This window comes from Pseudochaenichthys georgianus, chromosome 9 (assembly GCF_902827115.2).
Source record: "Pseudochaenichthys georgianus chromosome 9, fPseGeo1.2, whole genome shotgun sequence".
Taxonomy (NCBI): Eukaryota; Metazoa; Chordata; class Actinopteri; order Perciformes; family Channichthyidae; genus Pseudochaenichthys; species Pseudochaenichthys georgianus.
The window spans coordinates 5295936-5440114 of record NC_047511.1 but is presented as its reverse complement, the minus strand read 5'-3'; the positions used below and the strand labels follow the sequence as shown (position 1 = coordinate 5440114).

At 42.2% G+C, this 144179-nt stretch overlaps 4 protein-coding genes across 6 annotated transcripts; 2 read left to right on the top strand and 2 right to left on the bottom strand.

Moving 5' to 3' along the window:
• Positions 1 to 30201: 30201 nt before the first annotated feature.
• On the bottom strand, positions 30202 to 67149 carry ccdc125 (coiled-coil domain containing 125). 2 transcript variants are annotated; one of them, XM_034091557.2, is made up of 12 exons: positions 66978 to 67149; positions 65889 to 66129; positions 60182 to 60240; positions 60003 to 60089; positions 58731 to 58808; positions 57813 to 57898; positions 57634 to 57716; positions 53975 to 54087; positions 52621 to 52722; positions 42869 to 43010; positions 37981 to 38087; positions 30202 to 32702 (listed from the first exon to the last, which is right to left on the bottom strand). In XM_034091557.2, the coding sequence occupies exons 2-12, from the start codon at positions 66127 to 66129 to the stop codon at positions 32250 to 32252; spliced, it is 1551 nt and encodes a 516-aa protein (XP_033947448.1). In that variant the 5' UTR covers positions 66978 to 67149; the 3' UTR covers positions 30202 to 32249. The 2 variants fall into 2 exon arrangements, with proteins under 2 accessions (XP_033947448.1, XP_033947449.1); XM_034091558.2 differs by lacking the exon at positions 30202 to 32702 and adding an exon at positions 37423 to 37865.
• A 445-nt stretch (positions 67150 to 67594) lies between these two features.
• rad17 (RAD17 checkpoint clamp loader component) lies at positions 67595 to 98609 on the bottom strand. Its single transcript, XM_034090905.1, has 17 exons — positions 98448 to 98609; positions 98018 to 98113; positions 93130 to 93351; positions 92691 to 92765; positions 80800 to 80944; positions 79590 to 79726; positions 77833 to 77885; positions 76958 to 77083; positions 75753 to 75822; positions 75553 to 75664; positions 75244 to 75435; positions 73022 to 73152; positions 72792 to 72938; positions 72005 to 72133; positions 70632 to 70752; positions 69156 to 69213; positions 67595 to 68488 (listed from the first exon to the last, which is right to left on the bottom strand). Exons 2-17 carry the CDS (start codon positions 98057 to 98059, stop codon positions 68290 to 68292), a joined length of 1959 nt encoding a protein of 652 aa, XP_033946796.1. The 5' UTR covers positions 98060 to 98113; positions 98448 to 98609; the 3' UTR covers positions 67595 to 68289.
• A 35-nt stretch (positions 98610 to 98644) lies between these two features.
• ak6 (adenylate kinase 6) lies at positions 98645 to 111643 on the top strand. Its single transcript, XM_034090907.2, has 6 exons — positions 98645 to 98746; positions 98831 to 98905; positions 100789 to 100881; positions 102583 to 102641; positions 103335 to 103480; positions 111171 to 111643. The coding sequence occupies exons 2-6, from the start codon at positions 98869 to 98871 to the stop codon at positions 111358 to 111360; spliced, it is 525 nt and encodes a 174-aa protein (XP_033946798.1). The 5' UTR covers positions 98645 to 98746; positions 98831 to 98868; the 3' UTR covers positions 111361 to 111643.
• A 2350-nt stretch (positions 111644 to 113993) lies between these two features.
• On the top strand, positions 113994 to 141582 carry ydjc (YdjC chitooligosaccharide deacetylase homolog). 2 transcript variants are annotated; one of them, XM_034092099.2, is made up of 7 exons: positions 113994 to 114078; positions 118399 to 118574; positions 126940 to 127099; positions 128519 to 128618; positions 135799 to 135976; positions 139516 to 139560; positions 140247 to 140332. In XM_034092099.2, the coding sequence occupies exons 2-6, from the start codon at positions 118411 to 118413 to the stop codon at positions 139547 to 139549; spliced, it is 636 nt and encodes a 211-aa protein (XP_033947990.1). In that variant the 5' UTR covers positions 113994 to 114078; positions 118399 to 118410; the 3' UTR covers positions 139550 to 139560; positions 140247 to 140332. The 2 variants fall into 2 exon arrangements, with proteins under 2 accessions (XP_033947990.1, XP_033947992.1); XM_034092101.2 differs by lacking the exon at positions 139516 to 139560 and having other exon boundaries at positions 140247 to 141582.
• The last annotated feature ends 2597 nt before the right edge of the window (positions 141583 to 144179 follow it).

The following is a 144179-nucleotide window of genomic DNA, read 5'->3' as shown; positions in this document are numbered from 1 at the left end:
CATCATTTGTTGTCCATTGTTCGATACTATCATTCACAATCATTTCTCCCGGGATAATAGCTCAGAGCTCTGTTAGAGCCGCTCTTCCCTCCACTTGGCAACATTGTAATTCACTCGTGTAAACAGGAAAAGCTGAAATGTTGACTTTAATTAAATGTATTATGTCAACTAACCTAATACAGTTGTGTGAAATCTGTTGATGACATGATACATTTCATTAAAGTCAACGGTTCAGTTTTTTCAGTGTAGTTTTATTCCCGCCCTACCAAGTTTCCCGAGTTTGTCATAGTTTGAAATAGAGTGAACGAGTCAGAGAATATCTAACTAGCATTTGAGCACTTCCGGTTCCCTCGTCTCGAAGCCAACGGTTTATTGAACGTTGTATTTTTGGTTAGACGCTCATCGTCACGTCACCACACCAACACGAGAGCCTTTAGCTTAGCGGTAGCAATGCACAGCCATCCAACAGATGTAGTTTTTATTTACTCTATGCTACTTCACACGTGGTGATTATCCTGCTGAACAAAACGTGTAAGCATCATGTTTGCCACATAGCTTACTTTCTGCAATATACCCAAATCCAATGGGGAAACCACATTGCTTTTAGTCGACGGAGCCCTTCGCTATGCTAACCTCCGGGTCGGCCTACAGGAGCTGCACCACTCTATTTTCATTCCTCCATTTTCCTCTAAAGAATGAATACCAATGTCTCACAAAGGTGTTTTAGGTTGAAATTACAAACATTTTTAGAGGAGACATCTTAGAATAATATAAAGAAAAGCCTATCAATAATTCCTATAGCTCAATGAATGTTCATTTCCCTGGTAGTGCTTTAGTCAAGCTGTTGCAACATCTTTAGATAGTTGATTGATAGATAGATAGATAGATAGATAGATAGATAGATAGATAGATAGATAGATAGATAGATAGATAGATAGATAGATAGATAGATAGATAGATAGATAGATGGATGGATGGACGGATAGATGGATGGATAGATGGATAGATAGATGGATAGATGGATGGATAGATAGATGGATAGATAGATAGATAGATAGATGGACGGACGGATAGATGGATAGATGGATGGATAGATAGATAGATAGATGGATAGATAGATAGATAGATAGATGGATGGACGGATAGATGGATGGATAGATGGATAGATAGATGGATAGATGGATGGATAGATAGATGGATAGATAGATAGATAGATAGATGGACGGACGGACGGATAGATGGATAGATGGATGGATAGATAGATAGATAGATGGATAGATGGATGGATAGATGGATAGATAGATAGATGGATGGATAGATAGATGGATAGATAGATAGATAGATAGATAGATAGATAGATAGATAGATGGACGGACGGACGGATAGATAGATGGATAGATGGATGGATAGATAGATAGATAGATGGATAGATGGATGGATAGATGGATAGATAGATAGATGGATAGATGGATGGATAGATAGATGGATAGATAGATAGATGGATGGATAGATGGATGGATGGATGGATGGATGGATAGATGGATAGATAGATAGATGGATAGATATGGATAGATAGATAGATAGATAGATGGATAGATGGATGGATGGATGGATGGATGGATAGATGGATAGATAGATGGATAGATAGATGGATAGATAGATAGATAGATAGATAGATGGATAGATGGATAGATAGATAGATAGATAGATAGATAGATAGATAGATAGATAGATAGATAGATAGATAGATAGATAGATAGATGGATAGATAGATAGAAATAAAACAATAAACAGCAAATATAAAGATATCTACAATAGAAAAAACATAGATCACAAATAATATAAGATATTATAGATAAAACCAAAAATACTGCAGCAACAGAAAGCTAGATTTATACTACAGGAGCAGAGACATATACCTGTATACATATGGATAGTATATGAATTACAGATGTTTACAGTTGAAAGTATGAATTTAAGTACATAATACCCACTAAACATGACAAACAATGTAAAGTAAATCCTTCTCATGGAGGTAGTGTCCTAAAAAAACAAAATGGAAACAGGCCAGCTGCAGCTTATACTGTTGAGCACAATGGCTGCAGTGAGGGCTCGGAGGTTGCAGTATTGTCCCCTGATTACTGCAGGCATGAACTCAACTGGATGCACAAGAAAAAGAGAAGGGGTGGGGCGGCTGGGGGGGGTGGCTGGACACAAAACAACAATGTGGCTACATCCGAGCCCGAGCGAGCCACGCTGGCCCTCCGCCGGCCAGAGAGAGGGAGCATTGGCTTTCTCAATGGATGTCAGTCACTGCTCCACTAATGGCGGCTGACACGGAACATAATGCACCAACTAGAGCCCGGGCCGGCAGGAGTAATGGCTCATAAATTCAACAGCCCTGGAGCACAGATCTGTCATAACCCAGCAGTGCATTGTGGGTTAATGTTTTTCATACCCCTCCCCTCACCCAGCAGTGTGCCAATCTGTGTGTGTGTGTGTGTGTGTGTGTGTGTGTGTGTGTGTGTGTGTGTGTGTGTGTGTGTGTGTGTGTGTGTGTGTGTGTGTGTGTGTGTGTGTGTGTGTGTGTGTGTGTGTGTGTGTGTGTGTGTGTGTGTGTGTGTGTGTGTGTGTGTGTGTGTGTGTGTGTGTGTGTGTGTGTGTGTGTGTGTGTGTGTGTGTGTGCGCGTGCGTGCAACCCCCCGCCTTCCTCCCTCTCTCACTGTTGCTGCCACTCTCCATGCAGCCAGCCATACTAAAAACCATTTTCTTTTTAAATAATCACGCCAATACTACAGAGCAGCTCTGGTCAGAGTCCAGTCGTGCAGCTTAAGCTCCAATCAATGGCGCCGGGTCAAGAGCTCAGGGAGGGTCAATATTTTCCAGTGTAAAGAAGGAAAGTCCTGGAGGCACAGGCTGCCCCACATAAAGCCCCCTGAGGACGCAGGCGGCCCACAAAGCCCCTGAACGCAGCCTGCGTCTGAGCCATGCCACTCTGCCTTTTGTTCCTGAGGAGGGGAGGCTGTGACCCCCAGAGCCGGGGCGGGGGTCTGTGGCACCCCAGCCAGCATGGCACACTTCATGGGACACATAGAACATGACAGAAGTCACGCTACTTTTTGCAATATACAGGCATGTGCAATATTCCCTCCTGCAATTTGTAATTGGCAAACAGTACCAGCTACCTCTCTAATTATATATGGACCCTTTTTTACCATGGTGTACTTATCTGCTTTTTGTTTTACTTATTGTATTTTTATTATTTATAACATGTGCATACATAGATTTGTTTTAATGTTTTAATATGTCTATTCTCTTCACGTTAACTGCTGTTGTAATAATGTACATTTCCCCGTTGTGGGACATATTAAGTCAGTCTGATTCTGATTCTAATAATCCTTAGTAAAGTTTGATAACACAACAGCAAACAGTAGTTTGCCTGGACAACAAAAGATTGTTTTAAATAGCAACGTTTCAGTGAAAAGTCAATGTTCTGTGAAGCAGTGAGTACACCAGATGTCATTCACACCGGGGACGCTGGGGACACTTCCCCACGACTTTCTCAAATACACCATCTTTTTCCAGATCACTGAAAAAAAAGTTACACAAGAACATGTTCTCCTGGGACCCAGCCCATAGAAAATGTCCTCTGTAGTGGACATTTTGTTAACATGCATCTTCTTTGACTCTTTTGAGCTACTCTATCAATCCCTGATGTGCTGTACAGAGGACATCCTGGTCTTTCCAGTGATATGTCATTGGTTAAAATTGCATGCTGGGAAGTTCCTCTTTCTTTTCATCCAAAATGGCTGGCAAACCAAAAACAAAATGTTATAGAAGCAGGAGAAGTCAAATATTGTTGAATAATTGTCATTTTTACCATGAAAATCATATATGTTCTTGTTTATTAACATGTGAGGAACTATATCATTAGTTCTGAAAGCAATTCAATAATTCAAGTTTTCAAATAACAGCTCTTTTATAAAGGACTTAATGACTCAACATTGTTGCAGGAGACGGAACTGAAGCAGACATTGTCTGTACCAGATAGTTCAGGGAGATTCAGATGTTGAGCTCTCAGGTGATGAGAGAGGTGAGGCTTTCACACCTGGGATAGAAGAGGGTCAAGAAGAAGGGGGGGGGGGGGGGGGAGATGCAGGAGGCTCCATGAGCGCACAGATACAGACAGAGAGACAGATAGGGACGAGCTGGAAAGACATGGCCCCCTGTGGGCCAAGAGTAGCACGTATGTCTTATTGTTGTTTTATTTTAAGTGGAGCCATGACACATGAGAGTTGCCTCAGGAATGCAAGCTTTGTTTCTATGAGCAGGTCAAATGGAGACCACATCCATGAAACTAGTCAAGATGACCCTACAGCCCGTGCTGACTGGAGTCAATGAGGTACTTTCCCACTACATCGACTACAAAGTCTTTGAAGATCTGGAAAGATTCACCAAAAACCAAACTAGTTTTTTATTGACCAAATAAACAGCAATGTTCAGATCAATTACTTATTCCTGTTTTAAATAAAGGTGAATGTATGTTTGTATTAATATCACTCTATAACCATAATACGTTACATAGTCTATCTGTTCATTTTGGCTGTCTTTTCAAACTAAAATGGTCCCGACGTCCTCTACAGTGGACATACTGTACCATTTCAAATTTAAATTTAAAAAGTCTAAATTGCATGATGTTTTTTTAACCCTAAATAGGTAGGAAATCACACAAAAAAGGAAATTGGAAGACACTTTTTTTCCTCGGGTCCCAGGAGGATATAACAATGGATGGGATTTATTTGCATAATAAGAAAACATAGAAGAAACGAACTTGAGTTGTCCAAAAATAAGTAACAAATAACATATTATTTGTTGAAGACTGTTTCAAAAATATTTTTGGAATATGAGCCACACCACTTCTCTTCACAGAGTGAAGCTCTATGAGACTCAGATTATCCGGCATGAGTTCTGTGAGAGTTTGTTAAAATATGTATTATTGTATAGTTTTTGCTGTTGTTAAATGCAGCCCTCATTTACCTCAACTCATCAAGTTCTTTTTAAGACTTCATAGTAACACAGCTAAGCAATTATTGTACAAACAATGATTTTGTTGGTGATGCTTAGGCATTCATTTGTGGCTCCAAACAGAAAGCTCATTTTCCCCATTGGACTTGATTCTGAGCATATATTTCCATGTCGGTGATTGGCATAAATTGCTATTGCTATTCAATTCTTATTTTGTCTATTTGCTTGTGCTCAGTCCAATTCCCAAAATGGCTGCAATCATTGATGTTTAGCGCTTCAAGGACCTACACATGCAAATGTCTCAAATGGCTCGTGTGCCATCCCAAGTGTGAAAAGCTGCCCCATTATCTGAAGCTAATGGAGCAGACGTGGCCAGTGAAATGATACAGTGGCTCTGCTAGTGCAGTTCAATTCCAGGGTATCAATTAGAGAACTCTGTGGCCACAAGCTGATGAAGGAATCCTCACTGTAGCAACAGCTGTGAAGTTTATATCAAGTTCAAAGGAGGGAAAAGTACTCAGATCTTGTAGTTAGTAGAAGTATTTTTGAGGTTAAGATATCCAGCAGCAGTATGCAACATATTTAAATAAATCATCTCCCAATTACCAGCTGTAATTACTTACACATTATTTCATCACTAATCATAATCCAGTCATTTAATGTACATGATTCTGGCCTGGGCTATTACACATTTTGATGCATTGTTTTGTATTTTAACTTAAATAAGTTACATATATGTCGGTGTTTATCTGTTAAGCTTTTATTTTATTTAAATTAAAGGTTTAGATCTAAAGCAGCTGTATATGAAGTAATTAAAAATAGCTCCATCTTTAACAGATAAACACAGTAATGCATGAATTATAATCCAGTAATTTAATAGCCTGTATCATTCTGGCATGGACCATAACGATGGGTTACGTATTGTAACCCTAGGTATATAAGCACAGGCGGGGCCCTCTACTGGACTCTATGGGTACTACCCCTTGACCTTACTATGCGAGCGTTCACCTACTGAGATATCTTTAAACGTAGCCGGCCCCTCGGGGCGGGCCTACCTGAGTGCGCGTGCAAGCCCACCCTATATAAGGCGGCCTCGTCTTACTTACTTACTAGGCGGAAGCGCAGGGTGACCGACGTGATTGCTCCAAAGAGCCCCTTCGTGGATACGGGGGCCCCAAGGAGATCCTCGCGGTCCTTCCTGGACAGCGCGGTGAGTCCCAGCCACACGTGACGTGACGCCACTGTGGCCAGGGACATCACACGGCCAGCTGCGGCAGCTACACCGTGGACCAGATTGTTCATCTGGCCAATACAGCGGTCCGAATAATCACTCCCGTCCTGAGGCGGAGGGTCAGGGGCGGCCTGCTGAGGGGAAATCAGAGAAACGCCCAACACACCGAGATTATTGGCCGCTGCTGCCCTCTGTGTACCGAGCCGGAATATTCTGTCCAAATAATCCAGCATTTCTCGGTCACGCGGCAGCAGGGGCAGAGGCTTTTTCCCCTCCGTCCATCCAGCTGCCTGCGGAAGCAGATGGGCCGCCAGGCTCTCATCAAGGGGAGTAGTAGTAGTAGTAGGCCTGAAAATGCTCCAGGCGATGCCGGCGGCTAAGTCGTGGTAGCATCCGGCAGGCATTACAGGAGGGAGACTGGGTTAAGCCGTCCCCGGCGTGTTCAGGCCGCAGACACTCGAAACAAAGGCGGTGGGGATCGGCACCTGCGATTAGGCCAGTGCACGTAGGACAGGGTCGGTGCTCGAGGACTGGTGAGTTTTCTATTCTTTGTTTTTTTCAATCTTCTTCTTTCTCTTTCGTTCTCAGTTGTTTATCCTGCTCGCAGAAGAGAAAAGGATGACAGTCAGGAGGCGAGGCTGCCTTATATAGGGTGGGCTTGCACTCAGGTATGCCCGCCCAGAGGGGCCGGCTACGTTTAAAGATATCTCAGTAGGTGAATGCTCGCATAGTAAGGTCAAGGGGTAGTACCCATAGAGTCCAGTAGAGGGCGGAGCCTGTGAGATATAACATGTAAAAAATACTTCTGATGTTAAGACTTTTGAACTTTTGTGCTACTTTTACTTAAAGAGCAACTTGCAGGGTTTTTTGTTTACTAGATTTATGCTTAACCTTGCATGAAAATTACAATTAAAAAAGTTAATGCAGGATTATATATGTTTTACAAGACATAAGGGCAGGAATTCAGAGGGAAACGAGCCGTTTTGAGCTCTGGTACTAAAAACTGCTTTTTTTAACGTCATACATCAAATGCGTCATATTACGTCACATGGGGGAGCAACTTTCTCGGACTCCTTCTCTGCCCAATCCGCGGTAGCAGTTTGTAGTTGGTTTGAGCGGTTGTGATTTAGTGAGCTGGTATTTTTTCGGTAATTTTACATTGCATTTCACCATTTGTAATCATGGTGAGCTGGAGTTTGTGCAGGTTGCACAAACTCCAGCCTGTCAGGACATCGAGTCCACAGTTTCCCTAACAGGAAAAGGACCGGAGCTAGCTTTTGTTCCTGGGTGCGTTGTGCGAGGTGCATCCACCTCCCTGCAGCACATACTCTCCACAGCTGAGGCCTATCAAACAAAACGCTTATCAGGAAACCGTATTACATATCTCTCCCCCCTTTCGTTCCTCTCTCTCCCGGAGGGGGCAGCTGTCTTGGTGAGTGACCGGCGTTAGCTACAGTTAATGTTAGCTAACGTCAGTCACATCTAGGGTTGCCAACCGTCCCGTATTAGCCGGGACGCCCCGTATTTGAGCCAAAAGGGGCGTGTCCCGTAAGGGACTTTGTTTGTCCCGGACAAGGGAAAAATAAAAAATATTTGTCTGTTTGCGCGCAATACAGTGTGTCTGGCTGCGTGCCTGTGTGTTTGTGTGCTGTATGGGAAGGGCGCTGGGAACGCTAAGTTGACAGGGCAGGCAAAATGATAGAAAGTGTGTGTGTGTGTGTGTGTGTGTGTGTGTGTGTGTGTGTGTGTGTGTGTGTGTGTGTGTGTGTGTGTGTGTGTGTGTGTGTGTGTGTGTGTGTGTGTGTGTGTGTGTGTGTGTGTGTGTGTGTGTGTGGTGTGTGTGTGTGTGTGTGTGTGTGTGTGTGTGTGTGTGTGTGTGTGTGTGTGTGTGTGTGTGTGTGTGTGTGTGTGTGTGTGTGTGTGTGAGAGAGAGTCAGTCAGCTGATTGATGGGAAAATGCTGGGAAAATGGTTGGTTGAAGGATAACATTAAGTCTAATAATGATGTACCGTGCATGTATACTTTGCATTACTTAATACCATTTTTCAAAAGTAACTAAAACCGCCAGAAACCCGAAAATCTTCGCGCGCGGGGGACACGTGTCCCGTTTCTCCATTACTGGAAGTTGGCAATCCTAGTCACATCACATCACTGTTGATACTGATCCATAACAGAAACTAATGCGCAAGTATCAGTCGTATCTCGCGTTACCTAATGCAACTCCACTACGTCTTACGGTGTGAGGGGAGAGAGAGAGGAGTGAAGGGGGGTTCGCTGTTATGCATCAGTATCAACAGTCCTGCCAGTAACGTTACTATATTATCAATACTAGGCTACTTTAGTTATAGCCTGATATATGATAGCTAACTTTACAATGTTGTGATGTGACTGACGTTAGCTAACATTAACTGTAGCTAACGCTGGTCACTCACCAAGACAGCTGCTCTGTTCTCCACTGGTTCTCCACACACCACAGCTCCATTTCTCTCCGATGACCGATATTTATTCGAATCCTTGGCTGATCCTGGTCTCTTGGACGCATAGCAGGCTCATAATTATATGGTTGTGGTCAGTCATATGCATTCGAATATACATGTTCAACCTCTTCTGTGTCAAAACTAGCATTGTGATCCATGTTTATTAATACGTTAGACCGGCCGCTCTCCCCCATGTGACGTCACAGGCGGGAGGTCACATGGGGAGGCTTTTTTAATGCGGAAGTAAAAATGTCTTACAAAAACGACACTGATGTCACTGTAGTGTATATATTTATCATATTTATGCTTATCTTTCTTACAGTGCAGACGCTTTTCTGCTTGCTCTTGCCTCTGCTTACTTTTTATGCTGATTTTCCTATTCTTATTCTCTGAAAACTTCGAGCAGCGGCTCCTGGACATTAACTTATCACTGGGACAGTTCATCTTCGTAAATAGACGGAGGGTTTCAGCCATATTTCAACATTTTTACGACGACCTCAGTCTTACAGCAGCGTGGCCGAGCAACAGCTAAAGCCTGGTAGGCTACTGCATGCTATTTAGCTTAAGCTAGTTGGTAGCAAAATGCCTCCGTTCTCTACAGATGACTTCCACAAACTTCTACAGATGATGGCTGTGTTGGAAATGAAAATGCAACGGTTGGAAGTTAACGTGGAAGTGAATGGACTATGTCGTGGGAATGACACCACTTTACCAGTGTTGCAAAATAATGAAAAAGGGTATGCTAACTCACAGCTAGTTAGCAGCTACAAGGATTCCAAGGAACAGGAGGGCTGTATACCGGGTAATAAATCTACAAGTGGTAGTCCTCCCTGGAACTCTCTGGGTGCAAAGCCTAAGAGTAAATCATTTTCATGGGATTTGGGAGGACGGATAACAGGCAGAGCCCAGCGCTCAGAAATCTGTGATGCGACCGGCTGGCCTGCATTGTTATCACCCAGGAAGAGCGCCTCTTCAACCCCTATTCATACTAGGAAACAGCTGTGGACAGCTGCTAAAGGGAGAACTACAAACAATCCTCCTAAACTACCAAGTGTGCCAATCCAGAACAGATACGCTCCGCTGACCGAGAGCCAGAGATCTCTTTCTGATGACCTGGATAACCCGTCCTCTTCACATAGCAAGGTAAGGACCAATAGCTACTCCAAAAGTAAAAGGCTAGAGGGAAAGCTAACGACTGGGCCTGAAACTCTGATTGTGGGTGACTCTGCTGTAAGAGATGTAAAAGGTCTGTGTAGTAAGAACAGCACCAAAGTACTCTGTTTTCCCAAGGATGTGGTCTCTGACTTGGCTGAGAAGATCCTGCATATTGAGGCTGAACATCTGACTGTGAAGAATGTGGTTCTGCACATTGGAACAAATGATGTTGTGAAACAACAGTCAGAAGTGCTGAAAGAAGACTTTAAATGTTTGTTGGAAACTGCCAGTTCTCTAAATGCAGATGTGTTCATCAGTGGCCCTCTACCGCCAGTCAGAAGAGGAGTGGAGAGATTCAGCAGATTGTTTGCACTGAACACCTGGCTTTCAACTGTCTGTACTGACCATTCTGTCCATTTTATTGACAATTTTAACTTTTTCTGGGATCGCAGACATCTTTTCAAGGCAAATGGAGTTTGCCTCTTTCCAGGATATGTCGGGGGCCTGCCTGCCAGTAGCTTTGCCGATATCTGTGTTGATAGGTAATAGATTAAGAGCGGTGAATCATCTTGGAAACAGGAAGCGCCCAAACGTTTGTGTGAGTTTATCTAATTTAGCAGTGATTCCATGTCAGCCACAGCTTGTTACAAAAAACATGACTGATAGTGTGTTTAACAAACTTAAACTATCTTTATTAAAGGAATGGTATGCTCATGACACTCATTTTTAAATAATTATCATCCGATAAAACAGACCAGTCTCTGCCAGTCTTTCTTTTTTTTTTTTTAATCCGATGACATTATCAGTGATTTTAAACTGATTATATACCGAAATAACATCAACACTGTGGGCGCCGCCATTTCCCGGACGTGACGTAATCCATGCATTTGGTTTTCGAAGACACGTTGATCTCCATGTTATTTACTGTAGTTTCTCTCTTCAAATATGCCTCACTGTATCGCGAAATATTGCCACAATTCTGATAGGAACAATCCACGGAATGCTCGGTTCCATCTATTTCCAAAAGGTAAGCGTAAGAAGTACATTCGGAGGCAGTGGCTAGCGAAATGTGGCCGGCCCGAACCGAAAGATTCACAGGCTCATGTATGCAGCGAACATTTCAAATTTCCGGACGACTACTCTGAGAGTATGATCAAACATAACATGGGATTTATGGAACAACCATTACTTAATGGAGATGCAGTACCATCGGTCTTTCTGGTGTCATCACCGACCAGGACACCAGTTCGGCCAGTTGAGAAATCGCCCTCTCCAAGTGTGAAGCGACGGAGGAGCAGAAGTAGTAGTGCTCGGAGTAAGAATAAGGTATGTTATCGCGCATTTCCATTGCAGCGGCTGGTCCCGTTTTAACGTCCTTTAGCGTCCAGGCCAGGACAGTTTTTGGTGGCCTTTCCATATAGCGTAGTACCGACTAGTGTGTATTTTCCCCCAGTTTTTTTCCGGCCCCATAAAATCGTGATTCTATGGCCAGGGACAACGAAGCTGAGTATGCTAAACTATAGAGGGAATCGCTAGCAAGGGTGGTACTACATGCATACATATAGTATCTTATATCATCTTCCTATTATACACACATGCATTTCCAAACATCTGGACTACCTATGTTGCAAATGTATTATCTTTTCAATTTACACACGGCATCTATTGCACGTCTGTCCGTCCTGGGAGAGGGATCCCTCCTCTGCTGCTCTCCCTGAGGTTTCTCCCATGTTCCCTTTAAACTGTGGGTTTTCTTCGGAAGTTTTTCCTTGTACGATGTGAGGGTCTACGGACAGAGGGTGTCGTATTGTCATACTGATAAAACATCAAAACTTGTTCCTCTGCTGACGAGTCCGAACTCAAATATTCAGCCATGTTTCCGTGTGTTGACAAAGTGAACGCATGGATGACGTCACGACCATCACGTGACTACTGAAAATGGCAAAAATGGCGGCGGCCAGACGGAATATAAAGGTTTTGATAAAAAAGAGCTATAAAATCATTATTTACCGGGGAATATCGCTGATTTCTCCAGGGTATGGTTTAAACATAATGTTTCACTAAATACTGAAGTTTTGATTAATTATCTAATGAGTGGACCATTCCTTTAAATGTCAGGTCTTTGGCAGGAAAAACATTTTTAATCAATGATTTTATCACTGAGCACAATCTCGATGTTATGTTTTTAACAGAAACATGGATTGAACAAACAGTGCAGCTGTTCTTATCGAATCAACCCCTCCCAACTTTAGTTTTATGAGTCAGGAAAGAATGCATAAGAAAGGGGGTGGAGTTGCTATTCTGTTCAATGATTCCCTTCAATGCAGGAAGACATCGTATGGAAACTTTGCTTCTTTTGAATATGTGGCCCTTCAGCTGAAATGCTCCTCTCGAGCTCTGTTCCTAAATATCTATAGACCACCCAAATACTGTGCAAGCTTTTTTGATGACTTTACTGAACTGCTGTCTATAGTGTGTATTGACTTTGACCGTCTAGTCATTGTTGGTGATTTTAACATCCATGTTGACAACCCCCAGGACAGAGGGGCTAAAGAACTGTTTTGTGTTCTTGATAGCTATGGACTGACTCAGCATGTGACGGAGCCCACGCACAATAAGGGGCACACTCTGGACTTAATTATCTCAAAGGGTCTGAATATCTCTAAGGTTGTGGTGTCTGATGTTGCACTCTCTGACCATTCCTGTGTTTTCTTTGAGAGCTCTATTTCTGTTCACACAAATGTTCAAAAAGAGATAACCACAAAGCGATATTTAACTGAAAATACTAGGGAAATGTTTACTCAGAATTGTTCTACCACACTTGCTCCTGCTAACACCTCAGTAAATGAGCTAGTAGATCATTTTAATTCAAAAATTAAAAATGTTATAGATGCAATTGCTCCAATTAAGGTAAAGGAAGTGACTGGGAAGAAAATATCTCCATGGAGAAAGGCCATGACCGTGAAAACAGAAAAAAGAGAATGTCGAAAAGCTGAACGCAGGTGGCGAAAAACAAATCTCCAGGTTCACTTTGACATTTATAAAGAGAGACTTGGCCTTTATAATTTGGAATTGAAAAACGCACGACAATCGTTCTTCTCTGACATCATTACCAAAAACAAAAACAACGCACGTGCCTTGTTTGCTACCGTCGACAGACTAACTAACCCCCCAGTGTCAGTAGCCTCTGAATTTCTATCCACCAGGGCGTGCAATGATTTTGCCTTTTTCACTGACAACATTCAGAAAATCAGACAAGCAGTCAGTGCCTCTGCATCAGGAACAGCAAATGTGTTGTCTCTGTGTCCACTTAAAATCAATTCAGACATCATGACACAATTCCATCAGATTAATGATAAAAACCTAGAGGACATTATACAACTTCTGAAATCCTCCTCCTGCTGCCTTGATATTATTCCAAAAGGATTTTTCAAAGATGTTTTGCCTTGCATGGCCTCAGATCTACTTCATATAGTAAACAAATCTCTTCACTCAGGTGTTTTACCACAGGCCCTGAAAACTGCAGTCATTAAACCGCTCTTAAAAAAGAATAATCTAGATGCTTCAGTAATGAACAATTACAGGCCCATATCAAACCTCCCATTTCTAGGTAAAATCATTGAAAAAGTTGTTTTTCAACAGTTGAGTAATTTCTTGCATTTAAATAACTGTTTGGATGTGTTCCAATCAGGCTTTCGTCCAAACCACAGCACTGAGACTGCTCTTGTAAAGGTCTTCAATGACATCCACTTAAACACAGACAGTGGCAGAACTTCAGTGTTAGTATTATTAGATCTCAGTGCTGCGTTTGACACTGTTGACCACAGCATATTACTGGACCGACTGGAAAACTGGGTGGGACTTTCGGAAACAGTTCTAAATTGGTTTGAATCCTACTTAAAGGACAGAAACAACTTTGTTTCTATAGGTAAATACACATCTGAGTTGACAAATATGACATGTGGGGTTCCTCAAGGTTCCATCTTGGGGCCTCTTCTCTTTAACATCGACATGCTACCACTGGCTCAGATAATGAAGAACAACAACATAAGTTACCATAGCTATGCAGATGACACACAAATGTACGTAACAATTTCACCAGGAGACTATGCTCCAATTCAAACACTGAGTAAGTGCATTGAACAAATCAATGACTGGATGTGTCAGAACTTTCTCCAATTAAACAAAGATAAAACTGAGGTAATGGTTTTTGGAGCCAAGTCAGAACGTATAAAAGTTAGCGCTGAGCTTCAGCCTGCGATGTTCAAAACAACAGATAAAGCCAGAAATCTAGGTGTAGTCATGGACTCTGATCTGAGTTTCAACAGTCACATTAAAACAGTTACTAAATCAGCCTACTATCACCTAAAGAATATATCTAGGATTAAAAGACTAATGTCACAGCAGGATCTGGAAAAACGTGTCCATGCTTTTATCTTCAGTAGACTGGACTACTGCAATGGTGTCTTCACAGGTCTCACTAATAAATCTATTAGAAAGCTGCAGCTGATTCAGAACGCCGCTGCTCAAGTCCTCACTAACACTAAGAAAGTGGATCACATCACTCCTGTTCTGAAGTCTTTACACTGGCTTCCTGTGTGTCAAAGAATAGATTTCAAAATACTGCTGCTGGTTTATAAAGCTTTGAATGGTTTAGGCCCAAAATACATTACTGACCTCCTGCTAAATTATGAACCATCCAGATCTCTCAGGTCTTCAGGGACTGGTCAGCTTTCTGTCCCCAGAGTCAGAACTAAACATGGAGAAGCAGCGTTCAGTTATTATGCTCCAAATATCTGGAACAAACTCCCATAAACCTGCAGGTCCGCTGCAACTCTGACTACTTTTAAATCCAGGCTGAAGACTTTTCTTTTTGTCGCTGCTTTTAATTGAACTATTCATATCTTAAACTGCACTGTAACTTTTATCCATGTGTTTTTTCTTTTAATGTTTATTTTATTAGCTTTTCTTTTTTAATGCTTAATGTCTTTCATTTTTTGTAAAGCACTTTGAATTGCCTTGTGTTGAAAAGTGCTATATAAATAAACTTGCCTTGCCTTGCCTATATGTTTTTGAAAATCTAGTGTATACATCATTTTCCTACACATTTATTCACTGGTGTCTCCAACCTGCAAGTTACTCTTTAAGTAAAAGATGAGTACTCCGGGGTTAGTTTATTTATACAGCACAGTTCAGGCACAAAGGCAATTCAAAGTGCTTTACAGGCAATAACACATAACAATTAAAAACAAAAAAGAATTGACAATTCATAAAAAGGATAGAAATTTGTTAAAAAGAGACATTGTAAATACACATAATGCTAATAGAATTGCTTTAGTTATTAACTTAGTTAAATAACCTCTAGAAAAGCAGCATTTCAAACCAAGGATTTAAGCCTTGATTTAAAAGAACTCGGGGTGGGAGTGGACCTCAGATTCTCTGGAAGTTCGTGCCAGATCGTCAAATTGGTTCGGACTCTGGGGTAGATGAGTATACCCCCTCCCGATGATCTGAGGTCTGGGGGGCTCGTAACAGAGCAGCATGTCAGACATATAGGCCTATGTGGTCCCAGTCCATTTAGAGCTGTATAATAAAAAAAATGTAAAGTCTGTCCTCTGAGTGGTTGACAGCCGGTGCAGAGCTCTGAGAGCTGGTGTCCATTCTTCTGGTTTGGTGAGGGCTCTGGCAACAGCGTTTTGGAAGAGTTGCAGTTTTCTGATGGATTTTTTACCAATAGGCTACCTAAATAAAGCCTTTCCAAAACGAGTCTTTCACACATATTTCCACTTTCAGGCTTCAGGTCAGCTGTACTCCGCTCAATAAATTGGCAGCAGCCAGACAAAGACACCTGTACTTTCTGTTTCTCAGTGTGCTCCTTCCTGTGGAGCTATTGAGCAGCTACAGTGTGAGCAGCTGACCAGCATTGATTTCAGTTCGGGTTTCTTCTGGAGCAGGAGCACCGCTGTCCTCTGTGGGACTGAGGGCCACGGGTCGATGCTCCTCCAGGAGGTCAAGAGAAACAAGAGGGCAGCCAGACAGAGGCCTGAGCAGCAGCGCAGTATCATCACGCCGACTGGGAGCATGGGCAACACTTTGTTTTCAAAAGTGGTGGGGACATTTTTCTTTTTTTGTACACATAGTATCCCTATTTGTTAGCAACACCTGTAGACACAGGAGTTCCAGTGTCAGGCTACACAGTACAGTCGCAGGAACCATTATCTGTCCGGCATGGGGAAAATAATTGATGAAGACAATAATCTCCGTCTTCTTTTAGGAGACTTGCACACGCCTGCAAACTCACATGTTGTGAAAAGGTGAGGAGGGGTAGTTTAACATGTAAACTACACTACAGAAATCAAAGCACAAAGAAAATATTTACTTCAGGCAAACAAGCCAAACTATATTGTCACAAGCATATGTTTAGGTCATTTTAGAGTCCGTAGAGTAATAAGGAATTGTCTTTATTTTACATTACTTTTTTTTTTTTTATGTGCCTGCTGCTGCAGTTTACTGACATCTCCAAATTACACATCTTGGGTCCCCAGAAATACACACAGTGTGAACAGACAAACTGAACCAGAGAGCTGCAGTCAGATACCATACTGACATGTTTGCACAGTTCATTTATTGTCATGTCATTGTTGCTATTTTAGTACATTTTGGTGTTTAGTATAGGAAATAACTCTATGGTGTATATTAGTGACGATGTATTGTATAATTAAAAAAGGGTTTACTTTGAGACACACTATCAACTCTTACTGTCTCATGATAATTCTGTCATCTTTCTGTTATTATCACCATGTAACTACATCAGCAGCAGACAATAACACAATATTCAGAGAAGCAGCGACCTATTGAAGTCTTACATCCTAGGGGAGTTGATATATTATTGATTGTGCAAGCCTAACACAACAAGAAGCTGAATGGATCAGTTATGAATGCACTGTGATGAATATCATACAGTGTGCAGTGAGAAGAGTATGTGTAGACAAACACTGCCCCCAGCTGGTCACCTGCTGCTGCAGCATGCACACACATTTCCCCTTATTACTTAATCACTGCTTGTGCGCTAAAACTCACAAAAGGTACTCGGATCTTATGCTTAAGTAAAAGTAGAACTACTCAAATCTGGTACTTAAGTAAACATAGAAGTATCAGAGATTAGGAATACTCTGTTAAAAGTAGTCATTGTGCAGATTACTGTAAAAAAAAAACTCGGAAAAAAACGGTCAAAGTACTGGCAGCAGCGGCTGCCAAACAAAAACCCTTAAATTAAGTAAAATACTTTAACTCAAATAAAGTGAATAAGCCATTAATTTACGGGAATTGTCCTTAAAGATTTTACAGGAAAACACTGTAATTTTACAGATTTATCTCCTCTTTTTACAGTCAATAACCTTTAATAAAAGTACAGCACTAATACTTCTACGGGCAAATACTCTAATTTTAAAGATTGATCTGCTCTTTTTACAGTCAATAACCTTAAATAAAAGTACAGCATTAAAACTTCTACGGGCAAAAAACCCATAAAAAAACGGTCAAATGACTGGCATAAAATTAAAGTAAAAATACTTTAACTGAAATAAAGTGCAAAAGCAATTAGTATACAGAAATTGTCCTTAAAGATTTTAGAGGAAACTTTCCTCTCTTTTCAAAATCCATTGTCTTAAAATGTTACATTAAAATACCTTAAATAAAGTTCTGATGAGAAAAACAGTTTACATTTTTTTTTATTAGATTTGTATGATCAAACTCTAAAATAAATACAGAACCTAAAGTTCTACAGCTAGAATACTGTTATTTTACAGCTTTTTTCTAACATTTTCCAATCAAACAGGTTCAATAAAATGACATCACAAAATGTTCTGTAGGAAACAATTACTCTCTACAGTACAACTAATGAATACAGCATTTCATATTTAAACATCATACTTATAAACAGTAGAAACAAAAAGTAAGTTGCATTTTTTAAGATTACTTTGAAACATTCTCAACTGAAAATAACAGAAATTGCAAAATGGCGACATATGTTCACATTGTCAATTTGAAGGAGCAGTGTGCAGGATTTAGTACGTCTAACTATCCCAAGTTTCTAGGATAATTTATATTGGCTGCAAAAAACTTGAGGCCCAATCATGTTTCCTCTGTCCATTCTGCGCTACTGTAGACGTGGCAGTGCAACCTAGAGGACAAAAAGATCAGAATCAGAAACGGCTTTATTGCCAGGTAGGTTCACACGTACGAGGAATTTGACTAGGTGTCGTACATACAAATAAAAAATTTATTATTTTATTTTATTCCCGGGCTGATTTTTAGTCCCAGTCCGTCACTGAACGTAGCTATTATTATTAAAGTGCTGGTATATATATATATATTAACTGCGCTCCCCCCCCAAAAAGTTGTAAATCAAACAAGTGAAGTACATGTTATGTTATAAAGCCGTGGAGGGCGGTAGTTTATAAACCAAAGAGTAACCGCCCTTACGGGACGCTGTAATAAGTAAAGCGATTGCACCCGCAAGGACACCTGGCCTCCTATTGGTTGAGGGATTTTGACAGGATTGTTGCACAAAAGTTTCGAGCGCACACAGAATAAATCTGAGAGCAGACATTTCATGAGCGCACAGAAACAGCCTGAGTGCGAGGAGAAGGTTTTAAACTGGAACACAGGAAATCTGTAAGGAGCAATATATCTGAGTGCAAGCGTACAGTTTGAGCAGAAGCAGAACAAATCTAAGTGCAAGCAGGCACTATTTGAGTGCGAGGACAGGGCTGAGTGTTTCTTTACTATACATTTTCCAAAATAATTATTTTAGCAGTGATTTGGACCAAGCAGTGGCGTAACAAGGTTGTGATTGGCCCCGGTGCAAATTTTATTTTTTGGGCCTCTCTCTCTCTCTCTCTCTCTCTCTCTCTCTCTCTCTCTCTCTTCCTCTCTCTCTATCGCTCTCTCTCTCTCTCTCTCTCTCTCTCTCTCTCTCTCTCTCTCTCTCTCTCTCTCTCTCTCTCTCTCTCTCTCAAAGACCCGGCTCTCGCCCGGAGGGATCTAGATAGGCATGAAGGCAATGTGCACATTATCCCGCTTATTACACATGGCCACATTCTCAACAAAGTAACGACATGACTCCCGAGAGAGAACATAACATGCCTATATTGGACCTATGTATATTTCATTATAACTTTGAGAGACTGTTCATAGGACCCATTTGAGTCTGGTGTCTAAGTTGACTGTTCTACTCGTTTATTGTATTCCTTGTACTTATATTTGTGTTTTATGTTTAAGATTTCAGGACATGGAGAGTGGTTTCTTAGCCTGCTTGTTATGTGTTTCTTAACAGCCATTTTAGTTTTATGTATTCATGTGTTTGTTTCTGTTCAAGAACCCAAATAGCGTTGTTGTAGTTATCCCATGTATACATAACACGTGTTATTCAGCTCCTTGCAATTTGGGATTTTATTTTTGGTTGGTAGACCTCGGTGAGCTGGTCATTTCAAAAGTAGCCCACCGGCCCAAAAAGTGTGGGCACCCCTAATGTAGATTATCTCATTTTGAACAGCTGGACTCAAGTATTTCACAGAACCTTGTGGTCGCTCAACAAGTCCTTTCAGAACCGGATCGTAACATGCTAAAAGTTCTATCATACTGAGAAAGTTTCCACTGTTGGGCTGTCCAAGAATCTCCCTACAGTATGTCCTCTAAAAGCCAAGTTACAAGTAGTCAGAGTGATTGTAATGTTGACAATATGCTCAAGTACCTGTCTCCAGTAATTAGCAGCATTCCTTGCATTCCTCTCCATGTTTGCATCGATTCTCCCGTTTTTCTTCCACTGTTCATATATGACACACGCTCCGACATGGACCTGAGATTGTGCATGTGAGTCAATCCTCGCAGATAACCAGAGATGGGGTCGTTACTAAAAAAAAGTAATATATTACATATTACATATTACTTTAAAAAAAAGTAATATATTACACTACTTCGTTACTATCTACATAAAGTAATTAGTTACTTTACTTGTTACTTTACTCGTTACTTTACTCGCAGGGCCGGCCCGCCCCTCCCTACAGGCAGATCACGCAGACTGCTAAAGTTTCAAATGTTCTCTTTAGTTCAGTTTCCATTGTCGCATAAGACTGATCCAGATAGCTCCTGAATGTTTTCCTATCTGACCATGGCTGTCCTCTGTCTCCTGCTATCTGACCGTGGCTGTCCTCTGTCTCCTGCTATCTGACCGTGGCTGTCCTCTGTCTCCTGCTATCTGTATATTTTGTGCAGTCTATCTCTGCTCACGCTGTTGCGTCAGCGTGTTCTCCTGCGTGTTGGCCATGTGTTGCACTGGAGCCAGACTTCAGCCGAGCACGTACGAACTGCGCATGCGTGAGTGGCAATAACTCTCCTTACCAGCAGGCAGCGGTAGTGTGTATTCGTCATTCAAAACAAGCAACAACCGGAAAACAGAGAAGAAGAACTACGTGTGTGTGTGTGGTGTGTGTGTGTGTGTGTGTGTGTGTGTGTGTGTGTGTGTGTGTGTGTGTGTGTGTGTGTGTGTGTGTGTGTGTGTGTGTGTGTGTGTGTGTGTGTGTGTGTGTGTGTGTGTGTGTGTGTGTGTGTGTGTGTGTGTGTGTGTGTGTGTGTGTGTGTGTGTGTGTGTGTGTGTGTGTGTGTGTGTGATATAAATAAACAACAGCTATGTGCGTTAGCTTCACCTAGCATGTGTTCTTTGCAGGTGTTTGTTGAGGTTTGATTATGACTGATTTTAGAAAGTAACGAAGTAACGCGTGTCGGGGCAATGTTAGTAACTGTAGTGTGATTACTGGATTATAAAAGTAGCGCGTTACACTACTCCGTTACCGACAAAGTAATATTATTACAGTAACGCGTTACTTTGTAACGCGTTACACCCAACTCTGCAGATAACGCATGTCCACGCATCACTGTAGAACGGTGCACCTCGGTCTGCGAACAGCCAGCACGGCTCACAATAGGCACAGTCCAGGGTGGGGGAGTAACACAGCCATGTCCGTGGCAGTTTGATACCTGCTCTGGTAGTGGTGGTGTAATACATCTCGGAGAAACACCCGTTTTCTTGATGTGTGTCTCTGGGGAATGGGCCGATAGGCCTACATGGACCGGTTGCTATAATATAGCCTTTGATCTTGGCGTCGGGGGTCTCAATAGCGCCATAGAGTCCCCTATCGGTTGGGGGCGGGGCCCTTGCGGGAACTGTAGGACCACCGCCGGCCACAGCCAAATCCATCCTCTCCTCCTGGCTCATGGCTGGAGAAGAAGGTCGCACAGCCACGGATACGGCTTCACTTGTGGAGCTAGATGATGGTGAGGCAGGTGAGCTATCGCTAGCCTCCGGCTGCCGCTGCACGTCAACATTACCAACGTTAGCGTTCGATTTCGAGAACAATGTATGACAAAAAAAACTGTCTAATTGTGTCTGTTTAGCCTTTACATCTCCTTGTTCTCTCTTGTCCTTTCTCTTTTGAGCGCCGCTCTTGTGTTTTGGTTTGCTGTACATTATAAATGCAAGCTATTCAATTTGTTATAATTCTGCCGATCTTGCTGCTGCTATAGCTGTGTAGTAAATATAACGGTTCGTTCGTCACGCAAGGTATCACATGACATGAAAGGGAGCAAGGTCATTGGACAGACAAATTAAAAATTAATTTAGGTTGCTAGGTTACTTTGAAGACTGCGTGAACCAGTTGGGGCCCCAAAATAAAATATATATAAAAATGAAGAAAAAAAAATGATATACATTTTTTTTTTTTTTTTTCTTGCATGGGTCCCTGGACGGCTGTGGGCCCCGGTGCAATGCACCGGCTGCACCGTCGATAGTTACGCCACTGGGACCAAGCATGTATGATGTAGTAATACAAAAAGTATTTTAATTCACAGTGTGACATTAGCTAGTCATGTTAGCTTGTAATATATAGAGCAGAGCTAACTAGCAAGTTAGCCGAACATTAGCGGTTAGCTGTTTATGCAATGCTAGCTGTTGGCTACTGAAGATTAACAAACTGGATTCCGCTGTAAGAAAGATGTGAAACTTTACGTTCAACTTGGCGACAACACTGTCACACCCCGCTGCATGTTTATGTGTAATTCTCCCGTGTTGGAGACGAGAGGGTGGGGGGGCACTGCAATAAGCTGTAAACTAACGTTAGCAGCCACATGTTAAGCCAGGTTTCCCGGGCGCGACATCTTGCAAGAAACAGCATCTCAGGCAGCGGCGTAGCTGTGGGTGGGCCCGGGTGGGCCTGGGCCCACCCACATGCACGTCTGACCCACCCACAGCCAATCAGCGCTTCATAGCGCAGAACCGGGAAGCCCAGAAGGAAGTGCCACAAATTGCAGTTCATCTCGTGGCCGACAGGGGATGGATGCAAAAAGGAGCAATTCCCATAGACCCCCATGTTAAAATGCCCAACTTACAGCAGAAATAAACATGTTTCTAGCCTGGATCCAATAAAACTTATTCTGGATATAGTTAGATTCCACCTTCATGACAATGGAATAGGGAGTGCATTTTTTTACCGTGAGTTTTTATAGTAAGTAAAGTAACTTTTGCCGTGAGTGAATGAAAGTATTATTTCTTCTTGAGGTCTGCAGTTTAGCGTGTACACATTTGCTGAATATGAAAACACTCAGTGTGTGCCCACTGTGCGACTGTCAAGGATAAACAACCTGTGCCCCCGATATATGTTGTATGCATTATTGCTACACAAACATTACATTGCAGTTTAAGTGTCGCCAACTCCGTTTAAGAGATCTATCCCCCGTCTGTGTGCGAGGGGGCGGGGCAGTTTACACACACGCAGCTGCTACATGTAGCAACACCATAGACTGTATATATAAAGAGCAACACACACACACGGAGGAGATGGCGGAGAGAACGCGCTCTGAGGTGTGGTTAAACTATAGCCGTGTCGATGGGGACAATACTCGTTGCCAAAAGTGCAATAAGAGTTTAGCATGTAAGGGCGGTAACATGAGCAATGTGTCTAAACATTTAGCAAAAGTGCTCCACATCCAGACGGAGGAATGCACCGGGTTGGACTGTCTTTCTCGTAGCTCTGTAGCCCCATCCACGAGTAACGTTTCCACGTCAGGTGTTATGTGTGCTAACAGCAACACACCGAGTTAACTACATTATACAAACATGGGTTTATGATTAGAGGTAACTGAGTTATTTATTTTGTTAAAGTTTCAGCTATTCTGTTTACAGTTCTGTCATCACATTATTTAATACGATTTGTTAAAACATTGTTGTTTCTTTTGATGTGAAATATTATGTATTTAATTTAAATAAAAAGCAATGTTAGTTTTGTTCACAATTTGTTTAGTTAGTTTACCTTCTTTTTTTCTCCAAAATAACCGATAAAAGTAATGTTAAAGGACCGGATCTATAAGACATAGACATAGACATACTTTATTGTCATTTCAACAAGACACAGAGTGTACTATTAAAACGAAATTTCGTTGTACTGGCTTACAGGAACAGGACAATATAAAAACTTGCTCAAATTGTACATATAAATAAATAATAGTGACGTGGTGCTGATACAATTAAAGATAAAGTGTGCATTTAAAATATAAAGACTTACTATACATATAAATAAAATAGACATACTATAACACATATGTGCTCTTTACACAGCGTATGTAATCTTTATGTTACTGGTCTACTTGCTGTTCAGCAGTCTGATGGCTTTGGGAAAAAGCTATTGCAGGATCTGGCTGTTTTGCTCTTAATGCTGCGGAACCTCTTGCCGGAGGGCAGCAGGGAGAACAGAGCATGGTGAGGACGAGTGGGGTCTTTCAAAATGTTCTGGGCTTTTGTCAGGCAGCGTTTCTGAGCGGTGTCTCTGATGGGAGGGAGAGAAACTCCGATGATCTTCTCTGCTGTCCTGACCACTCTCTGCAGAGACTTCCAGTCTTTGGCGTTGCAGTCTCTCGACCAGATGGAGATGCCGCTGGTCAGCACGCTCTCTATGGTTCCTCTGTAGAACGTGGTGAGGATGGGAGGGGGGAGCTGTGCAGGAAGTGTAGGCGCTGCTGTGCCTTCTTAAATAGTGATGTCGTGTGAGTGGACCAGGTCAGACTGCTTGTGATATGCACCCCCAGGAACTTGGTGCTGTCTGTAGTCTTCACTGCTGTGCCGTTGATGTGGAGTGGTGGGTGACGGTGCTTTTTGTTCCTGAAGTCGACAATGATCTCTTTTGTTTTATCGAGATTCAGGATCAGGTTGTTGGTGTTACACCAGTCTGTCAGATGTTTCACCTCCTCCCTGTAGGCCTGTTCCTTGTTGTCCCTGATGAGTCCCACCATTGTCGTATCGTCTGTGTACTTTATGATGTGGTTGGTACTGAACCTGGAGCATAAGCATAAGTGCTATCGATAAAAGTAGAAGTACCGTTAAAGCCTTAACGATACCCATCCCTATGTGGATGTCAGTTTTACACACATTCTGAGGCAGTGCCTATGTTTTTTGTTTTCACTGCTAATTTATGCTTATGTTCTATTAGTGCTTTAAAAAATCATTAATGAAGTTTCAGCTCAGACCCCACGCTTAATATGTCTCCCCCTGGCCCACCTACATTTCTCCAGGCCCACCCACACAATAATTCCTGGCTATACGCCACTGATCTCAGGGCTTCTTAACATTTAACAACCTATTAATGATGCATATCCACTTAACGGGAAGAAAGTCAGCTAACTAGAAGAAGAAACGTAACCTTAAATAAAAAATAAAACATTCACAAACTAAGGATTATATAAATACATGTTTAACTCCATTACAGATGCAGGACTCACCAGATCTCAAGTCTTCTGTTCTTTGTTGACGTCCCGATGCTCATATTTAACGTGTAGATGTAAAACGATCCCGATATTAATCATATTAATCCATAAACTCCTGCAGTAGATTTACAGACAGCTGTAGCTCTGCAGGAGGAGACCCGCTCAAATTCACGTGGAAGTTTCAAATGTGAATGACAAGCGCGGACAGTTCTCATTGGCAGGTTTCTTCGATGACGTTTATATTAACCAATCAGGAGTGTTGTGGACTCATTCCAAACATGCCTGACTTGTCTGCCGTGTTATGGCGGAATTCTATTTCAAGTGCCGTAGCTCTGGCTGTCGGCCAGAATCCGAAAACCATACGTTATACTGTAAAACTAAGGTTTATTACTGTAAATTGACCAATGGAAGAAAAAAAAAACACAGCAACAGAACACATAAATAAAACAACTAACTGTGACTTATTGTTGAGTAAATAACAGTGTGTGTTTTAAACCTTGGTCCTCCCTGCAGAGATTTCTCCACTTTCTATGATTTTTATTTTTTTTAATGATATTGTCAACTGTAGAGGAATTTAATGAAAACATATTTATTTACTTTTGTTTCAACATTGGATATGTTGTGTTTGTGGTGGATTCAATCGAATATTGAGAAAATGATTTATGTAAAAATGTTTTACTTACATTTTCCGTTTTTTTTATTTGACGCTTTTTTTTACAGTTTTATGTTTACCTTACAATTACAAAGAAATATGTTATAGTCTTATAATAGTAATAGACTTTTATATTACGAGTTACATATTAATTACAGATAATACTTTTTATTTTACGTACATCTGCATGTATTTTCTGAAAGTGCAAAAATACTGTAAATATTATATAGTACATTTACTGTAAAAAAAAAATGAAATAAACGTTATTTGTTATTGTCAAAATACTTAAAATAATGTTTTGGGTTGTTAATTTATAGTTAATATCTGTCATTTTACAGGAGCAAGTTATTTAAAAAAAACATGATAATTACTATAAAAGTGTTCAGTTATTTACTGTAAAATTACGATATTTTTTTACAGTGCATTTCAGAATAATATATATGATAAGTGTTCTCAAAGCTGGTAAATGTGCAGCTAGTTTGAATGACTTTGTATACTGCAGGGTAGTTTGTGAATTTACTCCAGGTGGAACTAAAGTCTGATTTAACACTTGATTATATTTCACATCATTCATCCAAATCTGTAAAGTAACTAAAAGGTATTAAATACATGTAGTGGAGTAAAAGTACACCATTTTTTTAGAAGTACAAAGTAGCAAAAATAATAAGTCCCTCAAAATTCTACTTAAGTACAGTAATTGAGTAAATGTACTTAGTTACTTTACACCACTGTGGATATGTGAAGTCTCTTATTTCCTCCCCCTTTAATTATCTCAGGATCGCTGACATACAATATCCAGTATTTGCAACTGTACAGTCTTTCATTTGAAATTCTCACTGTTTTGTGTTGGAAGTGTATCAGCAAACGAGTTGTAGAAAACATGTGTGTGTGTCTTTAAAACGTACTCTTTGGTGTTCGGTTATAAAGATGTGTTTTATGAAGAGACATATTTGAAAAGATAAAGAATGGATTATCAAATGTCACAGAGGTCAAATATTGTTTTTATGTATCCATGTGATCATAAAAACTAAGGAGAACTGATTTGTCAATCCACACCAAACCTGAGGTGCAGTTGAATACAATTAAATATGGATGATATTTCACAAAATCAGGAAACAGAGAATAGTTCCCCTTAACCACTGGTGAAGCTATCAGCTCCGTCCCTATGGTCATTATTTTATATAGGACAATACTCTGAGCATGCGCAGTGTAGTTTTTACAGTCACCGTTCACTTAGACAGTGAGAGGGAGGGGCATGATCGGGGTTTTGTCCGACATGGCTCAAAACAGCTCAATAGGCACACACTGTATACACTAATGAGAAGAACACAGACTAAGGCTGCGGCCCCACGAGGACGAAAACGGCTAAACGCATAGGATTAACGCAAACGCAATCGCAAACGGCTTCCGTCCACATGCAATAATTATCCGGATAGTGTCTGCCCACACGAGACCGCTCCGTTTAGCTCCAACCGCTGGAGAAGCTGCAGTACATATGCAGGAGCCTCTACGTGGCGCTGTAACTTCCTCCACAAAAGCAGCGAAGAAGCATGGTTGTCATGGTTGCCCTTCTGTTTATTCTCCGCGGTGAGGGCCGAGGGAACCGGGCAGAGTTTTTCGCCAGTCAGCGTGTATTAAAGTTGAAATCTTCCGGACAAAATTATAAAAGTGCCGGTCAAAGGTCTTCTTTGTTATTTATTGAGCTTTAAAACAAATGAATAACGACTCTATATAATATAATGATAAAATACACGGAGCCTCTCTTTTTCCTCCTTCTCTTCGGACAGCGTCAGTGTCTGTCTCATGCAGCAGCTGATCCAGTAATGAGTGACCCGGCCGACAGTAAAAAATAAACATATTTATAACTAGTTTAGGGAGTTTGAGAGGTAATTAAAATAGCTAAGGGCGATGATCTGACTTGAAGTGTGTGTTTTGCTGCAGCGGGAGGAGCTGTAGGTGGGCAGAGCTGCGTGTCTCCGTCCTGTCAGATTAGACTTCACTCGCGAGAGAAAGATAAATAATCTGAATTCAGGATGCAGTTTACTTTGACGTGGGGGTGAGCAGCAGAGGTGGGGAGAGGCGGGGCTATTGCCTCATCATTATTGCTGTAGATGTTGCACAAACAACTGTAGCATGGTCAATAGCGTCCGGAGCACGATAGCAACTCTGCGATCCGCCATTGTTGTTGTTGTTGGTGGCGAAACACTTCAGCACTGGCGCGGGGTAAGCGGAGGTGAGCAGAAGAGGTGGGGAGAGGCGGGGCTATTGCGCAATCACTATCAGTGATCTGAAAATGTCCGTATAGGGCGCACACACGGAGCTGTTTGACCCCCCAGAGAGTGGCGTATGCATTTCTATCCACCTTGGGACCCGTTGTCGTTTCCTCAGTCGTTTAGTGCCATATTCGGTCGTCCTCGTGTGGCCGAACGGTCTATATGACACTAAACAGTAACGCAAACGACCAAATTCGTCCTCGTGGGGGGAATTTTTTTGTAATCATTATTTGTAATTCTTTCTGCTGCCACTAGGTGGGGCTACCCCTAATGACCAGTCACCACTGGGTACCCCTGCTGGTCTAAGAGTCAAACTCATTCAGTTATTGTTCAGTTAAAATGCATTCAATTATGTCTGCCACCTTATATATTTATATGTAAGGCTTTACTGATGTGCCACAATAATGTCACCTATGTTATTGAGTTAAAATATCAATATTGTGGCTTTCCAAGTTAACATTATGACTTATGACTGTGATTAAATCAGCATATACTTCTGCCAGGGGATGCCACCCCTGAAATTGTCCTGCCACCCTCTTGCCACCCCATGAATATTTGTCTAGATCCGCCCCTGCTCGGGAGGCCTGCTAGTGTAGCGCTGAAGCTAGTGGCATGACTAGACAACGTCACTATGGACATGCTAAAGACTAATTACCCAACAGTATGCAGCGGTCTTGGAGAGTTGTGGCAGTCATATGCCATTAAGCTGAAACCAGGGGCCCAACCGTTTTCTCTGAAGACGCCGAGAAGGATTCCACTGCCACTGATGGACCAAGTCAAAGAGGAACCGTCCCGCATGGAAGACCTGGGGGTGATCAGCAGAAAAGTCTGTGGACGGCTGATACATTGTCACGTGTGAAAAGAGACGCCACACCAGATGAAAAAGAGTTCCTCGAGAGCACAAATATCTATGTGGACATGATTATCGACAGTTTGCCAGCAAGCACGGCTTACCTGGAAGAGCTAAAAGAGCAGTTGGCAAAGGACAGTGTGTGAGTGATGCAGCTGTGTGAAGAGAAATGGCCAGCACACAGCAACAGCGAACCAACCATAAAGTTATACTGGGCGGAACAAGCGTTCATAACTGTAAAGGACGGTCTACTGTTAAAGGGGGACAGACTCGTCATCCCCGCAACAATGATACATGATGTGCTCGCCAGACTACATGAAGGTCACCAAGGAGTGGTGAAGTGTAGGGAGCGTGCCCAACAGTCTGTATGGTGGTCAGGGCTAAGTCAGCAGCTAAATGAGTTGGTTCTCAACTGCCGGACATGGAGCAAGGAGAGACAGAACCCCAAAGAGCCGCTGATGCCAACACAATACCCAGGCCGACCATGGCAGAAACTGGGTGCCGACTTGTTTATGCTGGGAAGCAAGTCATATCTGCTGGTAGTGGATTATGCATCAAGGTATGTGGAAATGGTTTTGCTGACACCCACAAAATCAACAGATGTAATCCACCATCTTAAATCCATCTTTGCACAACATGGTATCCCAGAGACGCTGGTCACAGACAACATGCTCCAGTCTCTAGCACCCCCGCAGCCCGAGCTACGAGTGAAATAACTAAACTTACATGAAACTTCTGTTGTGTTGCTTTAAAGTCAAGCTTCAGTTTAAGATTCACCCTGTAATAGATGTAAAACATGTGGTGGAGCATTACTAACCTGACTTAGATGGTTTGTTTCACCAAACCATCTGGAAAGTTCCATTGGAAGCCATTTGGAAAGGGCAGGCACTTTCAGAAATACTTGGCAGGTGATTGGATCAATCTGTATATCACCTTCTTTCATGGGCTACTTCTGATTGGTTAACAATGGCTGGTACATGTGGAGCACAGCACTTTTGATTGGTGTGTATGACTGGCACACAAGAACAGGCTTTACGATTTGATAATCGCATCATTTAAAATCGCGACTTCGATTTAAAATCGATGAATCATTCAGCCCTATTACCGCCCTTCAATGCTAAACTCTTATTGCCCTTTTGGCAACGAGCATTGTCCACATCGAGACTGGTAAAGTTTAACCACACCTTGGAGCGCTTAGTTCTCTCCACCATCTCCGCCGTGTGTGTTGCATGCAAGGTTTTTAGGCCTTTCTTAAAGGAATCAGTGGTATGTGGAGTCCTCAGGTGGTCTGGGAGGATTCCACAGGTGAGGAGCAGCTGCACAGAACGTTTTTTTATTAAATAATATTGTGCAAAAGTAACTTTGACACATTCACCAGAATATGCTCTGCCGCTCTGACAGTGAGCTCTGCTCTGAATATACGAGCGGCACGTTCCAACCTCTATACAGTCTATGGTACCCACCGTAACAACAGCACTCAGCGTTCAGCAATGGTCCAGTCCAAAATATCCAACTTGTTCTGCATTTTCAGCCAAATTCAGCAACAAATGTGCGCAGCTTACAGCATTCACCCGCATTTTCAGCAGGAAATGCATAGTTCTTTTTCAAATTGGTTTATTTTGACTAAAAAGATTGAGGGCAGCCGTTTGATGAGACAAAACACAAAAGAAACTAAACACATTTTTCTTAAATTACTTTATTTATGTATACAAAAATCACATCGCCACCGTGTGCCATGGCGAGGGATCACCTAGCATCGAGCGAACGTGAACATGGGCGCCACATCGCACATACACAGTATATCCGCAACAGTTACAATGAAGGCTCGATAATCAGCTCACGGCATATAGGTGTAAGCAGGGGTGTAATGCTATTTTATAAGTGGGTGGTGGACCTAGCATCCTCAAGGGGGTCCGGGGGCATGCTCCGCCGGGAAGATTTATTTTTAAAATATTGAAGTTAAATGCATCAATCTGCTGCACTTTGAGAGCAAAAATGAGGAGATCTATGGATACAACTCCCAACACCCATATGAAACAGAACTGTAAACAGATTTTCTTTTTCTTTATGGATATTTTACAAATAACTCATCCTTTTAAACTGTATTCTTGTTTTACTGTCATATAGTATTTCATACCTTATGTATAACTATAATGATCATATAAAGGTGTGCCTCGGACGTACATAAATCATGACCAAACAGTTTGAGACCCACTGAGATAGTTAGACTAAAGTTAACTATCTAAACCCTCAGAGTCCTTTACTGAGCTGAGGTTATCAGCCTCTCAGTCTGACAGGAGAGAACTCTCCTCCGCCTTGTTGTAGAAACAGCTCCTTATATCCGTTAGTGCAACTAGCTAACCAGATGCTAACAACAATCCCCGGTACCGGTGCGCTCTCTCTCGCGCATTCACACAAAATGAGCTTGTGCCACACACAGAGCCGAGCTTGACTGAAACACAGAGACCCAGAAGTACTGTAGCATATTATTTTCGAATCAATAATTTTTCAAATTATGAATTTCACACGTAAAAAGAAAAAGAGACATACATTTCTTGAGGGTGCTTAGGGGGTGCTATGGCTATCCTAGGGGGAGCTGCAGCACCCGCTAGCGCCCCCCTGGTCCCGCCAATTGGGACACACGCACATACACACACAGCTACACACGCACAGCTACACACAGACAGCTAAATGCATACACAGCCACACACACATAGCTACACACACACTCCCACAGCTACACACACACAGATACGTGCACACACACACATTTGCCCTCTGCACCTGGGCCTGTCATATTCATCTAATATGAGCAGGTGAATATGACGCGAAGAGACCTCTGATTGGTCGCTCAGTTTTGGGAGATTTGATATATATATATATATCAGGGCTGTCAATTTAATGCGTTAATAACATGGGGGGGATACACGCGCACAAATTGTGTGACAAATTCATTATTGATATCGATAGGATTATTAGGGTCTGAGACCAGATGTCGGCGAAGACCCTATTGTCAAACACACACAAAACAGGGAAACAGACGGGCAAAAGCACAGAAAAAGTGGCCAAAATCAGGACAGTAGGTAGCCTACAGTGACGTGGGCTTAGTCACTTCATTATTGATATCGAAAGGATTATTATTATTATAATTTGTATTTTCCCACTTTTAACGGATATTTGACCCCCTGAATCAGTGGTCGCGTTAACCGAATATTTCCCGTTTATGATAGTTCACGAGCGTGCTCTCCAATTTTGCATGGTTGCTGTGGTCGCTGTGCGAGCGATTAAGTTGATCCTATGGATATAAATCATGCAAGTTGTAGTGTCACGAGGCTCGCATGGGCTATCTGCCATCATGAACCTTTTTCTGTGCTTTTGCCGGTCGCTTTCCCTGTTTTGTGTGTTTAGTATACGTATATAAATCTTTAATTTAAAATGTTTTGTAACATTGTAATCCTGTTGGTAATCCCTGTGTTCAAAGAATGTAACAGTAATCTGATTTATTACTTTTTAATGTAATTGTAATCGAATAGTTACCTTTTTTTTGTATCCTGATTATGTAATCTCTTACAATTTACATCACAGACGCTACATCCAAATCTACAGGACCACCCTCGGAGTCTGCTAGGTCCGATGGTTTGGTTTGGTAGCTCTTGTGGTTGGACAGTGGCTGGATGGGGGACTGCAAAGGTTCCAATAGCTCCAGTGATTCAGTGCTGGACTCGGGCAGACCTGGTGCTGGGCCGTCCTGAAGCAGTGGATGTGACAGCTCTGCTTATTGCTGTGCTTTTCTCTCAGACTCTGACGGCTCTGAGGTTTGCTGAGGCTGCTTCTGGTTCTCTGACGGTTCTGAGGTTTGCTGAGGCTGCTTCTGGTTCTCTGACGGTTCTGAGGTTTGCTGAGGCTGCTTCTGGTTCTCTGACGGCTCTGAGGTTTGCTGAGGCTGCTTCTGGTTCTCTGACGGCTCTGAGGTTTGCTGAGGCTGGTTCTGGTTTTCTGATGGTTCTGAGGTTTGCTGAGGCTGGTTCTGGTTCTCTGAGTGTTCCAATGTTTGTGGAGAATGGTTTTGGTTCTTTGATGTTTGCTGAGACTGGCTGTGGTTCTCTGCTGGTTCTGGTTTGTGGCAATGTGAGTCCAGCAGCAGCTGTCTCTGCAGCTCCTCTGCACTGTGGGCCAACATGAGGCTCACCTTCCTCTGGTGGGCCAGAGCCTCCTCCTTGTCATTCAGCTGCAGCAGGAGATAATAAAAAGATGAGGGTGAACACTGAGGCAGGAATGATGTTCCTGTTTAATGTCTAAGAACAGTTACTGACACACTTCAGTTAGCGGTTCAGTTTATTCTACCAGAGCGCCATGAGAAAGACTTCCTGTCTGCAGCCATCAAACATAATACAACACTGTATGTATTGTAATATACATTTTATATACACTGTAGTACGATCTGATCATTTTTACTTTAACTTGTTGTGTTTACAGTATGTAAATATTTGTACTTTATTTGAAACTTTACTTATTATTGTTGTGTATATACAGTATATATATGTGTATATATATATATATATATATATATGTATATATATATATATATATATGTGTTGTAAGGGGCTGAGATGCAGGGTAGTGGGAGGCACCAACATTCCCAACAGGTAGCTCCACCCTCTTCCAATTAGCAGTATTGGGAGCAGGTGTGGAGACCTCACACCTGCTGCTAATCACTCCCTCAAGGGAGACAAAGCACCCAGAGTTGCTCAGTTGTGTGTGGCACATAGAGGGAGCAGGAGGCTCCCAGGGTAAGGAAACATTTTGGAAAGCTGGTAAGTTGGTAAGTTGGTAAGTTGGTTAGCGGCCCGGCTACGTTAGCCTTTGTTTAATGGAAGGTATTTTTGAGTTTGATAGCAATAAAGCCTCTTTTTGGATTTGAACACTGCCTCTGTCGTGATTGCTGCACTACCACTTTCCTCTTTATCTGCCCAGTCCTGTTACACTGGTGGAGAATGCGGGCACGAGAACCGCCACAGGAACCAGAAGAGGTAAAGCGACGACAGTCCTACCTGCCAGAGGGCCAACCGCGTTGCTGCCAGTGTGGGGAGATAGGACACATTTCCCGGGACTGCCCAGGGAAGGATGAGCTAATGCCGACCGCCAACTCATCTGGTGCAAGGCCCTGCCATCTTCTTGACTCTTGCTGGGTACAGGAAAGCTCCCTGGCTCAAATGATACCAGTCAAAGTAAATGGAAAAGATGCAGAGGATGAGTGGACTCAGGAAGTGTGGTGTCCCTCATTCAACCCCACCTCCTCGACCATTTGCCATCTGAAGAGACTGTGCCCGTCTCCTGTGTCCATGGGGACACAACATTATACCCCACATGCTTCATCCACCTTACCACAGTTAAAGGCAGCTGTTATCTGAACGTGGGGGTGGTTCCTTCCCTACCAGTCCCAGTCTTGGTGGGGCGAGACTGCCTGCGGCACCAGAAGGAGGTGAGTCCCAAAAAGCCCAAGCGTGCCAAAGGAAAACGAGAGAAAGGACAAATTGTCACCCAGGGTACTTCTCCTCAGCAGTCCCCCAAAGTTGTGTGTGCTGTGCCGGAGGAGCAGAGAGGCAACCAATCTTCCAGTGCAGACGAGTCAAATGATAACCCTTTTGTTGCTTTCCCTGGAGACCTAAGCACAGGGGATGAGGGGGAGGGTGAAGTCTCATTGCTTCCAAGTTTGAAGGGCCAGTTCGGGACCGCCCAGATGTAAGACCCTAATCTGTTGCATGCACGCAGCAATGTTACGGAAATAGAGGGAAAACCAGTTCCAGGAGTAGGTGAGCTTACATGTCCTCATTTCCTCATCAAAAATAATCTGTTATACTATGCCAAAGAGGTTGAAGGTCAGCGAAGAAACTTGTTGGTTGTCCCAAAACAATATGTGTCCACAGTGTTGCATCTGGCTCACAGCCATGTCCTAGGGGCCCACCTAGGGGTTGAGAAGACAAGGCAGCGGATTGGGAGCCGGTTCCACTGGCCAGGGGTGGTAAGAGCTATAGAGGATTGCTGTCGCACCTGTGTTGAATGTCAAAAGATGAGTCCCAAGCCACACTTTAAAAATCCCCTTATACCTCTACCGATAATCGATGTACCGTTTTCTCGCATTGCCATGGACTTAGTGGGACCGCTGGTGAAGTCTGCCAGGGGACATCAGTATATTCTTGTGATCCTTATATGCAACCAGGTACCCGGAGGCCATTCCCTTGAAGAACATGACAACGAGAGTGATTGCACGGGAGCTGCTTCACCTGTTCAGCCGAGTTGGGATTCCTAAAGAGATACTAACAGACCAAGGCACTCCCTTCATGTCCAAGATAATGAAGGATCTCTGCAGGCTCTTCAAGGTAAAGCAGCTTCGTACATCTGTCTACCATCCTCAGACAGACGGATTGGTAGAACGCTTTAACAAGACATTGAAATCCATGTTAAAGAAGGTTGTTGACAAGGATGGTCGTAACTGGGACCAGCTTCTGCCCTATGTCCTGTTTTCAATCAGGGAAGTTCCACAGGCCTCAACCGGTTTCTCCCCCTTCGAGCTGCTGTACGGCCGACAGCCCAGAGGACTTCTTGACATTGCGAAGGAAGCCGGGGAGGAGCAACCAAGCCCCCATGGGAGCCTGATTGAGCATGTAGAGACAATGCAGACTGAAAGATGTTTGGCCCATGGTCAGAGAGCACATGGCTCAAGCCCAAGAAGCCCAGAGGAAAGTGTATAACAGAGGTGCCCAACCGCGTGAGTTCCTGCCCGGGGATAAAGTGCTTCTCCTAGTCCCCACCACAGAACACAAATTCCTGGCATCGTGGCAAGGTCCCTATGAAGTGGCAGAGGTGGGACCAGTCAATTACAAGGTACGCCAACCTGGCCGTCGGAAACCATCCCAAATATACCATGTTAACCTGTTAAAGAAATGGTACGCCCGAGAGGCACTGCTGTGTTCTTCCCCGGTTGTGTCCCCCTCTTCTCCAGACCCTAAGACTCCTAACCCGAAGTTGAATGCGGTCCAGGGCTGTCCAAAGCTCAGTTACAGCAAACCAAGGAACTGGTTCAGCAGCGTTTGGATGTGTTCTCACTACGACCTGGACGCACAACGATGGTGGAACACCAAACCCACACAGAGCCGGGCCAAAAGGTAAAGATGCGGCCTTTCCCCTTACAGACCTGACCAGAGACTCACAGCTGCTAATGGTCAAGTGGACAGGAGAGGCTGAACACACCTTTGAGGGACTGAAGAGGGCTTTCTGTGCACGGCCGGTGTTGGTGACCCCAGACTTCAGCCGGGGGATGATTGTGCAGACGGATGCGTCAGAGGTGGGCATAGGAGCAGTACTATCCCAGGAGGTTCACGGTGAGGAACACCCCCTCATGTACATCAGCCGGAAGCTGAACACAAGGGAACAAGGGTATGCTACTGTGGAGAAAGAAGGCCTAGCAGGGTAGTGGGAGGGTAGTATTGGGACTACAGTATTGGGACCAGGTGTGGAGACCTCACACCTGGTGCTAATCACTCCCTCAAGGGAGACAAAGCACACAGAGTCAAGCGTCTTTGGGTACTATAAAAGCGCTATATAAATCCAATATATTATTATTATTATTAGAGTTGCTCAGTTGTGGGTGGCGCATGAAGGGAGCAGGAGGCTCCCAGTGTAAGGAAACATTTTGGAAAGCTGGTAAGTCAGTTAGCGGCCCGGCTACGTTAGCCTTTGTTTAATGGAAGGTATTTTAGAGTTTGATAGCAATAAAGCCTTTTTTTGGATTTGAATACTGCCTCTGTCGTGATTGCTGCACTACCACTTTCCTCTATCTGCCCAATCCTTTTACAGTGTGTGTGTGTGTGTGTATATACTGTATATATATATATATATATATATAGTCACAAAACCCAATGTCCCTTGGGATAAATGAAGTACTCTGAATCTGATGATTCTGAAAAGGACATACCATCAGCCAAATTAAGAATGAGCATGGATGCAAATGATTAACTATAACCAATGGCTTTCTTTTCACAATTTGTTTGGAGGAAAACACTTCATACTGATGACACTCACTCCACCACAACAAATAGTTTGCTTGGAGTTTTGTTTAAGGTCTCTGTCGATATATGGACTCTCCCCCAGTGTTCCTAATTTCATATTTGTTCCTTGATTTATATTCAACATTCCCAAAGGAAATTGAAACTCCATATTTCCCCAAAACTGCTGCTACACTTTATCTCAAATGTTCTCTTCTTTAAAACATGTATACAACGCGAAATACATACACAGAATGTATTTCTCCTCTTAAAATAAAGATATTTAATAAAGCACAGATCATCACAAGATGGTACTTTTATTTGTTCTGTATTCTTTTTTTTGTGAATGGAGGAATACCTTTTATTCAGAGGACACCTCCTTTTGGGGGGGATTAGGACAGGGTTTGTAATTCCTGCATTCTATAGACATTTTTGTTTGTTTATAGATTTATTTTTACATTTTAACACAAGATTTAACTATTTTCCTATTTTATTTACTAGTGTGCTTCAAACGAAAGACTTTTTGGCAAAGTGTATCACGATTTTTGTAAAATCCTAAAACAGACCCAGGGATTGGTCATGCTTCAGTTTTCTCTAATTCTAAAACTCCATATTTTCATTCATTCATTCAACTACTTGTCACATTCAGAGTGAAGAACCGAGTGCAACACAATAAACGGCAGAGGAGACACTGTCTGAAAGTGTGTGCTTGTATTGTACAATATATATAGTGTTTTCCAAGACTAAAATGAGGTTGATGAGTTAGCATAGGAACAGCGGCTGTTATAATAATAATAATACATTTTATTTGTAAAGCACCTTTCATCGCCAAAAAGTAATCCCCAGGGGCACAATAGAAAAAAGAAACACAAGTTTAATCAAAGAAAAGTTTGTAGGCCTTCTTAAAGGAGTCAGTGGTCTGGGAGGGAATTCCACAGGTGAGGAGCAGCTGCACAGAAAGCCCGATCCCCCATGGGGCGCAGTTTGGTCCTGGGGGGGGGGGGGCTGAAGCAGATGATTGGTTGTGGAACGGAGGTTGTGTGTGGAGGTTTGTGATTTGAGGTATGAAGGAGCGTTCCCGTGGATGCACTGATGGGTGAGCAGTGAGATCTTGTATTCGATCCTGAATGAGACAGGAAGCCAGTGAAGAACGGGTGTGCTGTGATTGTACTTTCTCACCCACATCAGAATCCTAGCGACACTGTTCTGTATGTATTGGAGCTTCTGAAGGCTCCCGCTAGGAGTCCCGATGAGGAGAGCGTTGCAATAGTCAAACCTTGTAGTCAAGCGTTGCAGTAGTCCAGCCTTGAGGAGACTATGAGCACACTTGTCTCCTCTGCCTCCACCTGTGCTAATTCAGAACAGTCGAGGGTCAACCCCTGCAAACAGAAGGACCTTCCAAATAAAGGTCTCAGTGTCTGTGCTGGGATCTGAAGGCCTGCAGATGTGGAGGATACTCACCAGGTCCAGCAGTCTGTACAGAGTCTCTAGAAGGTCCTCGGACGTCTTGGAGGGCAGCAGTCCTCTCAGCCTCTGGCTCACACTCATTAAGGGACTCCTGTTGGCTCCTGAAGGGAGGAGGGAGAAGGCAGGCACTCTTGACATGGTTCCATAAATATGTATAGTTGCCAACTCATAGTCAATTTGCACAATTAGCTTAAGTTGTGTTAATTGGCATTAATTACCATTGTCAGGGATGCAAACTTGTCACCTTTCGGCGAAATTCGCCGTTTTGAACCCAAAATAGGTAGTTTGTGTGATTCATGTAGATCTGCAATAAAAATATTTTTGGGGTATGGGGGGGGGGAGTCTGGGACTAGGGGTCGATATTCCGCATTTGACCGATTATCGGTATCGGCCTTTTTATATCAAATTGCCGATAAAACTTTGGCTCTGATGCGGCCGTTTCTCTGGCTGCAGTCACCACTCTGTGTACACGAGCAATGTCCCGCCCACAGCGCTAGGGGCTGCGAGTGGAGTGGAGCCTCGCAGTTTTTCAGGTTGATATGTGAAGCTCATTAGCTAGCCAACATGTATCTAGCAAATGTTTAGCAAAATATTAGAAGTGAGGCTACGAGACTAACGTTAGGTCTACTGTCTAACCCACCTGCTTCTTTTAAATCAGCTGTGTGGGAACATTTTGGGTTCCCTGTGGACTACAATAACGATGAGGTGTGCGAGTGGTGGATCAGACGAGGACGGTGTGTCGGCGTTGTTCTATAGCGGTGCGGTATGCTAATGTGAACACACGCCAAACATGCTAAATCATATCAGAAGGCATCACCCAGATTTGCCAATCACCGGAGCCAACAACAGCTGTTCAACAGCTGATCCCCGCTGTTTTTAAGAAGCTAATAGACATGAGAGCCGAGAGACCAAAAATAAATAACGGAAGCTTTTTTGCATATGTTTTTCAACGACTTTGCGCTCTTGAAACACTTTCTTATTATTTATGATTATCAAGACATTCTTTTTAGTTGTACAGCTTGATGAAACATTTTTGTTTGACATCAGCCATTATAGATAATATGGCCATCTGAGTGTACCGTGTATGGTTTATTTTTAACTGTTTAATACAGTTAATTATTCAAAATGTCAGAGTTCTTTATTTTTAAACTGAAACTTGCACTACTGTTCAAACATAAATAACAACAAACCTGGAATTATGCATTTGGGACTTTTTTTTGCTTTTTTGTTGTACCGAACCGTACCGAACCGTGACCTCCAAACCGAGGTACGAACCGAACCGTGACTTCTGTGAACCGTTACACCCCTAGACTACTGTAATAGCCTCACTTTTAATAGTTTGCAAAACATTAGCTAGTACTAGTGTTTTGCAGTTGCTAGCAGCTTATTGGGATTTTATGCTAGATAGACAGATATAATAAATTAAGCATTATTGTTAGTTAAGCATGTCAGCCTTCTTGTCTCTCTAACTCATTGCAGATGACTGCACTAAAGAAAAGGGCACAGAGAGGAAACCAGTTGTAAGATGTTTAAAAGTTAATTAAACATAATATAGGCTATGCTTAAATGCATTTCAAAGAAGTTGTGTTGAGTTGTGTTGAAGTTTGTGTTATTCTACATTTTGACACATTTTTTTTACTGCAAATGTATATCGGTTCCAAATATCGGTTATCGGTCTCCTTGATTACTAATAATCGGTATCGGCCTTGAAAAAGCCATATCGGTCGATCCCTATCTGGGACCCGGAGTAATCTGCAGCCGCGAGCTGTTATATGCCATCATGACACGCATGGTGTTCTTTTTTTATATATTATAATGAAGCGCGAGCTGTGTGCTCGAGTCTTCCTGCCTATCGGCTCTGCTCATGGATGTATAATAAGGCTCTGCTGCTCCGCGATGAGGGTCTAGCTTCAGTAGCTACATTACCTACGGGTGCGTTCGTTAATATTAACTGTGTGGTCCGGAGTCACTGTGGCACAGACTGGACCGCTGGTGAACAGCTCTTAGAACGGGCCGCTCAGGTGTTCAGAGCAGAGCTCCCTGTCGGAGCGGCAGAGCGTGATGTGCACTGAAAAGTTTTTCTGTCGCAATATTATCGTTGAGCTAGCTAGCTAGCATACATTGTCACTATCTGCTAACGTTAGCTTTAGCCTTCGTTTTCTAATAGTTTTTTTCATAGGCTATAAACGGAGGTGGTATAAGTATAGATCTTGTACTTGAGTAAAAGTAGAAGTACTCAGATCTTGTACTAGAGCAGTGGTTCTCAAACTTTTTCTGCCATTCCCCACTTTGAACAGGTGGGCCTTTTCAAGCCCCACCTGTTCCTGGGCCCCACACTTTGAGAAACGCTGTACTAGAGTAAAAGTAGAAGTACTCAGATCTTGTACTAGAGTAAAAGTAGAAGTACTCAGATCTTGTACTTGAGTAAAAGTAGAAGTACTCAAATCTTGTACTTCAGTAAAAGTAGAAGTACTCGGGTCTTGTACTTGAGTAAAAGTAGAAGTACCAGAATGTAGGAACAATCCTGCAATCAAAATGTTCCTCAAATAAAAGTAGCCTACAAAAGTATTATCATCAAAATATAGTGAAAGTAGCGACAGTGAAAGTAGTCGTGGTGCAGATTGGTCCATTTCAGAATAATATATATGATATGTTTTATAATGATTGATCATGAAAGTGTTCTCAAAGCTGGTGAAGGTGCAGCTAGTCTGAATGGCTTTGTAGACTGCAGGGTAGCTGGTGGATTTACTCCAGGTGGAACTAAAGTCTGATTCAACACTTGATTAGATTTCACATCATTCATCCACATCTGTGAAGTAACTAAAGGGATTAAATACCATTTACCTCTGAACTGTAGAGGAGAAGAAGAACAAAGTAGCAAAACATTGAAATACTTAAATAAAGTACAAGTATCTCAACATTGTACCCAAGTATAGTACTTGAGTTTATGAACTTACCACTGGCTATACAGATAGAAAGACTAAGCCTTGCACAGAGGCATGAAAATACATTTTCAAAATGCTCAACAGTGCTGCCAAAATTATAAACTGACTGCTACACAATTAAAATAAATGCTTTTATATATTTCTATTAGATGTGACTCTTTCACATTTCTGTTATTATTAACACTGCTGCTTTAGTTGTTCTGACTGCTAAAATCCTGTTATTCCTCATTTTAAAGCCGATATTCCGTGGGGTAGGGGGGCTCGGATCCTTGTCACCTTTTTCATGCCTGATGAGATTGCATCCCTGATTGTAGTCTATGTGGACAATAGTGTGGACAGAAAATGTACATTTGTATTCTCTGTGGGCTGATTATGATGGTGTGGGGACTCTGGATCATTTGGATTGGACTGACTGCTTATTTATTTGAAAAAGAATTGTCCACAGTGGAGAAAATAATGCGATGTGATCTTGTGCTCTCTATATCCAATTGTCGCAACACTACTCACGGTAATCAAAAACAGCCCACCGAGAGTACAAATATGACCACTTTCTGGTTTTTAATCTTTACTCAGCATCCTCAATAACCCCCAAAACACTCAAATTGTCAAAATCGGCCAAGCCATTAAAAAAAAACAATGGTTTACAGGCCAGTGCTTCTCAAAGTGTGGTCCGGGGACCACTGATGGTCCGTGAGCGCCCCCTTGTGGTCCGTGAGTATATTGGTAAAATTTCACATTTTAAATAAATGTATTTATTTAAGTTTTCCGCACTCTCGCGGGAACATCTCCGCAATGGAGCTTAAGTTCCAGCGCAACACCTTCGTCACACATGTTGGCACTTGTTTGTACTATTTTCAGGCGATCCAAAAAACAATGGATGTATTTTATGAACATTTATCCAGGCTGGAAGTAGATTTAGATGTTTTAGGAGTGAGATAGAGATTATTATCTAATATATGCATCCAATGGCATTGCATGAAGTCTGTTGATGATCAGAGGCTGTTATTGGGGCTGCATAAACGTTTTTTATTTTTGTTTTGTAGGCAGACCATGCAGGCCAGCCCGATGGTCACCAAGGTTCATGTTTTAATAGCATTTTTACAAAAAAAGCCCACGCGAGCCTAACATGTGAAAAAATTGCTTAGAGAGTTAAACTTGGGCCTGCGACCACACAGTAGTTTTACTGTATTTTGTTTTGAAAATCCACAGCAAAGGTTTGTGTCGTACTGCGGTGTATTTTGCATTTCTCTCAGTAGCCAATGATCTGTGAGTCTGTTAGCTCGGATATAAACTCCGTAATAAATGCCTATTGTTTTTGGATATGTGGGGAGTTAGGTGGTCCGCGAGTGTTTTTTTATTGGTTATGAAAAAGTTTGAGAAACACTGATATAGGCTATAATGCTATTCATTTTACTTAAACAAATGTATGTTAATTGTGCAATATATGCAAGTTAGCAGTTTCTATGTGCTGGGGACACGTACTATACATTTCTACCATAAAACGTTGGGGTACTCAGCATTTCTGGGTTCACTATTCTGGCAACTAGACTATATTGTTATAGTTAAGAACACATAAGCACTTTTGCAATTTTGTTATAGGTGTTAAATTGTTAAAAATGCTGAATAAGCACCATAACTTTGATTATCCGTGTGTGTCGCGATCAGTTGTTTCTGTGAACGGCCAAATGATGCTTCATTTGAAATGTTACGGCTGCAAGGAATTGTGGGACGGCATTATCTTTTCCACTTTATTCTATGCTAAGAAAGGTACCAAGCAGCATTGAGGTTCCATTCCTATTATTTAGAGCGTTTTTTTTCAACATTTGCCAGAATTATTTTATAGATTACATTTCATTAAAAGAACTTGAGGTCTGTCATATTTAGTAAGTTTCTGCTTAAGTGAATTTAAAAACGTGAGCCTTTTCCCACACACTTGCCTTCAGCCTTGCTGTGTTGTGCGTTGCCTTCAGCCCGCAGCAGGAAGTGATCGCTGCGTTTCCTCAGCTGCTGTTCAAAGGCGATCCGAAAAGCATCTGCAACCATTAACGCCTCCTCTCTCCTCAGATGCTGAGCGTCCAGCTGGAAACACACCGAACACACACACACAATAATGTACATGCTTTACTGACATACTCAGTTACACTTACTGTAGGTAAACATAGGTACCATTAACTCTGAATCTAAAAAGATATTTTCATATTTTTGGTTTATATGGTTGGTTGGTTTAAAAAACATTGACAAAATTCAGGACATAACCAAAATCTATGGGCTCAGTCGTGTGCTGCTGTCCTGGCGAGATTTTGCCCCGGGGGCGTAACGGAGAGACCGGAGTGGTTTTGCGCTCGGGCTGCGGCCTGCTTTACACCTGCTGTAGCGGAGGCCTGTATCCACCTGCTCCACCTGTCGTGCTCTACGGTGCCGAGGACGTTTTACCACGGGGATATCGCGAAGAGACCGGAGCGCCTCTACGCCTCAAGCTGGGCCTGCTTCGCCTATCCTGCTGTACTGAGGAGGTTCTGCACCGGGGATATCGCGAAGAGACCGGAGCGCCTCCACGTTTCTGGCCTGCTTGCGTGCCTATCCGGATGCTGTGCTGGTCTGGGAAAATGGCCCATATCGTGATTCTGCTATGCCTGTTAGCTATTTTGGACAATGAGAAGTTCTCTCGTCATCCTGAGAAGTCGACTGGATTCAGGTCTGTTTTCCCGCCCGCAGTGGACATCCCCTGTAAAGGTTCGGATGTGTTACACAAACAATTACTGGTTGCCTTGTCTTTCATGTCTTTCATTTTTTGTAAAGCACTTTGAATTGCCTTGTGTTGAAAAGTGCTATATAAATAAACTTGCCTTGCCTTACCTTGTCACAGACATTCAGTTAGACAAATGTTTGTCTTTCTCACTTGCCTGCTATGATGGTTCTTCAGGACTGCTTCTTGAGCTCTAATCTCACTTTCGCGGAGTTTACTGGTGACTTTAAAGCAGATGACAATGTATGTGTGTCGGTTAAGAGGAAAAGGTGCTTGGTTTTTTTGTTGTTATTACTATCAGGGAATGTACAACTAAACCCTGGACCGCCCAGCAGCAGTAGTAGTCAGATAGCTACTCCTGCTGATTTTAATTCTAGATCTGGGTTGGGATTCATTCACTTAAATGTGCGCAGTCTGTTACCTAAGTTAGATTTTGTCCGCATTTGGGCGAGTTCGACTGATGCTGATGTCATTGTCTTATCAGAAACGTGGCTAGATAAATCTATTTTGGCCTCTGACATCTACTTAAATGGTTATAGTGTATATCGTACCGACCGTCCTAAAAAAGGTGGTGGCATTGCCATTTATGTGAAAAATAAGTTTTGTGTAACCAAGATGGTTTCCAAATCCATTAGTAAACAACTACAATTTTTAGCTTTAAATATCGAAGTAGCAAAGGGTCAACAGGTCATGGTGGTGGGCTGCTACAGACCCCCCTCAGCTGTCAAGGACTCTTTATCTTCTTTGGCAAAACTTTTATCTCAACTTGACTACAAGGAAATAGTGCTGCTTGGTGATTTTAATTGGGACTGGTTAACTTCTGTGTCAGAGGATTTAAAAAACCTTTGTATCTCTCTGAATGTTACTCAGATTATAGACAGTCCTACTCGCCCTAACATTAAGTCCCCAAATAAATCCTCCTTAATTGATCTCATTTGAACTAATGTTCCCCATAAATACTCATCTGTGGGAGTATTTGCAAATGATCTGAGTGATCACTGTGTTGTAGCCACAATTAGGGACACAAAAGTTCTAAAGAGTAAACCTCGCTTTATCAGTAAGGGTGCGTTCACACCTGCCTTGTATAGTCCGGTTGAATCGAACCCTGGTGCGTTTAGCCGCTTGGTGCGGTTCGTTTGGGTCGGTGTGAACGCAGTCCGAGACCTCTGAAGTGAACTAAACAACCGGACTCTGGTCCGCTAAAATAGGTGGTCTCGGAGCGCTTGCTTGCGAACTCTGGAGCGGTTCATTGCTGGTGTGAACGCAGTCCGCACCAAAACATAGGAAGCACAGTATTTACGTGTCACAAGAACGCGGATATCTTCAAAAATCTTTAGCGAAAGAGTCTTTCAAGACATCCGCGGTTGTTTAGTTAAAGAGTAAAGCAGAATGAAGTGTTGAACAGTGACGTGTAAAGTAAAAATTCTCCGTCAGCTACATAAAAGTAAGAACACCTGTCGTCGGTGAAACTCCCTCCTCTGCAGACTGCATAACGTCTCTCATGGATAAGCATGAAAAGAACACCGACAGGCTGAGGAGCCCGACGCGAAGCGGAGGGATCTAGATCGGCATGAAGGTGTTATTTTCCTCATAATGACCGCGCTGCTGCACATTATCCCGCTTATTACATGGCCACATTCTCAACAAAGTAACGACATGACTCCCAATATTAATTTAAATGCTTTTGTGGATTTAGAAAATGATTTTATTGATTTAAAAAATAGTTGTATGTATTTACATTTACATGCATCCGCTAAGAAAAATAGTCCGGCAGGAACTGCTTCGATAGCGTTTTTGAGGAGCTTCATGATTACAGATTTGAAAAAATCGTTGCTTGCTTTAAAAGTAGCACAATTCATTATGTCAAACCTTGGGAAGTATCTAGATAGCCCTGCCCTAATGCCAAAGTAACTAGCAACTGAATCTCGCCGTCTGATGTCTATGTCTGGACCGCTGCGTAAAAAGGAGGGTTTCTGCCTGTTACTGCACAGCTGTTTTCTTGTCGCTCTTGTCTTGTCAGTTAGTTTCAGCCAAACTGTATACAGTCAACAAAGCCATGTAATAATGTTTTTTAACGGACGTTGTCTGATTATATAATCATATGTCTGTTGATCTCCAGACTAACAGCAGCATGAGAATAACCTGCCGAAAGTGCCGATGCTCCATGGCGGAGGCTCCGCTAGAAATTGCCGGGATTTGCGTTTGTACCCCCTTAATGTCTGACCAATGGTTGAACAGCATTTCCGAGCACATGACTTGTGTTTAAAGTTTATAGTCCGTTTGAGTTTTGCCCGTGTGAACGCAAACCGAACCTTCTGAAAAATGAAACAATGTAACAAACTGTGGTCTGGTGCGCACCAGAGAGCGGACTATTAGGTGTGAACACACCCTAAGAGAGACAAAAATAATTTTGTGGAGCAGGGTTTTGTTCATGATCTGTTTGGGTTTGATTGGGGTAAAATCGATCTGTGTGCTGATGTAGAAACTGCATGGTCTTATTTTTATCTTGGTTTTATGCAAATTATAGATAGAGACATGCGTACATTTAGAGTGAAGGGACGAGACAATCCTTGGTTTTATGCTGAATTATCTAGTCTCCTACATGAGAGAAACAAGGCCTGGGCAAAGGCTAGGAGATCAGGCTCAGAGGTAGAATGGCTGCGTTTTAGGCAGCTAAGAAATAGCTTCACATCGCAAGTCAAAAGTGCTAAGTCTAAGTACTATCTGTCAGTAACCACAAAGAACCTGAATAATCCTGGAAAATGTTGGAAAGCAATAAAATCGATATCCACCGGTGATATCCGTAATGAGCTACTTCCGTGCCTTACCACAGCATCTGGCACTATATCGGACAGGGCTACTATGTTAAATTGTTTTAATGAGCATTTTGTGTCCTGTGGCTCTCTGTTTGATTCTGTCACTAACTCTGCTTCTGTGAACACCACAGTCTGTGATTCTGAAAAACGTGTTTTTGAAAACCCTTTTAGTTTTACTCCTTTTACTGTTGATGTTGTTCGTGAAGCTTTAACCAAGTTAGATCCTAAGAAACCGGCTGGCCCGGACAACGTAGAACCTTTCTTTTTAAAGATAGCTGCAGATTTTATTGCTCCACCTCTCACTAATGAAGCTTAGCGCAAGTTCAAGCAGGAAGACCAAGCTCTTCATTCATATTACACGTCACTTCTTTACCCTCTCCTCCCTTATCAAGTGATCGGGGGCGTCACTCCCCAGCTAACTAATCACTCCTCTCTTCATTCTCACAAGCCTATCGATGCACCCGCTAATCCCTTTATATCTGCTCTTCCCTCTTGTCAGCTGTCATTTCAGGTGACAATACGCAACAGCAGCAGGGCTTCGTCCCAGCTCCAGGCATACATTCATCAGCTCCACAGTCTCGAGGATTAAGCTACAGGCGGCGTTGCCCAGTCGGCTAGAGGTTCCAGCCGGCAAACCTGGACGCGGGAGGAAAGGACAAGGATATTGGGCTCCACGGAAGTTCCTCCGGCTAATGGAAATGTGCTACTTCACGCAAACAATTGACGCACGCCTTCAGTCTCTCGAGAGGGCATCACTGGCATCAGGGCCGCTCAAATGCGGCGCTTCCGGCCTTCACGCGGAACGGGCCCTCATCGCATGCGAAGCTTTACCCATTTCTGGCTTCAACCACAACCCCCCTTGCAGGCAGGCAGGGAGGGCTTAAACTACACCCCATTGAAGCTACTTCTCCTCCCGGCTCAGTAGCCAGTACTGGACTCATAGGCGGCTAGCAGGTTCATTGCACAGCCCAGGCTCTCGCCTCTTTTCCCTGCGCCTCACCCCTAAAACAGGCGTCAGGGTAGCGCTGGCAAGAGGCAGTTTGCAATAAATTCACGAGATGTTCGTTATGCATTACTGCTTTAGTTCAGGGTTAAGGTGAGTTCCAGGCAGTGTCGGGTGTAACGTGTTGCAGTATGGAGTTTCAGTACAGGTATTACTTTGCCGTACGAAGTAACGTAACGCATTACTAATGCAGTTCGGTACTACCCGTTACAATGCTCAGTAAGTAACGCAGTTTCAAGTTTCAACACAGTCACGGATGCTGCCCCATCCGTCAGTTTTGGGGGGTTTCTTTCAGGGAGAAAGAGAAGTTCATGTAAGATGATAGAAGACAGTCTAATCACCCAATCAAGCACATCAGCATCTATGTCTCACGTGGTGTAAATAAACTGCTAATTAAGCTAGTCCTATATGATGGGTCATGTTTCAGCATTTACCTAAGCGTACATCATCTTATGCTGCGCATATTGCATTTCATTTATATTTTTGGTTTCATGCTCACATGGCTTACGATAAGCCAGGTTATGATATTCATGCATCACTGTACTCATGCTAACAGCTGCATTACATTGTCTACATCTCCCTCTTCGCCCGGACATCGGCTCGCACCGGCAATCCAAGATCTCTCCAGTTTACCTATGGTAAACATGCATATAACTGGTGGTGGTGTCTTAATAGCATTTCAGGGCTTCGTTCGGGATAGGTGCAGCAACCCTGCCGCCAATCAAGGTATTTCTTCCTCATCCCTACAACAACTTGGACGGTGGTCCTCCTCTGCCTTCACATCCTACATTCGCCCGGACATCAGCGCCGTGCGGCCATCCGAAGATCTCTCTAACCTGGTATTTATGCATTTTAGTGGTAGTGTTCATTGTGTTAATGTTTAACCCTGCATCGCAGGTCATCGACCATCGTGTCGGCAATGTTTAGTGGTAGTGTTCACGTAAGCCCGGCACTGATTCCGGCCGTCGACCTCCGGGTCAGCATCTTATGATGTACAGTAAGCCCGGCAGTGATTCCGGCCGTTTGTTTAGTGGTAGTGTTCACGTAAGCCCGGCGCTGATTCCGGCCGTCGACCATCGGGTCAGCATCTTATGATGTACAGTAAGCCCGGCAGCGATTCCGGCCGTTGTTTAGTGGTAGTCCGTAAGTCCAGCACTGATTCCGGCCGTTGTTTAGTGGTAGTCCGTAAGTCCGGCACTGATTCCGGCTGTCGGCTCTCGGGTCAAGCATCTTATATCTTATGATGCACAGTAAGCCCGGCAGCGATTCTGGCCGTTGTTTAGTGGTAGTACGTAAGCCCAGCACTGATTCCGGCCGTCGACTCTCGGGTCAAGCATCTTATGATGTACAGTAAGCCCGGCAGTGATTCCGGCTGTTGTTTAGTGGTAGTACGTAAGCCCGGCACTGATTCCGGCTCTCGGGTCAAGCATCTTATGATGCACAGTAAGCCCGGCAGCGATTCCGGCCGTTGTTTAGTGGTAGTGTTCTCGTAAGTCCGGCACTGATTCCGGCCGTCGGCTCTCGGGTCAAGCATCTTATGATGTACAGTAAGCCCGGCAGTAATTCCGGCCGATTGTTTAATCCACATGATTTCATCCACAGATCACCGCTGTCAGCCCACAAGGTAAGAAACTCATTACAGCTCAGTATTTCATACTTCACTTCTTTGGGGGTTTCTTCGGAGCGGTTCTTCCCCTCCTGAATGATAATCCTGCAAACCGGGGCCTAATCGCCAAACACCATTCCATTCTTCTGTCTCAATTCTGGCAATCATTATTTCATTCATATAACGTGTCCCAGTAATAAATATGTATTTCATACATCAACGTCTCTCCTGATTGAACTCTTTTTAACCTCTCCCTCAGCTCAAACACAATTCCAAAATTGTGGAAGTCAGCGTATGTCCTGCCTCTACTAAAAGGTGGGGAGGCCACTTTATTAAATAATTATAGGCCCATCTCTAAATTATCAGTTCTGGCTAAGGTTCTTGAACGCCTAGTGAGTGAACAGGTAACGGTGTTTTTATGTACAAATGACATCCTGTCTAAACATCAGTCAGGCTTCAGAAAGCAACACAGCACTATCACTGCCACAATGAAAGTGGTAAATGTTGTGGCGAGTATTTTAGATAATAAGCAGAGTTGTGCAGCTCTGTTTATTGACTTTTCCAAAGCGTTTGATACCGTCGATCATCACATTTTAAAGCAGAGGCTACTCAGTATTGGCATATCCAGCCATGCAGTGGGGTGGTTTGTGAACTACCTCTCTGAAAGGTCCCACTGTGTTCATTTTGATGGGCTGTCTTCTGAGTGGTTAAACATTGCTAATGGTGTTCCTCAAGGTTCTGTTTTAGGTCCACTTTTATTCTCCATCTACATCAATAGTTTAGGTGAAAATGTCGATGGAGCAACCTTACATTTTTATGCGGACGATACCGTGATGTACTGTGCAGGTTCCTCCATTAAGGAGGCTGTTGTTGAATTGCAAGCAGTTTTTAACATTATTCAGACTCAGCTCTCTGAACTAAAGCTTCTTTTAAATGTGGATAAAACCAAGGTAATGCTCTTTTCAAAAGCTAAAAAGACACCAGAGCCTGTTGTAGATATTGTAACTACGCAAGAAATAAAGGTCTAGTGTGTGTGTATACAATAACAGAATGGAAAACTGCATTTCCCATTCTCATCTTATCTTATTACCTTTCATGTCATTAGGAATGATATTGGTTTTATTTATTCAGGTTGTTGGAAAATAAGTGTGTCAGGCGCAGAGGTGGGAGGAGTACTCAGATATGGGCGAAGCCTGCGAGCTAGTTCAGGCAGTCGACTGGAGCACCAAGGATACATTAACACGTGACGCGCCTCGTCCCTCTTACAACCAACCAAACACATTCTCCTAGACCTGCCGCTCTATTTAAGCTGCCAGGTCTGCTGCCTCTGCCTCGCTATGCTGCTGCTGCCACTGTGTTCATGTTGCTGCTGCTCTCCTTACTTAAAGTACCAAAAGTAAAAGTAGTCATTGTGCAGATTGGTCCATTTCAGAATAATATATATGAAATGTTTTATAATGATTGATCATGAAAGTGTTCTCAAAGCTGGTGAAGGTGCAGCTAGTTTGAATGACTTTGTATACTGCTGGGTAGCTGGTGGATTCACTCCAGGTGGAACAAAAGTCTGATTTAACACTTGGTTATATTTCACATCATTCATCCACATCTGTTAAGTAACTAAAGGAACCAAATAAATGAAGAGTAGTAAAAGTACTCTTTTTACCTCTGAATTGTAGTGGAGTAGAAGTACATAGAAGGAAAACATTTAAAGACTGAAGTAAAGTACATTGAGAAAGAAGAAACAAGAACTGCAAACAAAAACCTATGTTAAAACAAAGAAAAAATACTTGTAGTTTACATGATTACACAAATGATTTGTTTGCAACTTATAGTTTTATTTTTGAAATGTATTTTATTTTGCTTGACTTAGTTTTTTTTTCTTTTAAACTCATAGTTTTGCTTTATTCTGAGAAAGTGTTGCTTTATCTTTATGATACAAAACTAATACCATAGGTGTAGAGCATGGTGTAGAGCGGAGAGCACCGGAACGCCGCTCCGGCACTTGTAGTACACATAAGGAGCCGCACACATGCCGCAGTTTTTGCATGGCTGTGTCTTTAGTTGAAAGCCCAGTGGTGATCTGTTCATCTGTCATACTGATCATATAATAACGCCATCGAAAAGAATATGCTACATTACAGTGGAACTACTTCTGTGTCTTTGTGTGTCATTCAAGCTCGGCTGTGTGTGTGTGTCACGAGCACATTTTGTTTGAGCGAGAGAGAGAGAGCGGTACCAGGGATTTTTAGCATCTGGTTAGCTAGCTATGCTAACGAATATAGAATATAATATAATGAAACCCTCTTTAATGGTCACACATGCAGAGCACACAGCACACAGTGACATGTGTTCTCTGCTTTTAACCCATCCTAGTACCAGGAGTCTAGTACTAGGAGCAGTGGGCAGCTATTGTACAGCGCCCAGGGAGCAATGGCAGTGAGGGGGGAAGGGGGATGTCTGGTGCCTTGCTCAAGGGCACCACGGCAGGGCAGGATGTGAACAGGGACCTCTCCAAGTAGCAGTCCACACTCCATATGTAGGTCGGAGACTTGAACCGGCGACCATACGGCTCACAGTCCAAGCCCCTACTGACTGAGCCACTGCCGGACATGTGTGTATATATATATATATATATATATATATACACACACATGTATATATAAGGAGAGCTCTCTCCTGACAGACTGAGAGGCTCTGATAACCTCAGCTCAGTGAGGTAAAGGCACACCTTTATATGATCATTATAGTTATAAAAAAATAAGAGAATAAATGAAAAACAGGTATAAAATACTATATGACAGTAAAAAAAGGTGTTATCAATAAACAAGAATACAGTTTGAAAGGGGAGTGATTTGTAAAATATCCATAAGCACTTGTGTTGTTTTTAAATGTTTTTAAATGTGCTTTATAAATAAATGTGATTGATTGATAAAGAAAAAGTAAATCTGCTTACAGTTCTGTTTCATCTGGGTGTTGAGAGATGTATCCATAGATCTCCTAATGTTGCTCTCAAAGTGCACCAGATTGATGCTTTTAACTTCAACATTTAAAACAAATCTTCCCGGGGGAGCATGCCCCTGGACCCCCCTAGAGGAGGTTAGGTCCCCCCGACTTAAATTATGTTCACATGTATAGGAAACTAAATACATTTGCACACATCTTGTGTCCATATCTTTCTGTTTGGGTGGTCATGCCACACCGTGCACGTCGTGAATGCAGGCTCGAATCATGGTAAGATATCTGGATTAAGAGGTTGCTTTTTCTTTGCACAGCATGAAAGAAAGGCCAAATGAATGGCCTGTGATTTTAGTTTTTTTAAGCAGAGGTTGAGTTCAATAATTTGTATGGCCCTCGTAGGATGTTGTAAAAATGGAAATGGCCCTTGAGAGGAAAAAGGTTCCCCACCCCTGATTTACCTGATGTCATTTTTCATTCATTTAAATGTCTACCCCTGATGTGAAATGTTTGTAGACACCATATATGTTGTTGAATAAAGGAAAAGGGTTGGGTGTAGTCACCTCCTGTTGGAGCTGCACCAGCTGCTTCCTGCTGGCTGCAGCGGTGCGACCGCAGGGACACGGAGCAGCCCCCGGGCACCGGCAGGCCCCCAGCACCGCCAGCTGCAGGACACACACAGGAACACTCTGACAACTGCATCTTTAATCCTACTGTCGTGTTCGGGTCAGATCCGACCGATTCACTACTTTCATCAATCATAAATATTGTGTTTTACATTTGATTGCCTCAAGGCCTTATAATATCTTCCACAGTAGGCATTTGAACATATCAAATTGCTGATCACCACTTAATTTAATTTTGAGTTGTTTAGTACACTTTATAACTCTTGTGATCCCAGGCCATAGGAAATGAATGGGTAACCCCACATTATGTTCATCCATCAGAGAGTACACACTTTGGAATACATTTTCAGCGTCTATTCTTTGTATATTTACAGCAGTTGTTAATGTTAACCAGTGGTCTGAATCATTGTTTACAGCTTAAAGGGTGTTAAATTCAATTTGGTGAAGATTTCTGTTTTTTGTGTTAATGTAAGAGCACTTAAAATAGTCCTATTGATATTCCTCCATGCCTACATATTTGTGCCCCCTGCAGTGTTGGGGTAGTTGTTCCAAAAAAGTAATGCATTACATATTACGAGTTACTTTTTTCAAAAGTCAGACTTTGGCCCTCATTACAATATCAGACGGTAACGAGACTTCGTATAGAATAAGAATATAACATTGCCTATAAAATGTCATTCAAACTGTGCATTTAACAGAAACAATCCACTTTAAAAACCACTGTAGCTCACTGTAGTCAAACTGTGGTTTTATGCTCGATTAATCCATCTTGCTGGACATGCTCATCAAAGAAGTGGTTATTCTTCATGAGGAGGAGTCTCTCAAATCGTTTGTCTGACAACCTGTTCCTCCTCATTCAGCAGCTACACAGTGTCGCTGTAATAAATCTCCAACCCTCAAAAGACGTCTAACGCCACTCGGACAATTTTGCTCCGTCTCCTCAATCATGAATTGCAGCTAATGTTACGTCCCGTCAGACTTTTTTTTTTTTCTGTCCTCCCATCATACAGATAGTTGAATACGAGTAACGCAGGCAACAAGATCATTTCCTGTAATGTGATTACTGCTGTTATCAACAGTAACATGTCACATTACTGATTTACAGACAAATGTAATCTGATTACAGTAATGCATTACTTTGTAGCATGGTACCCCAACACTGGCCCGGTGGCAACTTGGCAGGTAACTTTAGCCCCATCAAGTGTTTTGCGTGGGATGTTACTGGACTGGATGTGAAGCTTTGTCCTAATTCTTGACCAGACTATGCGTACGGTGTGTGCAGCTCTCTCACCTCCAGATCAGCTGCGCCTCTCTCTGGGCTGTACTGAGGTTTGGTTCCTTGGTAATCTCTCTGCTCCTTCAAACTCAACAAGGAGAGCAGCTCCAAGCACTGCCGACTACAAGCTGCAATCACACACAAACACATCAATCTGTGTGTGTGTAAAGACAGGGACATGTGGTTGAAAGCTCTGTAAAAAGCTTTTTATTGGACGTCGCTCCAAAACATATATGTATTTATTACACAGAAGGACAGAAGTCGAAAGACAGAGACAATCTGTACAATCAACAGAAGAATACAGACAGGAAGTAAACACTAAAGGGAACAGCAGCAGAAGACAGACGGTAAACACTAAAGCCCCTGTCACACTGTCCCGAAATGTACACCCGATGGACACACAAATATTTAATTGTGAATTTCGCACGAAGATGGCCCCGAACCACACACAAAGGCAACATTTACATTACATTTAAGACATACAACTGCAACGAAAGTACTATGATACTGTACTGATATTTTCAGACTTTGTTCTTTACTTTCTCCGTCTTTATATGTCGAAGATATTATATTTTCTCCGTCATGTTGTTGTTTCCATAGCAACAACTCGCCTTCAAAATAATATATTATATCCTTTTCAGTTTCACAGAACACAAATTGGGTTATTTACATAATATGTTTACATGATTTTGTTGTGCAATAAAACAACCAGATGGACACACGATAAAGGAAATGTTTAAATTCGGCTCTGATCGTAGCAACATCGGGCCATTCGTGAGGGCCGGTGGAGTTTCTCAGGCATCAGGTGTCAATTTCGGGACAGTGTGACAGGGGCTTAAATGGAACAGCAGAAGAAGACATGCGGTAAACACTAAAGGGAACAGCAGCAGAAGACAGACTGTAAACACTAAAGGGAACAGCAGCAGAAGACAGACGGTAAACACTAAATGGAACAGCAGCAGAAGACAGACGGTAAACACTAAAGGGAACAGCAGCAGAAGACAGACGGTAAACACTAAAGGGAACAGCAGAAGAAGACAGACGGTAAACACTAAAGGGAACAGCAGAAGAAGACAGACGGTAAACACTAAAGGGAACAGCAGAAGAAGACAGACGGTAAACACTAAAGGGAACAGCAGCAGAAGACAGACGGTAAACACTAAAGGGAACAGCAGAAGAAGACAGACGGTAAACACTAAAGGGAACAGCAGAAGAAGACATGCGGTAAACACTAAAGGGAACAGCAGAAGAAGACATGCGGTAAACACTAAAGGGAACAGCAGAAGAAGACATGCGGTAAACACTAAAGGGAACAGCAGAAGAAGACAGACGGTAAACACTAAAGGGAACAGCAGAAGAAGACAGACGGTAAACACTAAAGGGAACAGCAGAAGAAGACAGACGGTAAACACTAAAGGGAACAGCAGCAGAAGACAGACGGTAAACACTAAAGGGAACAGCAGAAGAAGACAGACGGTAAACACTAAAGGGAACAGCAGAAGAAGACAGACGGTAAACACTAAAGGGAACAGCAGCAGAAGACAGATGGTAAACACTAAAGGGAACAGCAGAAGAAGACAGACGGTAAACACTAAAGGGAACAGCAGAAGAAGACAGACGGTAAACACTAAAGGGAACAGCAGAAGAAGACAGACTGTAAACACTAAAGGGAACAGCAGAAGAAGACAGACGGTAAACACTAAAGGGAACAGCAGAAGAAGACAGACGGTAAACACTAAAGGGAACAGCAGCAGAAGACAGATGGTAAACACTAAAGGGAACAGCAGCAGAAGACAGACGGTAAACACTAAAGGGAACAGCAGAAGAAGACAGACGGTAAACACTAAAGGGAACAGCAGAAGAAGACAGACGGTAAACACTAAAGGGAACAGCAGAAGAAGACAGACGGTAAACACTAAAGGGAACAGCAGCAGAAGACAGACGGTAAACACTAAAGGGAACAGCAGAAGAAGACAGACGGTAAACACTAAAGGGAACAGCAGAAGAAGACAGACGGTAAACACTAAAGGGAACAGCAGAAGAAGACAGACTGTAAACACTAAAGGGAACAGCAGAAGAAGACAGACGGTAAACACTAAAGGGAACAGCAGCAGAAGACAGATGGTAAACACTAAAGGGAACAGCAGCAGAAGACAGACGGTAAACACTAAAGGGAACAGCAGAAGAAGACAGACGGTAAACACTAAAGGGAACAGCAGAAGAAGACAGACGGTAAACACTAAAGGGAACAGCAGAAGAAGACAGACGGTAAACACTAAAGGGAACAGCAGCAGAAGACATGCGGTAAACACTAAAGGGAACAGCAGCAGAAGACAGACTGTAAACACTAAAGGGAACAGCAGCAGAAGACAGACGGTAAACACTAAAGGGAACAGCAGAAGAAAACAGACGGTAAACACTAAAGGGAACAGCAGAAGAAGACAGACGGTAAACACTAAAGGGAACAGCAGAAGAAGACAGACGGTAAACACTAAAGGGAACAGCAGAAGAAGACAGACTGTAAACACTAAAGGGAACAGCAGAAGAAGACAGACGGTAAACACTAAAGGGAACAGCAGAAGAAGACAGACGGTAAACACTAAAGGGAACAGCAGAAGAAGACATGCGGTAAACACTAAAGGGAACAGCAGAAGAAGACAGACGGTAAACACTAAAGGGAACAGCAGAAGAAGACAGACGGTAAACACTAAAGGGAACAGCAGAAGAAGACAGACGGTAAACACTAAAGGGAACAGCAGAAGAAGACAGACGGTAAACACTAAAGGGAACAGCAGAAGAAGACAGATGGTAAACACTAAAGGGAACAGCAGAAGAAGACATGCGGTAAACACTAAAGGGAACAGCAGAAGAAGACAGACGGTAAACACTAAAGGGAACAGCAGAAGAAGACAGACGGTAAACACTAAAGGGAACAGCAGAAGAAGACAGACGGTAAACACTAAAGGGAACAGCAGAAGAAGACAGACGGTAAACACTAAAGGGAACAGCAGCAGAAGACAGACGGTAAACACTAAAGGGAACAGCAGAAGAAGACAGACGGTAAACACTAAAGGGAACAGCAGAAGAAGACAGACGGTAAACACTAAAGGGAACAGCAGAAGAAGACAGACGGTAAACACTAAAGGGAACAGCAGCAGAAGACAGACGGTAAACACTAAAGGGAACAGCAGAAGAAGACAGACGGTAAACACTAAAGGGAACAGCAGCAGAAGACAGACGGTAAACACTAAAGGGAACAGCAGAAGAAGACAGACGGTAAACACTAAAGGGAACAGCAGCAGAAGACAAACGGTAAACACTAAAGGGAACAGCAGCAGAAGACAGACGGGAAGTAAACACTAAAGGGAACAGCAGCAGAAGACAAACGGGAAGTAAACACTAAAGGGAACAGCAGCAGAAGACAGACGGGAAGTAAACACTAACGGGAACACAGTATTGGCTCTTGCCAAAGAAGGGACTATTTTTCTAAGCAGAAACAATAAGGTCATTTTTCAATAAATATGTTCTAATGAATATTTGTTGGTAAGTTGGATTCACTGCATGTAGTTTCCTCCTCACGCTGACTTCCAGAAGGATCCACTTCACAGATGGAGATAATGCGTGCAGACATGTCTAGGTCACCTCAAAGTGATTCTACATTATTCAGCATTTACCAGAATGGTCTGCTCGCAGATGCTGCATCTCACTCTCTCTTTCCTCCAGGCTGTCAGTCAGAGCCTTGTTCTCACTCAGTATTCTGATTACAACAACAGCAACAACAACAACAACAATACATTACAACACAAACCAGTGAGAATACCACAGACATGTGTGTATGTGGATAACATGGGACCTGTTGTATTTCTGCTCCCAGGACTGCTGAGTCTTTTTCATCTGGACCTGGCTGAAGCTCAGTTCCCACTGCAAGCTGTTCACCTCCTGCAACATCGTTTTGGATATAGATATTAGATAACAGCTGGTCTCACGCATCAACAGATGCGTAATCAGAATACAAAAAAAAGTTACTGTATTCCCTTACAGTTACATTAAAAAATATGTAATCAGATTACTGTTACATAAAAACAATTGGGGATTACGAGCTGTAATGTTCTGTAGGATAATACTTTAAGAGTGAATCTATACGTCTACTGCCTGAATCTGCTTCATGGTTTTCACTTTCTTTGCTTCATCTGTTCTGTTTTTAATTCAGCAGGTGAACCTGTATGTTCATAGAATAGTGTGTGTGAGCTTAACTGTGTGTATTAAACTAAAACGGAGCATTTTCTGTCAGCTCAGATTTGATTTCTGCTTTTTAAACTGTAGTGTGTGCTCACGTGTTTCAGTGTTGGTGTCATGCTTGCCAACCTTGAGACCTCATAAATCGGGAGCATTTCAAAACCACCGCGGGGGGGGGTGCTAGTGGATCGCTGGATTAACATGCTTATTGTAGTTCTGAGTCAACTATGTTTACTCTCCTACCTTTTTCTTTGAGTATATGTTCATTTTTGTGCTTCATTAGACGATTTTTCTCATTCATCGCTCTTGACCCATTTTATATTTCCTGTTATTTCTCATCGCGTGTATTCACTCAAATCTCCAGTTGAGATCAGTCACAGAGTGTCTGTAAACAAATGTGTCTTCAAGCAGTACATTAGCTGTGGTATTACACCTGTATCCTTTTGTCTTTGACAAATAGGAGCAGTAGGAACCTGATTCAGACTGAGAGTAAACAAACCCAGCCTTTGTGTGTGCAGCCTGCACTCACACTCACCTTCTCCAGAGCTTTAGCCGTCGCCTCACTTTTCTGCAGCAGACTCTTAGTGTGACTCGTGGCTTTGTCCAGAATGGTCTGTGTGAGGAAGAACATTCCTGCAGGCTTTTATTCAAATTCATATTCCAAGGAGATTTATTGGCATGACCAAAACATAGTATTGCCAAAGCATGTTGTAGCAGGTGTTACAACAACAAAATACACATAAAACATAACACTAGTCAGTTAGTCAGGCAACTGCTCCGAGACTGAGTTCGTGTTAATATGTGTTTCAAACATAGGGAGAATCAGTCCTACTTGCCACAGTACGATGTTCAGATATATTATAACGCCATACTAGCAGCTGTGTAGAACTTTCCAAAGCGACTATTTCAATGATCAAAAAGCCCAACCAGTTTCTCGGACTGGAATACGTGTCATTTTCTGAAGGTTTTTCTGGAAGGTGTGGTGCTCTCGTCATCAACTAATCCACTGATTCCTAACAAGGCTTCACATACTGGTACTCAATTAGTATAGGGTGGCTCAACAGAAATATAGTTAAAAATAAAAATGAATATCAAAAGACAGAGAAATTAAAACATGTAAACGGATTGAATTAACTATAAAATAGTTACCAATCTTGAATAAATGGTTAGTTAAAAGTAATCTTAATATATTTGATATGTCTTGCTTTTACCCTAATGGCCTGAATAAGTGGCTACCTTTTATGCAATCTTTTTTAATGATAAATAGTTAATATTTTCTTTTTAAAATCATAATATATTTTAACTTTTTGATTTTCTTACGTTGTTTATGTTTGCACCATCGTACGCCAAAGCAATTTCCTTGTATATGTAAATGAACCTGGCGATAAACCTGATTCTGATCTGATTGTGATTCCTTTCATTAATAAGTATTATTATGTGCTTACTTATTCTGACAATGCTGCACTTCTGTACCTTGGATGCTTACTTATGTTGTTATTATTTTAATGTGTGCTTGCTTTTTCCATGTTATTCTACTTGTACTTTGCCTTTAATCTGCACCGTCTCCTTCGCTGTATTAATGCCAATGTCCCCGGCTGTGGACAAATAAAGTGTGTGTGTGTGTGTGTGTGTGTGTGTGTGTGTGTGTGTGTGTGTGTGTGTGTGTGGTGTGTGTGTGTGTGTGTGTGTGTGTGTGTGTGTGTGTGTGTGTGTGTGTGTGTGTGTGTGTGTGTGTGTGTGTGTGTGTGTGTGTGTGTGTGTGTGTGTGTGTGTGTGTGTGTGTGTGTGAGAGTGTGTGTTGCTCTACCTTCCCCTGCAGGATCTTCAGAGCTTCGTATTTGCCTTCCAGGTATCGATGTGCCACCTCCAGCTCAGAGCACAACACCTCTATCACCTGTCAGGGGTCAGAGGTCACAGTTAGCAGGCTGCAGTCAAGAGGACGAAGGTATTCAAATTCAAGTTTAACATCCTTTTTTCTCATGCTACCTCAGTTGCTTCCTGCAGTCTGTCCTTCAGCTCGTCTTTGGAAAGGTCAACCAGGGAGCCTGCGTATTCACAACAACAAGTGTGCTCTTGCATTAGAGGCCATTGGAAAGATGCGTGTGTGTGTGTGTGTGTGTGTGTGTTGTGTGTGTGTGTGTGTGTGTGTGTGTGTGTGTGTGTGTGTGTGTGTGTGTGTGTGTGTGTGTGTGTGTGTGTGTGTGTGTGTGTGTGTGTGTGTGTGGAGCTTTGTAGATTCAGAGCAAGGTCATCTGGATTGTGGTAAAGATAGCAGAGTGAGTTGTTTGCAGATTGAAACAGGAACAGCTTCCTGCTTCAGAGCGAAAACATGCCTCTAACAAGCTGGAACAAAAAGACAACGTGTTGCCCTCCCTTTGACCAGCAGAACACACAATGAGAAGTGGCCCTATACATTACTGCTCTTCATAGGTGTCATTCATACTGGGGACGCTTGGGACGTGTCTCCACCTCTTTTGGAAATGGACAGTTTTGTCCCCACTTTGCATTAGGATCATTTGTTAAAATGCTAAATAAATAGCATGCACAAGTAATTGTACACGTTGAGAAAGGTTTATTTGGAGAGAACATGTATATTCTGGAGGACTGTTCTCGCTTTAGGGTGTACTCCTGGTGAGCCAAGTGGTGCAGTTTGGACCTGAGACACGTTTAACATTAGTACAAATGTAATAGAGAATAGTGAATAAATAGTTGTTCCCGCTTTGCAGCAGCGTGGCATTACTGCACTAGTTGTCATAAAAAGTATTGTAAGCATAATGTAATAATAATATTAAAATTGTATTTGTAAAGCACCTTTAATTGTGTGTGTATGATAATACGTTGGTATGTTTGTATTGTTTGCGCGTAACGCAGTAGTGTTTGTTGTTGTTTTTCTGAAAAAACTGTCCCCACCACTTTCTCTAACAATCCATGCAGGTCTTTCTACATGGACTTAGAGAGAATGCAATATACGATGGACATTAATATGCAAATATGCTATAGATAGATGTTATATGTCTTGTTGTCATGGCTCTGTTGATTTGTTATTATAGGTCATTGCTATGTAATAAGCAATTAGGGGCTGGCTGGTATGTTAGAGGCATTTTACTTTAAAGTGGACCTATCATGCTATATTTGAATAATATATTGTAGGGCCATACCTATATAATACCTATATAAAACATGTCTGTGAAGTCTTTTTTTCAAAATACCAAACAGATCATGCACTTTAGCCATGCCTCATTTCGCTCTATTTGCTCTATTCCAGATTCCATTCTGTGGCAAATGAGCTGCAGCTGACCACGCCCCCCTGCAAAGGAGGGGGGCGAGGCACGAGCGTCATGTTGCCATGCTGTTACCATGCTGTTACCATGGACAACCTCTCATTCCCCTGATAGGTGGAGAGTTGCCCATATAGGCGGAGCTCCTTGTTTCTGACATCAGAGATATTTCAAATCTGGATCAGTCTGTATCAGATCCGTTGCAGCCCCGTTTTTAGAGATTTGGGTACGGAGGAAAAGAGAGAGGGTTGTGCTTTCTGACACTTGGTGAGTTCCCTGACACACCGGGGACACATCTTCATGTATAACAGACGTACAAAAGGGCATTTTGCATGATAGGTCCCCTTTAAAGGCCCCATGTCATGGCCATTTCTACTGATCATAGTTCTATTGTTGAGGTCTACTAGAATAGATTTACATTGTTCAATGTTCCAAACTCACATTGGTTTCTCACAGCATCTGTGTATAGCATGTGTATTATTCACTCTGTCCTAAACGGCTCAGGCTGAGTTCAGGCTGAGAAATCTGCAGAGCTGCAGCTGAGAAAAGATAAGTGTGTGTGTGTGTGTGTGTGTGTGTGTGTGTGTGTGTGTGTGTGTGTGTGTGTGTGTGTGTGTGTGTGTGTGTGTGTGTGTGTGTGTGTGTGTGTGTGTGTGTGTGTGTGTGTGTGTGTGTGTGTGTGTGTGTGTGTTGTGTGTGTGTGTGTGTGTGTGTGTGTGTGTGTGTGTGTGTGTGTGTGTGTGTGTGTGTGTGTGAGAGTGAGGAAGTCCGCGGATTGGTCCCCTTACGTCACAGAACCCAGGAAGCAAACAATGGAAAAAGAGAAATGTCCAACGAGGCGTTCAGGGGCAGCAGACAGGTCTTCTCTGTGTTAGAGTTTTACTCTTTGAGGGTTGTGACTCTGCAGACCGTTCACATGCAGAAAAACCTTCATAACACACAAGGGGACGGGTGATAACCGGAAAACATGACATGGCAGACATTAGGATTATTATGGTTTGAATATTTGGTAAAGGCTTTAGATTAAACTAATTAAAATATTTATTTTTATGAATTGGAATTGGATTTAAAACATATTAATTTAGATAATGAGTTACTTTAAGTCTCTCTTTTCCGTCAGTAAATATGTGCTGTGAGGCAGGATATGTATGACCTGTCTAAATGTCTGCATATGGCAGGACAATGGGACACAGAGGGGGATGATCAGACGGGGAAGAGGTATAGTCTTTTGACCGCAACCTTTTTGTTATATTTGATTAAACGAAGAACTACTTTTGTTGCTTTTGAATCGAGGACGTTTATGTTGACGTTTATATGCTGCCTGGATCGCTTAATAAATATTGGATGCAACGCTATACAAAGATCTCTGCATTTGATTGGCAACAAATTGAAGTCAGAACCCACAACCCTGACAAAGTAAAGTGGTATTTTATTTTAGAAACGGATTAAACACCACAACGCTCTTCTTTAAACTCTACAATATAGACAGAGGGTTAGTCTCAGGTTAGCACTGATGGAACATCAACGGAGCATACAGAACTATGGACTGACCAATCTCAGTTTAAACCTCTTCAGTCTGAGATAAAACGCTAACTGAATATTTCGAGCCACAGCGGTGATCAATTATGATCAGGTAACTAATGCTTTTCCTGACTGAAATAAACGTTCAAAATCCAAGTTCAACAGTATTCCCCTCCGTTAAGCAAAACTGTCGGGACATCCCCAAAGTGGAAGTTTATATATTTCAATTATTATTCTTTCTTTTCCTCTGCTTAGTCAGTGTTTCCCCTATATACAAATGGCGGCGGCGCAGCGCCGCTGCTGAAATATGCGCGCCGCTGCTAGGGGGCGCCAGCTAGGTACCCAAAAATAAATAAATAAAATAATTTAAAAAATAAATTCAAATAATAATAAGTGGCGACCCTTTTTCATTTTTGATTGTGTGTTATGTGGATTTGTAGTATTTGTGTTACTGTATGTTCAATAAAGGTGTATTTTTGCTAAATGTTGAGACATAGACGTAGCTCTGGGAGGGAAAAAATATTTTTGACCATTGGCGCTCATCCTAATTTTCGGCCTTGAAGTAACAACATTCATAATTAAGTAAATGTAACACCCTTTTCACCCCGGTTACACTTTTCATTTACCCTGTACGATGGGCGCTGTAAGTGATGAAAGTGGGGGATGTTGGCTTATCAGGCGCCTGCAGCTCACAGCCAAAGTGCGAGCGAGAGAGCGAGCGAGGGAGAGAGGGCACACCGGTACCGGCGCTGTTGTTATTAGAATCTGGTGCTAGCTGCGCTAACGGATATAAGAAGTAGATGTTTCTACAACCAGGGTGGAGGAGAGCTCTCCTGTCAGACTGAGAGGCTCAGTGAGGTAAAGGACTCTGAGTGTTTAGATAGTTCATTTTAGTCTAAGTTATCTCAGTGGGTCTCAAACGTTTTGACCACAAATTATGTAAACACATATTTCCAAGGCACTCCTTTATAATTATTAGGATAAATAAAAACAGGTTTGAAATCATTCCAATGTATACTATAGAACAGTAAACCAAAAATATCGTTTAAAGTTGGAGAGATACAAAAATATGCATAAATAAATGTTAACTAGGTCTAATAAGATATGAATGAACAACAAAAATAAAATAAGTTACATGTATTTGTTATTGGCTATGGTGGGTTATTGGTTATGTTCACATACTTATTTGATTATTAAAATGTAAACCAATCTTTTTCATATGGGTGTTTTAGAGTTGTACCCCCTAGATCAGGTCTCTAGTAATTGTGTGCTCAAAGTGCACCAGATTGAAGCATTTTACTTTAAAATGTAAAAAAAAAAAAATCTTCCCGGGGGGGCATACCCCCGGACCCCCCTAGAGGATGTGATGTCCACCCCCCAATTAAAACAAGCTCATACAATACTGAATACATTTGAAGCCATTTTGACGGATATGACCTATGTCAACAAGTTTCTGTTTTTTGTAGTGTATTTGCCTTTTGTAGAGATTTTTCATTTATTCTTTACATATAAAATCTAGGGCAGCAAATTAGCTAGAACCGGCCCTGGTACTAGGCCTAAAGAGCCTTTCTTGTGCTGACACATAGAAAAAAATTGGCGTGGCGCACTTCGCACACACTAAAAAATTCCGTATAATGTGAGCGCTCCGCGCTCACATTATACTGGGCCCACGTGCCTTAGCACCGCTGCTATGACTCCATCCTAGGGGAAACACTGTTAGTAATATGCTAAAATCTAGACTTATGCTTTTATTAAAAACTGCAAATGTCCCCTCTGTGGGACGAATAAAGGTATTCTGAATCTGAACGCCACGTTTCAAAATGAGCTGTTCACATACTGAAAACTAAACCTTTATACCATTCCCAACTATTTCCTAAAATGTCAATCTTACTGAATTGTGACAGACTGGAGTTGTTTCCTCATGGAAAACAATATAAAACATATCCTGATTGAAGACCAAAATTCCTTAAAATGTTAGGTATGTAACAAATGTATCTACTTCCAACTTTAGTTGTTGCGTATTCCTTAATTAACAAATGTATGTTTTTTGTATAATAATGACAAATTAAGAAAAGATGCTATTTGAGGGTGAAAGAAGATCATTTGATGGTATCCTTCTTGTCTCTTCATCTAGTTCTTGTCACAGTAAAGGGTCTGTTAACTTAGGGCCAGTCTTTTGGTTTGTAAAAAAGGGCCAAATATGTTCACGTAATCGTGTAGTCGACACTATAAAGGACTACATTTCCCACGGCGCCAGCCTCTAAGGAGACAGATGGGTAACCTGTGTGAAAGACGCCGTGGAGACAGCTTCTAACCGTTAAGTTATTATGCTACACAAAGTAAAGTCTTTGTTGAATGTGTATGAAAAGTGTATTATTTTATTTAGATTAAACGCAAATAAAAACAAATGAACGAAAGATAACGCATTAGAACTGTCAGTTTAAGGCAGGGGTCTCAAACTCAAGGCCCGGGGCCAAATCCAGCCCGCGGCTTGCAAAGAATATAATACGTTTATTATACGGTTACATGCCACTTTACAGAAGCAGGTTGCCCATAAACCACATGTCCCACAATGCATCTCGTTTTGTGACATGTGCACTGAAGAGACTTGCAATTATTTACCCTGGACTTCTGCTTTCAGACGTAGTTAATTACTAAGTTATTATCCTATCCGATAATAATCAAATTCAGAGGCAATAATGTAATATATATATATATACACATTATTTTATATATATATTATATATTTATATAGTTACAACCAGCCCTTTGACTGCAACCTTTATGCGAATGTGGCCCGCGATGACATTGAGTTTGACACCCCTGGTTTAAGGCGTCTAGTGGCCTGATAGAACCGCAGGAGGCTGGTGCGAGAGAGTCACAGATGTAGTTACCGGAGCAGGGGGGGCTCCAGTGGGCCCTCTGCTGGGGCCCTGCTGTCTTCAGGCCAGGGATCCAGGCGCCCCCCCCCAGGCTGCTGCTCCTCTGCTCTGCTCTGGACAGCAGGCTGTCTGCTGTGAGGCTCTGGCTCTTCTTCCTCAGGGGCCCACTGGGTGCTAACCCCCCTGTCCCATCCCCCAGGTCTCCTTCCAGCATGTCATCGTCCAGGCTGCAGGCCCCGCTGACCTCCTGCATCTGGACCAGAGGTGGAAAGTAACAGAGGAAATGTACTCAAGTACAGTACTTAAGTATTTTATTTGAGTATTTACATTGTTTGCTACTTTTTACTTCTACTCCACTACAATTCAGAGGCAAATCGTGTACTTTTATTCCACTACATTTATTGAAGTAGTATAAAATAGGGAGAAGTACTCAGATCTTGTACTTGAGTAAAAGTAGAAGTCCGTAGGAATACTCTGTTACAAGTAAAAGTCCTGCATTCAAAATGTTCCTCAAGTACTTGTACTATGTAATGACAATAAAGTTGAATCTGAATCTGATCTAAAAGTAGAAAAGTATTATCAAAATATACTTAAAGTATCAAAAGTGAAAGTAGTGATTGTGCAGATTGGTCCATCTCAGAATAATATATATGAAATGTTTTATAATGATTGATCATGAAAGTGTTCTCAAAGCTGGTGAAGGTGCAGCTAGTCTGAAGTACTTTGTAGACTGCAGGGTAGCTGGTGGATTTACTCCAGGTGGAACTAAAGTCTGATTCAACACTTGGTTATATTTCACATCATTAATCCACATATGTGAAGTTACTAAAGGTGTTAAATAAATGTAGTGGAGGAAAAGTACAACATTTGTCACTGCTTTGTAGTGGGCTTGAAGAGTAGGCTACAAAGTAGCAAAAATATATTAGTAGCCTACTTAAGTAAAGTACAAATACTTCAAATGTGTACTTAAGTACAGTACTTGGTTACTTTACACCACTAGCGATCTTTGCCCTTTACCAGTGTCGTACCTGAACTGTGCCACCATAATGACAGAAATGTCTCTGAATGATGATGATCGTTAGGATGGTTACTTCCTCTTACCTGCAGCTCTGAAGCAGTGAGCGTTATATTCCTGTTGGCGCTTCCCAGCGGACTCAGATAAAACCCAGTTAGTGAAGTTTGATCCCAGAGTTACCTCCGAAGAGACAGCTCTAACAAGTTTAGAATATTTGTATAGATAACTCGGCGGAGTCGCTTCCTTTCTGCACCTGAACGCAACCTGCCCCAGCGTTAACCAAGCTATCGGCGCCCAACACAAACTACTTCCGGTCCTGACATGAAATAAACTCAATCTATTTTTCAATTAAAAAAGCACGATGCATCCTCACATAACTGAAGTCATTAACAATGTACCGTCAAATAAGTAGAACAATTCACAACCTTATTACAATGACAGGAAAACAGAACCATTTTAAATTCTAAAAATGTAGTTATGTATTAGATGAATAAGATATGAATTATTAGCCCTCGTAGATTTAAAAAAGGTATCACAGAAGGAATTATTTCGTAAGTTTTCCTCAAGTTAAATATAGTTTAGTGCGTCACCAAGAACAGAGGGGCTATTTAAAGGAGCTTCCTGAAACTGCTGTAAAGTAAATATTGGGTAAAGGGGTGTGTGCGAGTAAAAGCAAGATAATGTGCAATTAAAGAGCCCAATGATCAGTTTCACGCATTATTTTTATTCACATTCTTCTTAAGAAATAAACTATTTGTCCATCAAAAAGGCATTTACTGTAATTGTCCATCCGCCCATGGAACACGGTGAATGTAACAGATGTCAGTTTAATGCTTGGCTTGTTCACAGACGGTTCTCCATTACAGGTTCATCTAAGGTTCAACAGTCACTCAGCAAAGCAAAGATATGTGAAGTAAAAAATAACAAGTGCTGAACATGCACTTCACACAATAAATACTGACAATATTTTAACTGGCACAACTGAACTGTTAAGGGCCATTTAGGAGAAATGAATCCCCATGCTTTCATATTATCATGAGCCTGTTTTCCAGCTTTAGAATCACAGCTTCCATTAGACAAAACATTCTTATCTTCTACAGGTGACACCTCGATGAGGCAGAAACACTGGTGATACCAGAGCTAGCATCGCAGTCATCAACACACTATGGAGTACAGGTTCAGGTATGAATACAAATCTAAATTCTCAAAGGTCTGAATTCTGAAGGGAAAGTGAAAGTATACCAGCTTTTAAATAGTAATATTGTTTTTCCTTTGTCAATCTCAGACCTGGTCTTGTTTTTTTCACGTGTCGCTGATCCTCCTGCAGACCAAGCCAAAAGTCATTCATAAGGACATCCAGTGAAATAGTGGATGTGTCACAGTATGACAGCGGATGTGTTAGTCACTGTTGTAGTCCTCTATGAGCAGCTCCTCCTCCTCTAGAAGGTCTTGGCTTGTTGTAGGCTGGGGCTGACTTTCAGGTAATCCCTCCTCAAGCCCAGCCTGACCTTCCTCTTCCTTTTTCTGCTCCTCTTCCTCCTCACTGTCTCCCTCCGGCTGGGCTGGCTCTTTGTCTGTCAGAGCCTCCAGCTTTAATCTGCACACATCAGATCAATACAGTTTACACAACTGCAATGTACAAATATCTATTTCAATTGAAGAACAGATGTTTCTTATAAAGACACCTGCACATCATTCTAAATCACGCTTAAGGAATTTATGTTAAATCACGCGTATCCATAGTAACAATCCATGTTTGTGATTTTAACCAAAGGAATACAATTAAGCTCTTGCAACTATATTCATTTTACAAATAACACATTGATGTTCAGATTGGTTTAACTCATTATCACTTTTTACTGACAATGATGAACTTCAGCTAAATGCATCTCACATAATCCAAAAACACCTTCAGTCCGAACCTTAAAGAGAAAAATATAAACATCGAAATAAAAAAGGTACAATTTGAAATAAGATGCATTTGCTTAAGAATGCTTGGGAGTCCCTCGTGAGTGCACCTTTAACAACATTACACTTGCATCAAACCTGTTGTTCTTACAGTGTACACAAGAATGTATTCACTAAAACACATGTATTTGGTAAAATAATCATATTACTTTTAGTTTAATATAATGTGACTGATCATTAGTACTGTTATAAAGCAACTTCAAGTAAAAACGCTGAGTTAGAGAGTAAGACTTGAGGTCATGGGGACTCACAGACTTGAAGTGCATTCTGGGGAAATGTGAAGTTGTGTGCTTTACCTGCCGGGGAGCCTCCTCAGCGACATGTGACCCACATCCTGGATAAAAGCTATCTGAGCTGGAACACAGTGAAGCACAGAGCACGTCTGTTAAAACACACACACACACACACACACACACACACACACACACACACACACACACACACACACACACACACACACACACACACACACACACACACACACACACACACACACACACACACACACACACACACACACACACACACACACCACACACACACACACACACACACACACACACACACACACACACACACACACACACACACACACACACACACACACACACACACACACACACACACACACACACACACACACACACACACACACACACACACACACACACACACACACACACACACACACACACACACACACACACACACACACACACACACACACACACACACACACACACACAAATCCTTACTTTGTTCACAGTCAAAAATACAATTCTTCAGCCAGCACAATGACAAAACAAAAATCACTAGGAAATTCCACCTAAAATAACAGTTCCACCATCGGCGTAGGCATTTTAAGCACGAGGCTTTGATATAATGCTTTAATGGCAATAGAGATATTGGCAAGGAAACCATAGCAACCGGCGAGCATGTTATGAATGTGGCAGATTAAAGAGGTTTAGGGCAGTATTTTCAGAAGGAGATACAGAATATATCTTGGCCTTTCTACCAGGTGGGCTAAATGGTGAGTTGTTAGTCAAAGCTTTATAGTACATTTGACGAGCGATTTTATTAAAACAGACGTCACATCATATGACATGGTCAAGCTACTTTACAAGAAATTGTTAAAGACTTTCAGTTACAAAATATATTCATTGTGTTTGAAACAATGTGTTGTTCTGAATCTGAAGGGATTGAATCCATGTTACTTTGTCAAAACAGACGCTCTGTGGATCTGCAGCACATTGAGAGGCACACTGCAACCTACGCTGTCCATGAACCACCCTGGACAACTTTACTCTTCCTTTTTAGTCAATATAACTAGAATTGTATTTCTTGGACATTTTAACTCAACATCTTATGTTTATAGAAATATCTTTATTTATTTTTTAATGTTTTTACTGCACATTCCGACTTATGTCTATATATCATTTTAATTGTATTTTGATCTGTAATTTACTTTATTTTAAACTGTCATGAACCCAACTTCCCCGGGGAGAAATAAAGCATTCCGACTGATTCAAAGTGTGAGATTTGACTCGTTTAAAAACACATCATATAAAAGAAGAACAAAAACAACCATGCATGTTTCAAGGCAGCGGGAAACACATGTTATACTTAAGATCAACGGCCAATGGTGCGACGTTATTACTGATTTCATCCAATGCGGTTACTACGCTCATTAACATCAGCAGTGTGTGTGTGTGTGTGTGTGTGTGTGTGTGTGTGTGTGTGTGTGTGTGTGTGTGTGTGTGTGTGTGTGTTACCTTGGTTCCTCAGAGGGTTGGTGAGCTTGGCCAGGTAGGGCAGCAGCTCAGTCTGCAGGCTGACCGGTGTGAGGCAGAAGCTCCTGAACAGAGACTGAGCAGCCAGGCCATTCTCTCGGTGCTGACGGGAGCAACATCAGTGTCATTACAGAATACTTATTCCTCAGACACACGACAGGATTATGTTACATGTGGCCGGCGCTTTTATCCAAAGCGACTCACAACAAGTGCAAACACCATAAAGATGTAAACTCCGAACAGCAAAGAAAGTGCAGATATATTCACTCAAAGCAAGTCAGACCGTTGTAAGTGATGGTCAATTATTTACAGGGCCTAAATTAATTTTAATTAAACATTTGTATTTATTTAATTGCCAATCTAGAATGGAAACAGATAGGTCTTCAGCTTGTGACGGAAGATATGCAGAGTCCTGCTGTCCTGATGCCAATGGGGAGCTTGTTCCACAATATAGGAGCCAGGGTAGCAAACAGGCGTGTTTTTGAGGGGTGCCACTCACAAGCCGATTGGCTGATGCAGAGCAACATTGTTTTAGTTGATATATTCATGGTCAAATGTATAATCTGAAGGATGTTCTACACATGGTTACCCTTAATAACAAGGACTTTGACACTTGTTTGAATCTGTGGATACCCTTTGTTACAGTAATACTATCCCAAGTTCCCAACTATGCACACGTCCAGACTTAAGAGCTTTAGGAAGAGGTAAGTACAATCAAATTGTTACATTTTGTATTTACTCATATTAAAGTGAGAACGGTACACCTTTAGTCCCAAGCCCCCGGCAACTACTGTACTTTTGTAGTAATGGTTCAGGTGACATCTCTAGTGACAACCATGCAAGATGCAGTCACACACATGTAGAGTATGGCCATTACATAATCTGTCTACCAGACCATCGCCAAATGAGCTAGTTTCTCAGTCACGGCCCGTCCACACAGCGGCGTGCGTTGAAGCTTCCAGCTTCTGCCCGTTCACTTTGAATGGGGTGACGTCACTTTTAGCCGAACTGCATCGTGGGAAGTGACGTGGAGCGTTGCTGCCGTGGCTCGCTGCAAAAGTTGAGCAATGTTCAACTTTTGACGCCTCGGCAGAAGCGTCAGCCAATCGAATCATATGCCAGTACGAGCTCGAGCCAATCAAACCGCTGCTTGTGTGTCAGGGGCGGGAGATTCATGTGATTGGTTGTTGGTCGAGTGTCAGACACGCCCGCCGGCAAGCGTCAGCGCACGCCGCTGTGTGGACGGGCCGTTACCCTCTTTATGGCCAGGTCTTTGTGGCAGACAACACAAGTGAAACCAGTCTAACCTTTAGCACAGCTGAGCCAGTGACAGCGCACGATGTGATGCGTCTTACCTTTTTGTTGACCAGCAGCCAGTTGGGCTTGTGAAGCGGTCTGAAGCCGACAGAAACCTGCTGCGAGTTGGAGTGCAGGAGCCCCCTAGTGGCCACTGAAGACCCATAATGCTCCATGGTGCTGCGACTCTGAAAACATCGTTACACAACCTTTTGGTACAGATTGTTATGATCAACAGTGGTGTCAAGTAACTAAGTACACTTACTTAGGTACTGTACTTAAGTACAATTTTGACAGACTTGTTCAATGTTGTGTTACTTTCTTCTTCTACTCCACTACAATTCAGTTAAATGTTGTACTTTTACTCCCTACATGTATTTAATCCCTTTAGTTACTTCACAGATGTGGATGAATGATGTGAAATATAACCAAGTGTTGAATCAGACTTTAGTTCCACCTGGAGTGAATCCACCAGCTACCCTGCAGTCTACAAAGTACTTCAGACTAGCTGCACCTCCACCAGCTACCCTGCAGTCTACAAAGTACTTCAGACTAGCTGCACCTTCACCAGCTTTGAGAACACTTTCATGATCAATCATTATAAAACATTTCATATATATTATTCTGAAATGGACCAATCTGCACAACGACTACTTTGACTTATTTAGATGCTGATACTTTTGTACTTTTACTTGAGCAACCTATAAATGCAGGACTTGTACTTGTAACAGAGTATTTCTACACACTAGTATTATACTTTGACTTAAGTACCACATCTGAGTACTCCTCCCACCTCTGATGATCAAAGTATTCATATAGCTTTTTAAATGTCTAGGAAAGACTGACCGTCCAATCAGAATTGAGGAGGTCAGCATCAGACAGATACTCGCTGGCTCGGTCCACATCCTCCACCTCGGAGAAGAAGTCCAGGTAGTTCTGGTGGAGGTACAGGCTGAAGAACTCCCCGGACATGTGTGAGCGCTCAACAACAAACTGGACCAAGAGACAGAAGTGTTATCATTGGTTGAGCATGCTGTGTGTTATCTGTGGAAGCTGGGAAACAAAGGAGTGTGCACCTCAGGGTCTACGAGTAACGCTTCTCTGTGATGATGGGACAGGTGAGAGGGTAGAGGGGGTCCAGGGGGTCCAGGGGGACCAGGGGGTCCAGGGGGACTCTCCACCACGTCAACATCTTCCCGTTTCCCTCCTGGTGACGACACACACACACACACTATGTGACAACACTGAACACACACACTATGTGACAACACTGACAGAAGCTATTTGAGTCATCATCAACGGCATCTGTGCTACCTGGGGTCCTTATAAGCAACTGCATCTGTGCTACCTGGGGTCCTTATAAGCAACCTCATCTGTGCTACCTGGGGTCCTTATAAGCAACCTCATCTGTGCTACCTGGGGTCCTTATAAGCAACTGCATCTGTGCTACCTGGGGTCCTTATAAGCAACTGCATCTGTGCTACCTGGGGTCCTTATAAGCAACCTCATCTGTGCTACCTGGGGTCCTTATAAGCAACCTCATCTGTGCTACCTGGGGTCCTTATAAGCAACCTCATCTGTGCTACCTGGGGTCCTTATAAGCAACTGCATCTGTGCTACCTGGGGTCCTTATAAGCAACCTCATCTGTGCTACCTGGGGTCCTTATAAGCAACCTCATCTGTGCTACCTGGGGTCCTTATAAGCAACCTCATCTGTGCTACCTGGGGTCCTTATAAGCAACCTCATCTGTGCTACCTGGGGTCCTTATAAGCAACCTCGTCTGTGCTACCTGGGGTCCTTATAAGCAACCTCATCTGTGCTACCTGGGGTCCTTATAAGCAACCTCATCTGTGCTACCTGGGGTCCTTATAAGCAACCTCATCTGTGCTACCTGGGGTCCTTATAAGCAACCTCATCTGTGCTACCTGGGGTCCTTATAAGCAACCTCATCTGTGCTACCTGGGGTCCTTATAAGCAACTGCATCTGTGCTACCTGGGGTCCTTATAAGCAACCTCATCTGTGCTACCTGGGGTCCTTATAAGCAACCTCATCTGTGCTACCTGGGGTCCTTATAAGCAACCTCATCTGTGCTACCTGGGGTCCTTATAAACAACCTCACCTGTGCTACCTGGGGTCCTTATAAGCAACTGCATCTGTGCTACCTGGGGTCCTTATAAGCAACCTCATCTGTGCTACCTGGGGTCCTTATAAACAACCTCACCTGTGCTACCTGGGGTCCTTATAAACAACCTCACCTGTGCTACCTGGGGTCCTTATAAGTCAACCTCATCGTGCTACCCTGGGGTCCTTATAAACAACCCCACCTGTGCTACCTGGGGTCCTTATAAAACAACCCTCACCTGTGCTACCTGGGGTCCTTATAAGCAACCTCATCTGTGCTACCTGGGGTCCTTATAAACAACCTCACCTGTGCTACCTGGGGTCCTTATAAACAACCTCACCTGTGCTACCTGGGGTCCTTATAAGCAACCTCACCTGTGCTACCTGGGGTCCTTATAAACAACCTCATCTGTGCTACCTGGGGTCCTTATAAACAACCTCACCTGTGCTACCTGGGGTCCTTATAAACAACCTCACCTGTGCTACCTGGGGTCCTTATAAGCAACCTCACCTGTGCTACCTGGGGTCCTTATAAACAACCTCACCTGTGCTACCTGGGGTCCTTATAAGCAACCTCATCTGTGCTACCTGGGGTCCTTATAAACAAAATGTCCCCCTTTGAAATGGTCATTAAGCTTTTTATTTATATAATTTATCTTAGAGTTTTATTAGGGACATTTCCTTGTAAGTTGGTTTGTTAATATTTTAACCTTTATTATAAGGTTTTGATTATTATTTTTATTTTATTTTATAGGTTTTTATATTTTGTTGCATCGATTCATTTTTGTCTTTTTGCGAGGGATCATTATTTATTTTGTTTTTATCATCATACCGTTGACCTCCTTGTGTCTTAAACTGCTCCGTGATGCTGCCGCACGTTAAAGGTCTTAGCGTCTGATCGGAGGGGAATTTCTTCCTCTCTGTTTTCATTTGTAATGTGTGCCATGTTGTCAACGCACTTTGAGCTGCACCTGCTGCATGAAAAGTGCTACATTTATTCATATAAAGCAGGATTGCAGATTAATGAAGAAATAATAATAATTCTAACTAAAGCTTTATTTAGCTGGCTCACTGACTCGTGTCTCTAAAGACAGAGGAAGAAGCTAGTTCGGGCTGCTACACAGCCTCCTGGTGAGGAGGAGACACTTGTGTGGAAACAGGGACATATGACCCACGTTTGCAGTGCAGGATCTTCCCCAGAGCTCTGAACAGGAACAGAGAAGCATCTTTCCCTCCAATAGCCTGCTCCTCTTCCTGATCCCTCTTCTGTTTGGACCTCTTCTTCCTCTGGTTTGTTCTGGAAACAGCTTTGCCCAGTGATGTCCCCTGTCGGTCCTTCCTCACCAGCCCCTTCTCCAATGACGTGTCTGGAAGGTTACAGCAATGGCAGAACTTATACATGTCAGTTGATTAGACAACCACGATGTTGAGTGCACGTATACACTCCCGCCTCCGGTGTGGTGCGTGTATGACCTGACGCTGACCTGGGAGGGAGGAAAACTGGAGGCTGTTGATGGCACTGCGAACATCTCCGGAGCTTCCTGAACACAGCTTCTCCAACACTGCCTGGTCAGGGACGCTCATCCTTCCCCCGCTCTGCGTAGAACAAAACGGGAAAGTACAGTGTTAGAAAACCTGGAAACTCGTACCAATAGGATTCATCTACTGCAAGGCTTCCTTTCACCTTGCCTGCCTCCAGGGTGGAAATCCGAGAGAGGACCTTCATCATTGTGGTTGGAGCCACCGGATTAAAACTGGCAACACAGAGCACACAAAACAAGGTTCAGAGGAATCCTTTAGATCAGCGCTTTTCAAAGTGTGAGGGCACCAGAGAGCTGCAGGGGAGGCGCAGCGTGAGAAGAGAATTACGAGAAACAGTCAAATCTAGCTGGTTAAGCTAACGAGCGGCAACATGGATCCGTTTGTTGTGAAGTTACCTAAAGTGAGAGCGGAGACGGCGTCTGGCAGAAAACGGGGGAAGTATGACCGCGATTATTTGAAGCTAGGATTTTCATGGACCGATCCTGGCAGGGGCGGACTGGCCGTCTGTGTGTTCTGGAGAATCACAGGACGGCCGGCTCGGTTCGCTGACGGCCGGCACGCCCTTTATCTTACTTTGATTAATACTTACTTTGATCAAAAGCAAGTCACGGCTGCAGCCAGAGGAGGATCTGTCTACATTGCATCCCTGCATCATCCGCCTGTGCGCTTCAAAGACGCAGACTCATTGTTCGCACTGAAGTAGGGGTGAGTGTAAGAAGGAGGCAAAGTTGACGTTCAGTGTGTTGCCGGGAGCATAAGGATTTATCCACCATGTTGAAAATGTTAAAAAGGTTTAAAACATAAAGATAAAAAGGTTTAAAAAAAGTTGTCGTTTCATGTTTTAAGGAGGTGACGCTACTCGGCCAATCAAATCGGTGCAGCCAGTGAGTCAGCACGATAGACTCAAACACAGAGACGAGAGGAGAGGAGAGACACAGTCGGAGTCATTTCAAATGGCGTGCTCAAAAAAGAGAAAGGTAGACACAGCGACCATTCAATGACATTTCCTCTCACTCCAGTAGGAACTCTTTGAAATGAATGAAAATTAACTTTTTAAATCAGCTGTGTCATTTTCACTCTACTGCTCAGTTTCAGTTTTAGTGGTTTTTATAAAAAGACTGTTTTATTTGGCGACTACTTAGTAGGTGTTATTTCCTGCAGTCAATTCAACTCTTGATTTTTTGCAGTCTGACAAAAAGTTCATGCGAGGGCTTTTGTCCCTGGAGTCACTAAGTTGCATGTCTTTGGACTATTTTGCCAAAACAAGATTGTCTGTTCTTATCTGCCCCCCCACCCCCCCCCGATCGTCCCTCCTCAGTCCACAGCTGGGATTAAACTGTGTCTAACCTGATGCTGCTGATGTCCAGCTCCTCCTGGATCTCTTTGGGGAAGAGATGGCGAGAGCTGCTGTCTCCGCTCAGACTGTCTGACACTATGAACACCAGGGGACACCGACTGGTCCTCACAAAGCGCCTGAAAGAACCACAGCAGGACACAATCTCACAGAGAGAGCAGGGAGCACAAGGTGACACGGATCATATGGCACATACAACTACTACCAAATACAATTACTAATACTATGTTTGTAGACCGAGCCGCAAATTAGCTTCACAAGGACAACATGGATCATGGATCACACACACACACACACACACACACACACACACACACACACACACACACACACACACACACACACACACACACACACACACACACACACACACACACACACACACACACACACACACACACACACACACACACACACACACACACACACACACACCACACACACACACACACACACACACACACACACACACACACACACACACACACACACACACACACACACACACACACACACACACACACACACACACACACACACACACTTTTGTAAGCTGGAATTGAGCACAGACCTTATTTAGGACATCTAACCGAAAACATCGACTTGTTGACTAATTTCCGGGTATGGGACTCATTTCAGCTCCACTCTTTAAATAGACACCTGATAGACCACGGTGTGTCCTTTAGGAAGTCTTTTAGAAAAAGGCACTCAATTCCTAATGCTGAGGAACAAATGTCTCCAAGGTGGCAGGAAAGGTTTCAAGCCCCCTATAATTCCCATTCACACTGGAATGAGGGCAATGAAAGCTGCACAGTTCAACAGCAGCGCTGGAGTTTCTGTGTGAAAGAAGTGCACAGAGTCCACTCACCTGAGGATATCGTGCAGGCTGCCGGGCTGCCTGTAGAACTGGTTTGGGAAATCCTGAGGAGGGACATGTGAGTGTCAAGTGTTGCCTCAGGTGTGTGAAAAGAGATCTAAACAAAGCAGCTTTGCAACAATCACTGAAATAGATAAAGGCTAAATAAAGATATACAAATAAAGATAAAGGAAAAAATTGAGAATATGCCGAGGAGGAAAATGAGGAAGAGCTCATTGATTACAATCTAGTTTGTAAATAAATTACTATTCGTCACAAGTATTGACGAATGCTCCTGTGCCAGAGGTTACAATGTGGATTGTTTCCCTTAATGTCTACCCCTGCAATGCATCAGGGGGGTATACTACGAAGCAGGATTCTCGCTTAGCCGGCTAAATTCAGGGAAAACTCCGGCTTTCCGGCCCTAAGAAGCTGGTTCTCTTTTTAGCAGGCTAGATCTCCATGGTAACTTATGCTTAGCGGCTAACCTGGTCGGGACCAGGTTAGGTTCCAGGATAAGAGCTCAACTCAGTGAAAGCACCGCCTGCTGACCAATCAGAGCTCAGTGTGCGGAGTTTAAAGCGATCAAGTCATATCACAGGAGAAAGGAAATACAGAAAAGCTGCCGTTGCAGGAATACGGCCGGCAAAAATCACCGACTGTGTGAACGTGAACATCAATAGAATATCACCTCCATCTTCAGAGCAATCTGACTGTTATAACATTAGCGTTAAGAAAGCACTTAAATATCTGCCACAACATAAGTACACTGAGTGCAGACGTCGATGTGTCCCATTATCATTCATATCACTTCATAATGTATCATATCTCTCCTTATCTGAGTCAGCTGAGCCGTATCTGGCCGTGCAACACTCACAGTGTCACATACTGGATGCAGAAGTATTATTTTAAGCAACACATAAGTTGACGAAACACTCGAGACAAATGTAATTGAAGTCAGATCGTGTTTTAGACGGGGCAGTGATATCATGAACCTGTTAATGTACGCATTCAAACACGTGTTCTGTTCCAGCTGTATTCACCTTGCAGGTGCAGCTCTGAGGCTTTGATCCTGGATCAAGTGTTTAAGTCATGGATGTTTAAAGTTTAACTTCTTCATTTTTGACTAGTATTAAAGTTCACTTTTCATTCAGGAAGTATGACGCGCTGCGCTGTCAGTGCGCTTCTCCATGTTTGTGATTGGTCGAATGCTCCAGATACCACCCCTTTCATGTGAACGCGCACCTAACTAGATAGGACACGGCTGGCTTGAGCGATCCACTTGATAACCAGCGTCGTAGTACAGTTTAGCGAGAGCGCGTATGTTTTGGATTAGGCCAACCGGCTAACTCAAACATATCCAGGTTAGGTTGAACCAGCTTCGTAGTACAGGCCCCTGGTATCATGAGATGATACAATAAGAGGGTTAATACATGACAACAACAAAACATGAACAGAATATGAACAGTACAGCATTTCAACATAAAACTGTCAGAGAGAACTTTAGTCTTTTTAAATACAGTGGAGCATGTCAATGGGTGAGACTTTGAAAACCCTCGCCAGTTGCATAGTTGGAGCTAAATACTTTAGCTTCAGGGATCATAAAAACTGTGGCAGAGCTGTTACAAAATCTACAGTATTTAAATATGTCATCACGTCCAACAGGCATATGCCATACAAGTGCATAACGAAGAAAGACAGTTAAGCAAAACACATCGCAGGTGCATTAAATAAAAGAAAGGGAACAATGCCTTCAATGGAGTACAAACCTCCACCAGTATGAACTTCCTGTCTGTAGCTCCACCATCACCAACCATCTTCAGGCACTTGTATTTGTTTGCTCGGAGAAGGAAGTCCTGGAACTGGGTTAACTGGGAGGTGAAGGACAAACCATTCGTCCTCCATTCTGAATTTTTTTTTAGAAATAGAGACACATCAGAAAAAACCCTGGCAATTCACACATTTGAATAAAACACACAGCACATCGCTTTTAATGCCGAGAAAATGTATATATTCCACAGTTCAAATTATGCAATATATATATTTTCTTGGTACGGTCATGGTTCTCAGCAGGAAACCGACGGACTGTCCACTCCAAGTAGGGAATGAGTCCTTACCCCAAGTGAAGGAGTTCAAGTATCTCGGGGTCTTGTTCTCGAGTGAGGGAACAATGGAGCGTGAGATGGGCCGGAGAATCGGAGCAGCGGGAGCGGTACTGCAGTCGCTTTACCGCACCGTGTGACGGAAAGGGAGCTGAGCCAGAAGGCAAAGCTCTCTGTCTACCAGGCCATTTCCGTTCCTACCCTCACCTATGGTCATGAAGGATGGGTCATGACCGAAAGAACGAGATCGCGGATACAAGGTTTCCTCCACCGGGTGGCTGGTGTCTCCCTTAGGGATAAGGTGAGAAGTTCAGTCATCAGGGAGGGACTCGGAGTTGAGCCGCTCGGAGTTGAGCCGCTCCTCCTTCGCGTCGAAAGGAGCCAGTTGAGGTGGTTCAGGCACCTAGTTAGGATGCCACCTGGGCGCCTCCCTAGGGAGGTGTTCCAGGCACGTCCAGCTGGGAAGAGACCAAGGGGTAGACCTAGGACCAGGTGGAGGGATTATATCTCTTCGCTGGCCTGGGAGCGCCTTGGGACCCCCCAGTCAGAGCTGGTTGATGTCGCCAGGGAAAAGAAAGTTTGGGGCTCTCTGCTGGAACTGCTACCCCCGAGACCCGACCACGGATAAGCGGGAGAAGATGGATGGATGGATGAATGGTACGGTCCACTCTCAATCCTTAGCAATAATCCACATAACGTCTCAGTTTCAGTTCAACAAAAAAACATCTTCCTTAAATACCTAGTTCCCCCCCACGCCACCTTAAATGAACACAGATAAGGGGAGTTTTTCCATCAGAAAGGCAATCCTCTCTGAGGTGAATGATAATGGCCTGTATTGTTAGTGTGACAGTGACAGGACAGGGGGCTTCCTCCTCACCATGCTGACTGCTGCTGTATGGCTCCTCGTTGGAGGGGTTAGTCCACTCCTGAACCCTGAGGTCCAGCTCCAGAGATAGAACCTTGACTGTGGCAGTCTTCCCACAGCCCGAGGGTCCCGTCAGCAGCAACACACCACCCTGTAACTGACACAGGTGGGAAGTAGTGAAGTACAAATACTTTGTGCTGTACTTAAGAAGATTTTTCTTGTATCAGTACTTTACACAACTATTTACTTTTCTGACAACGTTTCACTTTACTCCTTATATTTTTTAAACAAATACCTGTACTTTCTACTTACATTTTCAAAACAGGATTGTTTTTTTTTTTTTTTTAAACAATATGTTTATTCATTTGTCATTCTTTTAAACAACAAGACACACCATCCCTTACAAAACCTACGACAACAACACATTAAAATGAAACAAATGATGTGAAAAACAGAGACAAAGAAAATACATCATTACAAAAATAAAATTGAAATATAAAATATATAATAAAAATAAGAGACATTAATGAAATTAAATTATAAAATAAAATAAAATTGGGCAGTAGCAACATTCTCCTAAAAAGTGTACATAGTCCAAGAAGTACTTTACTTTTCCATTCAACCAGATCGCTCTCATAGATTCCCATTGTTATTTCTTAGCATGTTGAAAAAGGGAAAAAGTGTCCCTTTAGACTGTTCATACTTAGTACATATATCTGGAATGTTATTATTAAACTGATGTAATCTCACAGGTGTTATGTACGTGCGCATCAACCAGTTGTGTTGTAGCAATCTTAGTCTGGTATTCGCAGTTTGCCTATGTGCCTCAGTACATATCACACCCCAGTCATCCAAGGAAATATCCTCCTGTATATCTCCCTTCCAGGCGTTAAGCCGGTCGGTAGAGGATTCAGTGGAGTTAAAAACCAACAAGCCATATAGCACTGAAATAAGCCTTTTCCCATGACAATAATCAGAGATCAATCGTTCCAGTTCAGAAAGTGGTGGGGGAGTTAATAACCGTTTGCGGGATGCAGTTATAAAGCTTCGTACCTGTAAGTATTTATAAAAACTGCTATTTTAAAGGCCAAATTTAGTACGCAACTGTTCAAATTACATCAACGTTTCATCTTGAAACATATCTCCTATTTTTGAGTTTATGAGTTAAGTGGCAATTTAGGGGTAAGTGAAAAGGCTTCGATGTCTACCCACGCTGGGACTGGGTCGGGGGAGAAGTAATACATTATGCTGCGTAATTGGACGGCCCAGTAATACCACTGGAAGTTAGGAGGGTTGAGTCCTCCTCTGTCATACGGTAAGTATAATAACGTCAAACGTAGCCTGTGTCGTCTATTATACCAAATGAAATGCGAACACGTTTTCCTCAATTTAGTGAAATGCGATAGTGGCAAGGGTAAAGGTATGTTTTGAAACAGGTACAATAGTTTTGGAAGGATATTCATTTTCAGTATATTTATTCGCCCTATTAAAGAAATTGGCATATTAGACCATCTTTCCAGTGATTTTATAAATTAATTCAAGAGCAGGCTCATAATTGTTTTTTACAATTTATCCCACATCAGGCACTATATGTATACCTAGGTAGGTAAAAGAGTCTGTTGAGTTGGATGAGGACACATGGTCCATAGGATTGCATCTTTCTTTTCCATTCAATAACATTATGGAGGATTTTGCATTATTCACCAACGTTTTAATTACATTTAGTAAAGCTGGAATTGAATTAGCTAAATCCGTGAGGAACAAAATGACGTTGTCCGCGAAAAGAGCTATGCGATGTTCTAGCTGTCCCAACCTGACACCTGCAATATTCTTGTGTGTCCTGAATGCTATGGAGAAGGGTTCTATGGCGAGGAGTGTAAATAGGAGGGGTGACAAAGGGCACCCCTGTCTGACCCCCCCTATTAATATTAAATGGTTGAGAAATAACATTGTTAGTCAGAATTTCAGCTGTGGGTTGAGTGTACAATAACCTTACCCAATTACAGAAAGCAGTCCCAAATCCAAAACGGTCTAGTGTTGCAAATAGAAAAGGCCATTCTATTCTATCAAACGCCTTTTCGGCATCGGCTGATAGCACAGCAGTGTCTGGCGCGTCTTTCCTCTCGTGAAGTATATTTAACACTGTCCGTACGTTACGAAAGCCTTGTCTCCCTTTAACAAATCCGTTTTGATCCATATCTATAATGACAGGGAGAACAGACTCCAATCTACGTGCTAATACTTTGCAGAGAATTGTAATGTCTGAATTTAGAAGTGAGATTGGACGGAAAGATTGGCATTTATGGGTTTTAAAATTAAAATGATCATGGCACCTCTCAATGAGGGAGGGAGTGACCTGTTTTTATAGGATTCCTGAAGCATTTCTATAATTGGAGTTAAAAGTTTCCTCTTGAATCTCTTATAAATATCGATTGGTAATCCATCAGGACCAGCTGCTTTGCCAGCATTCATGGCATCAATTGCTTCTATAATTTCCTCCGTTGACAAATCAGAGTCCAGGTTGATTTTTTCTTCATTTGAGACACTTGGGAATTTTAAATTATCCAAAAATGAAGTTTGAGCGTCCGAATTAGGCGGATATTCTGAGGAGTATAACGTTTTATAGAATTGTCTAAAGGTTACATTTATTTCTTCCGGATCCATAGCCACATCTCCCTTAGAATTTTCGATTGCATTAATAGCTCTTTCTGATTGTAGCTGTTTAATTCTCCAGGTCAGAAGTCTACCAGGTTTTTCTCCCTGATCATAACAATTATGTTTAAGCTTCAACAAGCTATTCGCAGCCCTCTCAGCAGATATTTGATTGTATCCAGCCTTAAGAAGTAATAGTTCCTGATGTGGGTTTTCTGAGCTATCCATAAACTTGTCTTTCTCTAGCACTTTAATTTTGTAATCCAGCTTTTCCAGTTTTTCACGGATGCGTTTTTTATTTAGGGAGACGTAAAACTTATAATCTGTCCTCTCAAGAAGGCTTTAAAAGCTTCCCATCTGATACAAGCTGAGGTCTGACTTGTGTTCATTTAAAAAAACATATATATTTGTTTCCCAATAAAGTCTATAAAAGCCGGGTCCTGTAGCCAGTTTATATGAAAACGCCATCTCGGAGGGCTATTAACCAGTTTAGAATCTACATATGTAAAAGGTATCGAGGCATGATCAGATAACACTATGGCATCATAGTTGCAGTCTTTACATTTTATATCTTATCTGTGTTGATATTAGAAAGTAATCTATCCGTGAATAGGTTTTATGTGTGCTAGAGTGACAAGAATATTCTATATTGTTTGGGTTCAGTTCCCGCCAGATTTCTGATAAACTCAAATCCTTCATAAATTGTAATATAGATTTTCTAGCTCTAATATGGGACGTGTCCGATCCAGTAGATTTGTCTATTTGTGGGTTCAGAGCCACATTAAAAATCTACTAAGTACCTGCTTCACTTTAGTTAATTTAAAAAGTGGTTTTTCAACAGTTGAGTAATTTCTTGCATTTAAATAACTGTTTTGATGTGTTCCAGTCAGGCTTTCGTCCAAACCACAGCACTGAGACTGCTCTTGTAAAGGTCTTTAATGACATCCACTTAAACACAGACAGTGGCAGAACTTCAGTGTTAGTATTATTAGAACTCAGTGCTGCGTTTGACACTGTTGACCACAGCATATTACTAGACCGACTGGAAAACTGGGTGGGACTTTCGGAAACAGTTCTATTTCGTATATGGCTTCGCCCTCTAAGGCTATCGCTATTGGGTTATCCCTCTGCGCCCCCGCGCAGCACTGAAACACTTGTAGTCCACGCCCACCCGCTAGGTGGGCCCCACCCGCTAGGTGGGCCCCACCCTCGGGCCTCCTTCCGGTATAAATAGGAAGGTGGCCCGGCAATCTGCTCCCTCTTTTCTTCAGCAACCAGCAGTTTACTGAAGCACGAGAAAGCAACAGCATGAGCAATAAAGAGTGTGTCCGTATGTGCCCTTCGTGCAATACAGGCTACATTATGAGCTATGTTTTGCATCCGATATGCGCAGCCTGTCTGGGGCCAGAGCACGCGGACGCGGCTCTCAGCCAGCAGGTCGCATGTCCTCAAGACGTCTGGGGTGGGCAGATGCCCATCCAGGACAGCCTGTTTATGGAGGCGAGTGGGGGGCAGGAGTCGGACGACTCCTTCCCCGCCTCCATCCAGGGCTCGCCATGCGGCTCTCCCCTTCCCCCTCTTCCCCGGACGGGGGAGACGGGGTCGGAGCGAGAGTCAGAGGTGGCGGTCGAGCACGTGGTCCCCTTCTCCGTGGCCACGGCGCTACCGGCATTGGGAGGCATCATGCTGGAGCTTCCGGAAATAATCGGCAAAGCAGCAGCATGTAGAGGTCTCCCCGTTCCACGAGTACGGGAGGTTTTCCCAACCACCCCCGCTCTGGAACCGAGCTTAACGGCATTGTTCGGGGTAAGACAGGCCAACTTGGTCGCCGGACGGCGCCCTATGTTGGCCGACCCCAAGGACCAGTATGTCACCCGCCAGGCTGACCGGGCGCACCAGTGTGCGTTCCAGGCGTCAGCAGCGGCAAACAACATCGCTTTGCTGACCAAATCGGTGGTGACGTTGGTCGAGCGATCCACCACCGTGGTTCCAGAGGAGTCGGAGTAGATCGCTAAGGGGCCAGCACGGCGCTCACGCTGTGCGCAGCCGTGGCGGTGTCCCAGGCGAGGATTACGGCATGGATGACACAGATCCAGCGTCACCTCTGGTTACAGCAGGCAGCGGTCACAGAGCCAGTCAGGAAGGTCTTACTGGACGCTCCGATCAGCTGGGAAGGGCTGTTCGGGCCCCAGTTCCTGACCATGGTTGATTCCATGAAGGCGGCTTCGGAGCAGGCGGAGGACATCCGCCAGCACGTCGGTTGGCTCCAGCCAGCGGTGACGCAGCAGCGACACCAGCGGCAGCAGCAGCAGCCAACCCGGTGGCAGACGGACAGACACCAGCAGCAACAGCAGCCGAGGCGTCAGAATCGTCCGTCAGCGGCGGCTGGGGCACCGACCCGCACCTCCAGGGCACCGTCCCGCACCGACGAAGGCTGCCTATGACCTGTCGGTTAATAGCCAGCCGGGTTCGGTACAAAAGCCTGCGCTATTTAATCTATCGATTAATAAGCTGCGGAGCACAATAATTACACCAACTGCCTCCAATCTGATGATTAGTAGGCGGCATGGTTCGCGACAGATTTCTGATGGTTATGACTCTTCGGTTATTAAACCACAGACCTCGCGGCATTCTTCTGTCCGAGATACGCCACCTATACACGGTCATAATAAGCCCATGAGAGCAGTGGTAACGCCTCATGTGGATATTACTGCACACACCTCCACCCATCCTCTGAGCGTGTACACGTCTCATGATGCGAGGCGGCGTGATATGCAGCGTGTGGAGGCCTCCGCACAGCCCTTGGGTTGTCTCGAGGGCTTTGGAGTGGCTCGTCGTCATGACAACCACAACACATCTCGAACAGGCGCGCCCGCTGTCAGAGTGTTTCTCGGCGTGGCAGCGCCTGTGTTTGATGGACGGATGGATGCACAGGCTGATCAGCAGAGGGTACACCCTGCAGTTCGCCTCCACCCCCCCACAGTTCAAAGGGATACAGGTGACATGCCTAACATCCCGAGAACAGTGTCTTGCGCTCCAAGCAGAGCTACGGGAACTCCTGTTGAAAGAGACTATTTCCAGGGTTCCCCAGGAGGAAGAAAATCAGGGGTTTTACTCCCGCTATTTTCTTATCCCGAAAAAGACAGGGGGAATGAGACCCACTTACTTCCATGTGCCATCATTCCAAAACACAGGAAATTCCTGAGGTTTTCATTCCAGGGAATAGGCCGTCTGACGTTCGGCTATTCCCTGGCTCCTCGTACTTTTTCAAAGTGTGTAGAGACGGCGCTGCAGCCGCTACACAGAGGAGGAATGAGAGTACTTTTTACCTGGACGACCTGCTGCTGCTGGCTCGCTCCAGGGAGGAAGCGGCTTTACAGACGGTACAACTCATATCGCATCTGTCAAAGCTGGGTTTCATGATCAACTGGGAAAAGAGCTGTCCTGTTCCAGCCCAGAGTATTGTTTACCTGGGGGTGGAATTGAACTCAGCCGCATGAGAGCACGACTCTCACGGCAGAGAGTGGAAACGCTGACAGCTCTCCTTCAACGTGTCATACCACGCAGCCTGGTGACGCGGGAAAAGTCCCCACGTCCTGTCAGAGGGGGTTCCCCTGCGCAGAGTTACGTCACACATCTCGGTGTTCACAGACGCATCTCTCTCAGGGTGGGGAGGAACGTGCATGTCACATGTTTTTCCACATAAATGTGCTGGAATTGATCTCCGTACGGAGAATAATTCAGCACTTTGCCCCGTTGCTGCGGAATCAGCATGTGTTGATTCGCACAGACAACAAAGCCGCGGCGGCCTACAGGGCAGGACACACACCGCCACTCATCCCCTGAGCGTGTACACGCCTCATGATGACAGCCGGAGTGAAACGCAGCGTGTGGAGGCTTCGTCACAGCCCTTTCGCCTCACGGGAGGCTGCGTGCCCCAGCGGCAGCGCCCGCAGCGCCACGGCGTCAGGGCTCGCTGCAGAATTCTGCTAGTTTTAACCTATCGGTTAATAAACTGCAGAGATCGCTAATTAAGCCGGCTGCCACTAATCTGTTGATTAAGTAGACAGCAGGGCTCGCTGCAGACGCCTGCCGGTTGTAACCCCTGTTAATAACCTACAGAGCTCGCAGCATTCCTCTGTCCGAGATACGCCTCGTACACACGGCCTTAATAAACACATGAACGCCGTTACTTATAACGCTTCATGTGGGCAGCACTGCACACACCTCCATCCATCCCCTGAGCGTGTACGCGCCTCATGATGAGAGTCGGAGTGAGACGCAGCGTGTGGAGGCCCCCGCCTTGGGTTGCCTCACGGGCAGCAGCGGAAGGGGCTCTGGCGTGGCTCGTCACCATGACGACCAAAAACACATCTCGAGCACGTGCGCCCGCTCTCAGAGTGGCAGCGCGCGGGTCTGATGGACAGATGGATGAGCAGGCTGATCAGCAGAGGAGACGTCCTGCAGTTCGCCTCTCCCCCCCACAGTTCAATGGGATACAGGAAACACTCCTGTCCTCCCAGAAGCTATGTCTTGCGCTCCAATCCGAGCCGCTGGAACTCCTGTTGGAACTCCTGTTGGAACAGGATATCTCCAGGGTTCCTCAAAGGGAGGAAAATCAGGGGTTTTCACTCCCGTTATTTTTCTAATCCCGAAAAAGACTGGGGCAATGAGACATCCTCGATCTGTCAGTATTCCACATGCTGACGATCAAACAGGTGCTGGAATGTGTTCACCAGGACGACTGGTTCACTTCCACCTGAAGGATGCATACTTCCACCTGAAGGATGCACACTTCCACCTGAAGGATGCATACTTCCACCTGAAGGATGCATACTTCCACGTACCCCTCATCCCGAAACACAGGAAATTCCTGCGTTTTCTCATTTCAGGGAATATCAGACCAGACAATCGTCTGCCTTCGGATATTTCCTGGCTCCTCCCATTTTTGTGTAGAGAAGGCTGGAGCCACTACACAGAGGAGGGATGAGAGTGTGGTTTCCTCTGGACGACCTGCTATTTGCTGGCTCGCTCCAGGGAGGAAGTGGCTTTCCAGACGGTACATCTCGTATCGCATCTGTCAAGCCTGGGTTTCATAAGAAATTGGAGGAAGATAAACTCAGCCAGCAGAGCGCGGCTCTCGCGGCAGCGAGTGGAGGAACTGACAGCTCCCCTCAAGCATGTCACAACCCACACAGCCCTCTCCGTGACGCAGCTGCTCGGCGTTGGCGTCAGCTGGTCACGTGATGATCCCCCGGGGTCTCTTCCAACAGGGGGACACTCCAGAGGTGGTTCATTCGCTGCAGAAGCCTGCTGTTTTAAACCTATTGGTTTATAAACTGCAGAGCTCGCGGCATTCCTCTGTCCCAGATATGCCTCCTACACACGGTCACAATAAATCCACGAGCACCGTTATAACGCCTCGTGTGGACAGCATACACATACCTCTCATCCTCTGGGCGTGTACGCGCCGCATGATAAGAGACGGAGTGAAATGCAGAGTGTGGAAACTCCCTCGCAGCCCTTTGCGTAAAAGTGTGAGGCGGTGTCGCAGGCGTATGTCTCGGTAGAGCCCCGGAGAACATGCGCACTCCACCAGAGGAATTCCTCCTCCACGGCTTTGCACGGAGGAATGTCAGTGGAAGATATTTGCACGGCTGCATCTTGGTCTTCCCCCTGTTCATTTATTCAATTGTATTTGAGGGATGTTTCCCTTTCCTCTATGACGCACCCCGTATTGGGTGTCCTGTCAGAGTGAGTGACGTCAGGGAGCCAGCTGAGCGCCTCTCTCCTGCCTCTCGGCACACAGAGAACGGCCTTTTCCCCTCGTAGCAGAGGGATGTTCCCCTTTCTCTCATACACTTCGTACGAAGTGTCTGATTAGAGTGAGTAACGTCAGGGATCCAGCTGAGCGCTCTCCTACCTGGCTGGCGTGGAGAGAGCGGCTGTTCCCCCTCTATGATCGCAGGATAAGGTGGGACCTTCGTCTCTACTTCTCACAGCGGTCGGTATGTATTGTCCCAGCCTTCACCCCGTCAGGAAAACAGGTATGTTTGCTATGTTCCAGGGACGGGGAGGTGCCATTACGCATGGCACAACAGGCAGGGATGTGTTATTGAGCAGGTGTGTCTGTGCTTCTAGTGCTGGACGGACCCAGTGGGGCACAGACTACATCATGCTTCGCCCTTAACCCAATAGCCTTAGAGGGCGAAGCCATATACGAAATAGAACTGGGGTTACCTACTGTAACCCAGCTTCTATGAGTAATGGCGCAGCCCTCTAAGCGCTGGGCCCCACTGGCTCTACGAATAGCTGAAGAAAAGTTATATTGTATGGGAGCAGATTGCCGGGCCACCTTCCTATTTATACCGGAAGGAGGCCCGAGGGTGGGGCCCACCTAGCGGGTGGGCGTGGACTACAAGTGTTTCAGTGCTGCGCGGGGGCGCAGAGGGATAACCCAATAGCGATAGCCTTAGAGGGCTGCGCCATTACTCATAGAAGCTGGGTTACAGTAGGTAACCCCAGTTCTAAATTGGTTTGAATCCTACCTAAAGGACAGAAACAACTTTGTTTCTATAGGTACATACACATCTGAGTTGACAAATATGACATGTGGGGTTCCTCAAGGCTCCATCTTGGGGCCTCTTCTCTTTAACATCTACATGCTACCACTGGCTCAGATAATGAAAAACAACAAAATAAGTTACCATAGTTATGCAGATGACACACACATCTACGTAACAATTTCACCAGGAGACTATGCTCCAATTCAAACACTGAGTAAGTGCATTGAACAAATCAATGACTGGATGTGTCAGAACTTTCTCCAATTAAACAAAGATAAAACTGAGGTAATGTTTTTTGGAGCAAAGTCAGAACGTATAAAAGTGAGCGCTGAGCTTCTGTCTGCAATGTTCAAACCAACAGATAAAGCCAGAAATCTAGGTGTAGTCATGGACTCTGACCTGAGTTTCAACAGTCACATTAAAACAGTTACTAAATCAGCCTACTATCACCTAAAGAATATATCTAGGATTAAAAGACTAATGTCACAGCAGCATTTGGAAAAACTTGTCCATGCTTTTATCTTCAGTAGACTGGACACTGCAATGGTGTCTTCACAGGTCTCACTAAAAAATCTATTAGGAAGCTGCAGCTGATTCAGAACGCCGCTGCTCGAGTCCTCACTAACACTAAGAAAGTGGATCACATCACTCCAGTTCTGAAGTCTTTACACTGGCTTCCTGTGTGTCAAAGAATAGATTTCAAAATACTGCTGCTGGTTTATAAAGCACTGAATGGTTTAGGCCCAAATGACATGTCTGACCTCCTGCTAAATGATGAACCATCCAGATCTCTCAGGTCTTCAGGGACTGGTCTGCTTTCTGTCCCCAGAGTCAGAACTAAACATGGTAAAGCAGCGTTCAGTTATTAATATCTGGAACAAACTCCCAGAAACCTGCAGGTCCGCTGCAACTCTGACTACTTTTAAATCCAGGCTGAAGACTTTTCTTTTTGTCGCTGCTTTTAATTGAACTATTCATATCTTAAACTGCACTGTAACTTTTATCCATGTATTTTTTCTTTTAATGTTTTAAATGTAAACTTAATTAATTTCTCCATGACATTTATGAGAGGGACTGCTCGAAAGTAGGATATTTGGGATATCCATCGTAGCCAGGGTTTACAATCAGTTTTTAGGTGAGTTGTACTGAGGAACAAGTATCACAGCACCGACGGGTGAAAAATAGTGTTTTGGTAACACGGGGTGTTCAGGTAACACTTAAAGACTTTGTTATGGAACGCAAAGCAGAGTAGAGGGCTAGTACACCCTCCTGAGGGTCCGATTGTGGATGTCATGCGAGCATAACATGGTGAAAACAATCAGTCTAAATTAACAATCGGGACGGAAATGTTCGCATGTCCAAAGGGAGGTTCTGTGAATAAATAAAAAAATCAAGAACCGAAATAATTGAACTATTCATATCTTAGACTGCACTGTAACTTTTATCTTTTAATGTTTATTTTATTAGCTTTTCTTTTTAATGACTGATTTTAAATGCCATTTTCTTAATGTCTTTCATTTTTTGTTTTTCTTTTAATGTTTCTTTTATTATCTTTTACTGTTTTTGAATGCCTTTATCTGAATTTCTTTCATTTTTGTAAAGCACCTTGAATTGCCTGGTGCTGAAAGGTGCTATATAAATAAACGTGCCTTGCCTTGCCTTGCCTTGCCTTGCCTTGTAGGATAGCATTATCGGTGTTGTCAGTGGTAGCGTTAGCTTCTGAACTACCCTTGCACTCCTTGCTAGCTGAGTTGTCGCCTTGCGTGGCCATGGCCAGGGCCGCCTTAATGCACGGGCTGACCTGGGCTGAAGCCCAGGGGCCTACGGAGATCGGGGGCCTATCATGAGCCAATTCTATTTCGGATGTTTTTTTTTTAAATTTTAAATAAACAAAGTCTTGGCTGTCAGAATATGAAACTTTTATTTCCAAAATCACACGATAAATACATTTTTGAAGCTTGTAAAGCTTCAAAAAGCTGTTCCCCTCCCTCCGCTGAAATTATGAATGTAAGGCGTAGAGTAATCATAGATAACACGGCAGGGTCCGTTACAGTTTGTTTTCATCTGGTTTCAAATAAACAAAGTTTTGGCTTTCAGAATATTAAACTTGTTTTGGCAAATTCAGATGATAAATACAACTTTGAAGCTTGTAACAATATAATTACAAGCGGAGAACGGAGTAACTTGGCGTCACAGCAGGCATAACAACAGCCGGTGTTTCTCGTGAGGGTTTTCCCCGGGAAACAAACACAATACACACAGGGACGCAAGGAATCCATTTAACCGAAGTGAAACGCACCCTTGGTCTCCAGACAGGACCAAGTACATAATAATACTCATACCTGAGATTTATATTGCCCTTTTCACAGTGCTCATAGATGCTTTGCAAGCTACTAAAGTTCTGAGATAAAAGAAAGTAGGGGGTGAGGTAGAGGACTATAGGTCAAAGGCAAGAGTGAAAGTTGAGTTTTGAGTTGTTTTTTTATAGATGACAGAGTGTTGGACTTTCGTTATGACACTGTGAAGGGAGTTCTACAGGGAGGGGGGGGGGGGTCCCAGGTCCAGAGCTAAGTCTTAGCTTAGTCCTGCTGCAGTACGTTAGCATCAGCAGCACATTAGAATTAGCTTGTTTTGTTTGAAAGGAAGTAGAAGTTTTGGTAACTGAAATCATGAAACATTCAGTACCTTTGATGTGTTTGTGTGAACTTTTATCCAGCTCTCCACTTCCTCGATCTTCTTCTTGTGGACAGCCAGCTCAGCCTACACAAACAGACAGTTTAGAACAAATATTATACTTATTTAGCGGACCTTATGGATTTAGATTTGAAATGTCTTCATTTGCCATATAGTTGGCCAAAAACATCTCAGTGTTGTAGCCAAAAAAAAAATTGTTAACTGCCTTTACAGAAAATGTACTGTAGCAGAAATGTTTTAATATGATGATGAAGAATATAATCATATCATCCACCTATCGTTTTTGTAAGATATTGAGCTAATACTGTATTGAAAGTGTAAAAGTGAAAATAAATTGCCAATGTGTTTAGAACAGTTGAGGAATTCACAGCAGCTGTATCCGAATGTATTCACTGAGATCAGAACAAATGTAAAGAGTGAGGATGCTGACCTGTGAACGGGGCGAGTGTCTGTCCACCCAGGACTCATCCTGGTCCCAGGGGGCGGGCTCTCTCAGCAAGGGGGGGATGGGGGGCTCTGAGCGGCCTGCCTCTCCTGCCCTCTTCCTGGGCTTCTTTACCTCAGCCTTGGAGCTCACAGCCTTTCTCCTTCTGGACACAGCAAAACTTTCTCCTGGCAATTCAGCGAAGGACGGGTCCACCCAGCGGTTCAGCTAATAAAGAATACAGTCAAAACCAAGACACTTCATCAGAATCAGAATTCCTCTATTTGTCCTGTAATGGGAACATTTACATTTATTACAACTGCAGAAGTATCGTGCAGATAAAGTGAAGGAATAAAGTTAAATATAGAACTTTTCTTTTTAAAAGAACACGTTATTGATCATAAAATACACAATAAGTCAATGTCAAATAGGTAGACCATGTTGAATAAAAGTGTTTTTTAAGTGACCATATAAATAGAGAAAAAATAAAGTGTGAATTGCACCAGGGTATATTGTACGTGTGTATTTTGCACAAAGTTTAATATTAACAGGCAATACATGGACATTGAATGTGGATATCTAAAATAGATATACAATAGGCTAAATAAATAAATGTTGATCTAACATAATTGATTCATAGACGAATTGAAGCAGAAGTTAAATAACATTTCTCTGAAGGAGGGGGGGTTCTTTGTGTTCTCAGCGAAGAGCTGCTACATCTCCACTACAAGCCTAAAGGTACTCCTGTCATTAAATTGTTGCTATGAAAAAATGGGACAATGATAGATTAAGAAAGATAAATTAAAAATAAAGTGAAAGATTAGTGGGAACAAAAATGAAATGAAGTACGGTTAATATCCTTTTAGAGCAATCAATTGTAGGTAAATCCTTCAATATTCTATAGATATAATAATACATTACATTTATAAAGCGCTTTTCCTGGTGCTCAAAGCGCTTACAAGCAAGTAAAACAAAATAACAACAAAAGTAGAAAGTGCTAAGCTAGGAGGAATAAGGGAGTTGAAGGCAAGAGTGAAAAGGTGAGTTTTGAGGGATTGTTTGAATGATGTGAGAGAGTTGGCGGACTCAAGTGTGGGGGAGGCTGCTGCGAAGGCCCTGTCACCCCAGGTCCGGAGCTTTGTCCTGATGTGCTGCAGTAGGTTAGCTTCAGCAGACCTGAGGTGTGCTGGGGTGTGTCGTTGGATGAGGTCACAGAGGTAGGGGGGGGGCAAGGTTGTTGAGCGCTTTGAAAGTGAAAAGTAATATTTTAAAGTCAATGCGGTGTTTGATGGGGAGCCAGTGGAGGTCATGGAGGACAGGGGTGATGTGGTTGGGTGGAGGTGAGCGAGCGGGCAGCTGAGTTTTGGACATATTGAAGTGTTTTTAGTATGAATGCAGGTGATCCAAAAAGTATGCTGTTGCAGTAATCCAGTCTGGATGTTATAAAGGCATGGGTCAGAGTTTCAGCAGCGGTCGATGAGAGGGAGGGTCTAATGCGGGCGATGTTCTTTAAATGGAAGAAAGCGTTTTTTTGTGACCTGGTTGACGTGAGGGAAGAAAGTGAGGGTGGGGCAAGGGCGCCGGAAGCGGGGGGGCCAGGGGGCCATTGGCCCCCCCACTTTACAGCCCTGCCCCACATTTTCGCAGCAGCGGATGCCACGGAACACTGTACAAATCCCGTTTCAATAATTCCGCTCTACTCTAAAGTCGCATCTAAAACGCGATCTGATCTAGCTGTGTATATTTAGTTATTTTTGATTGTTATATTCAATCTCATTAGCTACAGACATTTTTAAAGCTTGTAAAGGGAAGAAGACAGCTCTCCCTCGCCACTCTGCTCTTCCACAGCGCTGCTCCCCCTCCCTCCGCTGAAATTATGAATGTAAGGCGTAGTAATCATAGATAACACGGCAGGGTCCGTTAAAGTTTGTTTTCATCTGATTTCAAATAAACAAAGTCTTGGCTTTCAGAATATTAAACTTGTTTCGGCAAATTCAATTTCCCCGGGAAACAAACACAATACACACAAACTAGGGGTGTAACGGTCTCCGTATTCGTCCCGTACCGTCACGGTTCGGCACATGCAGTCACACGGCGAATACGCCTTTTTTTACGAGAGGGAAAAAAGTTTGTCACTCAGGGCAGTATTACACTATATATAATCCAGGGGATGGTATTGCGCCTAAAAGCCAGCCGCCCATAAATAACAAATGAAGAACAAGAACAAAACACAACAAAACGAACACAATACATGAAGAAGAAAAGTTAGCAGCTATGGCGAGTTCACACAACACACATGAGCTAGAAGACCCACCTGCTTCTTTTAAATCAGCTGTGTGGGAACATTTCGGGTTCCCTGTGGACTACAACAATGATGGGGTGCGAGTTGTGGATCGGACGAGGACGGTGTGTCGGCGTTGTTCGACAGCGGTGCGGTATGCTAGTGGTAACACGTCAAACATGCTCAATCACATCCGAGTCAGTCTCAGTCCCCAGCGAGAGGGTTTTCTCGACGGCAGGTGCCATAGTTACCGCCAACAGATCTGCCCTCACTGCTGACAACGTAGACTAACTCATCTTTTTGAAGAACAACTTGAAAATAGAGTAAAGCTTGAGTACCTTTATTTAGGCATAATGCCCTCACACACTCACAAGTTAATTACACATGTTAGACATTGCTCCTAAAGGTACAGATTTTATTTTGTTTTATATTTTGACATCAGGAGATGTTATACAGTTCTGTATTGCCTTTTATTGAAACACTTTCTTATTATTTATTTTTAATATGTTCAAGACATTATTTTTAGTTGTACAGCTTATTTAACCTTTTAGTTTGACATCAGCCATTATAAATAATATGGCCTTCTGAGTGTGTGTGTTACTGTTTGTGGTTTGTTTTTAACTGTGTAATACAGTTAATGATTCCAAATGTTAGAGTTCCTTATTTTCATACCAAAACTTGCACGACTGCTAAAAATAAATAACAGCAACAAAAATTATGCATTTGGGACTTTTCTTTGCTTTCTCACACACACACACACACACACACACACACACACACACACACACACACACACACACACACACACACACACACACACACACACACACACACACACACACACACACACACACACACACACACACACACACACACACACACACACACACACACACACACACACACACACACACACACACACACACACACACACACACACACACACACACACACACACACACACACACACACACACACACACACACACACACACACACACACACACACACACACACACACACACACACACACACACACACACACACACACACACACAGTATTGTATTATTGTATGAGAGAGGTTCCAGGTTGAATTGAGGCGAATATTTGTAATGTTCAGGTTGTTGTGTTTAATATTCATGAGAATATTTGTCATTATTCAAATGATAATAAACATTAGCATAAAGCATATTTGTCCACTCATATGTTGATAAGAGTATTAAAAACTTGAAAAATATTCCTCTAAGGTACATTTAGAACAGATCAAAAATGTGCGATTAATTTGCGATTAATCGTGATTAACTATGGACAATCATGCGATTAATCGCGATTAAATATTTTAATCGACTGACAGCCCTATGATAAACACATTGATGCTTCAACAATCTTAGTCAAGTCATATGATTCTGAAATGGGCCATATGCAAAACGAGTACTCTTACTTTTGGTACTTGATTAATACTTGCATCAAAATACTTAAACTTGAATACAATTTTGAATGAAGGACATATACTTGTAAAAGAGTATTTTTACAATTTAGTATTGCGACTTTTACCAGAGTAAAAGTTCAGAGCACTACCTCCACCACTACATGTACATATATAATCATAGCCAGTGGTGTAAATTAACTAAGTACATTTACTCAAGTACAATGTTGAGGTACTTGTACTTCACTTGAGTATTTTCATGTTATGCTGCAACATTGACAATAATTATACAAACATGTAATATTTTTTCATTTGAAATGGGCCTTATCGGAAAATCAGTACTTTTACATTTTGTATTTAAAGTATATTTTGAAGCAAATACTTTTGTACTTTTACTTTGAGTACATGTTTTTAAAGCAGGACTTGTATTTGAAACTGAGTATTACTATTTTTACAATGTTTTTTTACTTTTACTCAAGCAAAATATGTGAGTACTTTTTCCACCTCTGCTCAAAGCTCGCTTCTGTAAAACTAAACACACACATAATGTGATGTAATCAAAGGTGGTAGAAGTACTCAGATCTTGTATTTTAGTAAAAGTAGAAGTACCAGAGTGTAGGAATACTCTGTTACAAGTAAAAGTCCAGCATTTAAATGTTACTCAAGTAAAAGTAGAAGTACCAGAGTGTAGGAATACTCTGTTACAAGTAAAAGTCCAGCATTTAAATGTTACTCAAGTAAAAGTGCAGTATTAGCACCGAAATATACTTAAAGTACCAAAAGTCAAAGTAGTCATTGTGCAGATTGGTCCATTTCAGAATAATATATATGATATGTTTCATAATGATTGATCATTAAAGTGTTCTCAAAGCTGGTAAAGGTGCAGCTAGTCTGAAGTACTTTGTAGACTGCAGGGTAGCTGGTGGGTTTACTCCAGGTGGAACTAAAGTCTGATTCAACACTTGGTTATATTTCACATCATTCATCCAGATCTGTAAAGTAACTAAAGCTATTAAGTACATCGTAAAAGTACACCATTTACCTCTGAATTGTAGTGGGGTAGAAATACAGAATAGCAAAATGGTACTTAAGTATACGTACTTAGTTACCACTGCATGTACGTATACAGCTCGCTTCTGGAGAGCTAACCCCACACATAGTGTGATGTCAGGTACTGAAGACCTTACCTTGCTGGAAGCTGCTTTCTCTCCACCGAAGAGTTTGTCCATCCTGCACCGTGCTGCCTCACATCGAGGCCAGCAGCTCAAGCATCACCTGCGACCCTGAAGTTGGTGGTGGAGATGCTTTTAGCTCGAGCTAACACAGGCAGCAAAACAATAAACACATATTTGTAGTATACAGTATAATAAAAAGGTGGGCGGAGGTTTAAGGTTCTGTATTACCTTAACTTCTTATCTTTGTTATTGTGCTGACACATATATTAACATATCCCCACACCTCAGCATATAATGTGTGTATTAGCTACGACTACATTGTATTATATTTAAAAGTCCGGGGGTGTAACTACATCCACATGTGGACCGCAGAAGGTTCGATATGTAAGCTAACTAAATTGTTAGTTTGTATACAGCCAATATAATATGTGTCTGAACTCACCTTGTTTGACCATGTGAAGCACACCCGTCTTTACCTTTTTAGGGTGAAATGAGAACTAAAGTTAATGTGTAAATCCAAGAGGGAGTACCGTAATATTACTAAAGAGTTGCTGAGGCAAACTGAAGTGTATCTATTTAAACGATTTAAACTCCGGGAAACGTCATGCCGCAATCTGTCTGTTTATTGACGTAAAACTGACGTAAAGCAACCAGTTCACTGCAGTGTTTGTGGAGGTCTGGCGTGTTTGCTAACATCAAGCTAGCTAACTAACGCCAATTCGACACCTTTATCTTTTTCAGGTTCGTTTCTTAACATTTATCTTAAATTCTAAAGAGAGTGTCTGGAATGGCATGAAGAAATTATAATACTATTGTGTTTTGCAGGTGCCGTCATTACGACACGTGTTGTCTGCTAATAAGCTATGAAGATGAGGAAGCGACCTAACATTCTGCTAACAGGTGATCAACAACAACTACTGCTGCATGTCTGTCCGCCAGTGGTGGGAAGTAACTAAGTACACTTACTCTAATACTGTACTTAGTGCAATTCTGGGGTACTACACTGGATTCAGAGGTAAACATTGTACTTTTACTCCACTACGTTTATTTAATACCTTTAGTTACTTTGCAGATTTGAATTTATGATAAACAATATAATAAACACTAAATTAAGACTTAAATTACACCTGGAGTAAATGCACATGCTACCCAGCAGTAAATAAAGTCATTAACAATGAGTTCTACCTTTTACCAGCTTTGATGAACACATCAATAATTATAATTAAAACATACAATGTATATTATTCTGAAATGGGCCAATCTGCATAGTGAGTACTTTCATTTTTGAATGCAGGACTTTTACTTGTAACAGAGTATTCCTACACTCTGGTACTTTGACTGAAGTACAAGATCTGAGTACCTCTTCCACCTCTGCTTTTAGCTACATGCAGTCACGTCAGATTGGCACTTATCATCAGGATTACATTTTAATTTTGTATTTATATAGTTTGTCAATTTGAACAAGAATTCCATTTTTAATGTTGGCACGTTTGACTCATCTTGTCAAGACCTGGTGATCATTATCAAACTAATACTCAACCCACATTTCTAACTATAAATAAATTATTAGATACCAGAGCAGAGGTGGGAGAAGTACTCAGATCTTGTACTTAAGTAAAAAAAAAAAAAAGAGTTACTCAGGTAAAAGTATTGGCTTCAAAATATAGTTAAAGTACCAAAAGTAAAAGTAGTGATTGTGCAGATTGGTCCATTTCAGAATAATATATATGATATGTTTTATAATGATTGATCATGAAAGTGTTCTCAAAGCTGGTAAAGGTGCAGCTAGTTTGAATGGCTTTGTAGACTGCAGGGTAGCTAGTGGATTTACTCCAGGTGGAACTAAAGTCTGATTTAACACTTGATTAGATTTCACATCAGTCATCCACATCTGTGAAGTCATTAAAGATATTAAATACAGTGGGGTAAAAGTACACCATTTACCTCTGAATTGTTTTGGGGTAGATTATAAAGTAGCAAAAATAGAAATATTCAAGTAATGTTTAAGTCTATCAAATGTACTTAGTTACTCTACACCAGTAGTTCCCAACCTGGGGGGGCACCAGGCCTCAGATGATTTGAGGCCAAATATCATATTTAGACTTTTTATTTTATTTTTTATTTATTTTTTTAAATTGTAAGGCAATACATGATTGTCACTAAAAGCCTTGTCTCTACATTACAATAAAAAATAATTGACTAATTAATTTTAATAAAAATTCAAGTTAGTATTAAAGGCATAAAAAGACAGAAATGTGTAATTCTTTCTTTAATATAAAGGTTTCTTCTGCCCATAAAGTGTCCAAACCAGGCATGTCTGGATAAGCGCATTTTTAAAACATAGTCATTGTCCATGCCGGTTTCAGTTGGATTATTTGGATTTCATTTCTTCATACAGCGGGAATCCAAATAAATTAATCCTTAGTCCAATAACCATCAAAGTCACTCCAATAGTGCTCCTTAATTACGCTTTCATCCTCCTTTAACAAAATACTTCACATTCACCCAGTTACAGCAGTTGTAGCATTTTTGAGACTTTTAAACTTTAATTACCGCTGTTGCGCTGTTGTGTGTGGGGGGTGCGCAACTTCCAACAGGAGTCATTTGGGGGTGCTCTTGGGAAAAAAGGTTAGGAACCACTGCTCTACATCACTGTACCAGACGGGTCAGATCCATCGGTATGGCTAAACCGCCTGATCATATCTCACCAGCTGATGTAGTATACATGGCTTTACCTTTTGAAAGTAGGGCAACACTAAATATCCATGTCCTGAATGTTACAGGAACCCCTGGTGTTGGAAAGACCACTTTAGGAAAGGAGCTGGCCCAGCGGACAGGGCTGTCCTACGTCAACATAGGAGACCTGGCACAGGAAGGTACAAAGGTTACCCGGCTGTTCTAACAAATATTCCACTACTTGTATATATTTGCACTTTTGTCATATATTTTCATACATTTTTCTCTACCAGTTTTTGTGTGTACTGTATACATATATGCATATAGTTGTTACTTTATTACGGTGGGGAATGGCATTTCCGTCTCCCTGTTTTGTACCAAACAAGAAAAAAGATTGGGACAAGCACCCACAGGATGGAGCATCCATCATCTAACTGTTTAATCACAAAGGAAAACCCTTATTGACCACTCTCTTGTGCCCCTTTCACAACAACGAGGTTCCAGGGCCGGTTCGGAGCTAGAGCCTGAAAAGCACCGGTTTTTCCTGTTCACACCGCAGCGGAGCCGCCTCTAAGCTCCGGAATCCGGTTCGTTTCAAGCACCAAAAAATTGTCGGTCTCGAAGTAAGAACCGCATACGTCACGCTTACATCGGAGGGGGGCGAGATTAACCTGAGCTAACAGTTAAAGGCGAGTACAGCAAATAAAAGTAGTAACAAGCAGTAGTGCTGAGCAAAGTGACTAGAATGCAACCACACACTTATAAAAAAAACAACACACTTTATAAAGTCAGGCAACACTAACCAGGCTTCGTGTGATTCTGTTTATTTGTGCCTTACTTTGACCATCCGTTCACTGTTATCGATCATTGTGGAGAGAGGCAGACGTTTTGTTTTGTATTATAGCAGCTATCGGATGGAATCAATACATGGGCTGCACAGGTTGTCGTGTCCGACTATCACAAGTAGAATCATAATGAAAAATACGCCGGTAAAATGTGCCTGTAGAAAATGGCTTATGCCACAATAGGATAGCAACAAGTAGTCAAGCTAGTCAGTGTAGCTTCGGTTGCTATGCTAAAACCACCAATTTTATACCAGAGAAACTTTCATAACAGTGTTGTGATGCCAAACAGCATCAATTCAGACTGACACACATTCACTTAAGGGGAACTGGGGATATGCATCAGCTGCTTGTGTGACAGTCAGACAGTGAATACTTTACAGCAGCCGCTGCTGTGAGTTAACGGGAGAATAAACTCCGGTGGACGAGCAGCACTGCAGTGGTCGGTAAATATCGCTGAAACACATTAATAAACAATTAACCATGGCACTCTGGAGAAAAGTATAAAGTTGGAGAAGTCGTTATTTAATTTAATCTAGCTTCGTATGATTACAAGCAACACGATCATCGACCGACGCACTAGTCCCCCATTGTTGTTGTAGTGAGTGCCGTAAACGGTGACGTCATGATGCAGCAGCACCAGTCGGGCTCTGGGCGGTGTGAACAAAACGGGGGCTGAAAAGAAGAACCGTTTCCGAACCAGAAAAGCTCTAGCACGGAGCTAGAACTGGAACTGGGGGCGGTGGTGGCGAAGTCGATTGGGACTTGGCTTGGCAACTGGAAGGTCACCAGTTCAAGTCCCGGCAAGACCAAGTGCTACCGAGGTGTCCCTGAGCAAGGCACCGTTCCCCACACTGCTTCCCGGGCGCCATTCAAAATGTAACACTAGGATGGGTCAAATGCAGAGAAACAATTTCCCCACGGGGATTAATAAAGTATATCAAATCAACTGCATTGGTGTGAAAGGGGCATTTGTGCTGGTTTGAATCTTCTCTCAATGGGTCACTTCTAGACTTCTAATGCAGATAATCAGAGATAATCCTGAATCTGTCTCCACAGGAGAACTCTATGATGGCTATGACGAAGAGTACCAGTGCCCAATTTTGGATGAGGACAGGGTGAGTTCATGCAAGCTCTTGACTGGGAGATGATATGCTGATCTATATGCGCATGGATATGACTTGGAAGTGCAGTCTGCCCCGCCCTGCTGCACGTCTTGGTGTTTTCTGCCTCACTTTATTGCACATGCCATATTTAAACCATAGGGTTCCGAAGTTGCAGAACGCTACCGAACTTGCCATCAACCAGTAAATAAAACCTCATCAGTTTGATTGAAAATGAATCGGACTACTACACAACATACATAAAAAAACACATTTGTGACAGAAATGTATTTATGTAGCCTACATTACATGCATGTAATATTTTTGTAATATGTATAATTGCAATCACCAATATATGTCACATTATGCTCTTTGAATAGCTGGAGGTGAAATTCTGCACAAACTCTTTTGTGTGGTAATTTGAAATGGAGTGGAAACCTCAGCCAACCAGCACGGTGCTGGCGGGGTGTTGGAGCCCCTCCTCAAAACATAACTTGGTGCACTAACATCTTGTAGAGAAGTGAAGGAGGAGGTGTTGCTGTTTCCTCCTGCTACTCCATACTGTATTGTATGAAGACAAACCTCAGGCTTAAGGCCTTGCAAGCGGAGTTTAATTTCTGTAAAACAACCCTTGCGTCCATGCAAATGATTTCTACAGATTGAATTAGGTTAAGGGTATGTTAAAGTGGCCTTATTGTCCTTTTGCAGGTGGTGGATGAGCTGGATGACCAGATGGTAGACGGTGGGATGATTATTGACTATCATGGCTGTGACCTGTTCCCTGAGCGCTGGTTCCACATCGTCTTTGTCCTCCGCACAGACAACACACAGCTGTACACGCGGCTAGAGAGCAGGTAACGTACACTTCTGATATACAGTGAACCTGTTTAATGCATGTCTTTCCCAGAACAAATGATGTTGTGAAACAAGAGTCAGAAGTGCTGAAAGAAGACTTTAAATGTCTGTTGGAAACTGCCAGCTCTCTAAATGCAGAGGTGTTCATCAGTGGCCCTCTACCGCCAGTCAGAAGAGGAGTGGAGAGATTCAGCAGATTGTTTGCACTGAACACCTGGCTTTCAACTGCCTGTACTGACCATTCTGTCCATTTTATTGACAACTTTAACTTTTTCTGGGACCGCAGACATCTTTTCAAGGCAAATGGAGTTTGCCTGAACAAGTCAGGAGTGAAATTGTTTATCTCTAACGTATTCAACTGCCTACAGGGCTCGACATTAACGATGGCCCGGGGCCATCTAGCATTTAGCTCGGGCAATGAAGCCTCACCTGCTGGTTGCCCGATCGGGCAATCTATTATGCCAGTCTCATGCAGCTGGCGGATCCAGTAATGAGTGACCCGACAGTGAAACTAAACTTATCTATAACTAGTTTAGGTAGTTTCAGAGGTAATTAAAATAGCTACGTGTGATATTCTAACCTGAAGTGTGTATTTTGTCCGCTCACCGCTGCATGTGATCATGCAGAGCTGCGTGTCGACTCGTCAGCAGCAGCTGATCTCTCTCTCCCGTCAGATTAGACTTCACTCGCGTTTATGTCCATATCGATCAGATCCAGCTAGTTCTAGCTATTGATATGACTACCTGCTTATTAAAAGACAACTACACAATAAGTGTCACTATGCAACCGGGTGAGGCCACAAAGTATAGCGCAGCATTATGCATTTGTTTACATGCCCACCGGAACCCCGAGGCATTACCAACAGATCAACGCACAATCAACCCATCCAGGACATCTCTTTCTCCACATTAAGTGTTAGACATTAGAGTTGACTATTCTTGTCTGTCACATACTCTTCTTGTCTGTCACATAAGTGGCGCAACTGAAGCGGTATTGCGCTAAAGGGAAATTATTTTGACCGAAGAGATTTAGATTTGCCGGCTAACGGGAACTCTGACATCGCCATTTTTGTGTGCGTCGCGGATGCGCTCGGCTCCTCTCGACTGCTGCTCGGGTCTGCTCGGTCAGCTTCCGGATGAGGGGGCATTCGTTCGACCAACTTACAGTAGATAACATTACAAAATGTTTTAACAGGGGCCATAATAGTGTAAATGTTTGTTTTGGCAGTTATAACTGAATGTAATGTTTTCCACTTTTTTCCATCTGGAAAGGCATTTGCCTTCATCAGATGGAAAGTGTCTTGACCAACAACTTAAGTATTACTTATAGCTATGCAGGGCATGCAAGCGAGCAAACACAAACAAGAACAAACAAACAAGTGAAATGAAGAATAAAATTGAAATTGTACAATATAATATTGTGGTGTTCATCTTATAATTCAGTCTAGAGAATGCACCAGACAGCATCTAAGACCTGCACAAATCTAAATGTTCTTGGGGGAGGCCCCCCAAACCCTTCGTGCATCATTTCGTCCGCGCGCATTTTTCAGGGCAATCTCTATTGGGCTCAGGGCCATCTGTAAATTAGCTTAGATGGCCACAGGGCCATCTCCCAAAATCCTTAATGTCATGCACGTATTGATGACGTAGGCACACTATGTCATCAATCTGTTCCCTCTGCCAAGGACAAGCAACAAGAGGAATCAAAACAAGAGAAAGACACGAGACATCACTCAGAAAACCTTGAAAATCTATCACTGCACCCGCCTGAGGAATGTCTTGATTATGGGAGACAAATGGAGGAGTCTCCACCGCCCTTCACCTCCCCTATCACCTCTGAGGATACTCTTCCTTCACCCCACAGCTCTCTCTACTCTCCGTTCACCCTTTCACCCTCGCCCACCCGCCTGGAGATCGCTGAACACACGAAGGAGATACAGAGGGTTGGCACCGATTCCTTCCTGGAGTTCAAAGACCAAATTAAGGCGATACGCAGGGCTGGCACCATGTCCTTTACCCCCGCTCCTCAACGACGCACACCAAAATCACCGCAGAGACTTGCACCATCTCCTCCGTCTTCATCACCGTGCCTACGTCAACCACCTCCCCACCCTGGCAGCATGTCCTTTACCCCCGCACCATCTCCCCCGTCTCCATCACCGTGCCTACATCAACCACCTCCCCTCCCTTCAAGAAAGCACCTGCAGTCTCCGAAGCCTGATAAGGATGTGTGTGTACAAAACACAACAAACTCTCACTGATATATGATGGGTCCAGGCTCAAGGGCGTATGGCACTCTCAACTCTTTCCAGGACATGCCGGGGCCCTGCCTGCCTGTAGCTTTGCCGATATCTGTGTTGATAGGTAATAGATTAAGAGCGGTGAATCATCTTAGAAACAGGAAGTGCTCAAACGTTTGTGTGAGTTTATCTAATTTAGCAGTGATTCCATGTCAGCCACAGCTTGTTACAAAACACCTGACTGATAGTGTGTTTAACAAACTTAAACTAGCTTTATTAGGTCTTTGGCAGGAAAAACATTTTTAATCAATGATTTTATCACTGAGCACAATCTCGATTTTATGTTTTTAACAGAAACTTGGATTGAACAAAATAACAGTGCAGCTGTTCTTATCGAATCAACCCCTCCCAACTTTAGTTTTATGAGTCAGGAAAGAATGCATAAGAAAGGGGGTGGAGTTGCTGTTCTGTTCAATGACTCCCTTCAATGCAGGAAGACATCGTATGGGAACTTTGATTCTTTTGAATATGTGGCCCTTCAGCTGAAATGCTCCTCTTGAGCTCTGTTCCTAAATATCTATAGGCCACCCAAATACTGTGCAAGCTTTTTTGATGACTTTACTGAACTGCTGTCTATAGTGTGTATTGACTTTGACCGTCTAGTCATTGTTGGTGATTTTAACATCCATGTTGACAACCCCCAGGACAGAGGGGCTAAAGAACTGGTTTGTGTTCTTGATAGCTATGGACTGACTCAGCATGTGACGGAGCCCACGCACAATAAGGGGCACACTGTGGACTTAATTATCTCAAAGGGTCTGAATCAGAGGTCGCGTTAACCGAATATTTTCCGTTTATGACGGATTTTTTTTAACAATGACCGACTAGAACAAATTCGGAACAGCGCCAACGTTTCCCCGCAGCGAGGCTCCGGTGTTATGCATGCCCTCCAAAGAGGAAATCATACCGTTTCCAAACCTAACTGTGCCGTACAAATCATTGAAATGTCTGTGAGTTTTGGCTTTACGCTGTGCACGCTCCCGCGAGGTGTAGCAGCCGTGCATAACACGGCGCATGTGAACTGTCCGTCCCGTCCCGTCCCCCAGGTGACAGTTCACGGGCATGCTTTCCTCCCCTGTCAGAGTCGTGTAAAGGCCAACGGGTAATTCTGGATTTTGACAGAAGTTTTACGACCCTGTCCGTCAAAATGACGGGCAGCGAAAAAGTCTAGCGCAACCTCTGGTCTGAATATCTCTAAGGTTGTGGTGTCTGATGTTGCACTCTCTGATCATTCCTGTGTTTTCTTTGAGAGCTCTATTTCTGTTCACAAAAATGTTCAAAAAGAGGTAACCACAAAGCGATATTTAACTGAAAATACTAGGGAAATGTTTACTCAGAATTTTTCTTCCACACTTGCCCCTGCTAACATCTCATTAAATGAGCTAGTAGATCATTTTAATTCAAACATTTAAAATGTTATAGATGCCATTGCTCCAACTAAGGTAAAGGAAGTGACTGGGAAGAAAATATCTCCATGGAGAAAGGCCATGACCGTGAGAACAGAAAAAGTGTCGAAAAGCTGAACGTAGGTGGCAAAAAACAAATCTCCAGGTTCACTTTGAAATCTATAAAGAGAGACTTGGCCTTTACAATTTGGAATCGAAAAACGCACGACAGTCTTTCTTCTCTGACATCATTACCAAAAACAACGCACGTGCCTTGTTTGCTACCGTCGACAGACTAACTAACCCCCCAGTGTCAGTAGCCTCTGAATTTCTATCCACCAGGGCGTGCAATGATTTTGCCTTCTTCACTGACAACATTCAGAAAATCAGACAAGCAGTCAGTGCCTCTGCATCAGGAACAGCAAATGTGTTGTCTTTGTGTCCACCTAATATAAATTCAAACACCATGACACAATTCCATCAGATTAATGATAAAACCTAGAGGACATTATACAACTTCTGAAGTCCTCCTCCTGCTGCCTTGATATTATTCCAACAGGATTTTTCAAAGATGTTTTGCCTTGCATGGCCTCAGATCTACTTTATATAGTAAACAAATCTCTTCACTCAGGTGTTTTTCCACAGGCCCTGAAAACTGCAGTCATTAAACCGCTCTTAAAAAAGAATAATCTAGATGCTTCAGTAATGAACAATTACAGGCCCATATCAAACCTCCCATTTCTAGGTAAAATCATTGAAAAAGTTGTTTTTCAACAGTTGAGTAATTTCTTGCATTTAAAGAACTATTTTGATGTGTTCCAATCAGGCTTTTGACCACAGCACTGTGACTGCTCTTGTAAAGGTCTTCAATGACATCCACTTAAACACAGACAGTGGCAGAACTTCAGTGTTAGTATTATTAGAACTCAGTGCTGCATTTGACACTGTTGACCACAACATATTACTAGACCGACTGGAAAACTGGGTGGGACTTTCGGAAACAGTTCTAAATTGGTTTGAATCCTACTTAAAGGACAGAAACAACTTTGTTTCTATAGGTACATACACATCTGAGTTGACAAATATGACATGTGGGGTTCCTCAAGGCTCCATCTTTGGGCCTCTTCTAATTAACTTCTACATGCTACCACTGGCTCAGATAATGAAGAACAACAAAATAAGTTACCATAGCTATGCGGATGACACACACATTTACATAACAATTTCACCAGGAGACTATGCTCCAATTCAAACACTGAGTAAGTGCATTGAACAAATCAAAGGCAGAACGTTTAAAAGTTGGCGCTGTGCTTCAGTCTGCAATGTTCAAACCAACAGATAAAGCCAGACATCTAGGTGTAGTCATGGACTCTGACCTGAGTTTCAACAGTCACATTAAAACAGTTACTAAATCAGCCTACTATCACCTAAAGAATATATCTAGGATTAAAAGACTAATGTCACAGCAGGATTTGGAAAAACGTTTCCATGCTTTTATCTTCAGTAGACTGGACCAGAGTCCTGCACGGGTCTGATTTTCAAGACCCGCTCCCGCCCCCGCCCCGCACCCGCGACGTGCAATACCGAACCCGCCCCGCTACCCGCACATATTGCCAATTAGTTCCGCGACCCGACCCGTCGGCACAAGATCCGCAACCCGAACCCGCATATATATGAGCAGTGAAAACGTGCAATTAACACACGCAGTTGCATATTTGTCTCAAAAAGTGTGGGATGTTGGTTATTTTCTCCATCTAGGATGACACCAAAAGCCTCCCAGACGTTGGATTTCGCTCTTGAGGAAGTGTTATTGAAAATGCTGTATTCTCCGCTAGAGAGCTTCACCTCAGCCATTTTGAATGTGGCGCGCACAGCAGCAGATTGATGCGCTGCAGAGGTTATGATTATGCGCGGTCCCGCGGGGGAGAAGTCTGAGGATTTAAACATTAAACTAAATTATTATTATTTGAATATTTTTATTATGCAATACCCGCGACCCGACCCGCATCATCTTTGTTTACCCAGAACCGAACCCGGAAAAAAGTGTTTGGAAAAATACCTGTCTGTCAAAGAATAGGTTTCAAAATTCTGCTGCTGGTTTATAAATCTTTTAATGGTTTACCCCCTAAACGCACCAGGAGCGCCTGCGCTGCGTTACGGCCGCGCCGCGGCGTTCGCAAAGATCGCGGCCACTCTAGTCAATGGGTGCTATTCTACCAGACGCACTGCGCCGCGGCTCGAAGCGTCCCAGAAGCTCCTCGCCGCAAGGAATTTCTAAAATATAGAATGAATCCTATTTTTGACGCGGCGCAGGCAGGAAGTGATGAAAATCACCTTGTTTGCTTTGCTGGTTGAGGGGGTGCACTGTCAATTATATATATATATATATATATATATATATATATATATATATATATATAATAATTATGATGATGAATGCATTTTTTTTACCACTAAAATACAGCAACACATCTTTGATTCATGTCGTTTATAACTGGAATATTACAATTATTATGTAGTCTACAACACAACAAAATAGGAAATAACAGCAATAAACCCGATTTAAACAGACATAAACCATTTAACTACGTAGCCTACTACTTGTAGAAGTACAAATGTCCAGGAAATATTCCAAAATCAACAACAACTGCGAGGCTGCACACACAACGCTCCGCTTCCGCAACGTTTTGAAACGCACCAGGTGTGTTAGGTCGCAGGAGGAGGTCGCGGCACGGCGCAGCGTGGCGCAGATGCTCCTGGTGCGTTTAGGGGGTTAGGCCCAAAATACATTTCTGACCTCCTGCTAAATGATTAACCATCCAGATCTCTCAGGTCTTCAGGGACTGGTCAGCTTTCTGTCCCCAGAGTCAGAACTAAACATGGTAAAGCAGCGTTCAGTTATTATGCTCCAAATATCTGGAACAAACTCCCAGAAACCTGCAGGTCCGCTGCAACTCTGACTACTTTTAAATCCAGGCTGAAGACTTTTCTTTTTGCCGCTGCTTTTAATTGAACTATTCACATCTTAAACTGCACTGTAACTTTTATCCATGTATTTTTTCTTTTAATGTTTATTTAATTATCTTTTCTTTTTAATGACTTATTTTAAATGCCATTTCTTTATGTCTTTCGTTTTTTGTAAAGCACTTTGAATTGCCTTGTGTTGAAAGGTGCTATATAAATAAACTTGCCTTACCTTGCCCTTTCCCGCATCCAACTAGGGCCTGCGATGTGCTAAGATTAAAAACACTCGCACATAGTGGCATGCAGAATCTGACTGGTATGCCACTGCTGGGGCACTATAGACTATGGCTCAAAATGTCATGTTCTGTAATGGCTGACAACACTCCCAACAGGCAGGTCTGAATTTTACCCCCTTTTGCCATGGCTACAAATGGTACAAAAGCTCTACCTTCTGACATGTTTGCATGCAAAATTACTTTTCTTGATTATCACAACAGTTGTAGATTTAAAAATGTTTTATTTAATTGACAAAATATTTGCAGCACTTCTGTGTAACCGCACTGAAGAAACATTGATGGCTTGACTAATCCCTGCCTACCACTCAAGATTCAAGATATTTTGTCTATTGTCATATGAACAGTATAACGGGCAGTTGTACTGAACAATGAAATGATTACACTCAGCAACTCAACTCTATTGGGTAACCCCTTAGATATGTTTAGTTATGGATTGAATTCAAAGATTCAAAGGCTTTATTGTCATATGCAGAGTAGCTACAGTGTAGTTATGCCAATGAACCTTAAGTTCCAAGCCCCTCCAACAATGCAACATAATGTATAAGACGTAAAACGATCAAACTAATTTAAAAATAGTGCAAGAAGAAACGGAGTAGAACCAAATAGTGCAGGTTATGTTGCGAGACCAATATGCAAGTAATGCTGATGAAGAAAAGCATATACATGTCTGCTTTACTACACTACCCTGCTCCACTCATTAGAAGGTTGTTGTACTCTGTCTGAGGTGGACTCTGTTTGATGACAGGGGGTATGCGGGGAAGAAGCTGCAGGACAACGTGCAGTGCGAGATCTTCCAGACTATCTACGAGGAGGCCATGGAGGCCTACAGCGAGGACATCGTCCACCAGCTCACCAGCAACACTCCTGAGGACATGGACCGCAACCTGGAGCAGATCATCCAGTGGTCTGAGCAGTGGGTGAAGGACAATAACTAGAAGCTGGACTCTGTCAACAAAAGTTATTTGGACAATTAAACATAAATGGTAAACTACATTTGCACACATGAAGACTTATGATATTTTCTTCAGTGGCTTGGCAAATGGTCGGACTTTAAAGCAGTGGATGGTTGTCTATTTAAAAATGGTATCGAACAGACTTACTGACACAAGTCGGAAGCCATAACATGATATGTAACGGAGCGTACTGGCTTCGTCATAGCACTTGTGTACTGCTGCAGTCGTGTCATATTTTTGATAATAAATGACTAATGGTAAACAACATTGTCACAATTTTCTTGTGATAGGCCTACTGACATTATTACACAACACTCGTTAGGTAAAAGTCATTAGAAGTTGGGGTTAACAGTTACTCCAAGTCTTTTCACTTTCATCAGATATAGCCTGATTTAATTGTTTAAAAATATCCACATTTTATTTAAAGAACATTGCAATTTGAGAACGTAGCTACTCTATTTGGATTATGCACTATGCATTACTATAAATTAAGGAAACTAAAATGCCACGTCCTTTAATTTGGGCAGAGCTTTATCAACTGTCTTGTAAAGGAACCATGTCAAGATATATATTGTTTATTCCTTCATGAATAAGTGTTAAAATGATGGTTTAAGGGACAACTACTATCTGGTCCATGTGGAATGGTCCGGCAAGAGCTCAGTCAGTAGGGGCTTGGACTGTGAGCCGTACGGTCGCCGGTTCAAGTCCCCGACCAGTCCTAAATATGGAGTGTGGACTGCTACTTTGAGAGGTCCCAGTTCACTTCCTGCCCTGCCATGGTGCCCTTGAGCAAGGCACCAGACATCCCCCTTCCCCCCCCACTCCCATTGCTCCCCGGGCGCTGTACAATAGTTGCCCGTTGCTCCTAGTACTAGACTCCTGGTACTAGGATGGGTTAAAAGCAGAGAACACCTGTCACTGTGTGTGCTCTGCATGTGAGACCATTAAAGAGAGTTTCATCCCTCCCAATTCTTCTTCTTTTACATTCTAATTAGGTGCTTCAAGTAAATACTGGATTCTGAAGATATTTTCCCATTGAGCTACTTTTGTATTTCAAGCTTTTATGCTGTGCATTGAAAACGCTGTGTCACCAGATATGACCTTCAGTGGTGTAGGATATCGGATAAAGGGTCATAGATCCTGTGTAAATAATCTTCCAGGCGTCATGATGACATGAGAACACCTGAGAGAACCACACCTGTCTGTACAGTCACAGTGTGGGATTACAGCTCTGTGTGCAGAGGCTGTTCACCGCCGAAGTTATATTCAGGAAAACTGTTCGGGTGAGGTGTGGGTAAATTAAATATATACAAAATATACAGGGGGTTGGTAAATAAGTACATTTACTTAAGTACATTTGTACTTCACTTGAGTACTTGGTACTTCTACTCCACTACAATTCAGAGGTAAATGGTGTACTTTTATTCCACTACATGTATCTAATACCTTTAGTTACTTCACAGATGTGGATGAATGATGTGAAATCTAATCAAGTGTTGAATCAGACTTTAGTTCCACCTGGAGTAAATCCACCAGCTACCCTGCAGTCTACAAAGCCATTCAGACTAGCTGCACCTTCACCAGCTTTGAGAACACTTTCATGATCAATCATTATAAAACACATCATATATATTATTCTGAAATGGACCAATCTGCACAACGACTACTTTTACTGTCGCTATACGTTTATTTTGATTCTGATACTTTTCTACTTTTACTTAACATTTCTGACTTTTACTTACAGTATTTTTGAAACCCTGGTACTTTTGCTGAAGTACCACACCTGAGTACTTGTCCTTCTCCCACATCTGAGAATAAACATACATAAAAACATGTTACATTTTAAATAAATGTATAAATCAAGTCCTGATGAAAGACACGGTGTTGAACTAGTTTTCTGACCGCTTTATGGTATCGCTTATCTGCCGGAGACTTTCCAGTGAACCGGCAGTGGCTAACTTTACACTTAAAAACTAGAAATAACTAACTTGTTCTTAGTAAAACGTATTTACACTTCAACATTTCTGTTGAAAAAGAGGATAATAAAATAAAGGCCATGAAGTTGTATCAGATGTACAACAATATTTATTATAAATTGGTGTGGCTTTTTTTACATGTTACATGTAGACCTATATCTGTTAAGAAGGTTAACTAAGGGCAACATTATTATTTATTATTATTATTATTATTGTAAATATGAGCTCTTTATTGAACAAGGACCATGCATACAAATACATTAATCTCAAAGAGAAGAGATGCTTTCTGCCACATTATAGCTAAAAGCTCATTTCCGACTGCAGTCCTTGGGCAGGTACACATAACAATCAACACACATTACATGACATGTTACTTGTTAGACGCTTTTATCCAAAGCGACTTACATACTCAATACTGTGGGCAATCCCGCACACAGGAGCGGTTTCGCCGCTGCGAGGCTCCACTAGCACAATACATAAGAGATTAATTAAAGAATGCCTTAGTATCCAGTTTTGTCGTTTTTGTTCATTTGAGATTTAGAAGTCTTATTTTGAAAGTTTTGTTGGCGGCTGGGTGGGACGCCATGTTCGGTTTGTGCAACAGAGGGCGCCGTGCTCTGCTTACACACTACACCGGTGCTGTGTGCTAGTCGGAAGTGCACTTTATTTCCACCGTGTTTGGGTGACTTCGGACACGTATGGACGAACGTGTGAAGTACAATGGGTAAGATTAAGATTTTGAGTTCATAAAATAGGATAATGTTCTGTTAGTGGGAGCCACAAGAAGTAACGTGCCTCCGGTGTTACAGCTGCTCCCCTCATAAATCCTCTGTGCTTTTCAATGTCACCTTATGAGCCGGCGAATGGAGTAGGTTCACTTCTGTGGTACTGTGGTGTTTTATTCAAATATCGATTTGGTCCCCATTGTAGTGTGTAATCAACCAGTATAGAACAGATACTACACCGCATCACAAAGGAGATAACCAGAGTTAATGGACAGTCAATTAGAGCATTATGTTGTACACTGTCACTGATCAACATGTCCTCTCTTTTATTTGTCATACTTTTCTTGTGAGTGTGGCACCCTAACCAACCAAACCCTGTTACCCATATTATCAGCATAAGACAAATTCATTTCAAAGTTCTCTTTCTATAGTTAAGTCTGTCCTTGCCTTGAACGTAGCATTACATTCCGCAGCTTAGAATGAATTCCTGAGGTAAAAGCTAATATGAGTCAGATTTACAACCCCGTTTCTTTAATTGAAGTAATTATAGTTACAGAATTGAATTACCTACAGTACAACTTATTATCTTTAATACATTGAAATCTTTATATATAATTAAGCACAGTATGTTTTAAATGTATTGCTGTATTTTCACAGAATATGAAATCCCTCTTTGTTATTGACACCATGGAGCCTAAGCATGGTAATATTGCAATAATTAACACTTTTTCTTATCAATTAACTCAACATGAACACAACTGTGATTCAATTATAGTTAGATCAAGAGGTTGATAGCATTTTTAAAATTGCTTTCTGGGTCATTCCAGAATTGGAGGACAATTTAGACACCAACATTTTTGAAAAATGAACCTTTTATTTTATATTTTTTTTTAATGTATTTAGGAAAAACAGATAATAAACCATCAAAAAAAGTGATTTGCCCAGCTAGGCATCAAATGTATATTTTCCAATGAAGAATTACCCCTGTTACTCTAATTATAGTAACAGGGTTGAAAATCAATGCTAATTTGAGCTTTAACCTCAGGAATTATTGCTAGATGTAGCATGTAATGCTACTTTCAAGGCAAGGACAAACTTGGATATCTAATGCAATAAAGATAACTTTGAAATTAATATGCTTTATTCTGATAATATCAGTAACAGGGCTGAGTGAGTCAGAGTGCCACACTCTTTTAAGACTGAAAAGATTGTAAAAATATGAAAAATAAAAGAGAGGACTTAGTCTACCCATGGCACTAGCACATGGCTTGCTGATGTCCTTTCCACTGTGTCATCTGATTTACAGTTTGTTCACTTCCTGTGCCAATCTAAAAAGGTTTGGGTAACAGGGTTGAACATTGAGGGACACACCTTCTGTGCAAAATTACTGTTATTTAAAAAATGCCATTTTAGGGGATGTTCGAGAGATAATTTAAATAATATTTGGAAACCACTTTTTCTACAACTTTATATACATTGTGTCTCAAGACAAGTATGTTTAACATAACAAGTGCATGTTTTAGCATTTTGGGCATGGATTATTAGATTTTGTATATGGGGACATGAAATGTCCTCCAATTCTGGAATGACCCTTGATTTCCTAGTTCTAGCCCACTATTGAGCACTGTCAAAAAGTAACAAATAAAACATCAAATTAAATATGTACCATTGAGGTCTGAGCGGGCCAAATCAGTTTTTATGATGTTTACTACCTGATTTTCTCAAATACAAAACTGAAAAATTTGAAAGAAAGGGTTCAAATTGTTCAAATGTTAAGGTCTAAATGTCCTCCAGCTCTGGATTAACCCATGTATTGCTGTGTTGTTACATTGGTTTACCTGCTACTGGGCTTTCTTCCCCCTACACTTGTACTGGGATATGTGTTCTTTTACCAGAATCTCCAGAGGAATGATAAAGAGGAATGAGCAAGCTTTTTTTGTTAGTTAATATCTTGGTGCAAGCTTTTTTATGTTTTTTTATTTTATATGATACTTTACGGAGCCCCCCTGGTGACATTGGTGACATTATTATGTTCCCACGCATTAGTAATTCGTAGGAACACAATAATTATTACGCAATAACTAAATCCAGATAGTCTATAGAAACTGATGACTGAGTGACAACAAGTCGAGTAAAGTTGGAACGATATTGGCAGATTCAGATTTCACGGATCAATAACTCATGAACAAAATGTTGTTCAGACACAAATGACGTCTCCTAAGTACCGTGGTAAGGTTGACAACGAACTACAATCACATTTTGATCAAAAAAAGCCAATACGTGCTGTCCTCCAAACAGTATAAATATTCACCGAAATTATTCCAAACCATATTCTTCCAAACTCTCTGATGTAGTATGAGCAACAGAAGACTATTGATGTGTGTAATGAGTTTGGTAGTAATATACTGTAGAATAGTGAAGTGATTGAATATTATTATATTCTCTTTTTTCGGAGTTGCACTTTGCAGACGGTCCCTGAGCACTTGTTTCTTCTCCGGCTGCAGATAGAGACCAATGTAATGTGTCCAGCTCGGAGGACGGCACATATTGGCTTTTTTTTTTATCAAAATGTGACTGTAGTTCGTTGTCAACCTTACCACGGTACTTAGGAGACGTCATTTGTGTCTGAATAACGTTTTGTTCATGAGTTATTGATCCGTGACATCAGAATCTGCCAATATCGTTCCAACTTTACTCAACTACGTTTCAAACCGTGCATTTTCAGCAGCCGAATCAAGTGAATTTTGCTAAGGATGACACTGTGCTTAACTGCAAGGGATTGCAGAATATCATTATAATTCATACCCAAATGAAAATAAAATGAAATCAAATCAAAATGATCCATGCTTCGCGATAATAGCCGTAGCCTACGGTACAGAGTTTAGCTAGTGTTGTCACCTTTATACAGTCTATGGTTGTCACTCAGTCATCAGTTTCTATAGACTATCTGGATTTAGTTATTGCGTAATAATTATTGTGTTCCCACAAATTACTAATGCGTGGGAACGTAATAACTAATTCGTGCCCACGCATTATTAACTCGTGGCCACGCATTATTAACTCGTGGCCACGCATTATTAACTCGTGGCCACGCATTATTAATACGTGGCCACGTATTAATATTTTTCTCATCAATGTCACCGGGGGGGCTCCGTAGATACTTAGTAGTTCTAGGAACATTTAAAAGACATGTCCTCAGTGTGTACCTATGTAATGTTATTATGACGATCAAAAATGGTTACAAATAATAATGTATTATTATGTAAAAATGTTGTGTGACATTTGACAACCATATGTTTGCATTTGAATTCAAAGTCACAGCTATTGCTAAAAAGTTGCCAAGTTGTGGTACCATGTATATATACACTGAGCAAAAATATAAACGCAACACTTTTGTTTTTGCTCCCATTTCTCATGAGATGAACTCAAAGATCTAAAACATTTTCTATATACACAAAATAACCATTTCTCTCAAATATTGTTCAAAAATCTGAAAAAATCTGTGATAGTGAGCACTCCTTTGCCGTGCAAAAATGCACGTTTCAGAGTGGCCTTTTATTGTGGCCATTCTAAGGCACACCTGTGCAATAATCATGCTGTCTAATCAGCATCTTGATATGCCACACCTGTGAGGTGGGATGGATTATCTCGGCAAAGGAGAAGTGCTCACTATCACAGACTTTTTCAGATTTGTGAACAATATTTGAGAGAAATGGTTATTTTGTGTTTATAGAAAATGTTTTAGATCTTTAAGTTCATCTAATGAAAAATGGGAGCAAAAACAAAAGTGTTGCGTTTATATTTTTGTTCAGTGTATATATATATATATATATATATATATATATATATATATGTGTGTGTTTGCTAAGGTTGATGGAAGCTAATGTTCAATTACGTAACACAAAGAGAAAGTTGTCTTTTTCACTTTCCTCAATCAGTCAATCAATCAAACATTATGTTTTTATTTGTTTCCAAGTTTTCTGTAATAATCCAGTTGTCATTCTAGAGTGACTTTTAAAAGAAGTGCTTGTGTCGTGCACTCATGTGCGAGCAAGAGTCACAGCTGAAATATTATCTAATGCAGAAACATGGCTTATTAAAGTGCAGATGGCTGGAGGTGTGAGTCTCACTGCTGCGAGTGATTTACGGAAATGTAAATGTACACTTTGAGCTGTTTCTCATTCAACCATTCAGACCAACACTCAAACACTGAAGGCAGCGAGCTACAATGATATAAACATCTGGAGCATTTGGGGTTATAGTCTCCTTACGAATGCAGGCTAATGATGAGCGTTCATTTGTCTCCTGTGTGCTCACAGAGATCAGCAATAATGCCACAGCCCAGAATGATGCTGGTGGTGACGGGAGATGACTTTGGCTACTGTCCCAGAAGAAACCAGGGGATTGTGGACTGCTTCAAGTCTGGAGGCATTTCCAATGTGTCCCTGCTGGTCAACGGCTGTGCTGCCAAGGAGGCGGCAGATCTGGCTCAGAGGTACGGTCACGACGACGGGGCATGCTTTTGAGTAACTAAAACAGTGTTACAATCAACTTATGTAAGTAAAAATCTCTGTCTATATGATCAATGTTATTGTAGTGGCGAAAAATAAAGAAACAAAACAGAAAATGTACTCAAAATAAAACTGCTACTGAGCCTCCAAAAAGCGAATCTTATGCAGGGAATCATTATCCAATGTCCAGGCAAGAACGTCGTTTTGTAGTTTTTTGTCGAGGATCCAATATCCAACCTATACAACAATGGTTTCCCGGATTTTCCGTAAAACTTCCGGTGATTTCCCTCATCCACGTGGCTCGTAGAGCACACACACTTGCTTTCTCCGTACCCGCCTCCCAGCTGCTACATCACACCCAGTCTCAGCTGTGTCAAATTAATTGAGGTAAACTAACTCTGGATTCGGCTTTTGGGGTATTTTACCAATTTTAGGACATCATTTAATAAATAGTACTTTATTTAAATAAAGGTTCATTCAAATGTTGCTACTGGGTAATTGGTTTACTCATTCCACGGGCCTCGTTTATTCCTATGACAGTTGCTCAGTAGCGCATAAAGCCAATGTTGAGAGCAAAACGTTACAAATGACCCATCATGCCTGTCGAGCAGATCTCCCGCTCTCGGCTCAGTCAGATGATTGGAGAGAGAACATAAATCTGGATTCAGCTTTTAGAGCCTTTAAAACAAAAAAAACCCTAATGATTCAAATAAGGGCTATAAAAGTGTTCCTTTTGGGTAGTTGATTTGGCAAATCAAAAATACTATGTAATATAAGTCAATGGGAAAAGGCCTTTTTGGGTGCAGTGACGTCACAGACTGACACAGAAGTTGAAGTACTGCCGTTTGGCCACTTCAAAAATGTGCTTCCACGTCCCGCGCACTTCCTGGGGGCTTGGTCTAATTTCACACCGCAGTACTTTTTCCACTTTAGTTCCGATATAGTTCCGAAATGTTGCGTTCACACGTTTATATATAGTCTATGGTTCACACCAAAAAAATCCGGAACTAAAATTAGTTCATGAGAACCTTTTTACCCCCTTTTCTAGAGAGCAGGGACTTTCGTGGGAGAAAAATGTTCCTATGTCTGATTGTCTGGGAGTCCCAGCAGCTTCTACTGAAGCCAGTCCCCAACTCTGGGGACTTCCAGCCGGGGACTTCGGGTGGCAGTATACGCCGTGAAGTTATTTGTGGCCTGCCAATAAACCCAAGGCAGAAGAAGAAGAAGTGACGTCAGCGGCTTCATTTGCCTAATCCTCCCCCAGGGACTTATTCCGGTGTGAACGCGATCTGTACTTAGTTCATGAGAACTAAAGACAGGGTTCGTACGGGTGCTTGAAATCCTTGAAAATGCTTGAAATTTGACGTGGTGTTTTCAAGGTTGGGAAAGTGCTTGAATTTTGGGAATGGTGCTTGAAATTGAGATAAAGTGCTTGAAAATGTAAATGCTTTACTTTTACAAAAAATTGCTGTCTGACTGAATAGTTCGCTTTCTAGATTAAAAGTAAAGAATTGCTTGGCTTCTACATAAAACAGCTCCGCTGCACCTTCCCGCGCGACCTGCAGGTGTTTGGGTTACGTGTGACCTGGGCATTCTGATGAGAGATAGATGACTGTGTGCCAGGAGGTTGCAGCTTCAACGAGCGTTGGCTAGCAGAAGACAAATACAAGCCATGGCTAAGACGAGGGTCAAGCCCACGAGTAGCCTCCTGCAAAGTTTGCAAACATAACGATGCGAGAGTCTGCGCTGACGAGCCACATGAAAGGTACGCCGTAGTAGAGCATTTTAGATTAGGCTAACGTTGCATGTTACGTTTGTTTAAGCTAATGTTTGCTAGTTGAATAGCGAACTCGATTGAGGGATAATAATAATTGCCGAGGGATCTAGATCGGCTTGAAGGCACATTATGCAATGTGCACATTATCCCGCTTATTACACATGGCCACATTCTCAACAAAGTAACGACATGACTCCCAATATTAATTGAAATGCTTTTATGGATTTAGAAAATGATTTTATTGATTTAAAAAATAGTTTTATGTATTGATTTAAATTGACATGCATCCGCTAAGAAAAGTAGTCCGTTGTTACTGACGTAGCAACGGCAGGAACTGCTTCGATAGTGTTTTTGAGGAGCTTTTTGATTACAGATTTGAAAACATCGTTGCTTGCTTTAAAAGTAGCACAATTCATGATTTCAAATCTTGGAAAGTATCTAGATATCCCTGCCCTTATGCCAAAGGAACTGCACACTGAATATGTGTCGCCGTTTGATGTCTATGTCTGGACCGCTGCGTAAAAAGAAGGGTTTCTGCCCCATTACTTCTCTTCTACTTCTATAAGAATAAAACACGGAGGACGGAGATCTCTTTTTCTCCCCCTCTTCTCCCCGCTGCAGCCCAGCAGCTGATCTCAGAGCACGCTCCCCTCTCCTGCAGGGGGGCGTGGTCAGCTGCAGCTCACAGAATCAGCCCCCTGCAAAAACAGCGCTGGAAAGAGCAAATAGAGCGAAATGAGGCATGGCTAAAATGCAGGATCTTTTTGGTCTATATAGTCTTCTATATTTTTTTATATAAAAAAACTATATTTATATACTTTATATAGGTCGATACAGTAGCCCCTTTTCTTTTAAATAGTTTTTATAGGTGTTGCCATCTGTTTTGTGTAGCGTGGTTCTACAAGCAAGTCAATGCATTCATTGGGTGGTATCAGAGAGTTACACGGGTCTGTAAATGCAATGAAAACAATTGGCCACAGCAAATCATTTATATTAAACATGTAATTTTTACTTTTGAATACTTCAGTACAAAGGATGTATTGAATAATTTAAGTGATATATGTACACATATAAATCATTAGTCAAAACAGGGCTACATTTGATTTAATTATAAAAGGTATAATATGTGGTAAACTGAAGAGCCGAAAGAGCCGGCTCTTCTTGGTGAGCCGAGCCAAATGATCCGGCTCACCAAGAAGAGCCGGAATTCCCATCACTAGTGTTCAGAGGATGAAGCACTCACGGCATTTCGTCATAGTCATGAAATATAATCTATTGATTCGACAGAGCGATTTTGAAAGCAATGTATTTCTACTGGTAGTATGTTTCGTGCCTAAACCAAATGTGACTTGCTCTATTGAAATCAGTCGCATTGACCCGAAGACACATTTTCGTTTGTATTACTGGTCTGGGGGAAGCTCGCGAGTGTGTTTGTGTATTTTTGCGTTTGTGTACCGGGGAAACACTCACAAGAAACACAGGCTGTTGTTATGCCTGCTGTGACTTTACATTAGTCCGTTCTCTGATTGTAATTATGCCGAAGCTTCAAAGTTGTATTTATCATCTGAATTTGCCGAAACAAGTTTAATATTCTGAAAGCCAAGACTTTGTTTATTTGAAAACAGATGAAAACAAACTGTCTTTTATATAAAATTGAATTATTATACAAGTAAAACTACATTTTGCTTTAATCCCATGTAATTGCAGAATGAACACAGTCTTCCTTTGGAGATGTATAAGTCGGGTGTCTTGAGTAGTCAGCATTACCTAAAATCATTGTGCACATTTGTAAATATTATTAAATGTCTATTTTTATGCAGCTCTGCGTGATTTTGTGGCTACAATTCAGACTAATACGCTACTAGAGGTGGAATAAGTACTCAGATCTTGTACTTGAGTAAAAGTACAAGTACTCAGATCTTGTAGTGAAATTATAAGTACTCAGATCTTATACCAGAGTGTAGGAATACTCTGTTACAGTAAAAGTCCTGCATTCAAAATGTTCCTCAAGTAAAAGTAGAAAAGTATTCTCATCTAAATATAGTGAAAGTAGCGACAGTAAAAGTAGTCGTTGTGCAGATTGGTCCATTTCAGAATAATATATATGATATGTTTTATAATGATTGATCATGAAAGTGTTCTCAAAGCTGGTGAAGGTGCAGCTAGTCTGAATGGCTTTGTAGACTGCTGGGTAGCTGGTGGATTTACTCCAGGTGGAACTAAAGTCTGATTCAACACTTGATTAGATTTCACATCATTCATCCAGATCTGTGAAGTAACTAAAGGTATTAATACATGTAGTGGAGTACAAGTACACCATTTACCTCTGACTTATGTTCACTTCCAACCTAAAAGTACCTCAAAAATAGTAATCAATAAGTTATTTGGCTGATTGTTGTATATCGGCTCAGACAGGTTATATGGGAGGCCCAGTCTACGTACAGGTCACTCCTTTTGAAATATTAAACTTAGTTTTCTTTTCTTTAATTTTTCATCCTCGTGTAGAAGGCTATCACGAAACACACATGTGGTTGTTTATAGCATAAAGAACATCTGATTTAATGTGAGGTAGGGAAATAATCATTTGAGTATGTGTATATAAATATGTAATTTACAACAGCTGTAAGATGCTTGAAAAGCTGGAAAATGCACCTTGAAAATGCTTGAAAAGTGCTTGAATTTGACTTTGGAAAAGGTGTAAGAACCCTGTAAAGAGTTCTCATGAACTAAGTTCTGATGATGAACCTTTGTGGGAAAGGTACTGCGGTGTGCGGTACTGCGGTGTGAAAGCGCCTAAAGAGGGGTAGTACCAGTATTTGGCCACTATGTAAAAACTGCCCCTTATTTAGCAATATTTCAACACAACCCTTACATATTTCCCCCTTGATCACTTAGAACTGTTTGTCGTATTATGGGTTTTACTTTTAATTGATACAGTATACAAAAAACGCATTCACAGTTTAATTGCTTTTGAACAAAATATGTGCACGCTACCTCTGCCCCTGTTCGAAAAGTTCTGTAGTAGCTTGGCTTCTCTCCCCATGAAAAACATCAGGTAAACATCTCCTGAGGTTTTGACCCACACCTTATCTGTGGATCTGGAACATTTGGTAGATATTGTGTTGCATCAGCATCAGCAGGTCGGCGTGTTTCCTTTGGTGAAAGGACCTCAGAACTCACACACTTGTTGTATCCCAATGCACACACACCTGGCACAAAGTTTAAAATGATAAAAGTAAGTTGGCTTTGAGAAGCCTTGCAAAATGTAATTGTAGCTTAGTATAATGAAAAAAGCAACAAGTACGTTTGTTAATCTAGTTAATGACATCCTTGGTTGTTCATGCAATGTTCCATATTTTCTGTCTTTAAAATATCTGCTAGCTCCTCAGCACAATGTGTGTGTAATGTCCAAACTCGTCATTCAAAGAACAGCAAGAGCTTAGTGTTAATTTCGTTGACTAAAACTATGACGAAATATGTTCGACCTTTTTTCCCATGACGAAAACGAGACGATGACGAGACGGCACCGACGGCGGTAAACAATAACTGTAACGAAATCATCATGCAATATCGTTGACGAAAAGTGACGAGACGAAAATGTAGTTTACTAAATAAAAACTATGCCAAAATCTCTCTTTACTTTCGTTGACGAAAAATGAGGAGACGAAATATTATCAAAGATAACGTTACATTTCTGATAGTCAGTTTTTCTCCCAGAAGTTCCATTTCCGGTGCTGCGGCAGAGCAGCAGCTGTTTCTGTGCTGCGCGCGGCGGTACATTTGAATTACACCGGGCAGCGGCACAATATGAACTGTCAGGAAGACTCGGGTCTAACTCATGGTCTAACTCATGGTCTAACTAACCTTATTTAACAGAAAATAAAATGGCAACAACAGGGCTTGGGAGCAGTGGTCGCACTCGCGTTAACCGAATACCCCCCCGTCAGCGCGAGTGAGTGATACATTGTGCACTCGACGGATAATAATGGCGGAAATGTTACGATCCTGTCCGTCAAAATGACTGACAACGAAAATCCTAAAGCTACCACTGCTTGGGAGAAAGAAACGATGTGATATTTGGGCCCATTTTCGCTACAATGAGGCGGAGAAGAAAAGCGAATGCATTGTTTTATCAGAAGGGAAGCAATGTGGCCAAAACACAGCTGGTACAAACACCACAAACCTGACCAGATGCTCTCTGCAAAGCTTCTTAATCATTCAACCTGTGTTTTTCATCAAATAAGGACAAGATATAATCCTATTTATTTATATACTAAAATGACAAATTATTGGTTTTGGCTAGACTAGTTTGACTGAAATGTTCTATATAATCTGATGACTAAAAAAGACTCAACAGTTTTCATTGACAAAAAGTAGACTAAAATAATTAGTTTTCTTTGACTAAAATAAGACTAAAATGCTCAGACTTTTAGTCGACTAAATCTTGACTAAAATGTTTACTGTTTTAGTCGACTAAAATGCTCAGACTTTTAGTCGACTAAAACTTGACTAAATAAAAACAGGATGAAGGTGACTAAATATGACTAAAACTAAAAAGGAAATTTAACACAGGACTAAGACTAAAACTAAATAAAAAAATAGCTGACGAAATTAACACTACAAGAGATGTGTGTTACAGTAGTGGTTCTCAAATGGGGGTACACGGACCTCTAGGGGTACGTTGGAGTACTGCATGGGGTACGTGAGATTTATTTTATGTTTTATTTATTTTTATTTTTATTTAACCTTTATTTAACCAGATAAAACCATTGAGATAGAATCTCATTTGCAATGCTGACCTGGCCAAGAAGGCAGCAACATAACACATAACACAGACATATAAAATACAGAGAACATAACTAAGAAAACAAAAGACAAAAAAGCAGTCACTACATTTTGCACATTAGGACAGTAAGAAAGGTGCACTACTTATTACTGCAAGAGCAGCTGGTGGTAAGGACTTCAGACAACTTCAATCTAAAACATGCTATTGAGACAAGTGCCCTCAGTTTGATTCAGTCTTGATTCCAAGACCAAGGACCATAATAAAAAAGACTCCTTTTCCCAGCCTCAGTCCGCAGGAACCTGGAACCGTATGCAGGCACTGGATCTGAGGTTGTAAGAGTCACAAACTGGAGCAAATCTGGCACATATGTACAGTGGAAGCTTTCCTAAAATGGCTTTATAGATTAATAAAAACCAATGTTAATGAAAAAAAAACGTAATCAATGCATTTAAACAAACTACTAATAGTAGGTTAACTACTTTATTCAAAGGTTTACAGTAATTCTGGATAATAAAATGGGAAAAATAAACGGGGTGTTCTCTTTTCCTCTCCCTCTCCTGACAGCCCGTCAGGCTCGTGCAGCTCACTGAACCTGTAATAAATGACCCGACAGTAAAGAATAAATATATTTATAACTAGTTTAGCTAGTTCCAGAGTAGATGAAATAGCTAAGTGTGCTAACTCTTAGTGTATTTTGCTCCGCAAAACGGTCCGTCACAGCTGTGATCATGCAGAGCTGCGTGTTCTCCGTCAGCAGCAGCTGATCTGATCTCTCTCTCGCGTCCGGTTAGACTTCACTCGCGTTTATGTCCAAATCTATCAGATCTAGCTAGTTCTAGTTAATCATATGACTTCCTGCTTATCAAAGGACACCTAAACAATAAGCGTTGCTTGGCAACGGCGTGTGGCCGCAAAGTATAGCGCAGCATTATGCATATGTTTATAGGAGGGGTCAAAATCCCATGCTCATAAAATGCTCATTTGTTTCTCTTCATTCCCCACGCCCCTAAATAAATAAATATATCAATTTTAGGAAAAGTAAGGAGGTTTGAGCAGTGTGGGTTTTATATGAACAGAGTTACACATATTTCAAAACAGGAAGTGTAATATCTGCAGTTGCCTCCCTGTCAGAATGACAAAGATCCTCAGTGAAGCTCAAGCCCATGTTTCTCACTACATTGTAAGTACAACTTATTAAAAAGATCAGTTCAATGCAACTAATGTCGTCTCAGTGTTATTGCATGATGTTGAAATTGGTTTGCCATGAATTTAGTGATGGATTGTAAACATTTGAAATGTAGCATTTAAGTGTTTCTCAGTTACAAGGTTGTTGTTTTAATAAATCAGACACTGATGGTGCAGCGCTGTACTGCACCTCTTTATATAGGCATTTTTTCCCTAACAATTTTATTTGCGCTGATCAGGGATGATCTTGGCTGCTTGGGAACATTATTGAATACAGTTTGAGAACCACTGTGTTACAGAGTGCTTCTGACACAGACCATCTCTGTTGTTCAAAGATTCAAAGGCTTCATTGTCATTTACAAAAAAGTCACAGCAGAGTTTTGCCAAAGAAAATGGGAAGTTCCAGGCTCCTCCAATAACGAGGAGTAAGATAAGATCAAATCAGAATGTCAAATGAAATACTGTAAGGTGGAATAACATAACATGGTGTTTAAAGGAAACTCAGGACATTATGAAACAAATCATTCATGGAGCACATTGGATTCTGCACAACTGACATTTTTAGCCAACATCCCATTCTGATAGATGTCTTTTCTTTTAGGCACAATATCCCCATGGGTCTCCATGCCAACCTGTCAGAGGGCGTTCCGGTGTGCCCCAGCCTGCAGCAGGCCTCCACCCTGACCAACCAGCGTGGCTTCTTCCACGGGAAGACGGGCTTCCGCCAGGCCCTGGAGGGAGGTCAGATCAGCATGAAACAGGTACACTGCTCCAATGTGTTGGCATGTATCGCACAGGACCCTGGAAACCATGCCAACAGCCATGACACTTTCAACTGCTCACCTCTGGCTGGCAGAGCACTCACTGCCCCATAGTTTGAGTGTATCCCCTCCATAGGGTCTTTTAGAGAACAGTCTTACCATCAACAAACATTTTATATTGAGTATTCTTTATCTATCTCCCGTCAAGATGTTTGTGTTTTTACTCATGATGTTGCAGAATGAAAACAATGAACACAATACAGTAAATGCAGTAGTAGAATGGAATGAAGTACATTTACTCAAGTAGGACTTTTTACTTAACTAGATTTATTTGATGAGTTACTTTACAGATTCAGGTTATTAGTTAATACAACATTGAAATACACGGATAAATAAACATTGACATATAATTATGTATGATTTATCCTCTGTAATGAACACATTAATGCATTGATGATCATCATGCAGTTAATATATATGGTTCTGAAATGGGGTATAAGGCATAACAAGTACTTTTACTTACTTAGTACTTTAAGTATAATTGTATGCTAATAATTACTGTACTTTTCCTTAAATAAGATTTTGAATGCAGGACTTTTACTTGTAAAAGTATTTTTTTAATGTTATCTGCAATGCACAATACACTGCCCAAAGACCAGAGGAGTTAAATACTTTAAAAGTTTTAAATCCTGTTCCAAACGTTCTCTGGAAAGGAAAGTATGTTAGAGACAGAAACGTAATAACATATCAACACACAGAGGCGTTATCTGCCAGAGCATGACGCACGCTGGAGGGTGGCTCCTGGCACAGAGTCACACTCTATAAGACAACCCCGTTTGTTTGGCTGTGTGGGGCCACACTTGATCTCTTTATGTCCAGCCTCCAACCACATACATACACCTGGAGTCTAGTTAGGAAATCAGTGAGCAAGAGAAAGAACACGCATTAGAGAGGGTAACCACACTGAACGGAAACCAAAACATAAGTGACTTTGGAAGTATTGAATTGTGGTTACATGTTTTATAAATGTCAACTCAAACAGATGAAATGTACTGCTCAATGACGTGGTGTTAACAAGCATTGTCTGAAGTCAACTGGAGTAAATGATATCTTTGATATAGATTTGATTCTCTGCTGCTCTGTGTGTGGAGCTATAACACAGATTCAACCGGTTCAAAGTGGTGTTCCATTATTATTTGAACACTGGAACATTGAAACTAGCCTGATGGTGACTCATCAAACTAAGTGTCACATGTGTAAATGAGGTGTTTGTGGGGTCATTTTGCATGACTGCAGAATTGGCACAAGATGGAAACTGTGTTGCATTTTTGACTGAAGGTAAGGCCAAACAGCTGGTAACTGGCCAGACTCCTGTTTCTCCTCTACGGTATTGCTACAGTTGAGCTTTTTCCTTCCCAGGTGGAGCTGGAGTTGAGGGCACAGGTCCAGCTGTTCAGGGATCTGACGGGTCACCTGCCTCACCACATGGACGGACACCAGCACGTCCATGTCCTGCCAGGTAGTGTCAAGTCTGGAAGAAAAAGCAACTTAAACATGCTGACTTGTATCCGTGAAGAGATCTGACATTCAAACACACCTCGGGCAAGATAGTTCAGTACGTAACACATTTGAATATGCAAACATCGACTAGGAACAGGAAAAACAGACCTCGACAAAAGACTGGCAAATAAACCTGCAGAGGTGGGAGAAGTACTCAGATATTGTACTTCAGTCAAAGTAGAAGTACCACAGTGTAGGAATACTCCAGGTGTAACAAGTCTGATTGAGGACAGAGCCTTCCACTCTTTTACATTTTATTTAGCTAACGCTTTTATACAAAGCGACCTGCAATAACTGCATTCAACCATGAATATATATGTATTGATGAAAAAAGTATATTCAACCCTCCTAGTCCTATTGTCTTCGTTCTCCCCCCCCCCCCCCCTTACTTTGGTGTTCGCGGTCAAATTTGACCGGTCCTGTTTAAACTGCTATTACATTAACACAAAACCATTAATCATCACCAAATGTAATTTAACGCCCTTTCAAACTGTACATATTGTATCAGACTACTGGTACACATGAAACACTGCAGTACATATACAAATAATAAACACTGAACATGTATTGCGTGTGCCAGGTGTGATTCACATGGGGGGAGGGGCACATAAGAGCGGGAAATGTATCGAATTTGCGTGCATGTGATTCACATGGGGGGATGGGCACATAAGGGGGGAACACTGTGTGTGTGTGTGTGTGTGTGTGTGTGTGTGTGTGTGTGTGTGTGTGTGTGTGTGTGTGTGTGTGTGTGTGTGTGTGTGTGTGTGTGTGTGTGTGTGTGTGTGTGTGTGTGTGTGTGTGTGTGTGTGTGTGTGTGTGTGCGCGCAACACCATCCCGTCAATATGGTGGTCAGGGCCCCTCCCCGTCGCTATATTACGTACAGGGTACCCCTTTCCCGTCATTTTCTACGGGCAGGGCGTCCCATAGACCTTAATTGCGGACACAGTGGACCCCTTGCCCGTCAGGCTTCTACGGGCAGGGCGTCCCATGGACCTTCATAATGCCTATTTTAAGGTTCATTTGGCCATTAAAATGCGTTTTGATCTCATTTTATGCGAGTAATGAGTTTTTATTTCTGATTATTTGTGCAGTACATGTACATGATGTTTAGTTTGCTAGTTATGACGAAGATTACTTCATGAATGTGTACACATTCATGGTTGCTAAGGTGGTTGCTATGGACGCTGCAACAGCTCCCAGACCACGTGATCAACAACAATGGCTGTCCTTCGTGTTATTCTCAGTGAAAATGCCTATTTTAAGGTTCATTTGGCCATTAAAATGCGTTTTGATGTCATTTTATGCGAGTAATGAGTTTTTATTTCTGATTATTTGTGCAGTACATGTACATGATGTTTAGTTTGCTAGTTATGACGAAGATTACCTTACGTCTGTGAGGAAAATACACGGGGCTCAGAGCCTCGTATTTTTAAAATCTTTTTTTCCTTCTAATTTATTATTCTTTTCAAAATAACACACTGTTATTTACTCACCAATAACACACAATTATCCTTGCTTTTATTTATTGGTTTAATTCCATAATCTCGGTCTTTTTTGGCGTCCGTCAGGAACTGAATTTAACAATAAAAATAACCGGAAACTGACGTGGGCATTTCGAGCGATTACCCAAGATTCTCAGCTACGCTGATTGGATGTTTTAGCCGCAATGCATGCTGGGGTTTGGTGTTTATATTAGATGAAATCCGGAAAACATTTGAAAAGACTAAAATAATACTTAATTCCGAGTGTTCTTGCTTTTCTCTTTGGAAGTCATCACATAACGGCATTGTAATACACGGTTCGGCTGCATTACATATTACAGATATGCCGTAGTTCAGGGGTGCCCAACCAGTCGATCGCGATCGACCGGTCGATCGCAGCGAGATTCCCAGTCGATCGCGAGATGGGTCTAAAAATAGAACAACAATATTCTGTTTTATCGTTAATGTCCTATAACATAATCTTCCCGTGCCAGAATAATGCACTTGAACGCACCAAAGCTTTGTGATTGGCCGGCGTGACCCCATGTGTGGGGGCGTGGCTGGTGGACAGTGGGCACTATTTCGCTGACGTTGTCCGTGTCAACAGGAGTGACAGTCTGCACACAAATAAGACCGCAATTATGGCAGAAGCAAAAAAGCCCAAAATATATAATTTTCACTCCGAGTGGGAGGATGATCATTTTTGTATCTATTCCAATTCAAAGTCCATCTGTCTCATCTGCAATGCGAGCGTGGCTTTATCGAAGAAGGGTAATTTAGGAGCGGCATTTCAAAACAGTGCACAAACGCTACGAGACGGAATTCCCTCCTAATTCTGCCCTACGCTCCAAAAGGGGAGGGGCCTGAAAGGACAGCTAAATGCACAGCAGTCCATTTTCACCAGGCCCAACAACAAGAGCAAGGCTGCTCCAGAGCATCTTATCGTGTCAGTCACGTTCTTGCGAAACACATGAAGTCTTTCAAAGACGGCGAAGTTATGAAAGAAGCTTTCCTGGAGGCTGCCGACGTGCTTTTGGGGGACAGTAAAAATAACAGAAGCATTTCAACAGGTTTTTGATATAATAAAAACTCAAGTTAGATATCGTTATTAATCAGCTGTAAGTTTTAGTTTGTTTGAACTTATTCATTATAATTATTGTACAAAATGGTATAAGAATGCAAACTTAAATTGATTATAGTCTATTATCAATTCAGGTTAAGAAACTAGTGTTGCTTGCATCCTATTTTAAAAGGCATTTATTTTTATACTCGACTAAAATGCAACAAAAAAAGGGTTTGATTCTATTAATTTTGTCTTTTTTATTGCACTATTGCAGCAGATTCCTGCGTAGCTTCAGATCTGAGTTGTCTTATTAGTAAGCCTCATTTAGACTTTTGTAGCAACACTTTTTTATATAATGGCAAAGAAAGGGTTCAGAGTCTTTTCTTTTTTTCCTGTGTCACATGTGGCAGCACTGTTCAATGTTTCTTAAACATTACCCACTGTAGTGACGTGTGAATAAACTCCAACTCTGTATCAACAACACTGTTGTGTAACTTCAGTTAAATACTTGTATGTGTGTAGATTAGAAAGAGGTAAAATAAAGGATCTGCAGTATTTTATGGAGTATTAATCGTACAAAGGTCAGTTTTATACAAGTAGTGTGTATTTACCTGGCAGTAGGCTGTCAGTAATGGCTACGCCTCTCTATTTGGACTGGTAGATCTCGGCAGACTGGCAACTTTAAAAGTAGCTCTCGGTTCAAAAAAGGTTGGGCACCCCTGCCGTAGTTCTTTATTTAGAGCGCCCTGATGAGAAGACCTTTGGAAAAACTTCAGAAATGCCGCCGAAACTGAATACTTGACGTGGGTCATAAATATATCAACAATTAAAAAAACTTCTCAATTTCTCTTCACACAATACGTCTCCTTGCAGTATCAACACTAATTCGGCTGACTTTTACATTTGATATAATTAATAGATAGGTTATATTTACACCATAACGGTGCACAGCTGATATAAAAGGACTTGTAGTTTTTAAAGATATTACTGATTTTCTTTGAATGTAAATACTGAGTCTGAAATAGTATAGCAATATGCTGTAAAATTATGTGAAAGCATGAATAAAACTACACATCTTCAGATGTTGTACATAAGTGTCTGTGTGTACCTTGTGTGCCTAGTGGTTAAAGCACGTTATTGAATTATTGTTTTTATGTGTTATATTTGATTAAAAAAATATTAAGAGTACATATACTTTCATAGGGGGAAAGTAGAAGGTCTGTGATAGAAATATAGAATATAAAAAATCAAGAAGATACTATAAGTGATCTCTTCAATAAAACAGTTTAGTGCAGGATGTACAAAGATATTAATAGGAGGAGGTGCAAAACAGAAAAACGAATTAACCTTTATTTAAACATTAAATAACAGATTACGGTCTTCTTTTAAATAAGAAAAAAACGTTGGGGGTATCTATCTACAGATAAATACAAAGTACTTAACGTCTAATATATTGCTTTCCTGCAATGTTAACTATGTTGAAGCACTTATTTTAACTGATATTATACATATGGATTATACTCTTATGTATGTAGATAGAATAAGAAATGTGCAGAATATGACAGTTTAATGGTGGAGGTACACACATATTGATAGATGTCTTGTAATGCACTGTTGAGGGACCTGTGACCCAAGTTTTTCATTCATTTCATAACTACACCGTAAGTTGTGTAAATGATATGTCAATACACCTTTAAAATCTTGAAATCTTGAAAGGGATGTGCAAAATAGCCATAATATATAGTCTTTAATTAACTATTAGTAGAGAATAACGAGTAATTAATATACTTTATTACTCGTTTCCATTAATGTCAATTGCAGATACATGTTTAGTCTTCTCAAGCACCAACTATCAAATATCTCTCCTGATTGTTGGCACTTGACAATCACCTTACCTGAATGTCACTCAGGTGTAACTAAAGTCTGATTTAAGGGTTGTTTATATTTCACATCATTAATCAGAATCTGAAAAGTAACTCAAATAAGTGCAGTGGAGTAAAAATACCAGGTTAACCTCTGAATTGTAGTGGAGTAGAATTACAAAGTATCAATGAGCTTTCATGTGGGTATATTAATGCTATATATTGATGCTGCGCATTATGGACAGCGATTTTCACCCATTTATTAATTATATGTTTTACATTTGATAACACCAATGTGTTTAATACTGGCAACTTCTAATTGTGGGAAAAACGAAAAAGTTCAGTAGAGACGTCCCATAGAACATTTTGCGAAACACAATAGTGTAGTGTGTAGTTCTGGGGGGGCGTTCGATTCCAGTTTTGGATAGTCTGGCGTGGTTTCGTTCCATTTCAAACAGCTGTTTGACGCTGTAACCTTGGCGCACTGCCACTCCAACATCCAATCCCAGACCTTGAAGAGTAATCACGGGGACTGTAGTCCTAAACGATAGCTGGGGATTCTGGGTAGTGTAGTGTCTTTGGCCATCCTAAACTCAAACATTTTGACAATCGCAATGATGCTCGAAATGTCCCTTATAGGCCTACGTCTGTTTCCGGTTATTTTTATTTTGAAATTCAGTTCCTGACGGACGCCAGAAAAGACCGAGATTATGGAATTAAACCAATAAATAAAAGCAAGGATAATTGTGTGTTATTGGTGAGTAAATAACAGTGTGTTATTTTGAAAAGAATAATAAATTAGAAGGAAAAAAAGATTTTAAAAATACGAGGCTCTGAGCCCCGTGTATTTTCCTCACAGACGTAAGGTAATCTTCGTCATAACTAGCAAACTAAACATCATGTACATGTACTGCACAAATAATCAGAAATAAAAACTCATTACTCGCATACAATGACATCAAAACGCATTTTAATGGCCAAATGAACCTTAAAATAGGCATTTTCACCGAGAATAACACGAAGGACAGCCATTGTTGTTGATCACGTGGTCTGGGAGCTGTTGCAGCGTCCATAGCAACCACCTTAGCAACCATGAATGTGTACACAATCATGAAGTAATCTTCGTCATAACTAGCAAACTAAACATCATGTACATGTACTGCACAAATAATCAGACATAAAAACTCATTACTCGCATAAAATGAGATCAAAACACATTTTAATGGCCAAATGAACCTTAAAATAGGCATTATGAAGGTCCATGGGACGCCCTGCCCGTAGAAGCCTGACGGGCAAGGGGTCCGCTGTGTCCGCAATGAAGGTCTATGGGACGCCCTGCCCGTAGAAAATGACGGGAAAGGGGTACCCTGTACGTAATATAGCGACGGGGAGGGGCCCTGACCGTGTGTGTGTGTGTGTGTGTGTGTGTGTGTGTGTGTGTGTGTGTGTGTGTGTGTGTGTGTGTGTGTGTGTGTGTGTGTGTGTGTGTGTGTGTGTGTGTGTGTGTGTGTGTGTGTGTGTGTGTGTGTGTGTGTGTGTGTGTGTGTGTGTGTGTGTGTGTGTGTGTGTGTGTGTGTGTGTGTGTGTGTGTGTGTGTGTGTGTGTGTGTGTGTGTGTGTGTGTGTGTGTGTGTGTGTGTGTGAACACCATGGGTGTTGCAAAGTTGACTAAATCATCCAAAATGCAACTAAAGTGGTGATCAGCAATGTTCTATGTTCAAATGTCTCCTGTGAAGGATATCATGAAGCCTTAATGCAATCGAATGTAAAACAAAAAAGTTATGATTGAAAGTAGTAAATCGGTCAAATTTGACCCGAAGACAACGGGAGGGATATATATACTACTTTTATCATCAGAACCGCAGTGACGCGTCCTAAAACCCAGAAGTAAGTTAGCATTTTTACCACGTCCGGTTCCTCCGATAAAAAGCAATGCAATCTCTCCATAGGATTTTGGAAAATAGCTCCAAATAAGGTCTGTGTTTGAGACACATTGAAGAGACGGATCACGTTTTGTTCTACGACATGAAATACATCAGCAGTTACCCCGCTGGTGATCTCTGAAGAGTTGACGTGTCTGAAAAACGATGGTTGTTACTTGTTACCAAGTGGCTGAATAGGACTACAGAAATTGTCGAGGCCGTTTTACGTCATTACACCGAACACGTAAACACTCCTGCTAAGTTTGTTCGCCCTGTTCTGCTTGAAAGCAAGTCCCTGCCTCCTGCAAAGTGTTCAAACAAACACTTTAACTTGTACCATTTACAATCTGTATGTTTGAATATGGATCTTAAGTTGGCGTGACGTTGAAGCAGCGACCCTGCTGTAGTTCCTTTATAGCATAACGTTAGCATTTTGCTTCTGGCGACTAGATTTATGCTTCGAAAATTATAAAAGTAGGATAGACATGTGGATATTATCCGGCTGAACAAAACGTGATCCGTCTCTGTGTGTCAACCACAGACCTTATTTCCAGCTATTTTCCAACATCCTATGGAGAAATTGCATTGCGTTTTTGACGAAGGAACCGGAAGGAGTTTACATCCGGGTTTTAGGACGCGTCACTGCGGTTCTCTATATCGTGCATTTGGACTACTGTAGGTCTATATTTGACATGTTTAACTTGTTTTTCTTTAATTGCTGGTCACAATAGTCTGCATTAGGTGGAATATGCCTGTATGATGTCTGTGTAGATGTGTACCTGAGTCCTGATGTTGCTGCTCTGTGTTCCAGACGTGCGTGAGGTGTTTGCACTCGTCCTGTCAGACCTCCAGATTCCGTTCACTCGTGTTCCCCTGGAGCCCGGTCTGCAGGGCTGCCCCGCGCTACCAGCACACCTCCAAAGATTCTACGCTCAGGTGGAGAAGGACGCCCGGGACTCCATCCCTGTGTTCACCCGCTACGGAATCAGGTCTGTGTGGACTGAGCTCAATTAATCCTCTCAATGGTTCGACTGGTCTGACAGAGGTTTAGAGGAGGGTCCTGAGTCCTGGGATCAGATGGATACACTGGTGTTCATAAGGACAGAATGGGACCACCTCACACAGACTTCAGAGTGAATAGGCTTTTATAGAGCAAGCGGAGGGTGATGGTTGAAGTGGAGATGAAATATATAAAGTGAAAGAAAGAATCTAAAACATTGTTTTGATTGACAGCTTATATCACAGGTTTTTTTTTGTTGGCAATCATATTTTAGCATTTTAAAGAGGCCCTATTATGCTTACTTGTGTTTTTCCCTTTCCTGTAGTGTGTTATATAGCTTTTAAAATTGTCTGCAAAGTGAGTTTGTGTTTTCATGCAGGGTGTCCGCGGTGTCTTAAAAAGTATTAAAAGTTGATAAATAAATTTAGCGGAAATTAAGGCTATATATTAAAAAGTATTAAAGGTCCCATGTCATGGCCATTTCTACTGATCATAATTCCATTGTCTAGGTGGAAGGTCTACTAGAATAGATTTAAATTGTGCAATGTTCCAAACTCACATTGGTTTCTCACAGCATCTCTGTATAGTATGTGTATTCACTCTCTGTCCTACACAGCTTGTTGGAGCTCCTGCCCCCCCCCCCTCCCTGTGAGCCCAGTGTGCTCTGATTGGTCGGGACGTTGCGAGGCTCGCTGCTCAGTAGTGTTAATTTCGTTGACTAAAACTATGACGAAATATGTTCGACCTTTTTTCCCATGACGGAAACGAGACGATGACGAGACGGCACCGACGGCAGTAAACAATAACTGTAATGAAATCATCATGCAATATCGTTGACGGAAAGTGACGAGACGAAAATGTAGTTTACTAAATAAAAACTATGCCAAAATCTCTCTTTACTTTCGTTGACGAAAAATGAGGAGACGAAATATTATCAAAGATAAAGTTACATTTCTGATAGTCAGTTTTTCTCCCAGCAGTTCCATTTCCGGTGCTGCGGCAGAGCAGCAGCTGTTTCTGTGCTGCGCGCGGCGGTACATTTGAATTACACCAGGCAGCGGCACAATATGAACTATCAGGAAGCCTCGGGTCTAACTCGTGGTCTAACTCGTGGTCTAACTCGTGGTCTAACTCGTGGTCTAACTAACCTTCTTTAACAGAAAATAAAAGAGAAAAAGCGAATGCATTGTTTTATCAGAAGGGAAGCAATGTGGCCATAACACAGCTGGTACAAACACCACAAACCTGACCAGATACTCTGCAAAGCTTCTCAATCATTCAACCTGTGTTTTTCATCAAATAAGGACAAGATATAATCCTATTTATTTATATATACTAAAATGACAAATTATTGGTTTTGGCTAGACTAGTTTGACTGAAATGTTCAAAATAATCTGATGACTAAAAAAGACTCAACAGTTTTCTTTGACTAAAATAAGACTAAAATGCTGAGACTTTTAGTCGACTAAATCTTGACTAAAATGTTTACTATTTTAGTCGACTAAAATAAGACAAAATGCTCAGACTTTTAGTCGACTAAAACTTGACTAAATAAAAACAGGATGAAGGTGACTAAATATGACTAAAACTAAAAAGGAAATTTAACACAGGACTAAGACTAAAACTAAATAAAAAAATAGCTGACGAAATTAACACTACTGCTCAGTGAGCTGGCTTACTGGTGTGGTTTCCAGGTCGGCGATACAGCGGGACAGCGGGACACTCATCCTGAGCACACACAAACACTCACAGCCGAAGTAAAAACAATATGTTTGTCTTGATATTGAGTTATAAACGCTGTGAGAATGGGTCTGCGACTCGTCTATTACCAGCGTTCAGGGAGCTCTTTGCAAGTCAATGGGACTCTCTGTTAGTTGAACATTTACGCTAAAGGTCCTGGTGTGTGAGGAGCTCCGCGGATTGGTCCATTTTGGTTCCGGGAAGAAACAAATAGAAAATGAGAAATCTCCCACGAGGCGTTCTGGGGCAGCACAGACGGGTCTTTTCTGTGTTAGAGCTGTACTCGCTACAGGGTGTACTTTGAGGGGTAGTGACTCTGCAGACTGTTTACATGCATAACAACCTACATAACGCACAAGGGGACGGGTAGTAACCAGAAAAGCATGACATGGGACCTTTTAAACGGCATTTTCCAAGGTATTAAGAAGGTCCACATCAACGACAACACCCTTTAATTTACTGCAACGACATATCGGGAAACCCCCACCAGGCGGCCCCATGCATAGCACGCCGTAAAATGCTGCTTCTTATTTTAAGTTGCGTTGCCTTGCTCCGCTCTGGGGGTGGGAGAGTGTGTTGGGGCGCCACTGATGGTGATGAAAGCTGGTTCGAGGGGCCCACAGACTCTAGAATCGCCACTGTCGATGGGGATCAAAGCTGTCCGGTCCCACATGCTAAGTGCTAGCCAGATAGCCGCAGCGTTTAAGTCCCGACTCTCCCGATGGCCAATCCGTGCCTCCCCTGACTGCACGTCGCTGACACACACCGCTGCAGTGCAGACTCTCTGCACGGAGGTGCCGCGGAGGAGCAGCGGAGTCCGGGCGATGCTGCTCCTCCAAGGAAGAGACACACGTTCACTAAACCAAACTATATCCGGTCACAGAGATCTGCTATTTTAAAGTAAAGTCAACACATATCGACCCTAAATATAGTCTATATTAAGAACGAGAAAAGTCTTAACATATATATCGTTTTTTGTAAACATATGACATGTGCAAGGGTGATGACGTCATTTTTAATTTTCCATTTTTTTCTTCCTGGGTATGGTGACGTGTGCGTGCGTGCGTGCGTGCGTGCTCAGGCTGGTTTCGGGCTGGGTTTCGCCGACCCCACGCAGCGACCAGGAAACCACACCAGTAACCCAGCTCACACTGTCCCCTCCTCGAGCAGCGAGCCCCGCAGCGTCCCGCCCACACGGCACCCAGACCCCACGCAGCATTCTCACCTGTTTGTCATTACTGGTGTCATTTCCTGGTTGCTCACAAACGCCATTGTAACACATAAACACTGATGTTCCGCTGTAACGGTGGTGGACTCATCAGGACAGAGTGGGCGAGCTGACCAATCAGAGCACACTGGGCTCACAGGGAGGGGGAGGAGCTCCAACAAGCCGTTTAGGACAGAGAGAATACACAGACTGTACACAGATGCTGTGAGAAACCAATGTGAGTTTGGAACATTGAACGATGTAAATCTATTTTAGTGGACCTCAACGATGGAACTATGATCAGTAGAAATGGCCATGTCATGGGACCTTTTAATAGATTCGTACAGGGAACCAAATCTGTGATCATCAGGTTCCTCAGACAGACCGAGCTGCTATTGATCATCGTGTCCACATTTCATGACGATTAAAATGATATTTCAGGTATGGTGGCTTTAATGATAGATTTAGTGAAACATTAATGGTAAAGCATGCGGCCCAGTGTAATGGTTGTGTGTCACAGCTTTACAACACACACAGTCTGTGGAACTGTGTTTGAACTCTGCTGTCTTTCTCACTCATAGATCTGCACACTGGTGGAGGGAGCAGAAGTATTAATGTGTGAGCAGGTGATCAAACCAGCTGAGATCTCTAACACAGCCATGTGTTGGCATGGCTTCATTCATGTGATGCAATGGGTGGCTGTGCACAGCTTTCCTTTGGAGTGAACCAAAGAGTTAATTGTCCTTTTTCCAGGGAGAACACTGTCTACTCAAAACCTGCAGACATTGTTGCAGGTTCAATTAAAACACAGATTGATAAATATTTGAATCCCATTAGATGTATTAATCCCCCGAGGTGTCGCCCTGCACAGAGGTGGGAAAAGTACTCGGGTGCAGCTAGTTTGAATGACTGCAGGGTAGCTTGTGGATTCACTCCAGGTGGAACTAAAGTCTGATTTAAGACTTGATTATATTTCACATCATTCATCCAGATCTGTGAAGTAACTAAAGGGATTACATACATGTAGTGGAGTAGAAGTACACCATTTACCTCTGAATTGTAGTGGGGTTGAAGTACAAAGTAGCATCAAATGGAAATACTCAAGTAAAGTACAAGTATCTCAACATTTTACTTAAATACAGTACTTGAGTAAATGTACTTAGTTACTTTCCACCTCTGCTGCACGTCCCTGATGAGAGTCGATGCAGCTTGTTGTTGTTAATTGAAGGTTGAATAATGACCTGCTGATGCATGCAGTGGTTCTGTCCTCTCTCTGGCTGACACACACTGACTGTCCCCCCTCTGTCCCCAGGTGGCCCCATGTGTACCTGGGGCTGACCACCATGGGCCAGAACATGTCCGTCCCCAACCTACAGCGGGCCCTCAACCAGGCGCTGGCTGCGGGGCCCCCAGGTTCTCCCTCCAGCCGGTCAGCAGGCTCTCACCAGCCTGTGGTCACAGCAGAGCTCATGGTCCACCCGGGGTACCCCAGTCTCGCCCAGGAGGGGGGCTGTGGGGAGGGCCCCGACGAATTCTCCCAGTCCGCTGACAGACAGCACGAGCTGGGCGTGCTGAGGGACCCCGCCCTGCTGGCCCTCTACCGCCGGGAGGGGGTGCAGCTGTGTGCCTTCAGACACCTCTGAGCACTGTGTGGATCCTATAGAGACACAGTGGCTAGAGCACAAATCTCTCTCAATGTGCCCGGACTAGCAGTATGTGATGTGGGGGGGGGGGATTTGACTCCAGACGTGGTTTTTATAATAGCATATCTTATCTTGTTATTGAAACATTTCCTAAAAGCACAGAAATATGTGCACTGCCACGCTGTTAAAACTTTATGAATTCAAATTCTAACTAATCAGTCACTAATTAAGTTAATAATAATGAAGGAATGCAGAGGTTGGACTGAGTTATCGACTTTCACTTTCTATAGATCCTTACAGTTGAGAACAAAACTGGTATCTGATGTTTCTCTCTCTAATCTTAAAGACAAAGTGTCATTTTTAATGGGGGGGGGGGAGCTCACCGGGGTAGTGCTATCATGCAATAAGGGGTATTTGGCTCAGAAAGAGGTTCAATCATCTGGATCAGCTGTTGCTTTGTCGTCGTCCCGGACCTCTGTCTCTGACCTCTGTCGTGATGTCACCAGATGTCAGTTGCGGAATGAAACTTCAGAAGGAAGTTGTAATTAACGTTATTCCTTTAAAGGAAAACTCACAGAAGGATGATTTTTATAACAATCAGTCAACCCATTTTATCTTTTATTCTTAAAAACATTATTTTTTCAGGGCTGCACACGATGAGCAATTGATATGCAATTAATCGTTTTGTGGATGAAGTATCTTCAGAGTATAGTTTGAGTTGTGTGCTCATGTGTGTTCCTCAGTGAATGAAGCCATGTTGTCGTTGTGGATTTGATGGAATGATTCCCAATGAACTCAGGTCTGTAGCGCGGAACATCTGATAACCTGCCAAATGTTGGACTTAAGTGAATGTGATTGAACAGTACGCTTTGTAATATTTATAGCTTTTTATCTGGATATTTGAAATTGTATATTTTGATAAAGTTTCTGTTGAAACTGGTTTTACATTGCTGTGTTTAAATTGTTACAGAGATAACAACTGAACAGCTGAGCGAATAAATGATGTCAAACCGATATCTGATGTTTCAAAGTGTCATTTTCTATCTCTAATTCTTATGTGTTTAGAAGCCCTCAGAGCAGCTTTAGCACATATTCTCCAAACCTACATAACAGACAACACAGTCTCACAGCATTTCGCCTTATAGTCACGAAATTAATCTATTGATTTGTGCCTGCATCAAAGAATAACAAATTAGAAGGATAAAAAGATTTTAAAAAATACAGATGTCAGTATTCTGAGGCTCTGAGCCCCATTTCTTTTCCTCACGGACGGCAAAAAAAACTCCGACATTATACAATTTCAAATAAAAGGGTTAGGGTTAGATATTGAGTAAGAAAATGTTTTTATGAACCACACAGCTTCTGGTCTTCGAAGACCCGACCGGACAAAAAGACGTGGTGCAGGCACGAAACATACTACCAATAGAAATACATTGCTTTAAAATCGTTCTGTGTGACACGAAAATCGTATTGTTGAACAGGAATCAATAGATTAAATTAATTTTGTGACTATAACACGAAATGCCGTGAGACTGGGATGTAACAGATGATCATTTTTCATTATATTCGTATTCTTGTTACATTGTTTTAATACTAATCAGACATACAGTAGTTGGAGAAACAAAATATATCACCGGCTGATGTCCAGAAAATCAGTGCAATGAAAAGTCTTATTTTGGTAGTCTTTTAATTATCATCCTCACACAGAATGCAGGGGGGGGGCTTTCTTAGCAGTGAGCTCTGTCACTAAGATGTCATCTGTAAACGTCATAACTGCTGTGCCTCACTTTGAGACTTCACTTTTTAAGACAGCTCGCTCAAGTTTGTTTCTTTTACAATCACACTTTTTTGTTTTGTTTTTCAGGAATGAACTGTCCAATGTCAGCATCTGTTTTATGTTGTTGGTGGGTGAGAAACACTGCTCCTCTTTGACATGCACTCTTCCCTAGCCTGACTTGGCTCCTCACAGAATATTCCTGACAATAGAATCTTTCTAATTGTAGATTTAATAATATCCTGAGTTATTCTGTCCTGTGCTTTCCACTTTAGGCCTGGATAGTACTGGAAAAGGAAACACTTACTTAGCAGGGTAGGTTTAATTACTGGTTACCTGCAAAGAAAACGCTGTAGTCAGTAACCTAATCACAATCCAAAGTAATGTAACCTGATTTCTTTTCTTTACTCTTAAATGACCTCAATATCAAATGCAATGCAAATAAAGAGGAGATAAATAGCAATAAGATGTTTTTACTTAAGTGTATGATGTAAGACACGGAACAATTTAAACATTGAAAAAGAAGAACCCAAGATATTTAGGATCAACAATAATTTTATTTATAAGAAAAGCTGCCTGTCACTCAGCACATTCCGGCAGCAGCCATACACCAACACTGAAACACGTGAGCACAGACTACAGTTTAAAGAAGCATAAATCAAATCTGAGTTGACAGAAAATGCTCTGTTTTAGTTTAATACACACAGTTAAGCTCACACACACTATTCTATGAACATACAGGTTCACCTGCTGAATTAAAAACAGAACAAATGAACCAAAGAAAGTGAAAACCATGAAGCAGATTCCGGCAGTAGACGTATAGATTCACACTTAAAGTATTATCCTACAGAACAGAACAGCTCTAAGAGAAGAGAGAACATCTGATCCTTTACAACAAACACTATGATCTTTTTAGGTTTCAGTAACATTGTAATCCTGATAGTAATCCACACATTGAATGAATGTAACAGTAATCTGATTACATATGTTTTTAATGTAACTGCATTGAATAGGAATGCAGTTCTGATGGTGCTGAAAGAGATGGAGCTACCTGACAGACACCAGCCCCCCCTGGTGGAGCATGGATGTATAATAAGAACTGGATACAGCGTGGGAGGCGGGCCCTCGTTCATTCCTATGAGAGTTGCTCATTGGAGCATGAAGACAAAATGGCCCAACTTTTGAGAGAGCGAGTGGCGAAGTCACTTCCGTTCACATTTTTCATCATTGCTCCACAATGTTTATCATCATGAAATTAAGATCTATATATTTTATACTATACTTGCACTGCTTACCGTTTTCATACTTTATATATCTTAGCATATTCATACACACTGTTCATACTGCTCACAGGCTGCTGTGTATATCTAGTGTATTCATACACACTGTTCATACTGTGAGCAGTATGAACAGTGTGTTTATATATATCTATGCATTTTATCATCATGCGCCAATGAGCAACTCTCATGGGAATGAATGAGGCCCCGCCTCCCACGCTGTATCCAGTTCTATTTTGTATAAGGCTTCGCCCTCTAAGGCTATCGCTATTGGGTAATCCCACTGCACGTGTGCAGCACTGACAGACTTAATCCACGCCCACCTATGACGTGGGCCCCACCTCCGGCCTCACTTCCGTATAAATAGGAAGTAGGCCCGTCCAACTGCTCCCACTTTTCTTCAGCACTCCGTAGTGGCAGAAGCACTGAAGCAGGCACATTAGAAAACAAAGATTCCTCCCGTAAAAAGCTTTGTTTCTAGTGGAAAGATAGAGATGGGGCAGGTAAGTCAGGGCTGTGTCCGGAATTGCCTTTCATGTGAGACGGGCTAC

What these genes read in the sequence shown, in the direction of transcription:
- ccdc125 (XM_034091557.2), bottom strand. Translation starts at nt 66,129, where the DNA reads ATGCAGGAGGTCAGCGGGGCCTGCAGCCTGGACGATGACATGCTGGAA. An exon ending in CGGCTAAAGCTCTGGAGAAG is followed by an intron (nt 57,899 to 58,730) that starts GTGAGTGTGAGT and finishes ACGATGTTGCAG; the next exon opens with GAGGTGAACAGCTTGCAGTG. An exon ending in TGGTGCAGCTCCAACAGGAG is followed by an intron (nt 43,011 to 52,620) that starts GTGACTACACCC and finishes GTGTGTTTCCAG; the next exon opens with CTGGACGCTCAGCATCTGAG.
- rad17 (XM_034090905.1), bottom strand. Translation starts at nt 98,059, where the DNA reads ATGGACAAACTCTTCGGTGGAGAGAAAGCAGCTTCCAGCAAG. An exon ending in GACACTCGCCCCGTTCACAG is followed by an intron (nt 92,766 to 93,129) that starts GTCAGCATCCTC and finishes CTGTTTGTGTAG; the next exon opens with GCTGAGCTGGCTGTCCACAA. An exon ending in CGTTACTCGTAGACCCTGAG is followed by an intron (nt 72,939 to 73,021) that starts GTGCACACTCCT and finishes CTCTTGGTCCAG; the next exon opens with TTTGTTGTTGAGCGCTCACA.
- ak6 (XM_034090907.2), top strand. Translation starts at nt 98,869, where the DNA reads ATGAAGATGAGGAAGCGACCTAACATTCTGCTAACAG. An exon ending in ACCTAACATTCTGCTAACAG is followed by an intron (nt 98,906 to 100,788) that starts GTGATCAACAAC and finishes TGAATGTTACAG; the next exon opens with GAACCCCTGGTGTTGGAAAG. An exon ending in TACACGCGGCTAGAGAGCAG is followed by an intron (nt 103,481 to 111,170) that starts GTAACGTACACT and finishes GTTTGATGACAG; the next exon opens with GGGGTATGCGGGGAAGAAGC.
- ydjc (XM_034092101.2), top strand. Translation starts at nt 118,411, where the DNA reads ATGCCACAGCCCAGAATGATGCTGGTGGTGACGGGAGATGACTTTGGC. An exon ending in GCGGCAGATCTGGCTCAGAG is followed by an intron (nt 118,575 to 126,939) that starts GTACGGTCACGA and finishes CTTTTCTTTTAG; the next exon opens with GCACAATATCCCCATGGGTC. An exon ending in GTCAGATCAGCATGAAACAG is followed by an intron (nt 127,100 to 128,518) that starts GTACACTGCTCC and finishes TTTCCTTCCCAG; the next exon opens with GTGGAGCTGGAGTTGAGGGC.